The following is a 144,179-nucleotide window of genomic DNA, read 5'->3' as shown; positions in this document are numbered from 1 at the left end:
AACCAAAAACTGCACCAAAACTTTGTTTACTAGGTACAGCCAGTGGCGTAACTACCGCTGTAGCAGCTGTAGCGCCTACTATGGGGCCCGTGGCATGAGGGGGCCCGTGTCGCCCGCCGGCACGGGCCCCCACCATGGCCGGAGGCTCCGCTAGCTGCCGCTATGGCTACTACAGCGCGACACCACTGAACACTATGGCAGAGCAGGGAGGTATCTCCTCGCTCTGCCATTAAACAAAAGACATGTATCCCCTAACCACAGGATAGGGGATACATGTGTGATCGCTGGCAGCGATAGGGAGAATGGGGGACCGAAAGTCCCCTGAAGTTCTCCATCACAAACCTCGGACTTCCGGGGTCTGTGTCGGCAGCTCTGTAGAAATGAATGGAGCGCCGGTCGCGCTTGTGCGCATGCGTGACCAGTGCTCCTTTCATTTTTATTGAGCTGCGCAGACACCGGAAGTCAGAGGTTAGTCATGGAGAACTTCGGGGGACTTCCGGTCCCCCTTTCTCCTTATCGCTGCCAGCGATCACACATGTATCCCCTATCCTGTGGATAGGGGATACATGTCTTTTGTAGGACACACTATAGGTCGGATTTTACAGGGGGTTACCTACAGGGGGGCCTGTATAGCGTTACCTACAGGGGGGGCTGTATAGCACTATCTACAGGGGGGGCTGTATGGCGTTACCTACAGGGAGGGCTGTATGGCGTTACCTACAGGGGGGGCTGTATGGCGTTACCTACAGGGGGGCTGTATGGCGTTACCTACAGGGGGGGCTGTATGGCGTTACCTACAGGGGGGGCTGTATGGCGTTACCTACAGGGGGGGCTGTATGGCGTTACTTACAGGGGGAGCTGTATGGCGTTACCTACAGGGGGGGGGCTGTATTGCGCTATCTACATGGGGGCTGTATGGCGCTATCTACAGGGGGGGCTGTATGGCGTTATCTACAGGGGGGCTGTATGGCGTTATCTACAAGGGGGGTTGTATGACACCCAGGGGAGGGGGGGCCCCAGTCAAAAGTTTGCTATGGGGCCCAGTCTTTCCTAGTTACGCCCCTGGGTACAGCACTGTACACTACAGTAGTGGCTGTTCGTGGGATTGCAGTTTCAGTTGGACTGGGCTACAGAGAACTGCAATCCCAGGCACAGCCATTGCAGAAGTGTACTGCACTGGTAAACTATGAAGAGGCTGCGGTCCCTTCAGACAGCTGATTGGTGGGTATGCCAGGAATTGGACCCCAACGATCTGATTTTGATGACCTATCCTAAAGATACGCCTTCAATATTAAAGTCTGGGAGAACCCCTTTAACCTCACATAGAGGTCCTTTAGAGATAAAGGGATGGATTGTTTCCACAAATGTAGCTGCTGTCAAAATGTGAAGGAGGAACTTGTCAGTATTTTTGCCCATTTCCTTTGGTGTAACATTCAATAAATACAGTGCATTCGGAAAGTTTTCAGACACTTTCGCTTTTTTCACATTTTATTATGTTGAGGCCTTGTGCTGAAATTAAAAAAAAGTTTTCCCCCATCATTCTGCACTCAATACCACAAATTGACAAAGTGAAAACACAATTTTAGACATTGTTGCAAATGTATTAAAAATGGAAAACTCAAATTTTGCACGGATTAAGTATTCAGACCTTTTGCTATGAGACTTGAAATTTCGCTTGGGGGCCTCCTATTTCTCTAGATCAGGGGTCTCAAACTCGGCCGGGTAAGTGCGCCACATATAGAAAAAATGGGAAGTTGACGGATTGCATTACTTTCAAATTTGATACAATACAAAATTATTGTTAATCAATTAGTTATTTGAACTACTATAACACTATATTACTATAATAATAATAATACTACATTACTATAATAATACCGCTAGGTTTAAAATTTGAGATATTTCTCAACGTGCTTATTTCAACAATCCAGCTTTCCAGTTTAAGTGTCGCTAAATGCAGTCCGGCGGCTCAGTTAGCACACATGTCAAGATTGGGCAGCCCCTTTTTAGATAGTGCCACAGTGCCCTCTGTGGATGCTGCCGCAGTGCCCTCTGTGGATGCTGCCGCAGTGCCCTCTGTGGATGCTGCCGCAGTGCCCTCTGTGGATGCTGCCTACCTGTCGGACAGTAGCTTGGCAGGAAACTAGGCAGCAGGTAGACGACAGGCGTGGGTAGGCAGTCAAGCGTGGTATCCAGCACGGCACGACAATAGCAAGCACGGCACTAGATCGGGATATAGGAACAGGAGCAGGAACGGGAAACACTGGGAACAGAAAACACTAGGGGACCAATTTGCATATACAGACTAAGGAAACACAACAACGCTCAGGCATCGAACTAGGGGGCTGGACCCCTCTTATAGTCCAGGGTACTCACGGGTCAAAGGTCATCCATGATGTCCGGTGCGCGCGCTGCCCCTTTAAAAGCGGGGACGAGCGTGCGCGCGCACCCTACGGGATCCGGCAGAGGTGAGTGGATGCAAATGCTGGCGTCTCCTGAGGAGGAGGCTGGGGCCAGCGCTTGCCGACTCGTGGCTGCGGCTGTCAGCGGGATTTTGGAACTGACAGCCCGCAGCCATGGACATTACAGCCATACAGCCTCCCTGTATATGCCACACACCTCCCTATATGATGCCACACACCTCGCTGTATATGATGCCACACAGCCTCCCTGTATATGATGCCACACAGACTCCCTGTATATGATGCCACACAGCCTCCCTGTATATGATGCCACACAGCCTCCCTGTATATGATGCCACACAGCCTCCCTGTATATGATGCCACACAGCCTCCCTGTATATGATGCCACACAGCTCCCTATATATGATGCCACACAGACCCACTGTAGATGCCACACAGACCCACTGTAGATGCCACACAGACCCACTGTAGATGCCACACAGACCCACTGTAGATGCCACACAGACCCACTGTAGATGCCACACAGCCCCACTGTAGATGCCACAGCCCGACTGTAGATGCCACAGCCCCCATGTAGATGCCACAACCCCCATGTAGATGCCACACAGCCCCCATGTAGATGCCACACAGCCCTACTGTATATGATGCTACACAGCCCAACATGAATGCCCTGCATACTCACCGATGCAGCGCTGTCTTCAGGTAAGGTCCCTCGTCTTCACGGGATCTGCGGCGACGCAATGACACATACTCACCGATGCAGTGCCGACTTCTGGTCTGGTCACTAGTCTCGCAGGATCTGCGAAGGCGATGACATCATCGCGCCGCCTTTGCAGAACCCGCGACACTAGCGACCAGACCAGGAGAAGTCGGCGCTGCATCGGTGAATTGGTGAGTGTGTCATCGAGCCGCCGAAAGCCAGCAAGGGAACTAGTAGTTCCCTTGCAAATCCCCATGTCACAGATCCGTTTTTAACGGTTGTTACATGTATTGACAGCCGTTAAAAACTGATCCATTGACTTCTATGGGGGCCGTCAGGCCGTTAAAACGGCCAAAAATAGGACATGTCCTATTTTTTAACGGCCCTGTGAATACACCCATAGAACATCATTGTTCTGAAAATGGCCATGTGACAACCGTTAAAAGAACGGCCGTCTCACGGCCGTCTATCACGGTCGTGTGAATAAGGTTTAGGGTATGTTCACACGGCTTATTTTCGGCCGTTTTTCAGGCCGTAGACGGCCAAGAAATCGGGAGCAGAACGCCTCCAAACATTTGCCCATTGATTGCAATTGAAAAACGGCATTCTGTTTCGACGGGCCGTTTTTGTACCCGGCCGTTTTGAAAAACGGCCACGTAAAAAAACAGTTGCAAAAAAGAAGTGCAGGTCACTTCTTGGGACGTTTTTGGAGCCGTTTTTCATAGGCTCTATTTAAAACAGCTCCAAAAATGGCCGTAAAAAACGCAGCGAAAAACGCGAGTGGCTTAAAAAAACTTCTAAAAATCAGGAGCTGTTTTCCCTTGGAGGAAAATTCTGCCTCAAAATTCCGTTTGTAATTTTGAGCTAGATTTTGATCTGCCTGCACGTGGTTTGCCACGATTTTTGCGGCGTTTTTCGCTCGCGCCCATTGAGTGCCACGGGCAAAAATGCAGCGAAATACGCCTTCTCTGCCTCCCATTGATGTCAATGGGAGGTCAGAGGCGTAAACGCCCGAAGATAGGGCATGACGCTTCTTTTTACTGCAAGTGTTTTTTACCGCTTGCGGTAAAAAAACGCGTCTGCCTCCCATGAATTTTCGGACGTTTTTTGGTGCGGTTTCCGCGTCCAAAAACTCTGTGTGAACAGGGCCTTAATGAAAAAAGTGGCCCAAGGGAAGAGAATGCAATAAAACAAAAAAAGAAGCATTATATTGTACAAGACCAATTAGGCCACTGATTAGCTATATACTAGCTCCTTGTAACAGGAGCAGACGAGCGTCGATCAACGAGCTGTCTCGTTGGTTGACGCTCGTCCACACTGCCCTCATCGGGCCGTGTAATAGGTCCCTTACTCTGGTCAAGAGATCAGGAACCTGAACAGTGGACTCCTGTCTATTAACTCAGAATTTCCTAATAGGGTATATCAAAATGGGATTTCTAAACTGGACAACCCCTTTTACCACTTAATGACTGCCAAAACGTGTTTTCATTGTGGTCATTAACGGGTACTTATGCCACAGCGCCGTTTTTTCCACGGCACTGGGAGATAAGCCTAAAGAAAGCCGGGAACCTGCTCTAGCAGAATCTAAATTAGCATCGATCCCGTCCGTCTAACCCCTTTAGATGTTGTGGTCAATACCAACCGCGGCATCTAACGGGGTAAGAGAGGGAGTCCCCTCACTCTAAAACCAATCGGTACACCCGTTATGCAATTGCGGGGTGCAGATGGCTTTTATGGAAGCCAGGGGCCTAACAATGGCCCCCAGGTCTGCCTTTAGTGAATGGCTATTAGGCCCTGCCAATAGCATAGCCTAATAGATGCCTGTCAACTTTACACTGACAGGCATTATACACTGCTATACAAAAGTACTGCAGCGTATTAAAAATGCAGTCAAAATATTGCATAGTAAAGTCCCCTAGTGGGACTAAGAAAATAAGTAAAAAATAGTATAATAAGGTTTATAATAAATAAATAAAAATCCAAAGTAAAAAAAAAATTAAAAGCCCACTTTTTTCCCCCTTAAAAATGCTTTATGAAAAAAATGTAAAAAGCTACAGAAAATTGATATCGCCGCATCTGTAATGACCCAAGCTATAAAACAGTTATGTTATATAACCCGCACGGTGAATGCCGTAAAAAATATAATTAAAAAGAATGGAAAAAATTGATGTTTTCTGCTCATCCTGCCTTCCAAAATATGCGATTAAAAAGCAATCAAAAAGTCATAAGTACTCCTATGATGCTAATAAGAACTACAAGTTGTCCAGCAAAAAATAAGAAGCACTATAGCTTAACGAGATGTGGGTGCAAGCCTCAGTAGCTCGACATCCAGCCCTTTAATCGATATCCAAAAAATAGGCAACACTCCAAACAGTATTCAAGTGAAAAAAAGTATTGTTTTATTCACCCATAATAATGCGAAGTTTCAGCCCCTAGCATGAGCTCGAGAAAGGCCAATGTTAGCAAACACAAAGCACTGGAGTGGCGGGGGATTTACCAGGTGACTATTACTTATTTTGTTATTTTAGCACATCCTCTGTCTGCAGCCAGCCATTTAAATGTCCTGAAAAATAAATAATATCCCAAGCTAATATGAACATTATTGCTATGTGGGGGCACAAAAGGGTCATTATTGCTGTGTAGGAGCACAAAGGGGGCACTAAGAGGAGCACTATTAGGGTATGTTCACAAAAAATGTCTGAAAATCAGGAGCTGTTTTCGCTTGAAAATAGCTCCATATTTTCAGACATTTTTGTAACAACTCGCGTTTTGTGCGGCGTATTTTACGTCCGTTATTGGAGGTGTTTTTCAATGGAGTCAATGAAAAACGCCTCCAAAAACGTCCCAAAAAGTGACAACGGCCCGAATTACGTCTGAAACCACTGCATGTGAACATATCCTGAACATACCCTGTTCCCACGAGGCTTAATTTTACGTGTCGCTGTCAAAATACCGCGCGTAAAAAAGATGCCCGCGAAAAAGAAGTGCATGTCACTTCTTGGGACGTTTTTGGAGGCGTTTTTCATTAACTTCATTGAAAAACAGCTCCAATAACAGCCGTAAAATACGCCGTGAATAACGCGAGTTGTTACAAAAACGTCTGAAAATCAGGAGCGGTTTTCTCTTGAAAACAGCTCTGTATTTTCAAACGTATTTTGCTAAGCGTGTGACCATAACCTTACTGTTTGGGGTCTAAATGGGGCACTGTTACTGTTTGGGAACATTGAGAGCATCACTATTAGGGCATGACCACACATGGCGGAATTCCTCCGCAACTGTCCGCATCAATGCCGCACCTAATCCGGGTTGCGGATTACGGCTGCGGATCTGCACAAAATGTGCAGAAAATTGATGCGGACTGGCCGCTGCGGACTGCAGGAAAAGTGCTTCCCTTCTCCCTATTCAGTGCAGGATAGAGAGAAGGGACAGCACTTTCCCTAGTGAAAGTAAACGATTTTCATACTTACCGGCCGTTGTCTTGGTGACGCGTCCCTCTTTCGGCATCCAGCCCGACCTCCCTGGATGACGCGCCAGTCCATGTGACCGCTGCAGCCTGTGCTTGGCCTGTGATTGGCTGCAGCCGTCACTTACACTGAAACGTCATCCTGGGAGGCCGGACTGGAGACAGACGCAGGGAGTTCTCGGTAAGTATGAACTTATATTTTTTTTTACAGATACATGTATATTGAGATCGGTAGTCACTGTCCCGGGTGCAGAAACAGTTACTGCCGATCGCGTAACTCTTTCAGCACCCTGGACAGTGACTATTTACAGACGTCTCCTAGCAACGCTCCCGTCATTACGGGAGCCCCATTGACTTCCTCAGTCTGGCTGTAGACCTAGAAATACATAGGTCCAGCCAGAATGAAGAAATGTCATGGTAGTAAAAACAATACGCTCCGCAGCACACATAAGATCTGCGGACTTCATTGCGGAATTTTGACTCTCCATTGAAGTCAATGGAGAAATTCCGCCATGAGTCCGCAACCAGTCCGCCACTGCTCCGCAACAGACAGAGCATGCTGCGGACACCAAATTCCGCTCTGCAGCCTATTCTCCGCAGCGGAATTGTACGCATCGTGTAAACGAACACTGCTAAATTAAAGTGAAAGTCAATGGAGAAACGGCTCCGCTGCGGATTAACGCTGCGGAGTGTCCGCAGCGGAATTTAAGTGAAATTCCGCCATGTGTGAACCCGCCCTTAGGCCTAATTCACACGAACGTGTCAGTTTTGCGCGCGTAAAAAATAGTTCCGTGTGTCATCAGTGATTGGTGCGTGTCTGCGTGATTTTCGCGTGTATGCCATCCTTATGTCACGCCGTTTTGACGTTTACAAAATTAAATGAAGGAGGTGGGTTTTTTTCTCCCATCATTTCGTGAGCAACTGTTGCGCGAATCACGCACAGCACACGGATGTGTGTTCGTGTGCTGTCCGTGATTTTCACTCGCCCATTGACTTCAATGGGTGCGTGATGCACAAAAAACGCTCAAGTATAAGACATGCAGTGAGTTTCACGCAGCGGACACACGCTGCGTGAAAAACACAGAATGTCTGAATGGCCCCATTGACTTGCATAGGTCCGTGCGACGTGCGTGAGTTTCACGCGCGTATCACGGACATGAAATACGCTCGTGTAAATAAGGCCTTAGGCCGGATTCACACGAGCGTGTTCGGTCCGTGATATATGGACCATATGTCGGCAGTATTTCCCGGAACGAACACACTGCAGGGAGCTGGGCTCCTATCGTTATAGTATGCGAGAAACTGTCTCGTACTAAAAACATGATGAAAGGAAGGGACAGCGAGGCAGGGACTCCTAGCGTCATAGATAACTATGACGATAGGAGCCCGGCTCCCTGCAGTGTGTTCGGTCCAGGAAATATTGCCGACATACATAACATACGGACCGAACATGCTTGTGTGAATCCAGCCTTACTCTGTGGGGGACAAAAGATGGCACTTTTACTGAGTGGTGCACTGTTTTTTATTTTATATAACTTATTTAGGGTCTTGTCTGAGGCTTAAATTAATTTAGGGTTCTGTTGTATTAATTTCATTTTGTGTTTTGAAAGAGTATAATTTTTTCCCTTGATGACAGAACAATTTTTTTTTTTTTTTACACTTTGTATCCAGCATTTTCGTTACATTTACATTATTGTTTAATTTATATACATTTTATTTTGGCAAAAATGCAGAAAAAAGCAGTTTTTTTTGTTTGTTTTTTTACAGCATACACCGATCATCATAAATGAAGCTATAAATTAGTGTTGCAGGTTATTACGGTTGCGACGATACCAAATATGTGTATATTATTTTATGTATTGGGACTTATATTTTAACCCCTTAAGGACTGAGCCTGTTTTGGCCTTCAGGATGAAGCCGATTTTTCAAATTTGACATGTGTCACTTTATGTGGTAATAACTCCGGAATGCTTTTACCAATCCAAGTGATTCTGAGATTGTTTTCTTGTGACATATTGTACTTTGTTAGGGAAAAAATTTGGTCGATAAATTTAAATGTATCTACTTGTAAAACAGATAGTAATACCACACAAAATACTTACTAGTTTATATTTCCCATAGGTCTACTTTATGTTTGCACCGTTTTTTGAACATCCTATTATTTTTCTAGGATGTTACAAGGCTTAGAACTTTAGCAGCAATTTCTCATATTTTCAAGAAAATTTCAAAAGCCTATTTTTTCAGGGACCAGTTCAGTTCTGAAGTGACTTTGAGGGCCCTATATATTAGAAAGTCCCCATAAATCACCCCATTTTGAAAATTGCACCCCTCAAAGTATTCAAAACAGCATTCAGAAAGTGTTTTAACCCTTTAGGCGTTTCACAGGAATTAAAGCAAAGTAGAGGTAAAATATACAAATGTCATATTTTATTTTTTTTTCGAACATTCATTTGTAATACATTTTTTCTGTACCACAGAAGGTTTTATCCAAGAAATGCAACTCAATATTTATTGCCCAGATTCTGCAGTTTTTAGAAATATCCAACATGTGGTCCTAGTGCGGTAATGGACTGAAACACAGGCCTCAGAAGCAAAGGAGCACCTAGTGGATTTTGGGGCCTCCTTTTTTTAGAATATATTTTAGGCACCATGTCAGGTTTGAATAGGTCTTGTGGTACCAAAACAGTAAAGACCCCCCAAAAGTTACACCATTTTGGAAACTATACCCCTCAAGGAATTTATCTATGGGTATAGTTAGCATTTTGAACCCACAGTTTTTTTGCTAAATTTATTTGAATTAGTATGTGAAGATGAAAATCTACTTTTTTTGTGAAAAAACGTAGAAATTTTAAATTTTTACAAGGAATAAAGTAGAAAAAACACCCCAACATATGTAAAGCAATTTCTTCCGATTATAGCAATACCCCATATGTGGTAATAAACTGCTGTTTGGACCCACAGCAGGACTCAGAAGAGAAGGAGCACCATTTGAATTTTGGATTTTGCTGGAATAGTTTTCAGTGCGTGTCGCGTTTGCAATGCACTGGAGGGATGAAAACAGTGGAAACCCCCCAATAGTGACCCTATTTTGGAAACTACACCCCTCAAGGAATTTTTCTAGGGGTACAGTTAGCATTTTGACCCGACAGTTGTTTTGCTGAATAGCATTGGAATTAGTCTGTAAAGGTAAAAATCTACTTTCTTTTGTAAGAACGTAGACATTTTTAATTTTTCAAGGAATAAAGGAGAAAATGCACCACAACATTTGTAAAACAATTTCTCCTGATTACGTAAATACCCCATATGTGGTAATAAACTGCTGTTTGGACCCACACCGGGGCTTAGAAATGAAGGAGCGCTATTTGGCTAAATTTAGCTGGAATAGTTTTTGGGTGTCATGTCGAATTTGCAAAGCCACTGAGAGACCGAAACAGTGGAAGCCCCCCAAAAGTAACCCCATTTGGGAAACTACACCACTTAAGGAATCTATCTAGGGGTACAGTGAGCATTTAGGCCCCACACGTCTTTTGCAGAATTTATTAGAATTAGGCCGTGAAAATTAATATCAACATTATTTCCACAAAAAAGTTGCATTTTTTCAATTTCACAAAGGATAAAGGAGAAAATGCATCCCAACATTTGTAAAGCAATTTCTCCCGAGTACGGCTATACCCCACATGTGGTCATAAATATTTTTTCATTAGAAAGTAATTAACCCTTTCCGAACTGATCCATGTTTTGCTTTTTGTTTTTCGTTTTTCCTCCCCGCTTTCCGAGAGCCACAACTTTTTTATTTTTCCGTCAATAGAGTGGTCTGAGGGCTTATTTTTTGCGAGACGAGCTGTAGGTTTTATTGGTACCATTTTTTTGTACATAAGACTTTTTGAGCACTTTTTATTAAATTTTTTGGTAGAGCGAAGGTGACCAAAAAACTGCGATTTTGCAGTTTAAAATTCTTTACTTTTCACGGCGTTCACCGTGCGAGTTCAATAATGGTATATTGTAATAGCTTGGATTTTTACGGACGCAGCGATACCAATTTTGTGTATTTTTTTATTTATTTTGACATTACTTTAGAGAAAAAATTTGAAAAGGTTTTTTTTTGGACTTTAAATATTTATTTAATTTTTTCCACTAATAATAACTATTTACTTTTGTTTTTACATATTTTATTAGTCCCCCTAGGAGACTTGAATCACCGATCATTAGATCACTGGTAGAATTCACTGCAATACTAATGTATTGCAGTATATTGTAATTTTTACAGGCTCCTGTAACAGCGTGATCGCTGTTTCTGTCCGTTAGTCCCGGGTATCAGCTGTAATACACAGCTGACACCCGCAGCGTATGGCTTGGGCATATATCACCCCCCACACCACGACATGCTATTAAGTCATGGTGCGTGAATGGTTTAATGCGCAGCGGATGGTGCAGAGTGAAAGTTAAAATTTTCCACTGATGTGCCATTTTAGTGCACTATATGTTGTGCCCAGTTTGTGCAACAAATACCTCATAAAATATTAACCGGGTTCTCCCGGGTATGGCGATGCCATATCGGTGGACGTAAACGGCTGTTTGGGCACTCTGTAGGGCTCAGAAGGGAGGGGGCGCCATTCGGCTTTTGGAGCGCAGATTTTGCTTGGTAGTAGCTCTGGCGTTTTGCTGGTATTTCAGTTTATATTGTGGGGGCATATGTAGGCTGGGCAGAGTACATCAGGGCATAATAAGAGGGTATAATAATGGGGTAAATAAATAATAATCCGCAGATATGTGGCCAGTGTTGCGCTTATAAATGGCACCCGATCCAATCCGCTTTTGGAACGCTCTGCACATTTTGCATCACCATAATCTGGAAGCCGAAACTTTTTTTTATTTTCTCACCACCGGAGCTGCGTGAGGGCTTATTTTTTGCGGGACAATCTGTAATTTTCATTGGTACCATTTTGGGGTTCATGCGATTTTTTTTGATCACTTTTTATTCAATTTTTCAGCAAGCAAGGTGACCAAAAACCATCAATTCTGACAATGATTTTTTATTTATTTTTTACAGCGTTCACCATGGGCTATAAATGACCATTATATTTTATGCTGCAGGTCGGTACAATTACGGCGATACCAGATGTATATAGGTTTTTTATGTTTTGCAGCGTTTGCGCAATAAAATAACTTATTTAGAATATAATTTATTTTTTGTGTCACCATATTCTAAGAGCCATAAGTTTTTTCTTTTTCAGTCAAAAAAGCTGTGTAAGGGCTTGTTTTTTGCGGGACGGGTTGTAGTTTGTATTGGTACTATTTTGGCGTAGATGCGACTTTTTAATCACTTTTTATTGTATATTTTGGGAGGGGTGGTGACCAAAAAATAGTGATTCTGGCATTGTTTTTCGTTTATTTTTTTTGCACTGTTCACCGTGCGGGAAAAATAATATTATAGTTTTATAGTTGGGGTCGTTACGAACGCGGTGATACCAAATATGTGTACTTTTTTTTTACGTGTTCATTTTTTTTCCTATAATAAAAGACTTATTATAGGAAAAAAAGCAGTTCTTGTTTATGTCACTTCTAACTTTTATTTTTACACTTTTTTTTTTAAAACATTTTTATTATTTTTTTAACTTTTTTCACTTGTCCCACTAGGGGACACTTAGACTTGCAGCTTTGATCGCCTATGAGGACTCCGGGTGGTCCTCATAGGCTTCTGTACCTGGCAGCCCGGAAGCCATTGTCTGGCGTCCGGTTGCCATGGGTACCATCGCCAGCCCCCGTGATTTCACATGGGGGCTGCCGATCGGCGCTAAACACCTTAATTGTGGCGTTCAGAATCGAACGCCGCAATTAAGGGGTTAACTGCCTAAATCAGCGGTGATGGGCCGCTGATCGGCAACGGGGAATGCAGGGCAGACACACTGCACAGTTAACCGCCACTGCGGTGTAGCGCCGTGCGGCGGTTAACTGTCAAAGCACAGACGTAACTGCACGTCAAGGTGTGGGAACTTACTGCACACATTGACGTGCAGTTACTTCAAGATGCGGGAAGGGGTTAATGAAAATTATTTATCCTAAAAAAAAATACACGTGTATTTTTTTTACAGATGTTTTTATTTAACATTACTTTTTTCTTATTAGTTTTACTGTTTTTATTTTTAACTTTAATGTACTGGCATATATCTATATCAATAGTGATAGTACGCAAACAGTCATTAGAGCATACCTCTAGTATGCGTTAAAAACAGGAAATATGGTCAGACAGCCCTGGGCTCCTTCAATGGACCCTGGGCTGTCTGTCCATATAAGGTATGTTTCTTGATCGTGTCACAGGGTTTCCCTGTGACGTGATCAAAGGGGGGTACCCCCTTCTAATTTTCCCATCGAATGCCGGGGATAGCTTTGTTTGCGGGATAATATCGGAGATTAGAGGTCTCTCTGATCTCCGCCGTTAGAGCAGGGCTGCAGCAGTGTATTACAGCCATTGCCTTGCTCCTGTGACTAAATTCATGTATTACAATACTAAGCTGTGCGGCCGGACTGCTTAGTATTGAAATATATAAATTCATGGTATTGAACTGTTTGCGGGTGCACAGTATCGAAATAGTATTGATATTTCGATGCATCGTGCAACCCTAACCATGAGGAGCATGCCCACTTAGTAGGCATTGAGAGCGAAAATATTCAGTATGAAAAGACATGTAGAGGGATGAAAAGATAGCCCAAAACACAGGTTAGAAACACAATTTCTAAAAGTCCTGTATTAAATATACAGTATATCTACAGCGGTCTAAAAAAAATTGTGTGAATTTATCAGACAGGAGGTGGATTTCAGACTACCTCAGACTCCTGTAAGCACTGTAGTCATAGATCACAGATCTGACCTAATGGAGCTGATCTAATTGAATTGGGTTTATTTTGCTAAATACAATCTACCACCCATTATGTGATGCTTACAGTACGCTTTTCTTGTTCTGGGAGACACATTTTAAAATCATGCTGCCTAAATGAGCCATAATAACCTTTTGATATAATGAGGGAAACTTATATAAATTGGTATAAGGAAAAGAGAAGGAGTACCTGACAACATATCAGGTTTCATGTGCCAAATTTCACAGGCCCTTTGGAAAATGAAAGCAGCAACTTATTGTTATAGACAACTCCAACACTTTTCCCTTTCACTTCCAGAAAGACAATTGCTTTAAAAAGAAAGACCACATGTAAGGTAACTATTGAGTCGCACCAGTTCATCCTGGTGATAGATCCCAATATGGCCAGTTTGGACAGCCGCCCAGGGCCTCTGGTTGCAAGGGGGCCCATGGGATCCACCTTCGCCATTCAGCAATCTACGAATGATGCAGACGACGCGATGACATCATCGTGCCGCCTGCGTCGTTCAGCTGTTGCCATTCGTTGCTTTACGAATTATGCATGCGGCGCGATGACACAATCGCGTCGTTCAGCTGGATAAGGCCTTGTCTCTGACGCCGTGGAAACGGGGACAGGTGAAAATTTAATGGTTATTTTTCTTCAGTGGGCAGTGTTGGGGGCACTATCTACAGGGAACTCTATGGGGGCACTATCTATAGGGGACTCCATGGGGGACACTATATACAGCAGACCCTATGGGGGCACTGTTTGCATGGGGACTCTATGGGGGGGGCACTATATGCAGCGAACGCTATGGAGGCACTATCTACAGGGGACTATGAGGGTACTATATACAGGGGCCACTATTTACATGGCGCTCTATGGGGGCACTATCTACAGGGGGCGCTATTTACATGGGGCCCTATAGGGGCACTATCAACATGGGGCTCTATGGGGAACTATCTAAAGAGGGCTCTATGGGGAGCAGGATCTACAGGGGGCACTATCTACAGAGGGCTCTATGGGGGCAATATCTACAGGGGCTCTGAGGGGCATTATCTATAGGGAACTCTATGAGAGGCACAATCTACAGCTGGCTTTATGAGGGGCACTATCTACATTAGGCTCTATATGGGGCACTATCTACAGGGGGACTATCTACATGGGGTTCTATGTTGGCACTACCTACAGGGAACTCTTTTGGGACACTATCTACAAGAGGCACTATCTACATGGGGCTCTATGGGGGCACTATATAGAGGGAACTCTATGGGGAGCACTATCTACAGGGGGCACAATCTACAGAGGGCTCTATGGGGCATTATCTACAAGGGGCTCTATGAGAGGCACTATTTACAGGGGGCTCTATAAGGGGCACTATCTTCAGGGGGTATTGTGTGTGTGATGCTTTAGTTTACAGTGTTTGACACAATTGTATTTAGGGGCACAGTGTATTGTACTATTATATTCAGGGGCATAGTGTATGGTACTATTATATTCAGGGCGCGCAGTGTATAGTGCTATTATATATAAGGATATAGTGTGTGTGGAACCATGAGATTTTTGTCTTCGTTTATGGTTGCAGAATTGTTGGAAAAGTGAGGAGCCAAAGACATCTGAATGGCAAATTCTGCAGAAATGGGTCGTGGCCGGATGCAGAAGAAAAGAGAGGTCTGGACTAGATGCAGATGACAAGAGAAAAAGAACGACTAGAATCTGAGAAGACGTCAACCTGTGAGTCACTGGATTTATAAAGGAGCTGTCACGTTTTCTGACATGTCTGCTATAGGAAATACTTGTATTCCACAAAAAGTCTTTGTGTAGTCCACGACTAATAGATAAATGGTTGTTACCGGAGGATGTGCCTATACACAGTGTGATACTGTCAGCGATGTTTGGGGACTGTCAGTATGTAGGGACACAGCCCTTTGACACGGGGAATCATAACATCTATTTGTCAATACCCGCAGAGAAAGGTGGTGTAAACTATAGATATGACGCGGCAGGTCGGCAGTAGAGAAGGAGGGCCCAAGTTTGGGGAATAGCCCAGGGCCAATGGTCAACCTAATACGCCACTGCCCGGTGTTGTTCAACCACCTGTACCACAGTCTCCAAAAGCTGTGTACCTTGTTAGGCCTTATGCATACATCTGTTGGCCGTCATACGGCCAGTAATGATGGATCCGTGAAACACAGACAACCCATGGGTGACTTCCGTGTGCAGTCCGTTGTTTCAACGGACCAAATGAATGAAATGGCTGAGACTGTTCCATCAAAAATGGACAGGAGTAGGACCTGTCCTATTTTTGTCGGAACGGCCACACAGTGCCGTTAAAACAACGAAAGAGTTCATAGCCCCATAGAAATGAATGTGTCCGTGTGCTATCCATTAAAAAAATGGATAGCACACTGAAGAACATAACTGAAGTGGGCATGAGGCCTTAGGCTTATGACTTTTGCATTTTAACTGGCATGCCATGGAAGTGTAAACCAATATTAATAAATCTATCCCATTGTGCATTGTGACTGTCTCTTTTGCTGTGGTCTGCACAGAATGGCATCGCAGGCCACATGTGCTTTAGATAAAGAAAAGAAAATACAAAAATGTAAACAGCTAGTGGAAAAAAATGAATTTCACAATGACACAAGACTGTAACGTAGTGTATTTATTATTTATCCCCATGATTGTTTGTATGCTCCCTCACTGTATATACAGGCATAAAAACTTTTCATTACAAGATTTTTCCCTGCAGAGAATTAATGTTTTGTTTGGCAGAGTTCTAGGCTGATGCTAAGAAAGCGCTGATACTGCATTTTTTATCCAGGAGATTGTATTAGCGCTGCTATTTTTAGATTTCCTTGTGCACACAACTGATTTTAAGAGTATAATGGCTGCCAGTGAAATCCAAATCATCCATGAAAACTCCATAATAAAGACAAATCTTCTCTAAATACATAAACATATAATCGTGGACTACGTTATTCTTGTTGCAGTTTTTTATTTTTTATTTGAGCATTAGAAAAGTTATGTCTGCTAATAATAAATAAGACTAAGGAAGCCCAAACCCCCCTTTTTCATGAAAAAGTAACAGCATTTTTAAGTCATTAGCCAAGTGTTCACACTTGAAATCCAAAGAGTAACCGGTCTACACAAAATGATATACAAAATATTCCCCTATTTCCTATTTTTTTAGAAACTTTTTGTGTCTACAGCTCCTATTTAGACCTATATATCTCCATGGTTGCAAAATACAAACAGAGTTACTAAATGAGTTCTTTAGCTCTGTATATACAACAGAAGAAAGAGCAGCTGATGTAGCCGGTGCCAGTTCTGTTAATACATCAATTAATATACTGAATTGGCTAAATGTAGATATGGTCCAAGCTAAATAAAATAAAATAAATGTGCACAAGGCCCCGGGACCAGATGGGTTACACCCTAGAGTCCTAAAAGAGCTTAGTTCAGTTATTTCTGTCCCCCTCTTCATAATATTTAGAGATTTTCTAGTGACTGGTATAGTGCCAAGGGACAGGCGCAGCGCAAATGTGGTGCCTATTTTCAAAAAGGGCTCTAGGTCTTCCCCAGGTAATTATAGACCAGTAAGCTTAACGTCAATAGTGGGGAAAATGTTTGAGTGGCTATTGAGGGACTATATACAGGACTATATGACAAAAAAATAGTGTTACAAGTGACAGCCAGCACGGTTTTACTAATGACAGAAGTTGACAAACTAACCTGATATGTTTTTATGAAGAGCTGAGCAGAAGCCTAGACAGAGGGGCCGCTGTGGATATAGTGTTTTTGGACTTTGCAAAGGCATTTGACACTGTCCCTCATAGACGTCTAATGGGTAAATTAAGGACTATAGGTTTAGAAAGTATAGTTTGTAATTGGGTGGAGAATTTGCTCAAGGACTGTATCCAGAGAGTTGTGGTCAATGATTCCTACTTTGAATGGTCCCCGGTTATAAATGGTGTACCCCAGTGTTCAGTGCTGGGACCACTATTATTCAACTTATTTATTAATGATATAGAGGATGGGATTAATAGCACAGTTTCTATTTTTGCAGATGACACCAAGCTATGTACTATTGTTCAGTCTATGGAAGATGTTAGTAAATTGCAAGCTGATTTGAACACACTAAGGCTGGATTCACATGACCATGTTACGTCCGTAATGGACGGAACGTATTTCGGCCGGAAGTCCCGGACCGAACGCAGTGCAGGGAGCCGGGCTCCTAGCATCATAGTTATGTACGATGCTAGGAGTCCCTGCCTCGCTGCAGGACAACTGTCCCATACTGAAAACATGATTACAGTACGGGACAGTTGTCCTGCAGCGAGGCAGGGACTCCTAGCATCGTACATAACTATGATGCTAGGAGCCCGGCTCCCTGCAGTGTGTTCGGTCCGGGACTTCCGGCCGAAATACGTTCCGTCCATTACGGACGTAACATGGTCGTGTGAATCCAGCCTAAGTGTTTGGGCGTCCACTTGGAAAATGAGGTTTAATGTAGATAAATGTAAAGTTATGCATCTGGGTACCAACAATCTGCATGCATCATATGTCTTAGAGGGATTTACACTGGGAGAGTCACTTGTTGAGAAGGATCTGGGTGTACTTGTAGTTCATAGATTAAATAACAGCATGCAATGTCAATCAGCTGCTTCAAAGGCCAGCAAGATATTGTCGTGTATTAAAAGAGGCATGGACTCGCGGGACAGGGATGTAATATTACCACTTTACAAAGCATTAGTGAGGCCTCATCTAGAATATGCAGTTCAGTTCTGGGCTCCAGTTCATAGAAAGGATGCCCTGGAATTGGAAAAAATACAAAGAAGGGCAACAAAGCTAATAAGGCGCATGGAGAATCTAAGTTATGAGGAAAGATTAAAAGAATTAAACCTATTTAGCCTTGAAAACGGACAACTAAGAGGGACATGATTAACTTATATAAATATATGTATGGCACATACAAAAAATATGGTGAAAACCTGTTCCATGTAAAACCCCCTAAAAAAACAAGGGGGCCCTCCCTCTGTCTGGAGAAAAAAAGGTTCAACCTGCAGAGGCGACAAGCCTTCTTTACTGTGAGAAGGGTGAATCTATGGAATAGTCTACCGCAGGAGCTGGTCACAGTAGCTGCAGTAGATGGTTTTAAAAAGGCTTAGATAATTTCCTAGAACAAAAAAATATTAGCTCCTATGTGTGGAATTTTTGTTTCATCTATTCCCTTTTTTTCCATCCCTTGGTTAAATTTGGACATATTTTGTTGGCCTTTGTGGCATTTTGATTTTCCAAAAATTGTGGTAAGAATAAAAAACACCACAAAACCGGCAAGTGTGAATGCACACTGACACTTTCTTCGGATAAGCCATTCCATTATAAATAAGGCTAAATTCCAATGTACAAGGCAGATCAACTTGATGCACCAGCTTGCCGTTTTCCCCTTTCATTAATGACAATTAAGGTTTAAACATGTAATTACTAAATAAAAAAATTGTAACAAAACTAAAAGGAAAAAAAGCAAAAGCTTAATCAATATACAGCTTACACTGACGTGCTGAAATGTGGTCTTACCTTACGGAGGATTAAAACACGCTCTAATATAGAAGTTGTTTTATTGCCTGTACTGTTCTCTTATGGGACAAATGGATTTACATTCCTAATGAAGCATGCAGCGGCATTTTCCAAACCACTAATGTAGTAAGTTAGTAATGAAGGTCATATCATGTGCATCATAACAAAATGCTGCCCACTACTCAGTTGTCATATTTATTATAATTACCAAAGCTCTGTAGTGTGTAGAAAAATAAAAACAAACAAACCTTTTAAGTGATTTATATAGAGATGAGCGTTAATATAAGGCGTCGTGTACAAGGGAGAGGCTGTAACTGCGGCTTCGTACTACGGATCACATGGTGTTAAGTTTTATATAGCCATATTGCTCAATAAATATTTGCTACAGTGTTATACAAATAGTCCAGTCGATGCTAGGAATTGTATATACAGAACGTTTTCCATAGTCGATCATTGGTATAATTTGTCCAACTTCTTGTGACCTATTATATTTATACATTGGCAGTGGTTTATAAAATGGCCCATGTCTGGAAACCTGCTATCCATGGGGGATTTTATTGACTTTCTATCAGTCAAGCAGCCGCTCTGGTAACCATTCTGAAATGCTCCTTTTCGTATTTTAAAACTATCCATAGGGTGTATTTACACGTATAGACAGTGTGACAAAAAGTAAGTTTGTTATCGTGTTTTACCAGTAGAAGAACACGTGCCCCACCCCATCATTTAAAAAAAAAAAATGCCCCATAAAAAAAATTATAATGCCCCATTAGTGCCCCCATTCAGTATAATAATAATATTTAATAATAGAATATATTGCAACCACTTCAAGGACACTGTATTTTGTCCTCTAATTGTGCCCACAATATTATGCCCCCTGTAGTACTCCTACACAGTATAATGTCCGCTTAGTGGCCCCCACACAGTATAGTGCCACCCTGTAGATTTTGCCATACAGCCTCCCTGTAGACAGTGCCATAATCCCCCACCTCCTCCTTGTAGAACGTGCCATACATCCCCCCCACCTCCCCCTTGTAGACAGTGCCCCCAAACAAAACAAAAATTGTACTCACCTAGCACGACTAACTGAACTGCTCCACTACGGGATCCTTGCGTAGGCCGGCGCGATCCTGTAGCCTAGTACAGAGTTTCCCAACCTTTTCGGATCCAAGGCAGCACTGGAAAAATAAAATTTCCTCAGGGCACCCCTACCAAAAATTGTTTCGAGAAAAAAAGAAAACCTGCTAAAAACAAGCACTACACTCGTAGGGTATGTTCACACATGTTTTTTGTAAGGCAAAAAAAACTCAACGCTGTCAGTTCCTGAAAGAATTTTGTTTGACCTTTTTTTTTTGTGTTTTTTCTTAAGCCGTTTATGCTAACGCAAAAGACGCAGGAAAAAAAAAAGCTCCAAACGGGTGACGCAGGTATTTTCTGGCTCCCATTAATTTCAATTGGAGGTTAGAGGTGGAAATCACTTGAAGACCATCAGCCCGCCACTCACAGTAAAATGACCATCAGCCCACCACTCACAGATTCCCCTTGTAGGTAGCGCCACACAGCCCCCTTGTATGTAGCGCCACACAGCCCCCTTGTAGGTAGTGCCACACAGCCCCCTTGTAGGTAGCGCCACACAGCCCCCTTGTAGAGAGCGCCACACAGCCCCCTTGTACAGAGCGCCACACAGCCCCCTTGTAGAGAGCGCCACACCGCTCCCTTGTAGAGAGCGCCACACCGCTCCCTTGTAGAGAGCGCCACACAGCCCCCTTGTAGAGAGCGCCACACAGCCCCCTTGTAGAGAGCGCCACACAGCCCCCTTGTAGAGAGCGCCACACAGTCCCCTTGTAGAGCACCACACAGCCCCCTTGTAGAGAGCGCCACACAGCCCCCTTGTAGAGAGCGCCACACAGCTCCCTGGTAGGGAGCGCCACACAGCCCCCTGGTAGGGAGCGCCACACAGCCCCCTGGTAGGGAGCGCCACACAGCCCCCTGGTAGGGAGCACCACACAGCCCCCTGGTAGGGAGCGTCACACAGTCCCCTGGTAGGGAGCGCCACACAGCCCCCTTGTAGAGAGCGCCACATAGTCCCCTGGTAGGAAGCGCCACACAGCCACCTGGTAGGAGCGCCACATAGCCACCTGGTAGGGAGTGCCACACAATCCCCTGGTAGGGAGTGCCACACAACCCACTTGTTGGTAGTGCCACATAGCCCACTTGTTGGTAGTGCCACACAGCCCACAGCCTCATTTTAGGTAGTGCCACAAAGCCAACAACCCCCTTGTAGGTAGTGCCACACAGCCCCCTAGTAGATAGCACCCCCCTCCTTCCTGTAGATAGCGCCACTGTAGCTCCTTGAAGGAGTGGAATCCCTGTGTGACAGGGGATTGCGCTCCGCTTGATGTCTGTAATGTCGGGGTAGGGAGACAGACAGGTGAGCCCTAATCTACCCGCCACTCAGTCCCTGCCTACTTGCAACGACCTGCCCTAGGCGACGGGGTACAACTGGGCGATGGTCCCTAAACTCAATAGGTGCACGACAGACAAACAGACAAGGGTACAAAGAAGCCGGGGAAATGGGGAAGTTGCCCACGGGAACACCGTGAGCAACAAGCGAGGTGAACGAGCCGAGTCAAACCAGGAGATGAGCGAGGTACAAAAACGCAGAGCAGAAGAGTGGTCAGTAAAGCCAAGGTCAATAACAAGCAGAGGGTCAGTAGTTCAAGAAGCTGCAGCAGGGCCAGGAAACCAGCAGAGAAGAATCACAAGCAAAGGAGGAACAGGAAAGGCAGGTATAAATAGATAGAGGGCGGGAGCTAGCTCCGTGTGGCCAGGCTGTGATAGGCTCTCCCACTCCTAAGCCTGCCATCCTGGGTGGTGGAAGATGGAGTCAGTCTCACAGACATAGAAGCAGGTGCAGACTGATTACCTATGGGCGTTGACACAGAAGCTGTGTCTGGCAGATCCTTTACAATGTCTCTGTCCATATATGCACCGTGACATCAGGGGAAACTCCTGAAGCGGAAATCCCATCCACAGCGTTGCCGACGCTGTGACCAGGGATTCCACTCCAGAAGAAGCTCCTGTCGTCTGTGTCCATTTATGGACAGTGACGTCATTGGCTTCTCCTGGAGTGGAATTCCCTGTCACAGCATCTGCAACGCTGTGGACGGGGATTCCGCTTCAGGAGTTTCCCCTGATGTCTCTGTCCATATATGGACAGAGACATCAAGCGGAGCGCTCTAGGAGCGGAATCCCCGGCCACACGGGGATTCCGCTCCTTCAGGGAGCTACAGTGGCGCTAGTAGATAGCAGAGCAGGGAGATACTTGCCTGCTCTGCGATAGTGCGGTCGCTACTTCTGTAGCAGCCACAGCAGCTGCTAGCGGCGCCACCGCCCTCATGCCCGGTGTTGTCACTAGCAGCCGCTATGGCTGCTACAGCGGTAGCGACGGCACTGAGTGAAGAATCGCCGGGCCCGGGCACTTCTGAAACAAGCAGGGGAAGGGAGCCAGCGCAGCGCCTCCTTCCACCTGCTGGAGTGATGCGCCCTCTGCGAAGGAACAGGCAGGCTAAGGCCGGCAGGTTCCTGCAGCTCATCCCCTGGCTCACTCATCTACTGGATCACTTCGCGTAACTTGGGTTTATATTTTAAATCCATAACCTGCCCCCCTAACCGCTGGCACCCTCAGCAGCTGCCCACTCCACCTACTCCTCATCCTGCCCCTGCATTGAACTACCACACACAACCTGAAGCACGATGAGATGGGAGAGCAGAGATTCAAGTTCAGTAAGGCAATAAGTATTTAAAATTGCTATGAGAAATGCTTTGAGAAATGTACCTCAGGACAACAGTCGGTTCTGAATACTATTGTGAATGCTGAAAGGTGGGAGTGATATCCTATTTTTCGAAGTCTAATTAATATGACCTCAACATATGCTTGTACAGGAGCACAGTGTTTCTGAATCCTAATGTAGTATGAAAAATCTATTTGTCTGTACATTGCAAATGTACTCATTATTTCTTTTGTGCCCTCTCTTTCTCTCTCCACATGGTACTACCTTCCTCTTCAACATTAAGCTGAGCAATCTTTCAGTGCCTATATAAAGATTTACTCCTGATATTCCGAACATGATTGTTTATAATTGGGACCAATGTTCCCTCTAAGCCTTTGCAGCTGGTAATCGGAGTAGCTTAGGACGTGGGCACTGTTTCCCCTAACCTGTGCCATCCAAAAGAGCATAAAATAAATATTGGCATATAGTACCCAAATAATAAGCCTTATAGCAGCCAGATACAGTGTCACATAGCATTTAGATAAACAGTCTTAGGCCCAATGCACATGACCGTAATTTTCATCCGTAATTACGGAATCCTTGCGGTCGTGTGCATGCGACCATATACTGTACAGTATCCAGATAAAATTTTAGATACATTTTGCATACAGCATTCAGATAAATTAGGGCAGTCTATAGAATTTCTATCGTGTGCACATACCCTAAGGCTCTGTTCTCATAACGCAGTTGATGTTTGTTTTTTTGGGGGGTTTTGTAATGCAATTTTTGCAAAACCAGGAAAATAGCAAGTTTTTGCTGTGAACACAGCCTTTGGGGGAGTTCAGAGAGTCTGCGTGTGTGTGGAGGAGTTTTTCTTTGTCTCATGAAGACGATCCTGCTCATAGGGCACATGGACAGCGGTTCTCTTCATGAGATAATCCCTTTATTGTAAAGGTAAATGTAGAAAAATCAGATTCTTCAAAATCCAAACTAACATGTTAGTCAAAGATTATTCAGCAGCATATTATTAAACATGTTGATAATTAATGTGTATTGGATGAACAGGAAATGTTCTTTGGCCTGTGTTGTAAAGACATGAAAACTGGATCTCGCTGCTCGGAGCTCCCCCACTCAGCTGTTTATGGCTAGTGAGCCACAATTTTTAGACAGAGCTTATTCAGGCCCTCACTGTAATCAATATTTGACATACATATTATTTGTTGTTTAAAGGGTTAGTGAACCTCTTTGTATTGGCAAGAAAATGTCCTAGAAGGGTATTTGAATCAGGGTTGTCAAAAAACGGGCAAGGCTTTTTAGGCCTCATTCACATGACAGGGTTTCCCGTCCGGGTGCCGGCCGTTCATAAATCGGCCAGCACCCGGCTGCATTAGGAATAATAGACCCCTAATGGGGCAATTCACACGACCGATTTTTTGACGGCCGGGAAAACCGGCCGTCAAAAAATAGGACATGCTCTATTTTCGGCCGGTTTACCCGGCCGCCCGGCTCCCATAGAAGTCTATGGGGCTGGGTAATACACGGCCATCACCGGAATGTGTCCCGAGTGATGGCCGGGTTTTCCGTGGCTTGCGCTCTATCTCCTCCTCCTCACAGCGCAGAGTGCATGTGAGGAGGAGGAGTTTATGCCATTCGGACGAATGGCTACGCTGTACACTGTGTGGCAGGGCCGGGGTGTACAGCAGGTGGAGGGAGCACTGCGCTGGCTCCCTTCCCATGCTTGTTAAAAGCGCCCTGGCCCGGCGACACCTTCCATTGCTGCTGCGGCTGCTACTACTGTAGCGACGCCACTATAGCAGAGCATGGAGGTATCTCCCCGCTCTGCTATGTGCTAGCCCCACTTTAGCTCCTTGAAGGAGCGGAATCCCCGTGTTTTCGGGGATTCCGCTCCTGGACAGAGCGCTTGATGTCTCTGTCCATATCTGGGCAGTGACATCAGGGGAAACTCCTGAAGCGGAATCCCTGAACACATGAGGATTCCCCTTCAGGAGTTGCCGCTGATGTCACTGTCCAGATCTGCCCGGCCCGGAACGGATGCAAAACTTTATGCAAACCGGCCGGGCAAAATGGCCGATTTTACCGGCCGACACTCGGGCTCGGGCGGGACCCGGTCGTGTGAATCCCGCCTTAGGGTATGTTCACACGTACACGTCCGATACGCCTGAAATTACGGAGCTGTTTTCAGGAGAAAACAGCTCCGGAATTTCAGACGTAATGGCATGTTGCAGGCGCTTTTCGCTGCGTCCATTACGGACGTAATTGGAGCTGTTTTTCCATGGAGTCAATGGAAAACGGCTCCATTTACGTCTCAAGAAGTGACAGGCACTTCTTTGACGCAGGCTTCTTTTTTACGCGCCGTCATTTGACAGCTGCGCGTAAAAAAAATGACCGTCGGCACAGAACATCGTAACCCTATTCTAATGAATGGGCAGATGTTTGCCGACGCTTTGGAGCCGTATTTTCAGACGTAATTCGAGGCTAAAACGCCCGAATTACGTCTGTAAATAGGGTGTGTGAACCCAGCCTTATAGTTAAAGATGTGATCTGAGGCAAAAAAAAAAGCGCAAAACAGAATAATTCCACTGCTAAACAGTTGTATGTACTTAAAGGAGTATTCCAGTCCCAAAAATTAATGGCTTATTCTCACGATAGGCCATCAAGATCGGTCAGGGTAAAGGGGCCGCAGCGCTCGTATGGGCGCTGCTTCCCCTTAATTTTCTTTACTGCTCACACTGTGATTTGCCGACACACTTGTAGCGGTGGTTCACAGTATTACAGCTTTATATTATATTAGCTTTATATTATAAGTCGGCGATTCACAGTAAGAGCAGGTAAGAAATGAAGGCGCTGCTGCCCCATCAAAATGGCTAATTGGTGAGGATGCCAGGAGTCGGACCCTGACCGATCACATATTGATGGCCTATCCATAGGATAGGCCATAAATTGTTTGGGACTGGAAAACCCCTTTAACATTTGAATATAAATAAATATATATTTCGTTTTTATTCAGTTTTAGGTAAACAATACACAGTGCAATACAGAAACATAGTATTAACCCCATCATCCACTAGGAGGTGCCAATACGTCCTGGTGTGGGGGTTGAAGCATGGAGCAGGCTAACGTACTGAGAGCGCTCTATATGATGCAGGTGTCAACTGTGACACCCTGCACTAACGGGCAGGATCAGTGATCGTGCTGTTGCTGGCCGTTTAACCCCTTAGATGCTGTATTCAATAGCGATCGAAGGGGGGCATCCCCCTCTGACAGACCATCCCCCCACCGTGACGCGATCGCAGGGTGCCGATGGTTGTCATGGCAGCCCGGGGGCCTAATGAAAGCCCCCAGGTCTGCCATCATTCTGCCCCTGATAAGCCCTGCCTCAGGTTCGAATCCCCTGAGGGGACTAATGAAACAAGTAACAAATAATTAAATAAAGTTTTCAGTAGTGAACCAAAAAAAATATATATATATTTTTAGAGAACGGATGTTTTATGTATTGTGTCCACTTTAAGCTGTTCAGCCTTCCTCTGGCTATATAAATAAATAAAGAAGATTTATTTTCCAAATTCCACAAGGAGTGCTGATCTTTTCCTCTTGAATGCTGTTCCTATAGCGTGGAGATCGCAGTCTTCTTCGTGCACCTGGGAGGGTGAGCTGACATTTCTATTCATTTATTGCTTCATATACCCTTTATTCCTCTATTAAAGAGAACCTGTCAGTTCTCTTGAAAAATATATTTTAGTAAATACTAAAGCTTATTTTCTTAGGCTATATTTACAAGACAGTAAAAAACATCCGTGTGAAGTCCGTTTTTTCAATGGCCATCCCATGGCTGTTTTCAGAACAATGAAGTTCTATGGGTGTATTCACACGGCCGTTTTTTTAACGGCCCGGGAATACGGTCTGTCAAAAAAGCAAACATATTCTATTTTCGGCCATTTTCACGGTTTGACGGCCCCCATAGGAGTCAATGGATCAGTTTTTAACAACCGTTTTTCAGAAAGCCGTCCGTGTGACGGCCGTTAAATACTGATCCTGGCCCTCACCATGGGACTCAAGTGTATACGTGTCCTTAGGACATGAATACAATTGACATCGCTGGCGAGGCAAGGGTTCCCTTTTGGTTCCCTTCCCCGCCATTCGGCACTTTTTGTGATACTATTTTTTCTGTTAAAATAATGGAAATCTTACAAAACAAAAACAAATGGAAACCATTTGCAACGGAAGCATTACCATTGCAATCCATGGTAATGCAAAAAGAACGTATGGTTTCGGTATGCTTTTCCGTCCACGGGTTCCTCCGACGGAAAGCTGCAACGGAACCCATGAATGGAACCCGACGCTGATGTGAACAGGCCCTTAGTAGTGCAACTGGCTTTTACCATTACCATTGTCAATTAGGCATGTCATACTACTTATACACATTAGACAATTTCAGACTGAAGTTCAATAGAAAAAAATTAAAAATGTTGCACATTCAGTTTTAGCTTTGCGTTATCGTTGACATAACTAAAGCAAGCCTTGGAGCAAAATAATGACTGTTATTAATTTCCCTTCGGGGATCAATATAGTCTATCTTATCTTATATTATATCGATGATCCTCAAAGAATTGTCTTCCTACAAGCACTGCCTAAATATTTCATAGCTCACATAACTGCTTAATGGGAGAAGTATATTGTTTGACTTAAAGGAGTTTTCCCATGAAGGACATTTATGACATATATCATATACTGTCTACAATCATATTTTAATTTCTAATAAAAAAATAAAAATAATGCAAAAATAATGTAAGTATTATGTCTATGTGTAAATTTGTACATTACTTATGAAATAATTGTGGGCAGTAAGAATTAATGAGATATTAGTTTCAATAGGATGGATGAAGTTAATCTCAGTAGTCCTCACTACCCAAATTCATCATATAATTGTATTATCAGCAGATTTCACCATAAACATTGTCTGCCCCCACACTCACATGCAGGTATAGATTATAGCCCCTACACAACTGTTAAACTATAATTATGTGTCCACATAGTACTGTATGTGGCCAAAAATAATGCCATAAAGACCGCAATTGTCAATTAATAGTTCTATACAGTATTGTTTGATAGCACCAGCCATAATGCCAATATATCAGAACTACCTATATCAATTTCCCCCACATCAATGCCAGCCATAAACTGTACAAATAAGGCTACATTCACACTATTTGCAGCGTAGGTTGAGTGTAAGCACCAGGAAAGATCCCAGCAGATACACCAACTGTATCCACAGGGCTCCAATAACCCAAACTATGCCAAAAGAGTATGTAAAACAATGCAAATATGCATTACAAAGTAAAAATTACAGAGCCATACAGTCAAAAAATAACTGTACTGAACAAATATCGTCCAAATCACAGTCCCATACACTGTGCAAAACTGTGCCAAATAATAACGCGATACACTGTGAAAACAGGGCTTTACAGCATAAGGCTGGGTTCACACAACCTATTTTCAGACGTAAACGAGGCGTATTATGCCTCGTTTTACGTCTGAAAATAGGGCTACAATACGTCGGCAAACATCTGCACATTCATTTGAATGGGTTTGCCGACGTACTGTGCAGACGACCTGTCATTTACGCGTCGTCGTTTGACAGCTGTCAAGTGACGACGCGTAAAAATACAGCCTCGGCAAAAGAAGTGCAGGGCACTTCTTTCAGACGTAATTTGAGCCATTCTTCATTGAACTCAATGAAGCACAGCTCAAAATTTACGGCTGTCAGAGAAGCCTCGCAAAATGCGAGGAGGAGCTTTTACGTCTGAAACGAGGCAGCTGTTTTCTCCTGAAAACAGTCTGTCATTTCAGACGTAAAAGTCTGCTACCGTGTGAATATACCCTAAGGGTATGTGCACACGTAGTGACCAAAAACTTCTGAAAATACGGAGCTGTTTTCAAGGGAAAACAGCCCCTGATTTTCAGACGTTTTTTGAGCAACTCGCGTTTTTCGCGGCGTTTTTCACGCCGTTTTCGCGGCTTTTTTTTTACGTCCGTTTTTGAAGCTGTTTTCATTGGAGTCTATGAGAAAACGGCTCCAAAAACGTCCAAAGAAGTGTCCTGCACTTCTTTGACGAGGCAGTCATTTTACGCGTCGTCGTTTGACAGCTGTCAAACGACGACGCGTAAATGACAGGTCGTTGGCACAGTACGTCGGCAAACCCATTCAAATGAATGGGCAGATGTTTGCCGACGTATTGGAGCCGTATTTTCAGGTGTAAATCGAGGCATAATACGCCTCGTTTACGCCTGAAAATAGGTCGTGTGAACCCAGCCTAAAGTGTTATGCAGCATACACTGTTCACATCATGTTACTTTTCATTCGGTCTGAGGCGTAGCTAGGGGTTTAGCACAGGGGGGGGGGCAGCTAAGTAAAACATAGCGAGCTGCGCGGTTTACGTAACTTCCATTCACATTATAGTGCCTCCCCAAACAGTATAATCCCGTATAGTGCCTCCCCACAAAGTATAATGCCGCCATAGTGCCCCCACACAGCATAATGTCCCTATAGTGCCCCCCACACAGTATAATGCCCCTATATTGCCCCCCACACAGTATAATACCCCTGAAGTGCCTACCCACCTACTATAATGCCCCCATAGCCCCCCCCCCCCAAGCATAAAGCCCCCTTAGTGGTCCCCACACAGAATAATACCCTCATAGTGGCCCCCACACAGTATAATGCCCCCACACAGTATAATTCCCCTAAAGTTCCCCCCACACAGTATAATGCCCCCATAGCTGCCCCAACACAGTATAATGCCCTCATAGCTGCCCCCATATTCCGTACAATGCCCCCACAGCCAGTATAATGCCCCACAGCCATCATAATGCCCCCACAGCCAGCATAATGGCTGTTCACAGGTGCCCTGCGCAGCTAGTATAAATCCCCCATATTCAATATAATGCCCCTACAATTGCCATGATGCCGCCATAGTGCGCAATAAAAAAAATACTCACCTAGTCCTGTTCCCATGACGATTGGAGATGTCTCTGTTCCTCCGGTCTGTGCAGTGTGTAGCTCGGCACAGACAGGCGCAATGACGTCACTGCATCGCGCCTGTCTGCACTGAGCAGCTCATGGCCAGCGTTACTGAAGACGCAAAAACAGTTGAAACCAGAACATGCCACCACTGGGGAGCCAACCCATGGTCCCACTATCTCAGTGGGCCTGGGGCCACCGCCCCCTGCTAGCTACAGCTCTGGTCGGAGGTATGTCGGGAGGAGTACCGAAGTATCCCACTGCATAGGCCTACAGTGGGATAAACTCCTTGGGCACAGCGCTACTTTAAGCGCTGAGCCTGGGGAAGACCTTGACGTCACTGACTATATATGAACAGTGATGTCAATGACTTTGAACTATGGAGTCACCGGCCTCAGCATTGCAAGGGCTCTGGCCAGGGACTTTTATCTTGGGAAAGCCCTTGACATCACTGTCTATGTATGGACAAGTGAAGTTAGGGGCTTTCTAATGCGAGAATCCACACGTGGTAAAATAGTTCTGCCACAAGTCTACTCTCTTGTGGACTTATGGTTGGGTATTCCCCACCCAAAATCTGCAGCAATTAATGCATGTGTGAACTGAGCCCTACCTTCCTTGTGTATTTTTGAGGGCCTGTTAGAGAGTGTTAGGCCCCATGCACACTAACGTATTTTTGCGGCCACAATTCACCCGCAAATCTGCGGGTGAATTGCGGCCCCATTCATTTCGATGGGCCCATGCACACGACCATGGTTTCCACGGTCCGTGCATTGCCCAGGAGTCTGGACCGCAAAAAGATAGGACATGTCTTATTACGGCTGCATTTTCCGGTCCAGGCCCGTTGAAATAAATGCACACGGCAATGTGCACGGCCAGTGATTTGTGGGTGGCCGCGGGTGACACTCAATGGCCATCCGAGCCGCAAATCATGGCCCGTGCACACGACTGCGGTCATGTGCATGAGGTCTTATACCATGCTTCTACCACTTCCCCAGAAACAGCACACAGCTCATAGAGAAAAATTGCAGATGTCTCAAAAATTATTATTCCTGAACCACAAATTTATGTAGGCATGTCACCATACAGGGATTTGTATGGATTACTTTGTGGTGGGAAGGCTCCAAACAAAATCTTTTCCCCCAGTAAAATATATCCTGGCTTCATCCCTGTCTGACATGTGTATAATAACTGGTCTGCCAATCATCATTATCACGACGATTGTAGTATGTATGTAAATAATATACTCATTGTGCACGCATCAAAAAGTTAATGTAATAATAGATGCGCAACTATTTATCTATAGCCACTACAAACACAAATTGTGTAACTTTCATTATTCTTAGCAATATCACTGGATCTGCTGCCTGAAATGATATTAGATAGACGCCTGCTGACAGATTATCGATTATTACGCACTCTGGAGAGCCAATTCCATTTTCTCAGAAAGCCCCAACACGGACATACAAAGCTTGCCATACGGATTATTCTATAGTTATCTTTGCTTCTCCATAGGAGAGCAATACAAAATCAAAATAAATGAACAACCAATCTCTTTCCTTGGCAAGAGTGAAGAACATTTTGCACTGTTGCTACCATATTGGTAAAGTATAATTTGTAAAATCAATTCAATCAGCTTTAGGGCAGAGTCATACAAACATATTTTTGGTCTGTGTGCTGTCCTAGTCCCACAACACACCGCACATGGACAGAACAGTACTGAAAGGCCCAATTACCCCAAATGTTTTTTCCACACGTACACGCGGTTTGCGTCAAAAAAATTCAGCATGCACCATCGGAGTCTGATTTGCGGAGGAGTACCACCCATTGAAGTTATTTTTTTGTGGGGACATATGTTACAAAAAGGAGACATATGGAAGTCAAATATGGACAGACTTTATATGGATGAAAAAATATTTGTTTTTTCAGGACTCAAAATGGACTATTTTCTATACGTTCATGTGAATTAGACCTCAGGGATACAGGTCTGGAATAGATCCAGTGCTATGACTTCTTGCATGCTATATGGTAGGACGTGTGTCAGTAGAGGGTTTGGTCTTGACACAGTTACGTGAAATTTAGGAGATGATTACAGGTAGTTGGCACTGGGGATACCAGCAGTTTGAGAAAAATCCCCTCTGTCCACATGCAGCACTCCATTTCTATGAGCTTCAAAACAGTAGGTTCAATGTCTATAGCAGTTTCCCTCATAGAAAAGATCGGTCGTAAGGAATGGAGTTATCTTTAGATCTCATGCATATAGTCAAGTTACAGCTCTGTATAACATACAAATTGTACGAAGCCGGATATTGACTTGTATCGAGACATTTTTTTGTGTTGGTTTCTTTGATATGTACCCAACGAAAAAAAATGATCCTGGCATTTTTAACCCTTTCAGGACCAAGCTCATTTTTGGCCCTTGAAGACCAGCCCCATTTTTTCAAATCTGACGTGTCATTTTATGTGATAATAACTCTGGAATGCTTTTCGCTATCCAAGCGATTCTGAGACTGTTTTCTCGTGACATATTGTACTTTACGTTTAATTCATTGCTTATTTGTGAAAAACACTAACATTTAAAGCAAATTTGCAAAAATTATGATTTTTCTAATTTTAAATGTATCTACTTGTAAAACAGATAGTAATACCACACAAAATAGTTAATAGTTAACATTTCCCATATGTCTACTTTATGTTTGCATAGTTTTTTGAACATTATTTAATTTTTCTAGGACGTTACAAGGCTTAGAACTTTAGCAGCAATTTCTGACATTGTCAAGAAAATTTAAAAAGGAAATTTTTCAAGGACCAGTTCAGTTCTGAAGTGGCTTTGATGGCCTATGTACTAGATAGACCCCATAAATCATCCGATTTTAAAAACTGCACCCCTCAAAGTATTCAAAAAAGCATTCAGAAAGTGTTTTTACTATTTAGGCGTCTCACAGGAATTAAAGCAAAGTAGAGGTGAAATTTACCAATTTATATTTTTTTTGCCCAGATTCTGCAGTTTTTAGAAATATCCCACATGTGGCCCTAGTGTGGTAATGGACTGAAGCACAGGCCTCAGGAGCACCTAGAGGATTTTGGGGCCTCCTTTTTTTTTTTTAGAATATATTTTAGGCACCATGTCAGGTTTGAAGAGGTCTTGTGGTGTCAAAACAGTGGAAACTCCCCAAAAGTGACATGGTTTTGGAAACTACACACCTCAAAGAATTTATCTAGGGGTATAGTTAGCATCTTGACCCCACAGTTCTTTTGCTATATTTATTGGAGTTTGTCTGTGAAAATCAAAATCTTGTAAAGCTATTTCTCCTGATCATGGCAATACCCCATATGTGGTAATAAACTGCTGTTTGGACCCACGGCAGAGCTCAGAAGGGAGGGAGCGTGATTTGGCTTTTGGAGGGCAGATTTTGCTTGGTAATAGTTCGGTTTGGAGTTTTGCTGGTATTTCAGTTTATAATGTGGTGGTATATGTAAGCTGGGAAGACAACATCAGGGCATAATAAGAGGGAATAATAATGGGGTAAATAAATAATAATTCATAGATATGTGGCCGGTGTCGCACTGATAAATGGTGCCCAATCTTATCCGGTTTTGGAACGCTCTACACAATTTCTGTCGATATATTCTGAGCGCCAGAACTTTTTTATTTTTTCTCCACCGGAGCTGTGCGAGGGCTTATTTGTTCCGTTACAATCTGTAGTTTTTATTGGTACAATTTTAGGGTACATCACTTTTTATTTGATTTTTTGGCAAGCAAAGTGACAAAAAAAACATACACTTTGACAATGTTTTTTGTCCTTTTTTTTCTTTACACTGTTCACCGTGCGCTATAAATGACATTTTACTTTATTCTGTCGATACGGGTCGATACGATTACGGTGAATACATATGTATATGTTTTTTTTATGTTTTGTGGCGTTTGCGCAATAAAATCACTTTTCTATAAAATTACTTATTTTTTGTGTCACCATATTCTGAGACACATAACTTTTTTATTTTTCAGTCAAAAAAGCTGTATAAGGGTTTGTTTTTTGCGGGATGGGTTGTAGTTTTTATTGGTACTGTTCTGGGGTACATGCGACTTTTTGATCACTTTTTATTCTATATTTTGGGAGGGGTGATGACCAAAAAAAATAGTGATGCTGCCATTTGTTTTTGCGGTATTCACCGCGTGGGAAAAATAATATTATAGTTTTATAGTTTGGGTCATTACGAACGCGGTGATACCAAATATGTGTACTTTAACGGTTTCATTTTTTTCCTATAATAAAAGACTTATTATAGGAAAAAAGCATTTTTTGTTTTTACACTTTTATAAAACATTTTTATTATTTATTTTTTTTACTTTTAGACCTGCAGCACTGATAGCTGCTATAATACATTACACTACCTAGGTAGTGTAACGTGTTATAAACTATCAGTGTGATGCTGAGAGTCACACTGACAGGAAGCCTATGGGACAAGCCTCCGGCTGGTCCTCATAGGCTTCCATGCATGGCAGACCCAGAGGCCGTTGTATGGCTTCTGGTTTTGCCATGCAACCGACGGCAGCACCCGCAATCAGTTCCCGAGAAAGTTTGTTGTAGCAACAAACTTTCCAGTTTGTTGCTACAACAAACTTTCCCTGCGATCACATGATCGGGACCTGAACCAATCAGGTCCCGAACATATCTCCGGGACCAGAGGCAGGGGTTAACAGCGCTATCCGGGTGCCAGCACTACTCTGAGACACCCGGATCGCGCTTTTAACACCCACTGTGAAATCATGTCGGCGCTGCACAGAGCCCAGCAAGCGCCGAAGTGAATTTACTGTGGCCGGTCGGGAAACAGTTAAAAATGGTGATCATATTCTCTGTAGCCGAGAACAGGTTTGCTGGGGAGCCGCGGACACTGACACCACCGGCGTCAGAGTGATCTCCCCAACGCTATGAGGGCAGAAGGAGAGGTCTGCAGATTCACGTCCTATCTGCATGGGGTATATGCGAATAGGACGTGAATCTACACATTGTCGGCATGAAAGGGTTAAATGAAGACTGTATTATTCTGTTACTCAGCCCCCACACGAACCACCATGTGGCGACTCACAGAGTGCCTGGTGCTCTGTAGTACAGACCCGCAGGGACTTTGTGTGTCCCTGTAGAGCCTCCTGCATGCAGCTTTGCTCAGTTAGTCTGTGCCCATAGGGGACAGCAATGAATGTTTGCCTTTTTATACTGTACATGTTTAGCAAAATGAGGGCTGAGTTCATTTGTGTGGCTATGGAATAGAAGTTCATTCGAGTCCTGTGATAATTTACAGTTTGGATTCAGTACTAATTGTTGCAGGTAAGCAATATGGGAACCAGCAGCAGCTGCAAAAGCGAAAACTTTTTAGGTTGTATAAAAAGAGAGATAAAAACCTGTGATTCAAATGTAATATTACCCCCCCCCCCCCCTATAAATCCCTTGTAAGGCCACATCTAGAATATGGAATTCAGTTTTGGGTTCCACATTGTAAAAAGGACATAGGAGAACTAGAGAGGGTTCAAAGGGGGGCGACTAGATTATTAAATGGGATGAGAGGTGTCGCTTACAATGAAAGGCTAGACAAATTGGGCTTGTTCAGCTTAAAAAAGAGATACATCAGAAGTGATTTTATTAACATGTATAAGTATAGGTGTGGTCAATGCAAAGAACTAGCAAATTATTTATATATCCCATGAACTGTACAAAGGACCAGGGGACATTCATTGCGTGTGGAAGAAAACCATTTCAGACATGAATATAGGAAAGGGTTCTTTACAGTTACAGTAGTCAAACAATCGAATGTTCTACCCCAGGAGTCTCAAATTCGGACAAGTAAATGTGCTGCACATAGAAAAAATGTAAAGTTGACGGGCCGCATTACTTTCAAATTTGATACGATACAAAATTATTGTTAATCAATTACATATTTGAACTACTATAACAATACTACATTACTATAATACTACTACATTACTAGAATATTACTACATTACTATAAGGGTCAGTTCACACAGAACTTTTTACTTGGAAACCGTGTCGGAAAACGCACCAAAAAATGGCCGAAAATGCCTCCCATTGATTTCAATGGGAGGTGGAGGCGTTTTTTTCCCGTGAGCGGAAAAAACGTCTCGCGGGAACAAGAAGGGACATGCCCTATCTTCGGGCGTTTACGCCTCTGACCTCCCTTTGACATCAATGGGAGGCAGAGAAAGCGTATTTCACAGCGTTTTTTGCCCGCGACGTTCAATGGCCGCGGGCGAAAAACGCAGCAAAAAACAATGAAAATCTGCGTGCAGGCAGAGCAAAATCTGCCTCAAAATTCCATACTACATTACTATAACAATACTACAATACTACATTGCTACAATAATACTACATTACTATAATAATACATTACTATAACAATACTACATACTATAATACTACATTACTATAACAATACCACATTACTATAATAATACTACATTACTATAATAATACTACATTACTATAACAATACCACATTACTATAATAATACATTACTATAATAATACTACATTACTATAATAATACTACAATACTATAACAATACCACATTACTATAATAATACTACATTACTATAACAATACCACATTACTATAATAATACATTACTATAATAATACTACATTACTATAATAATACTACAATACTATAACAATACCACATTACTATAATAATACTACATTACTATAAGTGTATGTTCACACGGCCTACTTTCAGCCGTTTTTCGGGCTGTAAATGCCCTGAAAAATGCCTGAAAATACAGGGGCTGAACCCTTCCAAACATCTGCTTATTGATTTCAATGGGAAAAATGGCGTTCCGTTCCCACAGGGCGTTTTTTACCTGGCCGTATTTGAAAACAGCGCGTAAAAAAATGCATCAAAATACCCCTTGAAAACAGCTCCGTATTTTACAGCCGTTTTTTGTTAAGCGTGTGAACATACCCTAATGATACTACATTACCATAACAATACTACATTACTTTAATAATACTACATAATAATATCACTAGGTTTAAACTTAACGGAAATTTGCGAGTTTACTCCACGTGCTTATTTTAACAATCCAGTTTTCCAGTATAAGTGTCACTAAATGCAGTCCGGCGACTCAGTTGGAAGCGTTTGGCAGACACAAGAATATGAAGATTGGGCAGCCCCTTTGTAGATAGTGCCACAGTGCCCTCTGTAGATAATGCCACAGTGCCCGCTGTAGATAATGCCACAGTGCCCGCTGTAGATAATGTCACAGTGCCCGCTGTAACTAGTGGCACCCACACACACACACACACACACACATTCACCCCATATAGATAGTGCCACCCCCCCACCCTCCCCCATTAGATAGCTCCATTGGGACTCCCTCGAGGAGTAAAATTCCCAGTCAGAGCATTGTCGACGCTTAGGTAGGGGATTCCTCTGCTGGAGGAGCCCCTGAAATTATTGTCCATAGACAATGACGTCAGGGGATCCTCCTGGACCGGAATGTGATATCAGGGGCTTCGTCAGAGCAGGAGTCCCGGAGCAGAGCGCTAGTATAAGCTCTGGTCTGGGACTCCGGCTCTATATGGAGAGTGACGTCAGGGGCTTAGTCACTCGCCAGCGCACTCCTCCTTTGGCCTGCTCTCTCCTCTCCCCAAGGGAGCTACGGTGCCCCGCAGATGACTGCTTCAGGGGCCGCATGCGGCCCACGAGTTTGAGACCCCTGTTCTAAGAGGTAGTAATGGCAGATGCTACAGTATGTCAGAATCTTAAAAAGGGTGAGAAGCTTATCTAATGACAAATAGCATTGAGGGTTCTAACTAATCCAGCAATGAATGATACATAAATAATTGATCGAGAATGGTTGAACATGATGGACTTGTGTCTTTTTTCAAACTAAGTAACTATGTATTCACCTGCCATTGCTTATCTGAGGGAGGTCTAGAGAACTGTGGCTTGGTAAATGAGTCGTTCTGGTTCCTTGGGTGTGGGATGATGTATTATACGAAAACATAATTTAGCTATAGGAAAATAATTTGTATTGTTTTTTAACCCCTTCCCTCTTTAGCCACTTTTGACCTTCCTGACAGAGCCTCATTTTTCAAATCTGACATGTGTCACTTTATGTGGTAATAACTCCGGAATGCTTTCACCTATCCAAGCGATTCTGAGATTGTTTTCTCGTGACACATTGGACTTTAAGTTACTGGCAAAATTTGCTCGATATGTTCAGTATTTAATTGTGAAAAACACCAAAAATTAGCGAAAAATTGCAAAAATTAGCATTTTTCTCAATTTAAATGTATCTGCTTGTAAGACAGGCAGTTATACCACACAAAATTGTTGCTAATTAACATCACCCATATGTCTACTTTAGATTGGCATCGTTTTTTGAACATCGTTTTATTTTTCTATGACCTCACAAGGCTTAGAACTTTAGCAGCAATTTCTCACATTTTCAAGAAAATTTCAAAAGGCTATTTTTACAGGGGCCAGTTCAGTTGTGAAGTGGTTTTGAGGGCCTTATATATTAGAAACCCCAAAAAAGTCACCCCATTTTAAAAACTTCACCCCTCAAAGTATTCAAAACAGCATTTAGAAAATGTCTTAACCCTTTACACATTTCACAGGAATTAAAGCAAAGTAGAGGTGAAATTTAAAAATTTCATATTTTTCTGCAGAAATACATTTTTAATACAATTTTTTTTATAACACAGAAGGTTTTACCAGAGAAATGCAACTCAATATTTGTTGCCCAGTTTCTGCAGTTTTAGGAAATATCCCACATGTGGCCGTAGCGTGCTACTGGACTGAAGCACCGGCCTCAGAAGCAAAGGAGCCCCTAGTGGATTTTGGGGCCTTATTTTTGTTAGAATATATTTTAGGCACCATGTCAGGTTTGAAGGGCTCTTGCGGTGCCAAAACAGTCAAAATCCCCCAAAAGTGACCCCATCTGGGAAACTAGACACCTCAAGGAAATTATCTAGGGGTGTAGTGAGCATTTTGACCGCACAGGTTTTTTACAGAAATTATTGGAAGTAGGCCGTGAAAATTAAAATCAACATTTCTTCAAAGAAAATGTAGGTTTAGCGATGTTTTTTCTCATTTCCACAAGGACTAAAGGAGAAAAAGCACCGCAAAATTTGTAAAGCTATTTCTCCCGAGTAAAACAATACCTCACATGTGGTAATAAACGGTTGTTTGGAGACACGGCGTGGCTGAGAAGGGAAAGAGCGCTATTTGGCTTTTGGAGTTCACATTTAGCAGGAATGGTTTGCGGAGGCCATGTCACATTTACAAAGCCCCTGAGGTGACAAAACAGTGGAAACCCCAAACAAGTGACCCCATTTTGGAAACTATACCCCTTGAGGAAATTATCTAGGGGTATAGTGAGCATTTTGACCCCACAGGTTTTTTGCAGAAATTTTTGCAAGTAGGCTGTGAAAATGAAAATCTACATTTTTTCAAATAAAATGTAGGTTTAGCTAATTTTTTTTCATTTCCACATGGACTAAAGGAGAAAAAGCACCATAAAATTTGTAAAGAAATTTCTCCCGAGTAAAACAATACCCCACATGTGGTAATAAACGGCTGTTTGGACACACGGCGAGGCTGAGAAGGGAAAGAGCGCCATTTGGCTTTTGGAACTCAAATTTAGCAGGAATGGTTTGCGGAGGCCATGTCACATTTACAAAGCCCCTGAGGGGATAAAACAGTGGAAACCCCCCACAAGTGACCCCATTTTGGAAACTACACCCATTGAGGAAATTATCTAGGGGTATAGTGAACGATTTGACACCACAGTTTTTTTGCAGAAATTATTGGAAGTAGGCCCTGAAAATAATAATCTACATTTTTTCAAAGAAAATGTAGGTTTAGCTAATTTTTTCTCATTTCCAGAAGGACTGAAGGAGAAAAAGCACCACAAAATTTGTAAAGCAATTTCTCCCGAGTAAAACAATACCCCACATGTGGTAATAAACGGCTGTTTGGACACACGGCGTGGCTTAGAAGGGAAAGAGCGCTATTTGGCTTTTTGAGATCACATTAAGCAGGAATGATTTGCGGAGGCCAGGTCACATTTGCAAAGCTCCTGAGGGGACAAATCAATGAAAACGCCCAAAAAGGGACTCCATTTAGGAAACTACACCTCTTGAGGAATGCATCTAGAGGTGTAGTGAGCATTTTGACCCCACAGATGTTTCATAGAATTTATTAGAATTAGGCAGTGAAAATAAAAACAGTCCTTTTTCTTCAATAAGACGTAGCTTTAGCGCAAATTTTTTTCATTTTCTCAACAAATAAAGGAAAAAAAGAACCCAACATTTGTAAAGCTATTTCTCCCGAGTACGGCAATACCCCATATGTGGTCATAAACTGCTGTTTGGGCAAACCGCAGGGCTCAGATGGGAAGGATCGCCATTTGGAGTGCAGATGTTGCTGGATTGGTTTCTGGGCACCTGTGGGCCCAAAACAGTGGAAACCCCCCAGAAGTGACCCCATTTTTGAAACTACACCCCTCAATGCATTTACCAAGGGGTGTAGTAAGCATTTTAGCCCTGCAGGTGTTTTGTAGAAATTAGTGTGCGCTCAATGTTGCAGAGTGAAAATGGGATTTTTTTCCATAGATATGCCAATATGTGGTGCCCGGCTTGTGCCACCATAACAAGACAGCTCTCTAATTATTATGCGGTGTTTCCCGGTTTTAGAAACACCCTACATGTGGCCCTAATCTTTTGTCTGGACATATGACAGGGCTCAGAAGTGAAGAGTACCATGCGGAGTGGAGGCCTAATTTGGCGATTTACAAAGTATTGGTTCACAACTGCAGAGGCTCAGATGTGAAATAATAAAAAGAAACCCCTGATAAGTGACCCCACTATGGAACTGCACCCCTCAAGGCATTAATTAAGGGGTGTAGTGAGAATTTTCACCCCACAGGTCTTTTCCATAAATGAATGCGCTGCGGATGGTGCAAATTAAAAATTTATATTTTTCCCTAGATATGCCATTCAGTGGCAAATATGTCATGCCCAGCTTATGACGCTGGAGACACACACCCCAAAAATTGTTAAAAGGGTTCTCCCGGGTATGACGATGCCATATATGTTGAAGGAAACTGCTGTTTGGGGACGCTGTAGGGTTCAGAGCCGAGGGAGCACCATTTGGCTTTTGGAGAGCGGATTTTGCTTGGTACTATATTTGTTTGAGTATTGCTGGTGTTTTATAATGTGGGGGTACATGTAAGCGGGGCGGAGTATATAAGGGGCATAGTCAGGTGGTATAAAAAAATAAAAAAAATCCATAGATGTGTGTTACGCTGTGAAGCAATCCTTTCCGCACAGGCCGGTGTCGCACTGATAAATGGTGTCATTTCTTATCCCCCTTTTGGTCCACACTCCGCGCCTTTGTAGTTTGGGGAATTTTGCTGGGAAGTGTTGTCCTGGTATAATACGGGCACCGTCGCTTCCAGCGGTTATGTTTGGGCCCTCCCCTTCCTGGTTCCCTAATTTTAGGTCCTTGATAAATCGCCTCTTGAAACAGAAGAAATGTTCCCCTCGGGCACAACTGCATATTATTTTATTTCCTGACTTATTGAAGCCATAACTGATTTTATTTTTCATAGACGTAGCGGTATGAGGGCTGGTTTGTTGCGGGACGAGCTGTAGTTATTATTGGTACCATTTTGGGGTACATGCAACTTTTTGATCACCTTTTATCCTATTTTTTGGGATGCTAGGTAAACAAAAAAACGCAATTCTGCCACAGCTTTTTTTGTTTTTTTTATACAGCGTTCACCACGCATTATAAACTACATGTTAACTTTATTCTGCGGGTCAGTACGATTCCGGCGATACCTAATTTATAGCACTTTTTTATGTTTTACAACTTTTTGCACAATAAAATTACTTTTGTAAAAAGAATGTATTTTTTCTGTCGCCAAGTTGTGAGAACCATAACTTTTTAATTTTTTTGTCGACGGAGCTGTATGAGGGCTTGTTTTTTGCGGTACGAGCTATAGTTTTTATAGGTACCATTTTTGGATACGTGCGACTTTTTGATCACTTTTTATTGTAATATTTGTAGGGCAAAGTGACCAAAAAACAAACTCTGGTAAAGTTTTTTACGGGTTTTTTTTACGCTGTTCACCGCGTGCAATAAATAATATAATATTTTGATACCTCCGGTCGTTACGGTCGTGGCGATACCAAATACATATGGTTTATTATTATTTTTCAATAATAAAGGACTTGATAAGAGTAAAAGGGGGATTGTGTGTTATTTGATTACTTGAAACTTTTATTGTTTTCAAACTTTTATTTTTTGCACTTTTTACACTTTTTCTCAAGTCCCACTAGGGGACTTGAAGGTCCAACGGTCAGATTTTTTTTTTTCTAATACATTGCACTACCTATGTAGTGCAATGTATTAGATCTGTCAGTCATTCACTGACAGCAAGCCGTTTAGGCTTCGCCTCCCGGCGGGGCCTAAATCGGCTTCCGTAATGGCAGAGCAGGAGACCATTGTGTCTCCTGTTGCCATAACAGCAGTCGCCAGTCCCGATTGCCTATCAGGGCTGGCGATCTGCTAGTAACCGCTACGATGCAGCAATCGCTTTCGATTGCTGCATCGAAGGGGTTAATGGCAGGGATCGGAGCTAGCTCCGGTTCCTGCCGTTACAGGTGGATGTCAGCTGTACAGTACAGCTGACCTCCACCGCTGATGACGCCGGATCAGCTCCTGACCCGGCGCCATCTTGCCGGCAGCTACGGAAGCCGATCAGGCTCCGCCGCCGGGCGGATCTTGACCGGCTTCGGTGCTAGGCAGACCGGGAGGCCAGTATTAGGCCTCCGGTTGCCATTGCAGCCACCGGAACCCCGGCAATTTCATTGCTGGGGCTCCGATGAGCTGCAAACACCTTAAGTGCAGCGATCGCGTTTGAGCGCTGCACTTAAGGGGTTAATGGCGGGGATCGAAGCTAATTTCGGTCCCCGCCGTTACAGTCGGATGTCAGCTGTAAGATACAGCTGAGATCCGACGATGATGGCACCGACTCAGCTTCTGAGCCGGTGCCAAACGTTTGACGTACATGTACGGCATTTTGCGGGAAGTCAATGCTTTCCATGACGTACATGTACGTCAAATGTCGGGAAGGGGTTAAACCAGCAGAGCCGTTATTGTGTTAGTCAAAAATTCACCAGTGACTACCTGCTTCCTTCCATATCAGTTCTGGAGGCAGAAGGACATCCTGAGCAACTCTCCTGTTCAAGATGCTGCACACAGAAACATCTCGTCTTCTTCTTGGACTCCTTTATGACTTTGGGTAAAGAAGATTACATTTAAAAAAAATCTTCATTTTCAGGTTTAGCTGAATGTGTGCTTTAATGAAGAAATACATGATGAATGCAAATATTTTCATAAGCAAGAGAATGATAAAAAGTGAAATAAGTTATAGTGTAATATGCACAGAAAACTCATCACAGATGGCAGGGACATGTCTATGTAAGAGAGAAAAAAGGCAAGAAAACAACAGAAGAGTGAATGAGTGATGCACCAGGACGTCCAGGTGCTGCAAACGTGACGGGCAGGGCATGGACCACCCTGCTTCACCAGCAGAACTTGTGTTACCATGACAACAAGATGAAGCCGATCACACCTCCTCCTCCATCACTTCTGAGAGTCCGCCCCTCCGCTTCTATGCAGCAGTCGCCTTCCTCCCAGTCATCACTCCTCCTCTCCTTTCTTCTGCATTGCTCCTTCTCCTTGGAGCCCTCTTTTCTCTTGCATCCCCCTCTCTCAGTGGGCGCCCTGCCTTCTCCTTACTTCCTCCTCCTACCGCTGGCAGAATGGATATAAATCATAACCACCACCCACTCCCTAAATAAGAATACTGAAACAAAGGAGCCCTGCAGCGTCCCAGGACTGAAAACACTGCCAGCTCCTCCTGTGCTTTCACATCAGCAGCATCCAGCCCAGTGGAGAAGATGGGAATCTCAGTCCACGGCAGAAGTAGTCGCAGGCCGTTAACACTTGCATCTCTAGATTAAAAAAGTCCCAACCCTATTTTATCTTTAGTATTGCATGTGCATAAGTTACGGTGACGCACATCAACCACTTTCTGACTATATTCTATTATATTACACTGTATAGACAGTGCACTAGGGATGTCACGATACCAGAATTTGGGCTTCGATACCGATACTTTGTGTAGTATTGCGATACTCGATACCAAAATTATATTTTGCCAACAATAATGAAAAAAAAAGGTTTTCCATTTTTTTATGTGAAGCGCGTGGCGTGAGGAATTTTGAACCTCCATGTGCCTCACATTAATAGTAATTAACCCCATCATGTTCCTCAGTCATAATGGACAACATTGGGTTAATGTGTGAGATACATGATGAGGTTAATTACTATTAATGTGAGGCACATGGAGATTCAAAATTCATATTACCCTGTGCCTCACATTAAGGCCTGATTTACACGAGCGTGTGCGTTTTGCGCACGCAAAAAAACGCAGCGTTTTGCGTGCGCAAAAGGCACTTGACAGCTCCGTGTGTCATCAGTGTATGATGCGCGGCTGCGTGATTTTCGCGCAGCCGCCATCATAGAGATGAGGCTAGTCGACGTCAGTCACTGTCCAGGGTGCTGAAAGAGTTAACTGATCGGCAGTAACTCTTTCAGCACCCTCGACAGTGAATTCCGATCACCATATCGAGTAACCTGTTTAAAAAAAAAGAGGTTCGTACTTACCGAGAACTTCCCGGCCGTTGCCTTGGTGACGCGTCCTTGGTGACGCGCCTCTCTTGACATCTGGCCCCACCTCCCTCAATGACGCGGCAGTCCATGTGACCGCTGCAGCCTGTGCTTGGCTTGTGATTGGCTGCAGCTGTCACTTGGACTGAATTGTCATCCCGGGAGGTCAGACTGGAGGAAGAAGCCGGGAGTTATCGGTAAGTCAGAACTTGTTTTTTTTTTTACACGTTCACGTATATTGGGATCGGAAGTCACTGTCCAGGGTGCTGAACCAGTTTAACTCTTTCAGCACCCTGGACAGTGACTGTCTCCTGCCGGGTTCGGTCAAAACGAGTTCGACCAAACCTGGTGAAGTTCGGTTCGCTCATCTCTAAGACACTCCGTTCGGATGTTTGTAAACAGAAAAGCACGTGGTGCTTTTCTGTTTACATTCAGTTTGACAGCTCTTGCGCGAATCACGCAGTTCGCACGGAAGTGCTTCTGTGCGACCTTCGTGGTTTTCACGCACCCATTGACTTCAATGGGTGCGTGATGCGCGAAAAACGCACGATTATAGAACATGTCGTGAGTTTTACGCAACGCACTCGCTGGTGCAGCGCTGGTGGCATCACATCATGCTGTCTGCGCGCGCACACTTGTCAGGAGCGTGTAAATGGCTGTATTACACAGCCGCAGCCCTGCTCTTAATACATTCATGTGTTACAATACTAAGCTGTGCGGGCGCACAGCTTAGTATCAAAATACATGAATTAACGGTGTTGAACCATTTAAGGGTGCACGGCATCGAAACAGTATCGAAGTTTTGATGCATCGTGCAACCCTATAGTGCACTTCTTCTCTGTTCTATTATTTATAAATACTTTCCATTGCTGATAAGTAGGTCCGAGTATAGGCAATGCCCGGATTCCCATGTATATTTGCCGCAGTGACTGTTGGGTACATTTGCATGTTTTAACCCTTTATCACATATAATGCAATGCACTGCACTGTAAAAAAGAGCTATTCCACAGGTGTTAGGGTGATTTTATTTGGCCAGATTTCTTGCCTGGTAACGAATGCCAAATGACAATAACCGTATGTCCATCGACGCTCGTTTGCTCCATTTACATGGAGCAATAATCATGAGTATCTGGACGAACTATTGTGACTACGCACATTCATCCCCATACAGATCTAGATGTGCTGCCCACCAGCGTTCATTTTTTTAGGCATCATAATAGGTGCAATTAGCCGAAAAACAAGCGTTTGCTCATTTTTCGGCTGATCGTTGCTATGTTTACGTGGGCCAGTGATCGGGAATGAGCGTTCATGCGAGCGCTTGTTTTCCCCGATAGTCGGCCTGTGTTGAAGGGTCTTTACACAACCATATGCACAAGCAGAGTGTACACCTTTAGCCAGTATTGTGTGACTTTTATAGCTCAATTGTGCTGCATAGCAAAATGTAGTAGTATTAAATAATACCTGATATATTGTCACTGTGTACTGCAGTGCAGTGCATCAACTTTATAATATAAGGCTCTGCTCACATCTGCGTCCCGGTTTCAGATTATGATGAAAGCCAGGGTGCAGTGCCAGATCCATCATATGACGGATGCCACCAGTGCCCGACAAATCCCATTGACTGAACAGCGGGTCCGAATGCAATCTGCCCCTGAGGTTTCAAACAGAGCATCCAATGCAGATGTGAACATAAGCGAACAGATACCATCTAGTAGTCTGTTGTGTGTAGTGACGCCTGAATCTCCATACAAGGCACTGTGACTATAATCCACTGACTGAAATTATTTTATAACAGGCACTAGGGATGCGGGCAGTGATTCTTCACTCTTCATGCAGTGCATTGTCTAATGAATATAATGACTGGAGCTATTTTTATAATGGGCATTAGGTATACATACAGTGACTACTGACTTTCCATAAAAAATTACATGAGTTAAAAAAAGACACATGTCCATCAAATTCAACCAGCTATTTGTCATTAGATAGACATCTAGCTAATGCTTGAATGCTGCCTTTTATATTGGGGTAGGACATTCTATACTGGACACCGCTACACTGCACTGCTTGATGAATATAATGCACTGGAGCTATTTTATAACGGGCACTAGGTATATGTGTTGTGACTTTTGACTCTCCATACAGTGTACTGGAACTATTTTATAACGGGCACTGGGTATATGTTTAGTGATTCTTGACTCTCCATACAGTGCAGTGTGTGTGGAATATGATGTACTAGAGGTCATTTTTAAGGGGCACTAGTTATGTGAAACAGTGACAACTTTCTCTTCATATAGCGCACTGAGTGATGAATAAAATGCACTGGAACTGCACTCTGTACAGTATGTGTGCAGTGACTCTTGACTCTCCTTATAGTAGACTGTGTGTGGAATATAGTGCACTGGAGCTATTTTAGAAAGGGCACTATGTATGTGTGCAGTGACTCATACAGTTCCCTACGTGATATTTATAACACACTGGAGCTATTTTCTAATGGGCAGTATACCATTTGCAGTGGCGCTTGGCTCTCCATACAGTACACTATGTGATAAATATAATGATTTGGACCAGTTTTATAACGGTCTCCAGGTATGTGTGCAGGGACTCTTTGACTTTTCTTGCAGTGCACTGTGTGACGTATAGAATGCACTGGAGGGATCTTATAATGGGAATTATGTCAATGTGTGCAGTGACTATTGACTCTCCTATATAGTGCACTGTGTTATGCACTGGAGTTATAACGGGCCCTCTGTACAGTATGTGTGACTGTGTGCAGTGACTCTTGACTGTCTATACAGTGCTCTGTGTGATGAATATAACGCACTGGAGTTATTTTATAACGGGCCCTCTGTACAGTTTGTGTGCAGTGACTCCATATGGAGTTATTTTATAACGGGCCCTCTGTACAGTATGTGTGCAGTGATTCCTGAGTCTCCATAGAGGACACTGTGTAATAAACTTGTCGCTTGACGCGGAGGTGTGTCAGTGTCCTTCCGCTGCTGCTGGCGGAGGGATCTGTAGCGGCATTGCAGGGGGAGGGGGGCTACACCCGGGCGCTGCCCTATTTCCTTGGCTTCTCCCGGCTGTTGAAGCTCAGATTATTCCCGGCCGTGACGGAGCCTCTTCATCCCCGATACCGGCTACCCTCATCCCTACCCCGGGCTCCCTTCTCTCACTAACACCGGTACCTTTTTGGTTGCCCCTGTCGGTGTCCCCCCTCCCCACTGAAGATGTCCGGCTGGCAGGATTACGTGGATATGTTGATGGCCGATGGCAGCTGCCAGGAGGCCGCCATTGTCGGGTACGTGGACGCCAAATACGTCTGGGCAACAACCCCCGGAGGCTTCTTCCAGACGCTAACGGTAAGCGGGGCGTAATATGAGGATAACTGTATTCTCTGTCATCGTCCTCCTGTATAGAGTGCACCTGCCGCGGGAGGGGGAGCCTGCACCATCCTCCTCCTCATCATCATCCATTGATGGCTTCGTTATGCGGCTCTTATAAACAATATAATGCCCGTGGTCCTTATGTACATACATATGCAGTCAGGACATTGCGATCTGCTATCAGACATTGCAGCTGCCCGGCTCCGCTAGATCTAGTCTATTCTGGGATACAGGGCCTGGCGCAGATTTTGCTCACTAAGGGTCTTTTGCGTAGACCTAAGTCACTGTCATCATGAGATTTACGTATTTGACGTAATCGGCTTTCGTGAATCCCGCCCCCGCCGCTGCTGACACCATGTTCTTCTGCAAGATGGCGTGCTCCCATTGATTTTTATCCTGCACAAGGGGCCTGTACGATGCGGTACTTATAAGCGGTAGTCCTCAGAGCGGCTTCTTCCAGTTCATTTACTTAGGATCGCAATAAACTGGAAGATGCTGCGCTGCTGCTTCTCAGATTTGTGGGTTCCATTTAATTGAATGGTATCCTTGGCTGATCAGGAGGACAAGATGATGATCTCATAGGTGTCTGTGAAATGTCACACTGTATTGTGATCAGTTCTATGGTGTCTCCCACTCATCACCTATATACCACTAACCCTATGGAATATTCCTTTTATTGATCCATAGTAACCATATATAATGCAGTCCTACAGATGTGATTGGTTATCCATATAGACTCTTAAAGGATTATAACATTCACCAGTAGAAGCCACTCACCCACATGGTGGCATCTTCCGGGTTATTTATGATGGTTCCATCTCCTGCAGGGGATGCCCTCCAGCTTTCCTAAACCCCTGCATGGTAAATCTGCCTACTTATGTAGGGACGTGGGAGCGGGACATATAGCGGCATATCTACTACTACTACTACCACCACCACCAGGCCTTGTGTGGTACACTGGTCTAGAATTTTAGTGAAGTGTGACCCCTTATTGGAGGTGTCTATATGAGTAGGAGATTCACAACTTGTGGAGTTACATTTAGGAGTGATTTTATTTTGTAACTAAGTTTCAAAAGTGCCTGACTGGAATCTATAAAAAGTGCATTAAAGGGGAGAGAAAATGAATACTCCCAAAAATGCGAAATTAACGTTTTAATGTTCTTCCCTTTAGGCCGGATTCACATGAGCGTGTGCGTTTTGCTTGCGCAAAAAAACGCAGCGTTTTGCGTGCGCAAAAGGCACTTAACAGCTCCGTGTGTCAGCCCCATATGATGCGCGGCTGCGTGATTTTCGCGCAGCCGCCATCATTATGACACTCCGTTTGGATGTTTGTAAACAAAAAAGCATGTGGTGCTTTTCTGTTTTCATTCATCCTTTTCACGCACCCATTGACTTCCGTGGGTGCGTGATGCGCGAAAAATGCCCAAAGAACGGACATGTCGTGACTTTTTTTCAGCGGACTCACGCAGCGTAAAAATCACGCACATGTCTGCACAGCCCCATAGACTAATATAGGTCCGTGCGACGTGTGTGAAAATCACACGCGTTGCACGGACGTATACCTAGTTTGTCTGAATAAGCCCTTAGAATTTCTCCGTTTCTATTTAGGTCTCGGCTACGTCTATTAGCACGCCTGCGCCATGAGTGGACCCAACAGTCTTGGGCTGTTGTAGTGACGCCTTGACCATAGTGATGTCACTACAGCGGACCATGAGTGGACGCCATGACACATCGTCCCTATAAATGACGCATCATCATGCACACATGTAAACCGAGATGCAGCGGGAGATCCAAACAGTGCGCCGAGGAATTCTTATGGTATGCGCACACACAAAATCAAAAAGGTCTCAAAATACAGAGCGGTTTTCAAGGGAAAGCAGCTCCTGATTTTCAGAAGTTTTTTTTAAGCCACTCGCGATTTTTGCAGCGCTTTTTACGGCCGTTTTTGGAGTTGTTTTTCTATAGTCAATGAAAAATGGCTCCAAAAATGTCCCAAGAAGTGACATGCACTTCTTTTTCGCGGGCGTCTTTTTACACACCGTTTTTAGAAAATTAGGCGTAAAAAAACTCCCCGTCAGAACAGAACGCCATATTTCCCATTGAAATCAATGGGCAGATGTTTGTAGGCGTTCTACTTCAGATATTTCAGCCGTTTTTCGTGGCGAAAGCGCCCCGATATACGCCTGAAAACACTACGTGTGAACATACCCTAAAAGGTAAGTATATAGAGGAGTGTAAGGCCCTATTCACAGAGTTTTTTTTACGTGAAAATAGTGTTGGAAAACGCACCAAAAAACAGCCGTAAATGCGGGCGTTTATGTCTCTGACCTCCCATTGACATCAATGGGAGGCAGAGACAACGTTTTTGCCCGCAGCGCTCAATGGCCGCAGGCGAAAAACGCGGCAAACGGCGTGCAGTCAGATCAAAATCTGCCTCAAAATTCCAGACGGAATTTTGTGGCACAATTTTCTGCCTGCAAAAAAAACTCAGTGTGAACGGGGCCTAATAGTTTAGATAGAATTCACGTTTTTCTTCTTCCCGGAAGACCCCTTGAAAAGTAATCTCGATTCTGAAAAGTAATGGCATCATAAAGAGGATCTGCCATGAAAAGCGATAATATAGACCTAGTGACTTCGTACCCACTGAACAGCCTGTGCCCTGATCTCATGGGGTTGCACTTTATTCATTCAGGGAGGGGGGGGGGGGGGGGTTCTATTGACTTCTACTGCACCCCGCAGGTCCATGTTATCAGGGCTTCTAGTAGATGTCCGCTTGGTGACAGACCCTCTGCAGGGCTTCACATTCTCAGGAGCCTGGCAGCTGATACATTGTAAAAATCATTAATGCCACCAGTGCCTGTCACTCATTGTCAAGTCAATGTATTCTCTTCTTTCTCGGGCACTTCATTCACTGCCTGGCACCTACATTGTCCAAACCTTGTGCTCCACCTGGCCTTGTCTGTACACGTCGATGTAACGCACTTTAACAGATGCCTGCATTATTTTTAGGTATTTTGGATGTTGGGAATAGTTCCTCTGCGGTAGACATCTGGGATTTGGATGGCAATCTTTTGCGATTCTTTGACAGCTATTCTCATACATTACAATCACTGAAGCAATATTGCTTTCTGATCAGACACTTAAATGAACTTGTACTATTAGGCTGGGTTCACACACCCTATTTACGGACGTAATTCGGGCGTTTTAGCCCCGAATTATGTCCTAAAATACGGCTCCAAAGCGACAGCAAACATCTGCCCTTTCATTTGAATGGGCTTTACGATGTTCTGTGCAGATGGTCATTTTTTTACGCGCCGCTGTCAAAAGACGGCGCATAAAAAAGACGCCCGCGTCAAAGAAGTGCCTGTCACTTCTTCAGACGTAAATGGAGCAGTTTTCCCTGGACTCCATGGAAAAACAGCTCCAATTACGTCCGTAATGGACGCAGCGAAAAGCGCCTGCACTTGCCATTACGTCTGAAATTGCGGAGCTGTTTTCTCCTGAAAACAGCTCCGTGATTTCAGCTGTTACGGACGTGTACGTGTGAACATACCCTCACTAGATCTTCAGGAGTTCTAAAGATTTAAATCGTAAGATCCACAAATCGCTGAGTTTACATGCAATCGCTCAGTAGTCTGGCACCCATCTAGACTTTGGTGCCCAGCCACTTTACCACGTGGCTACGACTGCAATATCAAGGAATCACCACATGTAAAGACACGTCGTCAGTCCCCCCCCCTCAATACGAGTGGTGAATAGTTGTGCAGGCAAGAAATTGCCGAATCATTCGCATTATCAAAGCGCATAACCGCACCGTAAGGCCTCATTCACACATTGAAGATTTGGTCAGTATTTTGCATCAATATTTGTAATCCCAAACCAGAAATGCATCCTAAACACAGAGGAACATAATTTAAAGATTTGCACTTCTCTTTGCATCCTTTGCGGATTTTAACTTCAAAATACTGACTAAATCTGCAATATATGAATGAGGCCGTAATTCTAGCCCTTGAAATGGCCCCAGTGAATTTTTTTTTCTCAGACGCCAGTCTGTATTGCAGGTTTAAACGTGAATCGAAGGGGGCATGTGCTTCAGTGTTGCTTCTTTAGGCCTCATGCACATGAACGTATTTTTGTCCTCCCGTAAATACTGGCGTAAATACGGCTCTTTGGTCACACGTATTCGACCCGTATTGCACCAGTATTTACGGACCCGTGCCCATAAATACGGGTCCGGTGTCTCGAGTATTCCACCCGTATTTACGGGCACGTTTTCGCTGCAAGATTATACTGCACTAATCGGCAGCCCTTCTCTCTATCAGTGCAGGATAGAGAGAAGGGACAGCCCTTTCCGCAGTAAAAGTAAAATAAATTCGTACTTACCCGGCCGTTGACTTGGTGACGCGTCCCTCTGTTGACATCCAGTCCAACTTCCCTGGATGACGCGGCAGTCCATGTGACCGCTGCAGCCTGTGATTGGCCTGTGATGGGCTACAGCGGTCACATGGGATGAAACGTCATCCCGGGAGGCCGGACTGGAGGAAGAAACAGGTAAGTTAACTTTTAATACTATTAACTCCAGCGGTAGTCACTGTCTCGGGTGCTGAAAGAGTTACTGCCGATCAGTTAACTCTTTCAGCACCCTGGACAGTGACTATCCCCTGACATCGCCTAGCAACGCTCCTGTAATAACGGGAGCCCCATAGACTTCTATGGGCCTGCCCGTGCCGTTATTACGGCCTGAAATAGGACATGTTCTATATTTTTCAATGGCACGGGCACCTTCCCGTAAGCATACTTGAAGGTACCCGTGGCCAATAGAAGTCTATGGGCCCGTAATTACGGGCCTTATTGGGCCTTAGTCTGTGAATGCCCTGAAGGTCTCTTTAATCTGATGACATTGGGGTGGGGGGGGGGGGGCTGGGGTCCTGTAGCTGGGACCACCATCAATTGGCAGAATAAAGCGGCCACCGACATTCTTTCCTTCACTGTGTTTTTTCAACTTTTTAGCTCTGAGATTTTTCAGCTAATGTTGACAACACTTTCATGGTGGGAGTCAATGGGACTGAAATGTGTCTACAATCCTGAAGATACTTTTAGCAGTGTCCTCAACAGTACCTTGAAGATTAAGGAGTTAAGACGGGGAGTGGGGGGGGGGGGGTCCCTTTCATTTTAGTAATTGGTGTTTATAATAAGAGATCAGGTCACTTACTAATCAGAGCGGACAGCCTCACAGTGATACAGAAGACCCACTCTGATTGGACAGCCTCACAGTGATGCAGAAGACCCACTCTGATTGGACAGCCTCACAGTGATGCAGAAGACCCGCTCTGATTGGACAGCCTCACCGTGATGCAGAAGACCCGCTCTGATTGGACAGCCTCACCGTGATGCAGGAGGCAACGCCATCTGAAGAGAGATAAGGTCTCCTCTGTACCTTTACTCAAAATTAGCATATTAGGCACCAAGCGGAGAAGGGGCTGTAGTGGTACAATGGGAGGGCCAACATTTTTTTAATTACAGTTCTGGAGTCGAGAGGACGCCAGGTATAAAGGGAGGTATATGGTAAAAAAACAAGCATGACTGGTTCTCTTTCATTTTGGCATTTTACTTGTATTCCGGATAGAACTGTGAGGAGCGGGCTTTATGTATAAACTGCATGCTGCGCACTTTTTTTGCGTGACCGCTTTGTCCATAGCGTTAATGCACATACAAGTTCACAAGCGCATTTGTAGGTAATCGTGTGTATATATATATAGCCATAAGACTACCAAACTAATATCTCAATATTTGTATATGGCATCTGTTTTTTTCCAACTTGATTTCCAGTCGTTCTTTTCATAAATTGAGATTTGTTGGCGTGTTTTACGTGTCCTGAATTTTCCGACCTGGAAAGTCTAGTTGTTCTTTTCTTAGATCTATGATCACGTCACCCTTACATTACATACCACATTTGAATAGACTATGGGGGATAGAAGTGATTTTCGATGTAGGACACTCATACTATACCGTTTGTAATGAACTGATTCATTGGCTGCTGCTTATTCTTTAAATTTAAATAGGAGAATTTATTATGACGCGTGCGTCACAGTGAGTCAGTGCCCGCTCCTCCCTCACAGAGGAGACCCACGCATGCAGACACGTTTGCCGGGGCTGGTGATTACAGAATCAGCAGGCTTGGAATGACTGCAGTAATTTGGGAGGCCTACGCTTTCTTCAAGTCCCAGGCAGTTGCTATTCATTGCTGTGCGGTATCTTCTCTCTAATTATCGAACGATGCACAGGCCGATAATGGCTACATGGAATCGGATACTTTTCCAATATAGTAATAATCTTAATATCAGTGGTTTTTTTTTCTTAGCGTTCATTGTCTTTATGTATGTATTTGTGTCTCTATATCTCATTTTTTTTCCAAGCGCTGAATATGAATGTATCCTAATGTCTCTAAGAGATTTACCGACCTGTTGGAAAATCTGTGTGCTTCTGCGAAGACATATTTTCTTACCAATGTAGTAGGGAAGGTGTTAACATACATTATGTAGTGGCACACATGCTGTTAAGGTCATGGTGGATTCGAGGACGAGCAGCTGTCCCTCCGTTATTATTATTGGCCATTCTGATTTCCTTTTTTTTTATTTTTATAATAGGTAATGTACAGTCTTGATTTTCAATAGATTAAGCTTCAGGTTGTGGATGTCAAAGAGGCTGTCACCGGTTTACCAATTCCCCATCTCGTAACTAATCTAATAAGCGCTTTGCTGCTGAGAACTACAGTGTGATTTGTTTAAAAAAAAATTTGCAAAGTTATGAGCATTTAATGTGGCTCTAATAGCCAAATAGGAGGTGACGCTTTCTTGTCACTCTGGGCGGTGTAATGTTTTCTGTATGACGCTGTCCAATCAGCATACAGCTTCTTCCCCTTCCCTGCCCAGCAACACAGCCTGATCATATAGTATACGGCTTCCATTCCTGACTGTGTTTTCAACTGGCGATATCTCCGGTTGTGTCACAACTAGAACTGCGATCATATGAAAGATTAGAATCTCCTCTTTCATATGCCACCAGAACCGCTGTTCTAAGTGTTCCACAGCCTGAGATATGGCTGTATGAAGTGATCCCCCTTCCTTCTAGAATGTGTCTCATACTGTGTGTGAAGCAGCTTCATGCTGATTGGACAGTGTCAGAGGCCGTGAAGAAGCTCCACCTCAGGAGAATCGCTGTTACCTTCCACTTGTCTAATAAAAGCTCATTTAAATATTGGAAAAATGCTCATAACTTCGCAAATGCTAAACGTTTTTTAAAAAAAAAACAAATCACACTGCAGTTATCAGCAGCAAAGCGCCTATTAGATTAGTTAGGAGACAGGGAATTGATAAAATGGGAACGGCCACGTAAAAAAACGCCCCGTGGGAACAGAACGCTGTTTTCCCCATTGAAATCAATGGGCAGATGTTTGGAGGCATACCCTAAGGCCCCATGCACACGAACGTAAAAACGCCCGTGGACTTCTATATGCTTACGGGAAGGTGCCCGTGCCGTTGAAAAATATAGAACATGTCCTATTTCAGGCCGTAATTACGGCACAGGCAGGCCCATAGAAGTCTATGGGGCTCCCGTAATTACGGGTGACTACGTGTGTGCACCCGTAATTACGGGAGCGTTGCTAGGCGACGTCCGTAAATAGTCACTGTCCAGGGTGCTGAAAGAGTTAAACGATCGGCAGTAACTTTCAGCACCCTGGACAGAAACTACCGATCACATTATAGATCAACCTGTAAAAAAAAAAAAAAAGACGTTCATACTTACCCAGAACTCCCTGCTTCATCCTCCAGTCCGGCCTCCAGGGATGACGTTTCAGCCCATGTGACCGCTGCAGCCAATCACAGGCCAATCACAGGCTGCAGCGGTCACATGGACTGCTGCGTCATCCAGGGAGGTCGGGCTGGATGTCAACAGAGGGACGCGTCACCAAGTCAACGGCCGGGTAAGTATGAATTTATTTTACTTTTACTACGGAAAGGGCTGCCCCTTCTCTCTATCCTGCACTGATAGAGAGAAGGGGCTGCCGATTAGTGCAGTGCAATTTTGCAGCGAAAACATGCCCGTAAATACGGGTGGAATACTGGTGACACCGGACCCATATTTACGGGCACAGGTCCGTAAATACTGGTACAATACGGGTCGAATACATGTGACCAAGGACTCGTATTTACGCCAGTATTTATGGGAGGGAAAAAATATGTTCGTGTGCATGAGGCCTAAGTGTGTGCACAAAAAAATAACTCGTGAAGAAAAAGATTCCAGCTAGAATTTATAAAAAGGGAGCTAGGGCCTGTTCACAACACGCTAGCGTTTTGAAATGTCAGTTTTATTTTTATTTATTTATTTTTAACAGATCATTGGTTTTGTTATGCCAAGAAATGTCTGTTCGACTTCACTGTTTACGGCAGGTGTGTTTTTTTTAAACAGGACAGACAGACTGAGACTAGGACATAGGATTCTACAGGATAGGCTTCGTTCACATCTGCGTCAGGACTCCGTCTGAGCTTTTCTTCAGGGGAACCCATGAACGGAAACCATAGTTTTCTGTTTGCACCGGATCAGTCACCATTGAAATTAATGGTGATGCAAATGGTTTCCGTTTGTCACCGTTGTGTAAGGGTTCTGTCGTGTTGACTGAATCAATGCCGTGGTCTATTACGCTATTTATTCCATCAAAACGATGGAACCCTTACCCAACGGTGACAAACGGAAACCAATGGTTTCCGTTTGTTTAAGTTTGGATTCCATTTATGCTTTCCCCCTGACGGAAAGCTCCATCGGAGCCCATGAACTGAGTCCAGACGCAGATATTAACGAAGCCATAGACCTACTGTTGCACCGTCGTGTGTGTGTGTGTGTGTGTGTGTGTGTATATATATACTTACAATAGGGCTCTGTTCACATCTGCGTTGGAGGCTTCCTTTGTAGTTCTGGTGAAAAGTACTCAAAAAAATAGCACCGCGCTACTTCTTCCAGTAAAACAACATGCACCCTCATGGAAACCTGATGAAACCCAAGTCAATGGGTTTTGTCAGGTACCATTAGTGTCCATGATGCAATGGCTCAGGCACTAAAGGTTTTTAATTCTTTTTGTTTCTATGACAGAACGGAAAAGTTTAGCACGATTGTGTACAAAGCCTAAACTAAACGTGTTAAACAAAAACATGATCCATTTGGAAACTGAAACAAAGAATTCATCCAAAAAGACACCAAACGCGCCCGATAGAACTCCTTGACTTTAATGGGTTCTGTCAGGTTTCCATCATATGTGCTGCATGCATGCACAAATTTTATCCGACACATGACCGAATCTGATGCAAATGTGAACAGAGCCTTAAAGGGGTTGTCCGGGCATGGACAACTGAAGACTTATCGGTTGCCTACTGCGCTTTTGATTCCGGCAAAACAATGGAAACCTCACGGAGTGGAGACCATCGGAAATCATTAGCAATGGAAGCATTACCATTGAAATCAATTGTAATGTTAACGGACCCTGACTGAAAGGTCTGACGGAACCCATTAACGGAACCTAACGCTGATGTGAACACACCCTTAGCCAACGTCTTGTAAATCCCGGACAACCCCTTTTTAAGTTCTGTTCATCACTGTATTATGTGAATTACAGATGTCCCGTCACAATTGTGAAATAGATTTTTGTCTGTGGCTTCCTTCCTACTTTGTGCTGGGAATCTCAGCTGCTTCTTGAGTCATTTGGCGGTGCTTTATGGTAGACATAATATTACAGCAGCTGATTTTGTGACTTGTCTTTATTAGGTTATGTGAAGGAGCAGCTGCTTTGTACTGTAAGGAATTGAAAGGAGATCGTTCCCTCTCCAGAGATACATTGGACAGCAGTAGACGGAGTCAGGACTTAGAGGGAAGCATAAAAACCACGTGCCACGGTTGTTAAGTAGCAAGCAATAAACCATGTGACACGCAAAGATCTGTACAATGAATACCTCAATAAGCAATATTTTGTCGCCTTTGTTTTTTCCTATTTTCCATGTGGTGTAGAGGTAGATAATCAGTGAGGAGCAAATGTTGGTCAAGCAGCAAAAGCTCTGTTCACATCACCCCTGGGATATACCGCGGACGTATATGCCACTGTACAACCATACAGTGGCATAGATCGCCATTGGCCACACTGTTTAAAAAAAGATAATAAAAAAGTCTGGTATGTTTATTTTTTTTAATTACATTTTTGGGTGTTTCCCACTATAGAGGAAAGCAGTCTGCGGGTAAGTGGGGACATGTTGCTTTGTTCGATATTTGCATTAGGAGCTTTCCCTACCCCATACACAGTGTTTTCACATAAAGTGGTCCACCAACCCACCCTTTTATTAAGCATGTAGGAAAAAGCTAAAAGGAGACAAAGTGGCACAACGCTTTACTAGCACCCGGATGATGGCAAATCCCTTTCTGTGAGGAGGACAGGGGCTTTTTCAGAGATGGGACCTGCACCTATCTCTAGAATGGGTTCCCTGAGCTTCGTCCTATCTTCCGCTGCTGGGCCGGTGACTGATGTGGTAGCTGGGTTTTCCGGAAACAGCTGGGTGCGTTTTTGTTATGCGGATTCCGAAACTCTTATAGAAGGGAATGGGAGTTACAGAAACGGCACACACGGTGAACTACGCTACGGAAAACTAGGCCACCTTGTCGGTTAGTGGCTGGAGCCCAGGAGCAGAAGGCAGGACTGGCATGTGTTATAAATGTCCAAGAATAGGAGTGCCCCTTCAAGACAGCTTAGATACGTTTTAAAGTGGATTAATATGACATTGAGAGAATTATCTTGGCAGAAATCACCCGCACCCTTCAATAGTCTTATATATACCATTAGTAGAAAAGTTGTGTACTATAATATTAAGAGCTGACCCAATCGATTTTAAAGCTCTAGAAGCCGTACATTTTCCAGGACTATCTCCAATGACTTCCATTCTACTTGCACACGTTCTGTCATTTGGTGGAGATAATCCTAATCAGAACTGCAGATAAGCGCAGGTAAAATCTACAGTTAATGATGCGGCTTTTGGATGCATTGTTTTACATTTTGACGCGGAAAGAGGTGCAGATGTTATGCTGCGGTTATTGGTGTGCTTTTATATATTACATATATACAAACACACACACACTTGACAAACGCAAGAAATTTATATGCTGCAGATTTTAAAATACTCACTGCTGGTCCATTCTCGTGCTAAATTCCGCAACATGTGGATGAGATTACTTGTAATCTCATTTACTTTGCCAGTACTGTATTACACTGCGAATTTTCCGCAAGGGAACTCCGCATGGTGCGCATGTGGCCTAAGGGTGCATTTAGAGGAGTAGTTTTTGCCTATGCGGGTTTTTTTTACAGAGTAAACACATTTAATTTACAGGTAAAGGTGTTCCTTCCAGCAGCCACTAAGCCATTGTTTTCTGTGTTGACTTTCCCTTCTAAAACGTTTTCTTGGATTTGATGTCATTTATGTACGTTTTAGCATGTGTTTCAATAAAACATGTTATATATGCTAAAAACCTGTGGTAGTTCAAGGCCTCGTTCACATCTGCGTTGGGGGTCACGTTCTGACGCTTTTTTTCAGAACGGGACCCTGAACAAACATAAACTGATACTACGCTATTGCTTCCAGCAAAACAACGGGTCCAGTGTACAACAGAGACAAACTGAAACCATGTGCACCGGATCCGTCACCATTGAAATCAATGGTGATGGAAACAGAAACCTCTGGTTTCCGTGAGTGTCAGCTTGTGTCTGTTCAGGGTCCCGTTCTGGTAGAAAGCAGCGACGGAACATCAGAACGGGACCCCAACGCAGATGTGAACGAGGCCCAACATTTATTATTGGTGTACATGAACTTAATAAGTTTCACCTGTAAAAATCACGCTGGCAAATACTGTGGCACTTTATATGCATATTTTTTTTTACTGCGCAGCCGAAAAGGACTCCATGCTTTTTAAAGCCTAATTCACACAGGTTTGTGTCAGTCTGAAAAAATATGCCTCACAATTCCTTCAGGATTTTTGAGGCAGAGTTTCAAATGCCAGCATTTGATGCTTTTTTATTTGAAAACTTTTTTTTTTTTTTTTAATTAAGCAAATGCAATAACGACGGGCGGTTTTCGGTCAAAAGCTGCGCCAGAAAGCACTTCAAACAAGCGTCACTTTTTTTTTTGTCTCCCATTGATTTTAAAGTAGGTTTAGAAGTGGAAACCGCTCCAAGATATATATTTTTTCTTCACGTGAGCGGTCAAAAACTTCCTCTGCCTTCCATTGAAATCAATAAAAGCAGATTTGGGGGCATAAAAAACAAAAACATTGTGTGAACTAGGCCTAAGGGTAAGTTCACACGTAGCGTAAATACTGCGGATTAGATCAATTATTCTGAGCGGAAAAAGCGTTTAGAAATTGACCTGCGATGCAGTTGTTTAATCCGGTCAATTGTATTTGCGTAAACGCTGCTTATTTGTTGCGAGTTTTCCCCCATTAAATTCAATGGGAGGTAAAACCCTTAACAAATAGCAAAAAACGCAACTCTGAAAAAATATATCTTACCCAGAATTCTGTGTTTCTTCATCCAGGCCAGCCTCCTGGGATGACGTTCCATCCCATGTGACATCTGCAGCCAATCAGAGGCTGCAGCAGTTTTTAGGCTAAAATGGCATCCCAGGGCTGCAGGACGTCGGAGGGATGTGTCGCCATGGTAAATATCTATTTTTGTTTTCTGCAGCGGACATTCCAGACGGAAAACTGCACCACAATTTGATGCGGTTATTCGACCGGAATTCCCTGCGGCACACAGGGTGGATACTCTGTCTTTGTCTGTATGAACATGCCCTTAGTCTTTTAGGCTGCTTAAAGAGGTGTCCTGATAATGAATACACATGACCTCCAGCCTGGACGTCATGTGTACTCAGAATCCTGACACTTCTGACTCTTTTATGTGAGATTTCCAGCAAGGGAAACTAAATCTCGTTTACCTCGTAATCTCACGAGATTACGTGTGGATTGCTGGAATCTCACAGAAAAGATTCAGAAGTGTCAGGATTCTGAGTACACATGACGTCCAGGCTGGATTTCATGTGTATTCATTATCAGGACACTTGTGTATGTGGCTGCACATCGTTCTAGTAAGAACACTATGTGCTGTGTAAATGAATGTAGAGGAGTGTATGATGCTGACTGGTCACTGATTGGTCAGCGTCATACACGTAAACACGCCCAGTTAAAAACACAATACACGCCCAGTTGGACATACGAAAAAAAACACGCCCAGTTGTCCATTTCAAAGCTCATTTGCATATATATATAAAATAGCTCATAACTTGGCCAAAAATGAACGTTTAAAAAAAAAAAAAAAAAACGTTAGTTATCTACATTGCAGCGCCGATCACATGCAATAGGAGATAGGGATTTGAGAATCTGGTGACAGAGCCTCTTTAAAGTTTTGTTTGTCTTTAAGCTAATCAAGGAATTCTTCAATTATTGCCTTGTAGAGAAAGTGTGGGTTTAGGGATGAATTCATTTGCTTTGGTGGACCTAGGATTAGTTGTGGAAGTAGCAAAAGAAGGTCTGTGGAACCCTGAAAGCAGTCCACTGTTAAGGTATGTTCACACACACTAATTACGGACGTAATTCGGGCGTTTTTGCCCGGAATTACGTCCGAAAAATGCGGCTTAAAAGCGTTGACAAACATCTGCCCATTGAAAGCAATGGGCTGACGTTTGTCTGTTCACACGAGGCGTATAATTACGCGCCGCTGTCAAATGACGGCGCGTAAATAGACGGCGCGTAAATAGACACCCGCATCAAAGAAGTGACCTGTCACTTCTTGGGGCGTAATTGGAGCCGTTATTCATTGACTCCAATGAAAAGCAGCGCCAATTACGTCCGTAATGGACGCGGCGTTCAAGCGCCTGCACATGCCGTTACGGCTGAAATTACGGGGATGTTTTCTCCTGAAAACATCCCCGTAATTTCAGCCGTTACGGACGCTGTCGTGTGAACATACCCTTAGACCCAATGGAACGTTTGGACCTGAAGTTATTTTGCAGATCCCTGGATACCAAGACTTGGATGGACAAAATGGGTATACTGGAATTAGATGTTCTAACCGTACATGCAAGATCTTGTGTAGTTAGAGCATTGAGGGAGGAGGTAAGGCCTACATGTTGTTGTGCCTCTTTCAAGGGAATGAGAAAGCGTCTGCTTTCAAACCTCCCATTGACTTGTCATGTGATTGCAGCCGTGGCCTACACTGCGATCACCAATGGCACATGCAGGGAGGCTCTCCCAGTGCATGCACTTTAGTAATACAGCGCCCACTAGTGTGCTGCAATGTGGTGATTGGTTGTCACTGTGGCCAATCACCGGTATTTTATGATTTATTTATTAAATATATATCAGAACAGGAAGTGTAGCCATATTGATTGCTCGTTACTGGTGTTTCAACAAACTACATAAATCAATGGTACAAGTGACAATTTTATAGTATATCTTACTATAGAAAATGCTGCTTTTTCCATGTATTGGACTCCTCGCCTCCTGCACTTGATCATTCATTCGCAATTCACTTCTAAAATTCATCTTGAGACGCGATAGATTATCAGCTCATTGTGGAATGTAGTTACATGCAGCCCAACACACACACAGACTTGCTTCTAGTAAGTGTTATATGTCACCCCGGTGCTGGATCCACAGTAAGGCAGGGTTCACACGTGGCGGATATACTGCGTAATAGCACGCAGCGCATCCGCTCTGTGCGCCGCAAGGAATTCCAGGCGAAAAAGCGCACCAAACTGGTGCTGTGAAAAACTGCAGCACTTAGCCGGCAAGCAAGCAGACCAGCCTCCTGGGATGACGTCTCAGTCCAGGAGACCGCTGCAGCCTGTGATTGGCTGCAGCGTCATCCCAGGAGGCCGTCCCTCTGACGTCATCCAGGCCGGCCTCCTGGGATGATGTTTCATCCATGCGACCACTGCTACAGCCTGTGATTGGCTGCAGCGGCGGTAACGTGAGATGAGTCATTCCAGTAGGATGAAACCGATCCCTAGGTGAGGTTATTTTTTTCGGAATTCCGTTTCTTGCGGCGGGATCGCTGAAACGGAACTTCTATTTGATGCAGGATTTAAATCTACTGAATTCAATGGGGAAATCCCGCAACATATAAGCAGCGTATACGTAAAGACAACTGACATGTGGAATGAATTTACGCAGAGTGTGGATGAGAGTTGCGGAAAATCCGCAGTATTTATGCAACATGTGAACTGGCCCTAATACTGCTCAGTATTGCTGTTTTAATCTCCTCCACACTACTCTGAGAGCGATATAGGGGAGCAGAGAGGGAAACTGCTGAAAAATAAAAAGTATACAAGTCCTCTAAGAGTAATAGTGTTCCTCCTACACGCAAAATACGTCTGAAATTACGGAGCTGTTTTCAGGCGAAAACAGCTCCTGAATTTCAGACGTTTTTGCAAGTACTCGCGTTTTTCGTGGCGTCTTTTACGGACGTAATTGGAGCTGTTTTTCAATGGAGTCAATGAAAAACGGCTCCAAAAAGTCCCAAGAAGTGACATGCACTTTGACGCGGGCGTATTTTTATGCGCCGTCTTTTGACGTAAAACCCATTGCAAGCAATGGGCAAATGTTTGAAAAGACGGCTCCATTACGTCTGCAGCCGTAATTAGAGGCGTTAAACGCCTGAATTATGTCTGAAAATAGGTCGTGTGAACATACCATTAGGGTATCTTCACACGCAAACTCAAAAACGTCTGAAAATACGGAGCTGTTTTCAGAGCAAACAGATTTTGAGGTGTTTTTGAAGCTGAAAATGAAGCTTCTTTTAATTTGGAGCTTCTTTTCAGGCTTTTTTTTGAGGCGTTTTTCATAGTGTTCAATGGAAAATCCGCTCCAAAAAATGCCTCAAGAAGTGACACTTTTTACGGAGCGTCTTTTTACGCTGCGTTTTTAAAACAGCGGCGTAAAAATACGCCCCGTGTGAACTAAATGCTGTTTTTCCCATTGATTTCAATGAGCAGATGTTTGTAGGCGTTCAGCTTCCGTTGTTTCAGGCGTTTTTCGAAGCATAAACGACCGGAAATACGCCTGAAAACACTGCTTGTGAACATACCATTGCGCTTTAACTTACGTTCTCAGAAACTGCTGGTAAAAAAATCTGCAGTTCTCAGTGGTATATCGCACAGAGTTTGTGATTGAATCAGAAATCTGGAGTGAATTTCTTCCGTGCCATAAAAAGTTTAAAAGTTCATTCGTGTTTAGGATTCCTGTCCTGTTCCTCGTCATTGTGATGGTTTGCAGCTCTTTGGCTTACGGTTTATGGATCATTCGGGTCTTCTCCAGAACATCATGTTTTTGTTGGAGGTCGGAAAACATTGCTTCAGCGCTCTTTATATACAGTACAACAGTTTTCTAACCAACATCCCCATTTCCATCACAACCTTACTGACCTGTCCAATATAATGATTCCCTCAGCAGATCTTCCTAGATATGAACAGTCTGTAGCTGATTTATCTAGTAAAGTTGGGTTACAATCTCTAATTTGAGTAGGAACAGTGGCCATATTGTTTTTATCAAGCTTTCCCATAAATGGTTTAACAATGAGAGAATTTTCAACTGCTTCACTATAGTGCCAAACTCTTCAGGGTGTTTTCTGTTAGGTCATCTTGCCGGGCCACTAAAAAAGTGTCCACCTTGCTCCTAAAGTCTACAGTATTTTGTCCAGCCATCCATAGATGTCTTTAGGGTTGTTTAAACCTATCCTGATAGCTGTTCTTAATAGGTAGCCTAAAAATAACTGCCCGTGTTATCTATTTCTGTGTCTACAGGAGCTCAGACTACACTAGTTTAAGGTCACCAACTGATCATTTTAGAAAATAGACTTTTCCCTGACCTTTAGGAGTCCGTTCCCTGGCCCACATAAAGTTGGTTTGGAAAGTTTTCTTTTGGTTGTCTGGGAAAACAAGAGCTTGCAGGTATCTGATAACTACATTTTTTCTGGGGAAAAGAGAGCCACCTAGCACAACTGATGGGGACAGGCGACTAGCCTCCTAGTGCCACCTGAAAAGTGACGGCATGCAATTACTGCTTCAGGTGGGATGCTGCCCAGGCAGGGCTTTACCTCAGGTGGGCCAGGCAGGGCTTTACCTCAGGTGGGCCAGGCAGGGCTTTACCTCAGGTGGGCCAGGCAGGGCTTTACCTCAGGTGGGCCAGGCAGGGCTTTACCTCAGGTGGGCCAGGCAGGGCTTTACCTCAGGTGGGCCAGGCAGGGCTTTACCTCAGGTGGGCCAGGCAGGGCTTTACCTCAGAATTGTTTTGGAGGCGCTGACTTCTTCATTCACTAGCATTATTAAGCTACATGCCCATGTCGCATATTTTACTGCAGAAAATACGCAGCAAAGCCACAAGACATTTTCAGGGGAAAAATGCACTCGAAGGTGCGTTTTTTAATGCGTTTTTTTCGTTGTGGTCTTTAGGTTTTGCGTAAATCGCTGCATTTTCATGCTGTGTGTTTTTCTGCGTATTTCTGTAGAACTGAGGAGATAGAATTCACAAGCGGAATCACGGGATAAATTAACACGCTGCGGTTCTGAAAATACGCACCGCGGGTCAATTTACGTGTGGGAAAATACTGCAGCATGGACATGAGATTCCCAGGAATCTCATTGCATATGCTGGTACTGTATTATGCTGCGGTTTTGCCACACGGAAATACGCATGGCAAAACCACACGTAATATGCATAGTGTACTTTGACCCTAAGGCTGGATTCACACGAGCGTGTTTCAGTCCGTGATATACGATCCGCAGGTCGGCCGCATTTCCCGGACTGAACACACTGCAGGGAGCCGGGCTCCTAGCATCATCGTTATCTATGACGCTAGGAGTCCCTGCCTCTCCGCGGAACTACTGCCCCATACTGAAAACATGTTTTCAGTGCGTGACCGTTTTCCCGCAGCAAGGCAGCGACTTCTAGTGTCATAGATAACTATGATAACCCTCTTAACTTTTTGCTCATAAAATCTACCAGTTCATGCAAAAAAAAACACCCACCCCCTTGGGAGGGGTGGGCGCTTGCAGCAAAATCTTAAATGTTAATTTTAAATTACGTATTATTACAATCGGTCTCGGCGATACATAATGGACCTTGTCTACGATTGTAACATGATTTCACGTGTACACGTTTCGGTAGTCGCTTGTTGTGCTCCACTTGAGACAGATGTATGAGGATTATTACAGTGAGCAGAACATCTAAAGCTTTTTCATCATTACTAGCATGTTTGGGTCTTCCGGATCTTGGTGCATCTGTAATTGAACCGGTCATTTCGAAATGATGAACAGTTCTTTTAACAGTGGACAATGAAATTGGATCACGGATAGGATAAGTGGCATTGAATAAAGCCGCTACTTCTCGATAGGATTTTATTTTTTCTCCGCCATACCCTCTCATCATCAATAAAGTGATCCCCTCCGTTTCCGTCAAATGCATTTTCTATTATGACAATAGAAATGTATGAAAATTACTCTCCGAATTAGCGCTCTCTGAAATTCACAAGCGACTACCGAAATGTGTACACATGAAATTCTGTTACAATTTTACCCGCGTGGTACATTTTGGGTAATGCGGTGGCTGATAATGAAGATGAACCACCACTCGACCCTCTGCTGTTTCTTTAGAAAGCGTCCGTGCACGTCTTTCCAGTGATGCTTTCACTGGAGGACACGCAGAAGCACAGGCTGCGGAGCCGGATCTATCTCTATAGTATCAGCGAATTGATACAACTGGAGTTAGTTGACCGTCTCGTCTACTCTGACTTCTCACAGCTTCTTAGCGAGAAAGCGGAGCATGTCCAGTAGCACAAAGTTGCCTGGAGAGCAGGGGACCTACTGAGTGTAATCGACAAACGCAGCATTGTCCTGGACTGCGGGTTGTAAAATTGATTGGCGATGTGCGTGGACTATTATGGACGTACTTTTTGACCACTGTAGAATAGGAGACTAGGCATGCAGCGATAAGGCAGCTGGGGGGGGCAATGAGGAAGAGGCACATGCAAGACATTATGGGGCTTGTAGTAAATAGCCTCTAATGCCATCGTGTGTGCCCCTCTGGAACCCTCCTACAAAAAGTAGGAGGAAAGGTACTTATGCTCTTTTATATCCACTGTTAACCCTTCCTGTCACCATTTTGGTAGATTTAAGGCGAAAAGTCTGTCGTGGGACAACCCCTTTTAAGGAAAGTAGAGAAGTTCACTAAGACTTACTCCAAATATAACTGATTCTGGTACAGGAGATATAGAGTAAGGGTATGTTCACACGCAGTGTTTTCAGGCGTTTTACGCCTGAAAAAAACACCCCTAATACGCCTACAAACATCTGCCCATTGCTTTTAATGGGAATTACGATGTTCTGTTCCCACGAGCCTTTATTTTAAGCGTCGCTATCAAAATACGGCGCGTAAAATGACGGCTCGTCAAAAGAAGTGCAGGACACTTGGGACGTTTTTGGAGGCGTTTTTCATTGACTCCATTGAAAAATGGCCGCAAAAAACAAGTTGTGAAAAAAAACGTCTGCAGATACGGAGCTTTTTTCAGGCGAAAACAGCTCCTGATCTTCAGACGTTTCTGGTCACTGCGTGTGAACATACCCTAATACTTGCTTCTCTACCAGAACCAGTTAGATTTTGATGAATATTAGTAATCGGTAAAATAGGAGAAAAGGCAGGAGGGTCATTAAGAACCAACACATTAATGGTTACTCCTGACAATAAATATTATTTGGATTGGATCTACCTACCAAGGTTGGTAACTATTTGGATGTGTTTGTTGGGACATTATGTTCCCTAGAAGGTACACTTTTGCATTTTCTATTAGTGTATTTAAACACATTTTGTATCTTGTCACACCTTTCCATAAAGGGGTCAACCCACCACAACAACTTATCACCTATCCACAGGAGAACGTGTGTCCTTGGTCCCCTGAATGAACGGTGCGGTGGTTGCGCTGCCACATTTGCTCCCTTCATTCAGGGGACTCAGGAACCCCCGTTCTCCAGCGGTGGGACCAAGAATCACATTCTTACCACCTATCCTATGGATAGGTGATAATTTTTTGTGATGGGATAACCCCTTTATCTACAGGACCTCACAAAATCAGTCCTGTGGATAAAGAGGCTGTTGTCCTATTAGTTATGATGAGTGAGTAGAAATGGAAATATAAATTTTCCTCATTCAGCCATTGGGTTTTGACCAATGCAAGGTGCATCTTGCCTTAACCCCTTAGTGACCACCAATACGCCTTTTCACGGTGGTCACTAAGGGGCCTTTGGCAGGGCCGCCGCCTTTTCATGGCAGGCCAGTCTAAGGCTGGGTTCACACAGAGTTTTTTGCAGGCAGAAAATCTGCTTCAAAATTCAGTTTGGAATTTTGAGGCAGATTTTGCTCTGCCTGCACGCCGATTTTCGCGGCGGTTTTTTGCCTGCGGCCATTGAGCGCCGCAGGCAAAAAACGCCACGAAATACGCTTTCTCTGCCTCCTATCGATTTCAATCGGAGGTCAGAGACGTAAACGCCCGAAGATAGGGCATATCCCTTCTTTTTCCCGTGAGCAGTTTTTTCCGATTGCGGGGGAAAAAAACGCCTCCGCCTCCCATTGAAATCAATGGGAGTCATTTTTGGCACGTTTTCCGTTGCGGTTTCCGCGTCAAAAAACTCAGTGTGAACTGACCCCAAGTGCCATGCAGGCTGGAGCGGATGCTCAGCTGTCTAATGAGAGCCGGGCTCCTGCTCTAACCGTAGCGATCAAAGTTTCCTTCAATTGCAGCCGTTTAACCCTCTTTAATGCTGCGGTCAATAGTGACCGCGCCAGTTAGTGTGGCTTACAGAGGGAGTTCTCCCTCTGTCACCCATTGGCAGCCCGCAATCGCGGGCCTCAGTTAGGCCCCCGGCTGCCAAGGCACCCCATCGAAGTCCCCCAGGCCTACCATGACTATATGCCTATTAGGCAGTACCAGATGCATGGCCTAATAGATTGCTGTCAGTTTTACACTGACTGCCAATAATGCTTTGGTATACTAACGATACCAAAGCATTATATCTGCGATCAAAATATAGCATAGTGAAGTCGCCTAGTGGGACTGAATTTTTTTTAATATAATGTTAAATAAAAACTAAAGGGTGGACAGTATGGAAAAAGAAAAAACGTTAGCTCCTTCAATCGGACGATGGAAAAACTAAGAAAATTGTTTAGTCATTAAGGCCTAAAATAGGCTGGTCACTAAGGGGCTAATGACTTGGGTGCCCTTTTTGACCCAAGACACAGAGTATTGATAGGTCTAACTGGAGCCTGATTATGTTAATAAGACTGATGTGTCTTATAGGGGTTCTCCAGGCATTTTATATTGATGGCTTTTCTTTAGAATAGGCTGTCCATATCAGATCGTTGGGGGTCTGACACCCGGCACCCCCACCAATTAGCAGTTTACAGGTAGAGTCATACACATCCATAGCGTGTGTGCCTAGGATTGCAGTTCCGGTTCCATTCAAGTGAATAGGACCGAGATGCATTCCCAGACAGTCGCTACGGATATGTTGGGTGCTGTGCCTGGTAAACACTAAAGAGTGACAAATGCTGCGGTCCCTTTAGACAGGTGTTTTTATGTTGTCAAACCAATAGTGGAGAAAACGCCTGATTTACAGAATGCAGCCTTATTGCCTCCTGCACACGGCCGTAGCTGTGTGCACGGTTTGTGAGTGTCATCCGCGGGCTGCCCACAATCACCCGTGCACACAGATGTGCGTTTATTTCAATGGGGTTGGACCACAATTGCGGACCGTAAAACAACTTGCCCTGAGTTTTTTCGGTCCGCAATTGCGGTCCACACACGGTCCGCATTAATGGGTCCGCGATTCATCCGCATATATTTCTCATATATTTCAGACGCAAATACACGGTCGTGTTTCTGCTGGTCAGATACACTGCATAAAAATCACGCAATGTATGCGACCTGGAGCCTGCAGCACCTTCTGTCCGAAAAATCACACCAAATTCTAGTCTGGTTTTTTGGACTGAATTTCCACTGCGTGAAAAAGCGCTCATGCTTACCCCCTCTTTTGACGTCCGCTCCAGCCTCCTACGATGACGTTGCAGGCCATGTGACACTGCTGCCTGTGATTGGCTGCAGCGGTCACATGGGATGAAACGTCATCCCAGGAGGCTGGACTGCAGGAAGAAGGAGGGCGTTCTGGGTAAGTGTCTTTGAGTTGCAATTTTTGCAGCGTAATCGCTGCGATTATGCCGCACAAGTCGCAACACATGGCTTTCTGTTGCGGGTTTTGCATCCCCATTTAATTCAATGGGGAAAACCCGCAACAGAAAAAACAAAAACGCAGCATAAATTGACATGCTGTGGAATTAAGTTAAGGCCTTATTCACACGAACGTGTGCTTTTTGCGCATTGCATTTCCGTGTGTCATAAGTGCTTGCTGCGTGACTGCGTGATTTTCACGCATTTGCCATCCTTATGGAATGCGGTTTTGATGTTTAGAAAAAGAAATGAAGGAAGTGGTTTTATTTTTCCCATCATTTCTTGATCTACTGTTGCGCGAATCAATGGGTGCGTGATGCGCAAAAACGCCCAAGTATAGGAAATGTCGTGGGTTTTACGCAGCGGACACACGCTGCGTGAAAATCACGGACTGTCTGAACGGCCCCATTGACTAACATAGGTCCGTGCGACGCGTGTGATTTTCCCGCGCGTATCACGGACGTTAAACACGTTCGTGTGAATAAGGCCTAAGTCTACTACGCTATTCCATCCTTTCTTATTACTAACGTTTTACTTGAGTTTTTTTTTTTTACAGGTTTGGTTGTTGGGACTACTTCGGATTCGAGGTTTTTTTTTTTTATAAAATGGTTAACGAGGGTTGAGTGGGGGTTTTTTATTTCAATAAACCAATTTTTTTTTCTATGGGTCTTTTTTTTTAATTTTTTTTAACATTATTACCACTGCCTTAGCAATGGCCACTGTCTGATTGACAGCGTCCATTACTAACACTAAGCCCCCCTTAGTAATGGACACTGTCAATCAGACAGCGGCCATTGCTAAGGCAGTAATAATGAAGTTTTCAAAAAAACAGACACACAGAAAAATATATTTTAGGATCTGTTCACATCTGCGTTGGGGTCCTGTTCTGACGTTCCGTCGGAGATTTCCGTTTCCATCACCATTGATTTCAATGGTGACAGAGCTGGTGCCCGTGGTTTCAGTTTGTCTCTTGTCTTGTGCACCGGATCCGTCGTTTTGCCGGAAGCAATAGCGTAGTCGACTAATAATGAAATCAATAGTGATGGAAACGGAAACCTCTGGTTTCCGGCACTGCCTTATATGGGTCCCCTTTCTGACTGAAACCTCAGACGGAACGTCAGAACGGGACCCCAACGCAGATGTGAACAGAGCCTTATTAAATTAACCCCCCCCCCCCCACAACCCTCGTTAACCATTTTATAAAAAAAAAACAAACGCTATCATCGAGGTAGTCCAACATCGGAACCTGTAAAAAAAATAACACAAAAAAACAAAACATTAGTAACCCAAACTTTTAACGCCCTAGCAACCATGAATTACAGAAATGGCGCAGCTTTCTGGGCTACACTGTTTCCGTAAGTCCCATAGAACGAAATGGTAGTTACAGAAACAGAGTAGCTCACATGCTACACTGCTTCCATAACTGCCATTCACTACTATGGGGGTTAAGGAAACAGCGTAGCTCAGCAAGCTACGTAGTTTCCGTAATTCATAGTTGGAAATCACGCGCTTCATCCACAACACAGAGCGGTAGAACGGGCTTTAGGGGGCCCCGTTCTAAAGATAGGTGCGGGTCCCAGAGGTGGGACCCGCATCTATCTGACGTTTATGACATATCCTGTCGATAGATCATAAATGTCTCTGATGGGGAAAACCCCTTTAATGACCAAGCATCATTTTTAGCTTTTTCACCATTGCACTCGAAGAGTCATCTCTGTTTTTTTATTTTTCCCTGACATAGAACTCGTCCCGCAAAAGATAAGCCCTCTTACGGCTATTTTCCAATTGCACCGTTTTTTGGTGCATATAATCTATTGATTAACTTTTTTTTTTATTGGGAGGGAATTGAAAAAAAAAACCTGCTATTCATTCCAGCACTGTTTTTGAATTAACACGTTATCTTTATTCTATGGGTCGGTAGGATTGTGGCGATGCTAAAAATTGTAAAAAAATTTTTTATATTTTACCACATTTGCAAAATAAAAAGCCTTTTTTTTTAAAAGAAAAATAAAATTCCAAGAGCCGTGACTTTTTGATTTTTCTGTCTGGCCATATTTGGGCTTGTTTTTTGCTGACAATCTGTAGTTTTCAATAGTATTATTTTGGGGACGTATTGATTAACTTTTGGGGGGGGGGTTTAATGTGTTCTCAGTTGTTAAAGTCGTTACGATCGACACGAAACCATGTATGTATTTTTTTTACAAAATAAAAAGTGATTTTTATTTTTACTGTAGTTATTATATATACGGTAGATTTTTTTTTTAAAGTAAGTTGTATTTAACGGTTTCATTCTGACACGGGAACTAGCACCCACTTGTTAACGGATTAAAATAGGTGAGGAAACCTGTTATTCACCTGAGTGCCCAGAGTCAATGTGTTAGTTTTGTTAATGTGCTGCAAGTCTTGTGTGCTGGATAACCACTTGCACAATTCTAGAAACACTGCAAATTATTGGTAAAAACTGCTATTAATAGCATTTCAGGACTTCTGGTATTAACATTTGCCATGGGATAACCTTTAATTGGTATGGCCATCTTTAACCCCTTCCCAACATTTGTCGTACGGATAAGTCATGGAAAACTAGTGCTTCCCACGTTTTGCTGTATCCATACGACAAATGTATGGCACCGGCTCAGCAGTTTCGGTGCCGTCATCCCCTGGTATCAGCGGTCACACTGCTGTAATAGAAGGGAGCGAATTTAGCCCCTTAAATGCTGCGGTCAAAAGCAAACATTAACCCCTGCGGTCAAAAGTGATCGCTGCATTTAAGGGGTCTGCAGCTGATCTGCACCCCAGCAATGAAATTGCTGGGGTTCCGGTGGCTGCAATGGAAACTGGAGGCCTAATACTGGCCTCCCGGTCGGCCCAGTACGGAACCCTTCCAGGCCCCGTCGGGCCTAAAAGACTTCCGTAGCAGACAGCAAGATTGCGCTGGCTCATGAGTTCAGCTGGCGTCATGAGCGGTGGATGTCAACTGTATGTTACAGCTGGCATACACCTGTAACGGCAGCAACTTGAGCTAGCTCCGCCTTAGATGCAGCGATCGCTGCATCTTAGAGGTTGGCAGCAGATCGGCAGCCGTGCATGTGATCGCAGGGCTACCGACTGCTGCTATGGCAACAGGAGGCCTAACAATGGGATCCTGCTCTGCAAATACGGAAGCAGATTAGGCTCCGCCCGGAGGCGAAACCTAATCGGCTTGCTGTCAGTGAACCACTGACAGATCCAATACATTGTACTGTACTAGAAAAAATAAATCAGACAGTTGGACCTTCAAATCCCCTAGTGGGACTAAAATAGTGGAGACAAAAAAAGTTGTAAAACACATAATAAAAGTTTCAAGTAATAAAAAAACAAAACACAATCGCCCTTTTTCCCTTATCAAGTCCTTTTTATTATTGAAAGAAATAAACCATATTTGGTATCGCCGCGACCATAACTGCCTGAACTATAAAAATATTAGGTTATTTATCCCACGTGTTTTTTTGGTCACTTTGCCCTACAAAAATTGGAATAAAAAGTGATCAAAAAGTCACGTGTATCCAGAAACGGTACCTATAAAAACTATAGCTCGTCCCGCAAAAAATCAGCCTTCCTACCACTACGTCTATGAAAAATTAATTAGGGCTCCAAAAAGTCAGGAAAGAATATGCAGTTGTGCAAGCCCGAGGGGAACATTTCTTCTGTTTCAAGAGGTGATTTATCAAGGCCCTAAAATTAGGGAACCAGGAAGGGTAGGGCCCAAACATATCTGCTGGAAGCGATTGCGCCCGTATTCTACCAGGACAACACTTCCCAGCAAAATTCCCCAAACTGCAAAGATGTGGAGTGTGGACCAAAAGGGGGGATACGAAAGGACAACGTTTACCAGTGCGACGCTGGCCTGTGCAGAAAGGATTGCTTCACAGTGTAAGGGGGGATTCACACGAACGTGATTTGGCAGCGTGTAGGCCGCGTGGCTTTCGCGCGGCACGCAATGCCCTATAGAAGTCTATGGGGCAGTACACACAGTCCGTGTATTTTGCGCAGCGTTGGTTCGCTGCGCAAAATACGCGACAGGTTCAATAACTGCGTATTTCACGCATCACGCACCCATTGAAGTCAATGGGTGCGTGAAAACCAGGCAGGTCGCACGGAAGCACTTCCGTGCGAACAGACTGAAACAGCGCACGAGCTGTCAAAAGGATGAATGGAAACAGAAAAGCACCACGTGCTTTTCTGTTTCCAAGCATCCAAACGGAGTGTCTTTGCGAGGAGCGAACCCCGACAACCGAAGCTAACTTCACCGGGTTCGGCCAAACTCCTGTCTCCTTCCTGCAGTCCGATCTCCCGGGATGACACTTCAGTTCAAGTGACAGCTCCAGCCAATCACAGGCCAAGCACAGGCTGCAGCCAATCACAGGCTGCAGCGGTCACTTGGACTGCCGCGTCATCCAGGGAGGTGGGGCCCGATGTCAAGAGAGGCGCGTCACCAAGGACGCGTCACCAAGGCAACGGCCGGGAAGTTCTCGGTAAGTAGGAACTTTATCTTTTTTTTTTTACAGGTTTTTCGCTGTTGTGTTCGGCATTCACTGTCGAGGGTGCTGAAAGAGTTACTGTCGATCAGTTAGCTCTTTCAGCACCTTGGACAGTGACGGGCGTTGACAAGCCTCATCTCTATGATGCCGGCTGCGCGAAAATCACGCAGCCGCGCATCAGACACGCATGACACACGCAGCTGTCAAATGTTTTTTGCGCTCGCAAAACGCTGCGTTGTTTGCGCGCGCAAAAACGCAACGTTCGTGTGAATCTGCCCTAACACATCTATGGATTAGTTTATTGTTTGTTGTTTTTTAACCCGGTTATTATACCACCTGACTATGCCCCTGATGTACTCTGCCCAGCTTACATATAACCCCACATTATAAACTAAACTACCAGTAAAACTCCAAACAAAATTACTACCAAGCAAAATCCACGCTCCGAATGGCGCTCCCTCCCTTCTGAGCCCTACAGTGTGCCCAAACAGCGGTTTACTTCCACATATATGGCCATACCTGGGAGAACCCTTTTAACAGTTTTTTGGGATGTGGCACAAGCTGGGCACAACATATTTTTCACTAAAATGGCATATATAGGGAAATATTTACATTTTTACTTTGCACCATCTGCAGCGGATTCATATATGGAAAAGACCTGTGGGGTGAAAATGTTCACTACGCCCCTTAATAAATGCCTTGAGGGGTATAGTTTCCAAAATGTGGTCACTTCTCAGTGGTTTCTTTTATTATTTCACATCAGAGCCTCTACAATTGTGAACCAATACTTTGTAAATCGCCAGATTAGGCCTCAATTTCGCATGGTGCTCTTTCATTCCTGAGCTTGGTCGAATGTCAAGGCAAAATATTAGGGCCACATGTAGGGTGTTTGTAAAACCGGGAAGCATAGCATAATAATTAGAGAGCTGTCTTGTTATGGTGGCACAAGCTGGGCACCACATATTGGCATAGCTATGGAAAAAATCCAGTTTTCACTCTGCAACATCGAGTGCACACTAATTTCTGCAAAACACACTAATTAACATGCTCACTACACCGCTAGGTGAATGCCTTGAGGGCTGTAGTCTCCAAAATGGGGTCACTTTTGCTTGGGTTTTCACTGTTTTTGGTTCCACAGGGGCTTTGCAAATGCGACATAGCGACCAGAAACCAATCCTACAAAATCTGCACTCCAAAAGCCAAATAGCATTCCTTCCCTTCTTAGCACTACCGTGTGCCCAAACATCCGTTTGTGACCACATATGGGGTATTGCCGTACTTGGGAGAAATTGTTTTACAAATGTTGTGGGGCTTTTTCTTCATTATTACTTGTGGACGTTGTTTTTAAATTTTTTTTTTTTTTTTAGCTAAAACTACATCTAATTGGAAAAAAATAAAAATGTTACATTTTTGCGTCCAAATTAGATGAATCCCTTGTGGGGTGTAGTTTCAAAAAATGGGGTCTTTTTGGGAGGTTTCCACTGTTTTGGCCCCACAAGACCTCTTCAAACTTGATGTGGTGCCTAAAATATAATCAATAAAAAGGCCCCAAAATCCTCTAGGTGCTCCTTTTGCTTCGGAGGCCTGTGCTTCAGTCCATTAGCACACTAGGGCCACATGTGGGATATTTCTAAAAACTGCAGAATCTGGGCAATAGATATTGAGTTGTGTTTCCCTGATAAAACCTTCTGTGTTACAATTTTTTTTTTATTAAATATGAATTTCTGCATAAAAAAAAAGTTGGAAATTTCACCTCCACTTGGCTTTAATTCTTGTGAAACGCCTAAAGGGTTAAAGGACGAGTGTTGCTTTTAGTGTTTTATTAAAAAATGTTTTATTTATTTGTGTGTTTGTGTTTTTACTTTTTTTTATTTTTTAACTTTTTCTTGTCTATGGGGGCTGCCATTTTTTTTCCCATCTCTGTATGTGTCAATTAACGACACATACAGACATGGAATACGACACATACAGCCCCATAGTGAATGCGAACGGGACCCGTTCCATCCACTATGCTGTACGCCGTCTGTGTGGGAACGGCGCATGCGCCGCTCCCACACAGTCCAAATTGAAGGTCTTCGGCCGAGCGACGTCCGGCGCCATTTTCTTGTGGACCGGAAGCCGCGGCCGGACAGTAAGATTACTACTTCTGGTTGCGGCTTCCGGACTTGTGCACTTGGAGGGAGCGGCGGCAGGCAGGAGCAGGTAAGTTAGGTCTGTGTATGTACGTGTTTTAGTGTGTGATTACTACTGTATGTAAGCCTACTACACTGTGTGTTAGCTCAAAAAATGGCGACACACAGTGTAGGAGGTTTGACCGTTCAATCACCTCCTTTCTCCTGGCACTAGCCAGGATAAGGGAGGGGGGATTCTGTGAGCTCACTAGAGCGAGTGTGTATTCTCAAATTTTGCAGCATAAAGCAATGTGGTTGCTTTACCACATGCCAATGCTGCAATTTTGGGAATTGCTCCATCTAGTGACCAGCACTGGGAAATGTTATAAATTAGAATCTAATGTATAATATTTCCTGACTTGTGAAAAAATTAGAACAATGTTTAATCACTTATACACTAAGGGTATGTGCACACACACTAATTACGTCCGTAATTGACGGACGTATTTCGGCCGCAAGTAGTGGACCGAACACAGTGCAGGGAGCCGGGATCCTAGCATCATACTTATGTACGATGCTAGGAGTCCCTGCCTCGCTGCAGGACAACTGTCCCGTACTGAAAACATGATTACAGTACGGGACAGTTGTCCTGCAGCGAGGCAGGGACTCCTAGCATCGTACATAAGTATGATGCTAGGAGCCCGGCTCCCTGCACTGTGTTCGGTCCGGGACTTGCGGCCGAAATACATCCGTCCTTTACGGACGTAATTAGTGTGTGTGCACATACCCTAACTGTTTAACTAAAAAAAGAAATTTTTTTTTTCTAGCGACACATTCCCTTTAAGAAACTGAATATTTTGAGGGGTGCAGTTTTTAAAATGGGGTGATATATGGGGGTTTGTATTGTATGGGCCCCCTCAAAGCTACCTCCACCGAACTGATCCCTGTAAAAATAGCCTATAGAAATTTTCTTGAAAATGTGAGAAATTTCTGCTAAAGTTCTAAGCCTTGTAACGTTCCTATGAAAAATAAAAGGATGTGAAAAAAAACTATTCCAATCTAAAGTAGACATATGGGAAGTATTAATCGGCAACTATTTTGTGTGGTTTAACTATCTGTTTTACAAGCAGATACATTTTAATTTAGAGAAATGCTAATTTTTGCAATTTTTCGCTAAGTTTTGGTCTTTTTCACAATTAAATACTGAATGTATCAACCAAACGTTACCACTAACTTAAGTCCAATGTGTCATGAGAACATAATATTTCTTGCATTCCAAAGTTATTACCACATAAAGTGAGACGTGTTAGACGTGTTAAAGTGAGATTTGAAAAAGAAGGCTGTCAGGAAGGTCAAAAGTGGCTGCAGCGGGAGGGGGTTAAATCTAACATGTTTGTTACATGGTAGCATGAAGCCACTTATTTTTTTCTCTTTTACCATGTGAATAATAGGCAATCTCAAGCAAACACTGAATATTTATATAGGTTTTTAAAGCGCTAACTTGACAGTACAATGTGAGAATGGATCTTTTTAGTTTTGCACCTTGCCAAGCTCCTGTCATAATGACTGCACTAATTTTACCTTATGCTGCCGCAAGGTTGTTGCATATTTTATGCCAGTATTTCACACCAAAAAATGTCCACGCACTGGGGACTTTCTGCCGCAGAGTTGCTAGAAAATCTGCAGTAACTGCAGCATCTGAATTCACTCTAAGGCTATGTTCACACGGAGTATTTTGGGGGAGGAATATCTGCCTCAAAATTCCGTTTGGAACTTTGAGGCAGATATTCCTCTCCCTGCACGCCGATTTTCGCGGCGATTATCGCGCCGTTTTTCGCCCGCGGCCATTGAGCGCCGCGGGCATAAAACAGCGAGAAATACCCTTTCTCCTGCCTCCCATTGAAGTCAATGGGAGGTCAGAGGCGGAAGCGCCCGAAGATCAATTGAGATCAATGGGAGTCGTTCTCGGGCCGTTTTTGCAGAGTTTTGCGACGCGGTTTCCGCGTCAAAAAACTCTGCAAAATAAGACACAAAATGAAGAGGAAAAAAAAGGCAATTGACAGGAAAAGCAGTAAGAAAATTTGTTTTGGAATATCTGGCCAATAATCTATTGCTTGTTAGGCCCCCTTCACATCAACATGTTGCCTTCTGTCGGAGGTATATGTTAGGTGGACTCCGTACGTGTGTCTCCGACGGATGATTTCAATGTAATCAACTGTATGAGCATGCAGCCGAACTCCCCTGGCAGATCAATGCCTGTAACGCTGTTCCCAGAGAAGCTCCTGACGTCACTGTCCAAACATGGACAGTGATGTCAGGAGCTTTACAATGCCAGAGTTGCCGGGTTGAGCATTTGAAGTGCTCTGCCGCTGTAATCTGGCCCCGGGGAAGCTCCTGACGTTACTGACCATGAATGGAAAGTTACGTCAGGAGCTTCCCCAGGACCTGAATCCCCAGGCCGAGCGCTACCTGAAGCAGTTCTCTGCGACACCAGCCCTGAGGAAGCCACCTGACGTATAATCTAAACAGTTACCTGTGACTGATGCCATACAGTGGTATCCACCACACATGGGTTCCAATATTCAAAAAAAGAAAAAGTATACCGTGTGGTATTCCCTTTTTTTAGCAGGATCCTCCAAGGAGGAACAATGACGGCTGCTACACTATTCCATTCCTTAATTTAAAAAAAAAAAAAAAAAAAAAGTTTACTAACGTGTGCCAGCCTGACACATGCCCAAAAGGACACCTTTTTGTTTTGGCTCTGTCAGGATAATGGAGCCCTATGGACAGGGCAAGAGTGTACGCCGTGAGCTTTCCCAACGTACACTCTAAATTTAGGGCATAAATGTGTTGTGTAGGGGGCCTCACAACCGGTGATTTGTTATCTGATCTTTTATATTAGAGAGGTTGGTAAAAAGAAACAAACAAACTGTGATGTTGTATCAGAACTGCAGTCATAACGACTGCACAATCTTAGATTAGGTGGGCAATTTCAACCTGACTGAGGAACAGATTAGGCCCGGTTCACATCTGCATTGGAGGCTCCATTAGGGGCATCGATTGTAGATCGGAACGAGATTACCGGAAACAGTAGTGCAGCACGCTGTTCTATGGTTTCCGGTAAAGCCATGGACACACTGATGGAAAGCCGAGGAAGTCCATAGGTTTCATCGACCACCGGTGGTGTCTGTGGTGCAACGGAGCTGTTGCCTCCGGTTTTCTCTTGTTCTGTTCCTCTGACTGAGCAGAAGAACAGAAACCCATGATGCAGGTGTGAGCAGGGGCGTAAATCTGCCAGTCTTTTCACACTGGATTGAACTTGATTGGGCTCTGAATTTGTAGTGCCTAACATAAGGTGCTCTTTTTATATGGAAGAAATGGACCCTAGTTGTGGTATCTCTCGATGCTCGCTCTGGGGCCGCTTTGGATTTAGGCACCCTGTGGGCCCTATCAATAGTCAAGTCCAGATCCGATAAGGTAGGAACAATGGTGAGGAATAGACGTTTTAGATACAACGAAAGTTCGCTAGGGCGGAATTTCCTCAGGGATGCCTCTAATTGTAATATTTTGTCGTGAAGGATCTTCAGTATCCATTGCTTTGATCTTAAGCCATTTAACCTCCTCCTCTAAGGCATTATGTGCATCCACAAGTTCATTGTGTGCTTTTGAAAAATCTTCCATTTTACATCCCATGTGATCAGTACGATCTCCCAACACATTGGCTTTGGATTACAATTTCTGGACTAGAGAAGACCCACTGCTGTTAATACCATTTTGCAGTAGAACCAACATGTTTTTGAGAGTGTCCACTGTAATTGTGGCATCTGAGGAGGGAAACTGACTCGGGCCACATAGAGAATGTACAGCGGCATGAGATAGTAGGACATCGTCTAGTTGATACTTTTTTTTTCCCAGCTGGGCCTTTACTAATTGTAGAGGTCAGACCTTCTTTTGTGACCCTCTTTACCATCTGCTGATTCAAGGGATTGCTTGGAATAATTATTGTGAAGGTGAAATAGGCCCCATTGTAGGTGAGGTGGGGTGGCTGACACAGAGACCTTGTCCAATGGTTGGTTTGAATTTCCAAAGTATTCCGTAAGTTTCCGGGGTGCTACTTTACATTTGCATTTAGTCATGGTGCCTGTCACTAAGCAAGAAAGTGTGACGTCAATGTAGATATATATCGCTGCTTATGAAGTCACTTTGACCGTGTTACACCAACTTCGTGTTCGATAGAAAAGCAATTCAAGACAGGTTGATGGTACGGTTATCAGATTAGACTGCTTTAGCTGGTTTGTTCAGCAATTATTCCAATATACTCTGCATCAGTATAAAACACCTAGTTTAGGAGCACAAGTTTGTCCCAGTTGAGTAGAAAAAGTTTTTAATATCTTACTGATACTTGTTTATACAGTGTAAGGGCTTATTCAGACGAACGTATAACGTCCGTGCAACGCGCGTGATTTTCACGCGTGTCGCACGGACCTATGTTAGTCAATAGGGCCGTTCAGACTGTTCGTGATTTTCACGCAGCGTATGTCCGCTGCGTAAAACTCATAACATGTCCTATATTTGCACGTTTTTCGCACATCACGCACCCATTGAAGTCAATGGGTGCGTGAAAATTGCGCACACCACACGGACGCACTTCCGTTTGATGCGCGCTACAGTAGTCAAAACTATGAATGAAAACAAAAGCACCACGTGCTTTTCTGTTTACAAACATAAAAACAGATGGCGGCTGCGCGAAAATCACGCAGCCACGCATCATATGCTGCTGACACACAGAGCTTTTATGGACCTTTTGCACGTGCAGAATGCTGCATTTTTTGCGTGCGCAAAATGCACACGCTCGTGTGAATCCGGCCTAAGTCTGTATAGAGCGCATGTGTAGGTCCAGAAATTTAGACCGGTGCTTCACAGGCCACACTAGGCCGCAGCAAGATGTCCCACAAATATGATGCAAAAGCGGGCAGATAAGCTCCTAACTATTGTTGGGAGAATCTTTATTGATCCTAGGTGAAGGGATGCAAATACAGGAGGATGGGAACGTCAGATAGAAGTGGACTATCTTTTTACTGCACACCCTGGTGAATGCGGCCGCTCTGAATCCTCCAAAATACGAGCAGCGACCACCCCCTACAGCAGGGAAAGTACCTGGCAAGGTACCGGAGATCGATGGCGTGCAGAAGAGGCAAAGGTGCGGTGTTAGCTATGCTGCCTGCCGCTTAGAGCCGGTGATGCAGTAGGATCAGGCAGCCATTCACTTCAGCGTCCAGGCTCCGCCCCCTGGGCTCTGAATTTGTATGGCTTATTGCATGGTAGAGGAATTTTACTGTACGCAAATAAATTATTCAAAAGCGTGTATATACACATTTCTCTATTGAGCCAAGTACCGTATATATCGGCGTACAAGACGACTTTTTACACCCTTAAAAAAATGTCAAAAGTGTGGGGTCGTCTTATATGCCGGATATTGTCTACATTAGGGATGCACGGTGCATCGAAACTTCGATACTGTTTCGATACTGTGCATCCCTAAACGGTTCGATACCGCTATTTCCTGTATTTCGATACTGAGCTGCGCAGCCGCACACCTCAGTATAGTAACACATGAATGTATGGGAGCGCGGCTGCGGCTGTGTAATTCAGCCACAGCCCCGCTCCTGAGTCATAAGTTCGAGGGGTCAGGATGATGCAATGCGGCCAGCGCTGCACTAATGAGCGGCGGCACTGGAGACAGAACATGGCGGGCGCGCTACAAAACACCCCCATGTTCTGTCTTCAGTGCCTGAACTGCCGCTCATTAGTGCAGCGCCGGCCGCATCACCTCATGCTGACCGCGCGCGCACTTCAGGAGCGGGGCAATGGCTGTATTACACAGCCGCAGCCCCGCTCTATAACGGCGGAGATCAGAGAAACCGCTCATCTCCGCCGTTATTCCCCTGAATGCTGCGATCACAGCTGACTGCAGCATTCAGGGGAAAGTGAGAAGGGGGGATGCCCCTGGATCGCATCACAGGGAATTCCTGTGACGCGATCGAGGGCCATACCATATATGGGCAGACAGCCCAGGGTCTATTGACGGACCCCAGGGCTGTCTTACCATATTTCATGTTGTTAGGACATACCCAAGTATGTCCTAACAACTGCCTGTGTATTATCCGTCCACAGGTTAATGTACTGGCACATATCTGATATATGTCAGTACATTAAAGTTTAAAAATAAAGTAAAAACAAAGTATTGTTAAATTTAAAAAAAAATACACCTTCACCTTTTTTACAATAAACATTAAAATAAGTCTCAATACATAAAATACACACATTCAGTAATGGCGCGGACAACAATGTTTTTGCATCATTTATGATGTGTACGCTGTAAAAAAATGAAATAAACACGGCTTTCATTCTCTTATTAATGTGAGGCGCGAGGTGCGATGAATTTACCCTCCATGTTCCTCACATTAATAGTAATTAACCCCATCATGTACCTCGCACATTAACCCAATATGACTGAGAAACATGATGGGATTAATTACTATTAATGTGAGGCGCGTTCAAAATTCATCACACGTCGCGCCTCACATCAGAAAACGGAAGAATTTTTTTTTATTACTGTTGGCAAAAGTATCGAAATTGGTATCGAAATCGCAATACTAAACGAAGTATCGGTATCGAAGTCCAAATTCTGGTATCGTGACATCCCTAGTCTACATATTGTCTACACACAGGTTGTGTGTTACCTTGTGAGCCTGCAGTCCGGTACACAGGCTCCCGGGATGCACGGAATCCGCCACGGATCTGATGGAAGCCGGTATTAGCCGCCAGGGAACATCTCTAAGATCCTCTCATTCCCTGCCTCTCAGATCTCGCGCGATGAAGCAGCCTATCTGCGCATGCGCGAGTTCAAAGAGACAGAGAGTCCTGGGTCCTGCCGCCGATGGCCATAGTGAAGCGCTCCTGCACGAAATGGTGAGTATATCTTAAATTCTATATTTTAAGGGTAAAAGTTGGGGGTCGTCTTATACGCCCAGTCGTCTTATACGCCGACATATACGGTATTCATTTTTTGATATTTAGCTGTGAACTGATATCGTCCTTCTCTGGAGCTGCTGTACTGTTTACATCTTGTGCCATAACTATCTTGTCAGCATAAGACACTGTTCACACATCATTTGGGCTTTATATCGAATGTATATGTTTTAGACAGGTTTTTTTTTTTACCGCAGAAAAAAAAAGTTTTGGGTCTAAACTTGGTGTAAACAGAGCCTAACTCTTCCTGTACAAAAGTCTCAAATTATAAATGTGCCTCTTTCTCCAAGTTACTGTTTAGTCAGTCTAACACATGCCTATTCTCTAGGGCTGGTATCCACTCAAATGATGTATTTTAAAAATAATTACAGTGCATGGGCAAAAGCGGCGCTTTGTGTGTTTTTGAAAGGTATTGCCCCCCCCAGACAGCCCCCTTTAATACGTGAGCCGCGGTGGCGATCGGGAAATGTAGTATTATATTTGGCTTTCCAAATGAAGGGACAAAATGTGGTGGTCCTGGTGCCAGCAGCAGCTGTACCCCTAGGTCCCCATAACACAACCTTTGTTAGGGTTTTGGTGATGGAATGTGCTACATCTCTTGTTGTGGTTTTAGGCCCCATGCACACGACCGTAAAAAAACCTCAGTTTTTGCGGGCCGCATAACTTTCGCATCACTTTCATTGAACGCGGACACCTTTCCGTAGCGATACGGATGGGCGTCAGTGCCGTAGAACCGTGCCTGGAATTATGGAGCATGTCCTATTTTACGGGCCGTGCTCCTATACTTTGTATGGGAGCACGGCCCGAAAATGCGGGGGCCTCAGTGGTTTCTGTATGTATATCCTTGGAGCCTTCGTTACACGGATTGATATTTTATTTATTTTTTGTTCCCCGAAACTCCAGCCTGGCGAAATAGATGTTCTGATAGGAAAGGACAGAGAAGGATTCTTCACGAACGGTCTAACTGTTGGAGGAAAGAAATGCTCGGTGATCAGAGACAGCCTGTATATTGAAAATGATTACACAATGGACATCAGGACAAAAAGTCAAGGTGGAGAACCAACATACAACATTGCTGTAGGCAGAGCTGTCAGAGGTGAGACACTTTTTGTTATCCAGTTGTCAGTGTGTTACAAAGTCTTGGTGGAGAATTCTTTTACCATGTGCTCTTAAAGTCTCCTTGAAAATAAAGTCTCAGAAAGTGTGTAATAAATTTTCACCGGAGATAGCTAAGGGCTTTTGGGCAATGACCAAGTTGGCCAGTTAGGGTTGGGCGATTATGATCAAAATCACGATTAATTCAACATGTAACCTCGGTTTAAGGAATTTCTATTTAGGCCACACCCCTTTTTGCATACCACGCCCCTTATTTGCATGCTACGCCACTGAATATTTATTCCCTGAGCCTGCTGTATACTACTGTAATAATAATATACCCACTGACCCTGCATCCACACAGTATATTGCCCCCATAGTGTGCCGCACACAGTATGCTGCCCTCCACACAGTATATTGCCCCCTATAGCTGCCCTCCACACAGTATAATACCCCCTATAGCTGCCCTCCACACAGTATAATGCCCCCTATAGCTGCCCTCCACACAGTATAATGCCCCCTATAGCTGCCCTCCACACAGTATAATGCCCCCTATAGCTGCCCTCCACACAGTATAATGCCCCCTATAGCTGCCCTCCACACAGTATAATGCCCCCTATAGCTGCCCTCCACACAGTATAATGCCCCCTATCTGCGCCGGTCTGTGTGACTCGGCTCAGATAGGCACGATAACATCACTGCCATGCGCGTTGATACATAGTGAATGGTACCTTACGGCTCCTTGCTCCACCATTGGATTCAACTGCACCTGTGCCCGGAGGACGCATATACAGTTGAAACGGGGGGTGTAAATCATTTTTTTTTTCAGATTATCTTCCCAGCCCTATCGTCGGCATTCAGAGGATACCGGCGATCACCGTTATAAAATGGTATAAACTGAAAATATGTGTTTTTTTTATCTCTTCCATGAATGTTTGGTGAGGAGGAAATGAAAAAAAACTTTATTAGGCTCCCAATCACTCCCGCATAATCTACGTGTGCATAGGAACGATCAGGAACCATTATCATTGGTCATCATTCTATACTTATCACAGTGACCATAATCACATATTTACTAAATGCAGCACAGGATTTGCGCTCCTTCTTTTTCTCCTCTCACTGTAGTTTTGTGAGATACTTCGTTCAAATCTTGTGCTGTCAGACAGTGAAAAACAAACCATAAATCCGCCTGTGTCCCCAGATTATGCTCACAGAAGCAAACAAACATAGCGGCTTTGGCAGGCCAAAAGTTATAGTCCGTGACGATGTAGTTTAAAAAAGAAATCACAGAAAATAATTAGCTGTCAAAAAAATTACACCGTAAAAAGTAACCTTTAAAATATTGGGATGAAAAAAGGGAAAATGATTATCCCTCCAAATAATGATGCTAAAAAAAAAAAAGGGTCAGGGGAGAGGGTTTTTTTCTTTTGCTCATTGAGTTGAGAGAACAAGAAAAACAACTGACCCTGGTATACCCTATCGGGTCACCCTTCTTAGTCGGAGTAAGGCCCCCTACTCAAGGGACGACTCCAACCGAAACCCTAGATACCGTATCAATGGCCTAGCCAATTCTTTCTAGTGGATATCCAGTGCTGAGGTAGGACCTATTTAGGCAAATGCACAAATAGAGAAAGCAAAAATGTTCAAAAACTTCAGACTGTGCACAACAATGGGTAGTCAGAAATGAAGAAAAACAATTATGCCCAGCAAAAAGATATACTACTACAAAAACATACCGCAACCACCAGACTGAGGCCTCATGTACACGAGAATATTTTTGTCCTCCCGTAAATACTGGCGTAAATACGGGTCCTTGGTCACACGTATTCGACCGTTATTGCGCCAGTATTTACGGACCCGTGCCCGTAAATATGGGTCCGGTGTCACCAGTATTCCAAACGGATTTACGGGCACGTTTTCGCTGCAAAATTGCAAATAATCGGCAGCCCCATCTCTCATCAGTGCAGGATAGAGAGAAGGGGCAGCCCTTCCGCAGTAAAAGAGATACATACTTACCGGCCGTTGTCTTGATGACGCGTCCCTCTTTTTCGACATCCAGCCGGACCTCCCTGGATGACGCGGCAGTCCATGTGACCGCTGCAGCCTGTGATTGGCTGAAACGTCATCCCAGGAGGCCGGACTGGAGGAAGAAGCCGGGAGTTCTGGATAAGTATGAGCGTTTTTATTTTTTTTGTTTTTTTTACAGGTTGATCTATATTGTGATCGGAAGTCACTGTCCAGGGTGCTGAAACAGTTACTGCCGATCGTTTAACTCTTTCAGCAGCCTGGACAGTGATTATCCCCTGACATCGCCTAGCAACGCTCCCGTAATTACGGGTGCACACACGTAGCCACCCGTAATTACGGGAGCCCCATAGACTTCTATGGGCCTGCCCGTGCCGTTATTACGGCCTGAAATAGGACATGTTCTATATTTTTCAAAGGCACGGGCACCTTCCCGTAAGCATACGGGGAGGTACCCGCGGCCAATAGAAGTCCATGGGCCCGTAATTACGGGCGTTTTTATGTTCGTGTGCATGAGGCCTGAGGTCGTGAATGATGGAAAAATAAATCAGTATGTCTAGAGAGGCGGCTCTGATTGACTTAAATTGATAGACATAATAAACTGCCTTCCAATGAGTTTCCCCTCAGAATTGTCAGGTTCATGAGGGAACAAAACTAGCAGTCAAAAAACAAGATCAATACTTGTAAGACATAATGCAACAGAGCTGGATGTAAAAAGTTCTACTGGTTCAAGATTATCAGCAATGTACAATGCCAAATTAAACCAATGTATCATGTGGGTTGAGGTGCTCCGAACCCAGTATGTAGTCCAGAGAAGGAGAAGATAACCCCATCAATCCACAGGGAGGCTCTCCAGGCTAGTTCAGTCCAGGCATCCCTCATTGCAGACCATGATGTTGAACGTGATTGTGGCAGGAAGCCATACGATAACTGGCTGCTCCTTATAAAGGGCTAAGCCTGCACTTCTGCCTGAGAACTCCCTCTTAGGCCACTCCCCAGATTACCCATAATCACCCGTGATCAATTTTACTTTTATTTTTTCTAATTACGCTATTATAAGCCCTTATTCACACGACAGGGTTTCCCGGCCGGGTGTCAGCCGTTCATAAATCGTCCGTCACCCGGCTGCAGTAGGAACAATAGACCCCTAATGGGGCTATTCACACGACCGATTTTTTTGACAGCCCGGGAAACCTGGCCGTCAAAAAATGGGACATTCCCTATTTTCGGCCGTTTACCCGGCCCCCATAGAAGTCTATGGAGCCGGGTAATACACGGTCATCACCGGGATGTGCCCCGAGTGATGGCCATGTATTCTGTCGCTCGCACTCTCTCTACTCCTCCTCACAGTGCAGAGTGCATGTGAGGAGGAGAGTCTTTTTTTTGCTCCCCGTAGGAGTCGGAATCCCCAATCCCCGGCCGGGGATTGGGGATTCCACTACAGGAGAAGTGAGTGACTACACTGTCCATATATGGACACAGCGACGTCACTCACTTCTCAAGCTGAATCCCCGACCCCGTGGGGCATTACCTACAGGGGGCTGGGTGGCATTACCTACAGGGGACTTGGTGGCATTACCTACAGGGAGCTGGGTGGCATTACCTGCAGGGTGGCATTACCTACAGGGGGCTGGGTGGCATTACCTACAGGGGGCTGGGTGGCATTACCTACAGGGGGCTGGGTGGCATTACCTGCAGGGGGCTGGGTGGCATTACCTGCAGGGGGCTGGGTGGCATTACCTGCAGGGGGCTGGGTGGCATTATCTACAGAGAGCTGTGTGGCAACAAATTGTAATGAAATTCATCCGATTTTAAAACGGACAGGGAAAGAAACGGATGCAAAATCGGTCGTTAAAAACGGCAACACGGGCCGGAACGGATCCAAAACGGCCGATTTTATCGCCCGACACTCTGACCCTGTCGTGTGAATGAGGCCTTATAGTGGCTATTGACTGCGGTTTCCCATAGTAATTCTTGTGTTGTGTTATAAAAACAAATAATAAAATGGAAAGAATACAAAAAAAAAGTAAATTCATTTATTAGCGAAGCAGACATGAATTGCAGAATGCTCACTATGGAGCAGGCGTACACCTTGCTGTGCTCCAGCAGTTCAGGCAGCGATACGGACACTGCGTCAGAGACAGAACTTTGTGCAGAAAGTGACACAAGTTCTGCTTCTGCCACTGGACCCCCCAGCCCTATGGTGGTGGAGGCAGCGGTCACCATTGAACCATTAGGAGCAGGGCCCAGTAATGCAGTCCCTCCCGCAATGTGGGATCCTGCCGTTTCTTTCTCCCCCCAAATTTCACCATTTATAGCGACTCCAGGCATCAACACAGATGTCTCAAATTTTACCCCCTATGATTTTTTAAAGTTGTTCATAGATTTGGTCCTGGAATTAATTGTCCAGCAGACAAATTTTATATGCTAGGCAATTTGTGAAAATCCCAGGTCTTGCTATGCCAGAGCATAGACCCCCACAACAGTCTGAAATAATACAAAAATGTGGGGAATTACCCTAAACATGGGGTTGGTAAAAAAAAAAACAGACATCAATCCGGTCCTATTGGGCTACCCAGAGCACCCCTGTATTTGCAGCCATTATGGCCCGAACGCGCTATGAAACCATAATGTGTTTCATGCATTTTTTTGATAATTCCCAAATCCCTTCAACAAGTGACCCAGGCTATGATCGGCTTAACAAATTGAGACCACTTCTCTCCCTCCTAAGAGTCATTTTTAAATGTGTATACCGCTGACCAAAAATTATCCGTAGACGAGTCCCTTAGGAGTTTCAAGGGCCGTCCTATCCTTTCGTCAATACACCCCCCCTCCAAAAGAGCCTGATACGGTGGCAAACTGTATAAGGTGTGCGAGAGCACAGCGGGCTACACCTGTGTTTTTGTTGTTTTTATTTGAGGGCAGGGCCTGCCACTTTAACCCCTTCCCGACATATGGCTACGGGCTACGACATAGCCGGGTCGGGGAAGTATGGAGCTGGCTCATGGAGTGAGCCCGCTTCATACGATGCTGTTACAGCCGACACTTCATAGTAACCCATTTAACCCGTTAAATGCCGCGGTCAATAGAGACCATGGCATTTAATCTTTAGAAAGAGGGGGTGACCCCCTCTTGCAGCTCATCGCACCCCCCGCAATACAATCGTGGGGTGGCGATGGTTGGTTGCTTTGGCAGCCTGGGGGCCTAATGAAGGCCCTCAGGTCTGCCATCTTTGTGTTCCTATTAAGCATGTCAGAACGACTATATATTGCAATACATCAGTATTGCAGTATATGGTGCAAGCGATCCCTGGTTGACGTCCCCTAGGGAGACTAATAAAAAAGTAAAAATTAGTAAAATAAAGATTTAATTTACATTTTTTATTTTACATAAAAAGTTTAAAAAAACCTCCAATTTTCCTCCAAGCATTGTAAAAAAATAAATAGATAAACATAATTGGTATCGCCGCATCTGTAAAGTCTGAACTATTACAATATATCATTATTTAACCCGCACTGTGTAAAAAATTTAAAAAAAGCAAACTCCAGAGTCGCTATTTTTTTGGTCACCTCATCTCCCACAAAAACTGGACTAAAAAGTGATCATAACCCCGCATGTACCCCAAAATCGTAGCATTAAAAACGACCGCTTATCCTGCAAAAAAAGTCTTCATACCACAATCGATGGAAAAATAAAGTTATGGCTCTCAGAATTTGGCAACACAAAACATTTTATTTTTTACGCTTAGCTTTTTCCTTGTAAAAGTATTAAAACATAGAACTATATATATATTTGGCATCGCCGTAATCGTATTGACCCACAGAATAAAGTTAACATGTTTCAATTGCACGGTGAATTCCATAAAAACGAAGCGCAACAATGGAGGAATCGCGTTCTTTTCATTTTCTACCCCACAAATAATTTTTTCCCAATTACCTAGTACATTATATGGCACTACAAAAAACTACAACTCGTCCCGCAAAAATCAAGCCCTCATAGGGCTAGATTGGCGGAAAAATGAGAAAGTTATGGCTTTTGGAAAGTGGGGAGGAAAAAATGAAAATCTGAAAATTGTTTACTACGGGAAGGGGTTAATCCCCCAGAGGATATAGGCAGTAGTGCAAAATTGTCTGGGAACTCATGGTGCCGTTCCTACAAAAATGGTACCATGTGTACACAGACAACGATTACACTAGTGTCCCTCTGTATAATAAGTCCCTCCATGCTGCTAGTACAGAGGCCTTTGGGACGGTACAAAATAATAGAGCCAGCTTCCCACAACAACTGGTGTCCAGGTGTTTGACAAGGTCCGTCACTCATTTGTAAGTGACCAAGCGCTTGTGGTCAAGTGGAGTGACCTGCACGGTGGTTAGAAAGTGAACCTCTTTTTTGAGGACATCATAGTGGCAGTAAGAGAGAGGGAAGATCAGAGGAAACCGGTCTGTGTAGTGGACTATATAATACATTCACGGACAGGGGGGGGGTCGATCTATCTGACCAGATCCTACAACCTCACTTAATCAAACATAAGACTAGGGCCCAGGATAAAAATGTAAGGATCTACCTCATACAGATGGCTACTTATAACGGCTGTGCTCTACAAGACCCAAGGATCGCTCAGTTTCCTACAATATCAGGAAAAAATTATTGTGCACCTCCTGTTTGACTACCCAACCCTGCCCCCCGCCCTGCATCGTACATGGAGAATCCTTTGGGTTGGAGGATATCCAAACGCTCACTGTGCGCTACTTCCTTCACCCCGTCCCTGCCACTGAGCGCAAAAGATACCCCCAAAAGAGATGCCAGGTTTGCAATAAACATGGAAGCAGGAGGGATGCCCGGTTTTACTGCCCCATGTGCCCTTAAATCCAGGCCTGTGCAACTTTCCCTGTTTTGAAACCCATCACATCGTTTCTAATTATTATTTTATATATCATTTAGGGAACACCAACATGGGTGGGGGGATTCATTTTTGGGAGTCCATTTCATTTATTCATATTTTTTGTTTAGTTTCTGGGCTTTCCAAGGGGGGGGGGGAGTGATTCTCATGGGGAGGTAGTAAAGTCTATTTATTTCAGACTGTAAAACTAATTTTACCACTTTCATGATTTCTTTTTATTTTATACAATTCTTGGGCAATTAAATCCTGGACTTGATCATTCACAAATTACTATTTATTTTTTTATTAACACAGTTTATTGTGCAGGAGCCCACATCTGTCTATTCAGAATATGGACCCCCCACAATTGTTCTTGAAATAAAAACTAAATGTGGGCATTGCATTTATTAGTGCGGTCCAGAATAAATTGGGGATATATTTCCTTTTTCTTATGACTATGTCCTGCGACATACGGCTGTTACATTCCTATTTCTGTACCGTGATATGGGCATGATTATTATTATTATTATTGTTTTAAAAAAATTTGGGAGGATCTCTAATCAAGCTGTTCTATATCAATACACTATGGGCTTTGTTCGGGTTTTTACACCCGACAATTCTAGAAATACATTTTGAGGACTACTGATCTTTTAGGACTTGTCCACTCTTAATGGAATTGCTGCATATTTTGCATCCGGAAATGCAGTCGGAAAATATGCAGCAAAATGGGTGAGATTCAACAAATCTCGTGCATTAAAATTCCGACCAGAAATTTACTTGGGGTGCTTATTTTTCATTACGCAGCATGTCAATTCCTGCTGCGGAAAGTGGACTGAGTTTCTGCATTTTTCAGAGGAGATATCATCTTCCAGTAGGGTTGCACGAAGCATCGAAACTTCGATACTGTTTTGATACCGTGCACCCTCAAACGGTTCTATACCGTTAATTCATGTATTTCGATACTAAGCTGTGCTCCCGCACAGCTTCGTATTGTAACACATGAATTTAGCCAGAGCCGGGCTGCGGCTGTGTAATACATGTGCAATGCAGCCATTGCCCCGCTGCGGAGTCCTAACAAGTGCGCTTACGGTCAGCATGATTTGATGCAACCAGCGCTGCACTAATGAGTACCGGCACTGAAGACAGAACATGGTGGGCGTACTGCAAAACACCCGCATGTTCTGTCTTCCGTGCCTTCCCTGCCGCTCATTAGTGCAGTGCCGGCCGCATCACCTCATGCTGACCGCGCACGCACTTCTTGTCGGGAGCAGGGCAATGGCTGTATTACACAGCCGCAGCCCCGCTCTAACGGCGGAGATCAGAGAAACCTCTGATCTTTGCCGCTATTCCCCTGAATGCTGCGATCAAAGCTGACCACAGCATTCAAGGGGTAAATGAGAAGGCGGGATGCCTTTTGGATGCGTGCTATATGCCCGTACACTAAAGTTTAAAAATGAAAAAGTATTTAAAAAAAATACACACATTTTGTACAATAAATACATTAAAATAAGTCTCAATACAGAAAATATACATATTCGCTATAGTCCGTAATAACAAATTTATAGCGTCATTTAACTTATTAATGTGAGGCAAGAGGTATTATGAATTTTTAACCTCCATGTGCCTCACATTAAGGCTGGATTTACACGAGCGTGTGTGTTTTGCGCGCGCAAAAGGCACTTAACAGCTCGATGTGTCAGCCCTGTATGATGCATGGATGCGTGATTTTCGCGCAGCCGCCATCATTGACACTCTGTTTGTATGTTTGTAAAGAGAAAAGCATGTGGTGCTTTTCTGTTTTCATTCATACTTTTTACTGCTGTTGCGCGAATCACGCGCGTCACACGGAAGTGCTTCCGTGTGTTGCGCGTGATTTTCACGCACCCATTGACTTCAATGGGTGCGTGATGCGCGAACAACACACAAATATAGGACATGTCGTGAGTTTTACGCAGCGGACACACGCTGCGTAAAACTCACGGACAGTCTGCACGGCCCCATAGACTAACATAGGTCCGTGCGAGGCACACGGAAATCACGCGTGTTGCACGGATGTATTACACATTCGTCTAAATAAGCCCTAATAGTAATTAACCCCATCATGCACCTCACACATTAACCCAATGTTGTCCATTATGACTGAGGAACATGATAATGTTAATTACTATTAATGTCAGGCATATGGAGGTTCAAAATTCATCACACCAGGCGCCTCACATCAGAAAATGGAAAGTTTTTGTTTTTTTATTATTATTATTGTCATTGTTGTTATTGGCAAAGTATCGTTTTGGTATTGAGTATCGCAATACTACACGAAGTATGTAGAAGTCCAAGTTCTGGTATCGTGACAGCCCTATCTCCCAGCATTGAGAAAAACGCCGCAAAATTCGGATCATTTTCTGCAGCTGAATGCCTGCTAGTTTTAATGGGAAATTTTCTGCAGCAATTCCATTATGTGTGGACAAGCCCTTACTGTTCCTGTGGACACTGCCCCTTTGTATATGCTTTAACCGATTGGTTGTTTTGTGCACATAGCGGTTCCTACCTTGCCGGGCAGGGGCCTGTTATAGTGTACCGCGTCTCTTGGCACATTCGTCCCTCATAAGGATTGATGGAGCTAAAGAGACGTTGTACAACCAGTCATGACAGCCCTGCAGGTGTTCTATCTAGTGAACAGACTCGAGTTTGCAACATAGTTGGATACATTTTCCTCCATTTGTTTGAAGATATTGCCCGTCACTCCAGTACAGTTTATTTTTTCCTCTCTGACTGATTTTATATTAGGACAGAATTCTGTCCACAATGACATCATAATGGCACCAACTGCTTCTTCAGCAAGACATAGTCATAAGTACAGGCAAATATGTCTATAGCGACATGTATCCGTTATGAATACACGGCTTCACTTCTCTTCTGTGCCGCACAAATTTATTAATGTGGCATATTTCTAACACTATTTAAAAAATAGTTTCTTCTATTTCATGAGATCATGTAATAGGACTCTGAAGAAAACATTATATACCCATAGTGTCTGAAATTTTTTGGGGTCAGCATGCTCACTACAGCACTAAATGAATACCTTTCAGGGGTCTAGTTTTTAAAATGGGGTAATTTCTAGGCATGGGGCCTAGAATTTATTAAATTGTGCCCTGGCAGCCAAAGGGTGTTCTCTCGATTTCAGGCCCAGCTGTGTGTCAAGTAAGAAGATTAGGGCTGCTTTGGGGTATTTATGAACACAGAAGAACAAGCACAATAAAATTTGGGGTACGTTTCCTTTGCTATGTACAAGAAAACTGTCATGCATGTGACATTTGGGGGGAAAAATGCTAATTTACGTTTTTCACATTTGCTTTGCATTAACCCTTTTAGAACTTTGTTTTTTTTCCCCCCATTGATCAAGCCCCATCGGGGCTTGTTTTTCACGGCACCATTTATTGTACCATATAATATATTGGGAAACTGGAACAAAATTCTTGGTGGGGTGGAATAGGAAAACAGCGATTCCTCAGTATTTTGAGGGGCTTGATTTTTACAGCTTTCACCGTATGGTAAAAATGGCATGTTAACTTTGTTCTACTGGTCAATACGATTACGGCGATACCAAATTTATATAGTTTTTTTTTTGTTGTTTTTACTAAGGAAGAAACTAATTGTTAAAAATAAAATTTGTGTTTTGTCACCACATTTTTAGAGCCGTAGTTTCTATTGGATACCATTTTGGGCTACATGAGACTTTTTTTATTTATTTTTTTATCACTTTATTTTTTTTATTTTTTGCGGGATATGGAGGGACAAAAAAAACTGCTGTTTTGGCTTTTTTTTAACTTTTTCCTGCGTTCACCGTGCAGGTTAAATGATAGTATATTGTCATAGTTCGGACTTTTACGGATGCGGCAAAACCAATTTTTTGTTTTCATTTTTGTAAAAATGGTTACATTACTTTAGAGGAAAAATGGGAAAATTGTTTTTTTTGGGGAATTTTTTTATTTTACACTACTAAAATACTTTATTTAAGAAAATTACACGTTTCATTAGTCCCCATAGGAGACTTGAACCAATACACTGCAATACTATTGTATTGCAGTATATTGTCATATTTACAGTCTCCTGCTAGAGGCAGGGCTTAACAGAAGATGAAGAAAGGCAGTCCTGGGGACCTTCATTTGGTCCCTGGGCTGCCATGACTACCATCGGCACCCCCCAATCTCATCGCAGGGGGGCTGATGAGCTGTCAGATGGGGGCACCCACTCTTTCTAACGTCTTAGATGCTGCGATCATGATTGATTGCAGCATCTTAGGTATTAAACGACCAGGAACAGCGCAATTGCTGTTCCTGGCATTTAGTCCCGGGTGTCGGCTGTAATATACAGCTGACACGCACTGTGTACGGAGTGGGCGAGCCCGTGCCAAACATCACCCCCCGCACCACAACATGCTATTACTTCGTGGTGTGTGTAGGGGTTAATGATGTGCTCTAAATACAGACCATCCCTAATTGAATGACTGTAGTTTTCAAAATGGGATCACTTCTGGGGTGTTTATATCCATCTGACTGCTTAATGCCCCTACAAGCGTGGAATGGGCCTTAAATTCATTGATTTGTGCCATGGACCTTAAATTTATTCATTTGTGCCCTGAAAGCCAAAGGGTGCTCCCTATCTTTGGCCCAGCCACACGTCTAGTAAGCAGATTGAGACAACAATCGGGATATTTCTGAACATAGGAGAAACAAAAAAATTTAATTATTGTATCGATTTTTTTCTTCTGCTTTGCATTAGTTCCTGCAAAACCTGTGGAATCAAAATACTCCCTATACCTCAAGGGGGTCTAGTTTTCTAAATGGGGTGATTTATGGGGGTTTCCATGATGCTGACACTTATGAGACTCAGAAAACTTGGCTTGGTGAAGGAAAACAAAATGTACTTACAAATTTAATAAGTTTATACATTTTGAAGTCTTCTAAATTGCTCCTTTTTTTTTCCAAAAGTGCTGCCAAAATAGTTCAGAGATGGAAATATATATTTCATTTAAAAAAAAGAAAGGGGTAGAGTATGTATGTACATATACAACATATTTCAGTTTAAAATAAGGAAAAATGTAAAGATTTACAAAATTTCTATACATTTTTGTATTTCTTTTTAATTAATCTACTTTTACCACCTAAATAAAGTACAACATGTGACGAAAAAACGATGTCAGAATTACTTGGATGTGCAAAACTATTGAAGAGTTATTGTCTGATAAAGTCAGGCATACCAGATTTGAAAAACGTCCAAACAAGCTTGTTCTCTCGCTTGACAAACGGACGAGAGAAAAGCAGGGACTGCGCATGCGCGTTCCTGGCTGTATAACAGAACAGCCCATTCACAGTAGTCACTAGTGACGTGCCGTCTACCAGGCGGAAACTTTTAACAGTTGGACGACGTGATAGGTATACGGCTGGCCAACAGAGCAGGCAAAAAGAGTGACGTCACCAGTCAGGTGCCCCGTGGCAGCATCGGGAAGCAGGGCTAATTTTGATACGGTAAGTGCATTACAAATGTAATCACATTTCAAGGTTAACCGGTTCCCGACCGCTGGCTGTGTATTTACGGCCGGCGGTAAAAGTCCTTAAAACCCGCGCCATAGACTATTTACGGCGCGGGTTTTGGCTTGCTGCCTGAAAAATCGGGCAGCTGAATGTCGGGTCTCCGGCAGTCAGTGACTGCCGGGGACCCCAAGGAGGAGATAGAAGGAGCTCTCGCTGCTTCTATCTTCTCGGATCTCTTCTACACAGCGCTCAATGAGCACTGTGTATATGAATAGAGGCAGCGTGAGCGCCGCTCTCTCCATTGGTCCCGGTGATCATGTGTCTGGTCACATGATCGCCAGGTGCCGTTACTGCGAGACTGCTGCTGGGTTCTTAATAGACTCAGCACAGCCCTATTAGTGACAATCATCACTATGAGAGGGCTGATTTCCCCTGTAACTGGGGCTGCTGTGCAGACCCAGTTACAGTGGAAAAACAAGGTGTAAAAGAAGAAAGTAAAAAAAGTCCTCCGAAGGTCTTTTCTGACCTCCTGAGGGACAGACCATAATAATAAAAAAATATAAACTTCAAAAAAATTAATATACATAAAATACCCACCCCCAAAAAAACGTCACCACCCACCCCCGCCAATCATTGTCGTAACGCTAGCCCTGACCCAATTACCCTAATATAGACATGTAATATATTAAAGTTTACGATAGATAAGGACGATTACAAATAAAAGGTCTATTTTAGGCTAAAACTATGTTAACATAAAAAAATGGCTAAAAAGTAAAAAAGCATATTTTTCTACTATTATTTTTAAACTTTAAGCCTAAAAATTCTAAAATAGCAAAAAGTGTGTATAAAATAATAATAAAAAGAAACCTGCATTGTCTATGGAAAAAAACATCGCAAAAATCACGTCACTAGCCCAACAAATAAAAAAGTTAGAGCCGTTTAACGCGTGCTAAAAAGGGCTGAACGGTGTCTGGTCCTGAAGGCTCAAAGCAGCCCAGTCCTGAATCGGTTAAAAGCACTGACACACAAGTTTTAACTCTGAAAACCCCTTTAACCGGTTAAGGACCAGGCTGTTTTACAGCTAAATGACCAGAGCAAATTTCACAATTTTGCTATGCGCTTCTTTAGATGACTATAACTCAGCAGGTGAATAAAGTTCATCTTTGAATTTTACACTCTTTTTAAAGGACAGATAGGGCTTTGTTTTAGTGGCATTTGTCAGTATATATAATTTTTTTTTTTTTCTCTAAAGTGGGCAAAATTGGAAAAAAATGCAAGAATTTAGCAATTGCGCCAGTTTATGCTAGCATTTTTCACACACGGTATGGACCACGGCCAAAATTAATCTCCTTTCACATTCTTCCACTTCTCCCGTGCATGGGGATACCAAATATGTGAGCCTTATTCGCTGTGCGGGCATGTGCCAGGGCTTGGCATAAAAGGAGGCTGTAATGGCAGGGGGTAGGGAGACGGACAAGTGAGCCCTAATCTACCCGCCACTCTGTCCCTGCCTACTTGCAACGACCCGCCCTAGGCGACGGGGTACAACTGGGCGGCGGTCCCTGCGCTCAGTAAGTGCCCGACAAACACGACAAACATACAAGGAACACAAGCAAGGAAAAGGGGCCGTTGCCCACGGCAACACCGTGAGCAACCAGAGTGGTGAACGAGCCGAGTCAAGCCAGGAGTGTGCGAGGTACAAAACGAAAAGCAGAAGAGTAGTCGGTAAGCCAGGGTCTGTATGGAGCAGGATCAAAAATAGCAGGAGCTGTAGCTGGGCCAGGAAACCACAAGGAAAGAATCACAAGCACCGAGGGACAGGAAGTGCAGGCTTAAATAGACCGAGGGCGGGAGCTAGCTGAGTCTGGCCAGGTTACGATAGGCTCTCCCACTCCTAAGCCTGCCAGCCTGAATGGTGGAAGCAGGAGTCAGTCTCAGGGATGTATTCTCAGGTGCTGACTGATTAGTTCTGGGAGTTAACCCCGAAGCTGTGCCTGGCAGATCCTTTACAGAGGCTTTTTGGCCTTTTCGGTCCAGGAATTTTGCACTTGATTTTAGAGCCGCATACTGTTTTCTGGGGGGCCTAATGCTGCTGAAACATTAGAAACACCCCATAAATGACTTCATTCACACAAGTAGACCCCACAAGGTTTTCTTCAAGGGGTTTATCATATTTTTAGACAGTCCAGTTTTCTTCTGAAAGTTTCTTGAATAAGATGGAACAAAATAAAATTAGCTTTTTTTTTTAACAAATGCGTCAGTTTATGCTCGCTTTTTCACACACAAAATGGACCACGGACAAAATTCATCGCATTTCACATTCTTCCTCTTCTCCCGTGCATGGGGATACCAAATATGTGTGCTTTATTCATGGGCATGTGCCAGGGCTTGGCATAAAAAGAGGCTTTTTGGCCTTTTCGGTCCAGGAATTCTGCACTTGATTTTATAGCCGCATACTGTTTTCTGGGGGGCCTAATGCTGCTGAAAGATTAGAAACACCCCATAAATGACTTCATTCACACAAGTAGACCCCACAAGGTTTCCTTCAAGGGGTTTATCATATTTTTAGACAGTCCAGTTTTCTTCTGAAAGTTTCTTGAATAAGATGGATCAAAATAAAATTAGCAATTTTTTAGCAAATGCGTCAGTTTAGGCTAGTATTTTTCACACACGGTATGGACCACGGCCAAAATTCATCTCCTTTCACGTTCTTCCACTTCTCCCGTGCATGGGGATACCAAATATGTGTGCCTTATTCGCTGTGCGTGCATGTGCCAGGGCTTGGCATAAAAGGAGGCTTTTTGGCCTTTTCGGTCCAGGAATTTTGCATTTGATTTTAGAGCCGCATACTGTTTTCTGGGGGGCCTAATGCTGCTGAAACATTAGAAACACCCCATAAATGACTTCATTCACACAAGTAGACCCCACAAGGTTTTCTTCAAGGGGTTTATCATATTTTTAGACAGTCCAGTTTTCTTCTGAAAGTTTCTTGAATAAGATGGAACAAAATAAAATTAGCTTTTTTTTTTAACAAATGCGTCAGTTTATGCTCGCTTTTTCACACACAAAATGGACCACGGACAAAATTCATCGCATTTCACATTCTTCCTCTTCTCCCGTGCATGGGGATACCAAATATGTGTGCTTTATTCATGGGCATGTGCCAGGGCTTGGCATAAAAAGAGGCTTTTTGGCCTTTTCGGTCCAGGAATTCTGCACTTGATTTTATAGCCGCATACTGTTTTCTGGGGGGCCTAATGCTGCTGAAAGATTAGAAACACCCCATAAATGACTTCATTCACACAAGTAGACCCCACAAGGTTTCCTTCAAGGGGTTTATCATATTTTTAGACAGTCCAGTTTTCTTCTGAAAGTTTCTTGAATAAGATGGATCAAAATAAAATTAGCAATTTTTTAGCAAATGCGTCAGTTTATACCAGCATTTTTCACACACAGCATAGACCACGGCCAAAATTCATCTCCGTTCACATTCTGCCACTTCTCCCGTGCACGGGGATACCAAATATGTGGCCTTATTATCACATAGAGATGTAGGAGGGCGGAGGATAGAAGAAGATTATTTCACAAATCGCTTTTTTTCAAAGCTGGTTTTACAAAACTCAACAGAGTTTCTATAACACTTCCAAAATATCTGCTCTTGAAGCAGAAATCTCAAAATATTCATCTAGGGGTATAATGGGAATTTATTTTTTTGGGTTTTCTAAAATAAGAAATTGCAGGTTTATGCAAATGGAGCTCTCCAGCAGATGAACTTTAGAAAACATGCAAACATGACATCCACCCCCCACCCATTCCCTCCCTCACGCTTGGAGTAAAATCAGGGGAAAATAAAAAAGTAATGTAGGGCAAATATATTTTCAACGAATTAACTAAAATCTAATAATTCAGAACAGTGTGGTATTTTTTAAAACATGGCTCAATGCACAGGCTTGGTTGCGAGGGACATGAGGGACAGAAATATCGGGAATCTTTGCGGTGCCCGTCTTTTCTGCAGACGCGGCACTTTTTCTGAGGGTTGCTTCTGGTTGGTGTTGGGGGAATCCGACTGATGAAGTGTCTTTCAGTCAGTCGCGTGACATCCTCAGACTGGGGGCATTCTCGGGTGTCCTGAACATCAAAAATGAGGCCTTCAATAATTTTTCCCTGGAAATCCAGGTATGTGTCTCTGCCTCTGTTTTTTTTTATACAGCACAAATGAGTTGTGGATGGCCACCTGTAACAAATAAATGGCCACCTTTTTGTACCAGGTTTTAGTTTTGCGTTTTACTAAATAGGGCTGTAAAACCTGGTCGCTTAAATCCACCCCCCCCCCATGTACTTGTTATATTCGTACACGCTCACTGGTTTGTGCTTGTCCGATGTTGCCCCCCTTTCCCTCACTGCCACTGTTCCTGCGGTATGAATCGTGCTTAGCACATACACATCTTTGCGATCCCTGAACTTGACCGCCAGCAATTCTTCAGATGCATAAGCACAGGAGTCCCCCTTTACCATGCGCTTCCCCACTAATTGCTGTGGAAAACCAATTCGGTTTTTGCGCATGGTACCACATGCCCCAGTCATTGCAGCATGCAAATGCCTAAACAGGGGCACACTCGAATAAAAATTATCACAGTACAGGTGGTACCCTTTGTGAAGCAGAGGCTTCATTATCTCCCACACAATCTTACTGCTGGTGGAAAGATCAGGGGGACATCCAGGAACATTTATTGAGCGGTCCCGCCCTTCATAAATCCTGATGGCGGTGGTATATCCTGACCCGCTTTCACACAATTTGTAGAGCTTAATGCCATATCTTGCCCTTTTGGAAGGTAGATATTGGCGAAAGCTAAGTCTGCCATGAAAGTTGAGGAGGGATTCGTCCACACTTACATTCTGCTCAGGGGTGTAGAGTTGCAGAAATAAATTATTCAGGGAATTTATTAGCGGTCTTATTTTGAACAACCGATCCCGGTTTGCATCGGTACTTGGGGGGGCCTGTGCGTTGTCATTGAAGTGGAGGAACCTCATTATTGTCTCATAACGAGACCTGGGCATTACTGCAGAATATACTGGGGTGGCTTGGGCGGGTCTTGTTGACCAGTAAGACCTAATGGAGGGCTTTTTGACAATACCCATATTTAGGGTGAGCCCCAAAAATTTGTTGAATTCCAGCAAATTGGTGGGCGTCCAATCTCTGGCATGGGTGGATGAAGGTTTCTGCCTTATATATTGCGTGGCATATAAATTTGTTTTGTGGACAATCTGATTTAGGATGTCGTCCGTTATAAATAAATGGAAGTAATCCATTTGGACAAAATTTGTATTGTCCACGGTTATGCCAGGAGTGGCCGTAAATCCGTGGATTCTAGGCCCAAAAGATGGGGCAGGTGCCCATACAAGAGCCTGGACTGGAGGGACCAGGCTGTCCCGTGCTACAGCGCTACTTGGCCCTGCGCTTTCATGTTCTGCAGTTTCGACTGCATCAGGGACAACGTCCCCTGAAGATGAACCTGAAGTGACGCTGTCATCGTCACTACCTAAAACAGGTTCCATCTCGGACGCCATCTCCGATGCGGTCTCCGACTAAGACCACAGCATGGCGTATGCCTCCTCGGCGCTAAACAACTTCCTCGCCATAACGTAACTAACACTAACACTAACGAAACAAATTTTTATTTTTTTATAAAACACACAAACTAACTGCTATATATATCTACACTACCGCTAACAAAAAAATAAACCGCTATTGCTATATATATTATATATATATGTGGATATATATATAATTATATACTCCCTACCTGCCTATTCTAATAGAATAAAAGATAGAAAGGTAGATAGATAGAAAAAAAGATAGATGGATAGATAGATTGTATAGATAGATAGAAATCTATCTATACAGAGAATGTCTTAGAGTGTAACTGTATTTTTTTGTAACTGTAACTGTAATCTTCTGGCAGCAATTCTCCCGAGTCTCTTCTTCTCCTCAAACTGAAACAATGTTTGAGGAGAAGAAAAGAGGCAGGAGATTTACTGCCAGAAAAGTCAAAATAAAACAAATGTGGTCGCTGTGATAGGTTTTCACAGCGACCACATGTTCAGGGACCATCAGATTGGTCCCTGATACTCTGCCCAGTGCCCAGAGCTGTTGGTAACAGCGTGGGCACAGGGCTGTGTGCACGCGATCGCGTGCACACTGTTTTATAACCAGGAATGCATGTGATCGCTGTGATTGGTTGTCACAGCGACCACATGTTCAGGGACCATCAGATTGGTCCCTGATACTCTGCCCAGTTCCCAGAGCTGTTGGTAACAGCGAGGGCACAGGGCTGTGTGCACGCGATCGCGTGCACACTGTTTTCTATGCAGAAATGCATGTGATCGCTGTGATTGGTTGTCACAGCGATCACATGTTCAGGGGCCAAAAGATTGACCCCTGACATTCTGCCCAGTGCCCATGGCTGTTAGCAACAGCCAGGGCATAGAGCTGTGTGCACGCGATCGCGCGTGCACAGTCTCTGAAGTGCGGCCGTATATATACTATACGCCGGACTTCAGAGACCCTGACCGCTGGCCGTATAAATACGGCCAGCGGTCGGGAACCTGTTAACATTTCCTGCTCTGATTTCTCTCAAGTGCTTTGCTCTTGTGAGGCTTAGGGTATGTTCACACGGCCTATTTTCGGCTGTTTTTCGGGCCGTAAACGGCCGAAGAATCGGAAGTAGAACGCCTCCAAACATCTGCCCATTGATTTCAATGGGAAAACGACGTTCTGTTCTGACAGAGCGTTTTTCGCTGCGTTTTTTTACACTTAAAAAAACGACCGCGAAAAAGAAGTGCAGGTCACTTCTTGGGACTTTTTTGAGCCGTTTTTCATTGACTCTAGCGAAAAAAGCTCTAAATAGGCCGTAAAAAACGCTGCGAAAATCGCGAGTGGCTTAAAAAACATCTGAAAATCAGGAGCTGTTTTCCCTTGAAAACAGCTCCATATTTTGAGACGTTTTTGAGTTTGCGTGTGAACATACCCTTCGAACCTTAGCAGCAAATTTCTCACTTTTTCAAGAAAATTTCAAAAGCCTTTTTGTTTTATGGATCAATTCAGTTTTGAAGTGGTTTTGAAACCCCCCTACAAATTACCCCATTTTAAAAACTGCAACCCTCAAAGTATTGAAAAGAGCATTTAGAAAGTTTCTTAACCCTTTAGGCGTTTCACAGGAATTAAAGCAAAGTGGAGGTGACATTTACAAATTTCATTTTTTCTGTAACACAGAAGGTTTTACCAGAGAAATGCAACTCCTTATTTATTGGCCAGATTCTGCAGTTTTAAAAAATATCCCACATGTGGCTCTAGTGTGCTTCTGAGGCCTGTGCTTCAGTCCGTTACCAAAGGAGCACGCAGTGGGTTTTGGGCCTCCATTTTTATTAGAATATATTTTAGGCACCATGTCAGGTTTGAAGAGGTCTTGTGGTGCCAAAACGGTGGAAACCCCCCAAAAAGACACCATTTCGCAAACTACCCCCCTCAAGGAATTTATCGAGGGGTATAGAGAGCATTTTAACCCCACGGGTTTTCTGCTGATTTAGTGGAATTAGGCCGTGAAAATGAAAAATCTAAAGTTTTTTTTCTAATAAAGTGTCGTTTTAGATCATATTTTTCCATTTTCACAATATTTAAAGGAGAAAAAGCACCCCAACGTTTGTAAAGCAAATACCCCATATGTGGTGCTAAACTGCTATTTGGGCACACGGCATGGCTTAGAAGGGAAGGTGTGTTGTTTGGCTTTTGGAGCTTAAATTTTGCTGGAAAGGTTTGTGGCGCCATGTCACATTTGCAAAGCACTTGCGGGACCAAATCAGTGGAAACCCCCAAAAGTGACACCATTTGGGAAACTACACCCCTGAAGAAATTTATCGAGGGGTAAAGTGAGCATTTTGACCTCACAGGTTATTTGCTGAATTTAGAGGAATTAGGCTGTGAAAATGAATATCAATGTAATTTTTACAATAAAACATTGAATTTTTTAATTTCATCAAGGGAGAAAGGGGAAAAAAAGCACTGCAACATCTGTAAAGAAATTTCTTCCGAGTACGGCAATACCCCACATGTGGTCATAAACTCCTGTTTGGATACATGGGAGGGTTCAGAAAGGCAGGAGCGCTATTTGTCATTTACATTTTGCTGATTTTGTTTTTTGGTGTCCTGTCGCGTTTGCAAAACCCCGTGCGGGACCAAATCCGAGGAAACCCCCCGAAAGTGATTCCATGTAGGGAAACTACACACCTGAAGGAATTTATCAAGGGTATAGTGAGCATTTTGACTCCAGTTGTTTTTTTGCTGAATTTAATGGAATTATGCAGTGAAATTGAAAATTAAGTTTTTCTTTTTCTGCTAAAACGTTTAAATTTTTACAAGGAATAAAAGGAGAAAAAGCACCGCAACACTTAAAGCAACTTCTCCCGATAACGGCTATACCCCATATGTGATCATTTTGGTGATTTTCACAGCGTTGGCCCACAATTGCAGGACTCTGAGATCAAATAGTAAAACAAACCCCCAAGTATTGACCCCTATATTGGAAACTACAACCATTAGGGCATATTAAGGGGTGTAGTGAGAATTTTGACCCCACATATTTTTTTTTCATTTAGGAATGACTGCGTAGCGGTTGGTACAAAGTAAAAATTGCAATTTTCCACTGATATGCCATTTTAGTGCACAATATGTTGTGCCCAGTTTGTGCCACTGAAGACAAATACCTCGAACTTTTAAGCGGGTTCTCCTGGTTACAGTAATGACATATGTAGACCTAAACTGCTGTTTGGGCACACTGTAGGGTTCAGAAGGGAGGGAGCACCATTTGGCATTTGGAACGCAGATTTTGCTTGGCAGTTCTGTTTGGGGTCGTGCTGGTATTTCAGTTTGATAATGTGGGGGCATATGTAAGCTGTTCAGAGAACATCAGGGTAAATAAATAATATCACAGATTTGTGGCCAGTGTCGCACTGACAAATGGTGCCCGATCTAATCTGCTTTTGGAACACTGCACATTTTGTGTCGCCAAATTCTGAGAGCCAGAGCTTTTTTCTCCATCGGAGCAGTGAGGGCTTATTTGTTGCGGGACAATCTGTAGTTTTCAGTGGCACCATTTTGGGGTACATGTGATTTTTTTTTTTTTTTTTTTTTTTTTTTTTTAAATTTTTTTTTTTTTTTGTATCACTTTTTTTACTTCATTTTTTTTTTTTTTTTTTTACAAGGTGACCAAAAACTAGCAATTCTGACAATCTTTTTTACCATATTCTGAGAGCCATAGCTTTTTTTATTTTTGCGTCGACAAGGCTGTGTAAGGGCTTGTTTTTTGCAGGACGGGTTGTAGTTTTTATTTATACTATTTTGGGGTACGTATGACTTATTGATCACTTTTCACTCTGTTTTCGAAGGAGTGCTGACCAAAAAAATAGCGATTCTGGCATTGTTTTTTACATTTTTTCACGATGTTCATTATGCGGGAAAAATAACATTATAATTTTTTCGTTTGGGTCATTACGGACGCGGTGTTACTAAAAGTGTACTCTTTTTTTTTTTTTTTCATTTTTTTCCTATAATAAAAGACTTGTCATAAGGCAGTGTTTGTTTTTTTTAACTTGAAACTTTACACTTTTATTAACTTTTTTTTTTAACTTGAAGGCCTGCACCTCTGATTTTTCCTCTAATAAATTGCACTACCCACGTAGTGCAATGCATTAGAGCTGTCAGTTATTCACTGACCGCAAGCCTATTAGGACCCGTCCCCAATTGCCATAGCAACAATCAGAACCCCTGTGATCACATTGCAGCGATGCTGATCGGATTCAAACCGCTAAGATGCCGCGATCGCTTTTTAACGCGGCATCTAAGGAGTTAATGGCAGGGTTTGGAGCTAGCTCCGTTCTCTGCCGTTACAGGAGGGTGCCAGCTGTAAACATACAGCTGACACCCGCAGCTGAAGTCGCAGGCTCCGCTTTTGAGCCTGCGCCATCTTGTTTCTGTGGCTGGAAGCCTTTTCTGCCCCATCTCCAAGTGGGACCTAACAGGCTTCTATACTTTGCAGACAGGAGGCCACTGATTGCATTGCGGGGTTCCGATCTGCTAGTAAACCCAATGGATGCAGCGCTAGCTTTTGAGCGCTGCATCTAAGGGGTTAATCGGCTGGATCGGACGCAATGTGTTGCGTTAAATCCTTAATAGTACGTCGGGTGTCATTAAAGAGTCTCTGTCACCACATTATAAGTGCCCTATCTCCTACATAAGGAGATCGGCGCTATAATGTAGGTGACAGTAATGCTTTTTATTAGCTTTATTAGCGATTTTAGATTTATTCTAATGAGTTGCTTAATGCCCAAGTGGGCGTGCATAGGGATCCTTTTAGATCGCTATGTGCTGTCTTATCCTAACACACTAACAATACTGAAGTGTTTAGACAGTGAATAGACATTCCACGGGATGTCTATTCACAATCTCTGCACTTCGTTACTGTTTCTGTGGTAGTTACAGCAGAGGAAGCGTAATCTCGTTGTAACCTGTCATTTACAGCGTGATCTCGCGAGATCACGCTTCCTCTGCTGTAACTACCACAGACAGAGTAACGAAGTGCAGAGATTGTGAATAGACATCCCGTGGAATGTCTATTCACTGTCTAAACACTTCAGTATTGTCAATGTGTTAGTATAAGACAGCACATAAGGATCTAGCAGGATCCCTATGCGCTGTGTAAATGAATGGAGAGGAGTGCATGATGCTGATTGGTCAGCGTCATACACTCCTCTGTACAACGCCCACTTGGTCTAAAGTAAAAACACGCCCACTTGGGCATTAACCCCTTCCCGCCATTTCACGTACAGTTACGTCATGGGAGATGGCCTTTTCCCGCATCTCCACGTAACTGTACGTGATGGAGATGAAGCTGGCTCAGGAGCTGAGCCAGCGACATCACCGCCGGGTGACAGCTGTATGTTACAGCTGGCACCCTGAGGTATCGGCCAGGACCGGAGCTAGCCTCCGATCCGACCGATTAACCCCTCACATGCTGCGTTCAATAGCGATCGCAGCATGTGAGGAGTTTATAGCCATCGGCACCCCAGCAACGTGATCGCTGGGTTGCCGGTGGCTGCAAAGGCGATCGGAGGGCTAATGCTTACCTCCCGGTCCACCAGTAACGGAATCCTCCTATGCGGCGGGGCCCAGGAGGCTTCCGGTACCATCGGCAAGATGGCGCCGGCTCAGCTTCCGGCTCAGAAGCTGAGCCAGCGTCATCAGCAGTAGGTGTCCGCTGTATGTTACAGCGGACACCCCGATCTATCGCCAGGAACCGGAGCTAGCTCCGATTCCTTGCATTAACCCCTTCAATGCAGCGATTCAATGCAATTGCTACATCAAAGTGGTTTGTATGCTATCGGCAGCCTTGCCATGCGATGGCAAGGCTGGCGACTGCTACTATGGCAACAGGATGCCTAACAAAGGCTTCCTATCTGCCATTACGTTAGCCGATTAGGCCCCGCCCGGAGGCGGAGCCTGATCGGCTTGCTGTCAGTGAACAACTGACAGTTCTAATACATTGCACTACATAGGTAGTGCAATGTTTTAGAACATCAAACAAACAGTTGGACCTTCAAGTCCCCTACTGGGACTAAAGAAAAGTGTAAAAGAAAAGTGTAAAAAAAAAGTGTAAAAATAAAAGTTGTAAAAAATACAATAAAAGTTTCAAATAATAACACAAAACACAATCGCCCTTTTTCCCTTATCAAGTCATTTATTATTGAAAAAAATAATAAAGCCATACATATTTGGTATCGCTGCGACCGTAACGACCTTAACTATAAAAATATTATGTTATTTATCCCACGCAATGAACGCCGTAAAAAAAAAAAAACTAAAAAATACTGACATAATTGCTATTTTTTGGTCACTTTGTCTTCCAAAAATTGAAATAAAAAGTGATCAAAACGTCGCATGTACCTAAAAATGGTACCTATAAAAACTATAACTCATCTCGCTAAAAACAAGCCCTCATACAGCTCCGTCGACGAAAAATGTAAAACCGTTTATGGCTCTCACAACTTGGCGACAGAAAAAATCCATTCTCTTTACAAAAGTTATTTTATTGTGCAAAAAGTTGAAAAACATAAAAAGTGCTATAAATTAGGTATCACCGGAATCGGACTGACCCGCAGAATAAAGGTAACATGTAATTTATAACGCATGGTGAACGCTGTATAAAAAGAACTAAAAAAATATGCCAGAATTGCTGTCTTTTGGTCACTTTGCCTCCCAAAAAAAAAAGGATAACAAGTGATCAAAAAGTCGCATGTACCCCAAAATGGTACCAATAAAAACTACAGCTCGTCACACAAAAAAAAAACAGCCGTCATACCACTACGTCTATGAAAAAATAAAATTAGTCAAGGCACCAATAAGCCAGGAAATAAAAATATGCAGTTGTGCCGGCCCGAGGGGAACATTTCTTCTGTTTTAAAGAGGCTCTGTCACCAGATTTTGCAACCCCTATCTGCTATTGCAGCAGATAGGCGCTGCAATGTAGATTACAGTAACGTTTTTATTTTTAAAAAACGAGCATTTTTGGCCAAGTTATGACCATATTTGTAGTTATGCAAATGAGGCTTGCAAAAGTCCAAGTGGGTGTGTTTAAAAGTAAAAGTCCAAGTGGGTGTGTATTATGTGCGTACATCGGGGCGTTTTTAATACTTTTACTAGCTGGGCGCTATGAAGAGAAGTAACATCCTCTTCTCTTCAGAACGCCCAGCTTCTGACAGTGCAGATCTGTGACGTCACTCACAGGTCCTGCATCGTGACGGCCACATCGGCACCAGAGGCTACAGTTGATTCTGCAGCAGCATCAGCGTTTGCAGGTAAGATCGACTTACCTGCAAACGCTGATGCTGCTGCAGAATCAACTGTAGCCTCTGGTGCCGATGTGGCCGTCACGATGCAGGACCTGTGAGTGACGTCACAGATCTGCACTGTCAGAAGCTGGGCGTTCTGAAGAGAAGAGGATGTTACTTCTCTTCATAGCGCCCAGCTAGTAAAAGTATTAAAAACGCCCCGATGTACGCACATAATACACACCCACTTGGACTTTTACTTTTAAACACACCCACTTGGACTTTTGCAAGCCTCATTTGCATAACTACAAAAATGGTCATAACTTGGCCAAAAATGCTCGTTTTTTAAAAATAAAAACGTTACTGTAATCTACATTGCAGCGCCTATCTGCTGCAATAGCAGATAGGGGTTGCAAAATCTGGTGACAGAGCCTCTTTAAGTGGCGATTTATCAAGGCCCCTAAAATTAGGGAACCAGGAAGGGGAGGTCCCAAACATATCTGCTGGAAGTGAGGGCGCCCGTATTATACCAGGACAACACTTTCCCAGCAAAATTCCCCAAACTTCAAAGGTGCGGAGTGTGGACCAAAAGGGGAATAAGTAAAGACCATTTATTAGTGCGACACCGGCCTGTGCAGAAAGGATTGTGTCACAGCGTAACACACATCTATGGATTATTTTATTGTTTTTTTTTACCCCACTATACCACCTGACTATGCCCCTTATATACTCCGCCCGCCTTACATGTACCCCCACATTATAAACGGAAACACCAGTAAGACTCCAAACAAAACTACTACAAGCAAAATCCACGCTCCAAAAGCCAAATGGCGCTACCTCCCTTCTGAATCCTACAGCGTGCCCGAACAGCAGTTTACTTCCACATATATGGCATCGCCATACCCGGGAGAACCCTTTTAACAATTTTTGGGGTGTGTGTCTCCAGTGGCACAAGCTGGGCGCCACATATTGGCATATCTATTGAAAAACCATTTTCACTCTGCAACATCGAGTGCACACCAATTTCTGCCAATCACCTGTTGGGTTAATATGCTCACTACACCCCTAGGTGAATACCTTGAGGGGTGTAGTTTCCAAAATGGGGTCACTTCTGGGGGGATCCACTGTTTTGGTCCCACAGGGACTTTGCAAATGCGACATAGCGACCAGAACAGCAAAATCTGTACTCCAAAAGCCAAATGGCGCTCCTTCCCTTCTGAGCCCTACTCTGTGCCTAAACAGCAGTTTATGACCACATATGTGGTATTGCCGTACACAGGAGCAGTTGCTTTACAATTGTTGGGGTGCTCTTTTTCATTTATTTGTTGAGAATATGAAACATTTTCAGCTAAAAGTCTTATTGAAGAAAAAGGATTTTTTTATTTTCACTGCCCAATTCTAATAAAATCTATGAAACACCTGTGGGGTCAAAATGCTCACTACACCCCTAGATGAATTCCTCAAGGGGTGTAGTTTCGTGAATCGAGTCACTTTTGGGGAGTTTCCACTTTAGGAGCTTTGCAAATGTGACATGGTGTCAAGAAACCAATCCAGCAAAATCTGTACTCCAAAAGCCAAACGGCACTCCTTCTCTTCTGATCCTCGCCGTATGCCCAAACAGCAGTTTATGACCACAAATGGGGTATTGCCGTACTCCAGAGAAGTTGCTTTACAAATGTTGGGGTTCTTTTATTCCTTTATTTGTTGAGAAAATGAAAAATGTTGAGCTAAAGCTACGTCTTATTGGAAAAAAAGGATTTTTTTTATCTTCACTGCCCAATTCTAATAAAATCTATGAAACCCCTGTGGGTTCAAAATGCTCACTACACCCCTAGATGGATTCTTCAAGGGGTGTAGTTTCCTAAATGGAGTCACTTTTTTGGTGTTTTCACTGTTTTGGTCCCTTAGGGGCTTTGCAAATGCGACGTGGTCTCCGCAAACCATTCCTGCTAAATTTGAGCTCCAAAAGCCAAATGGCGCTCTTTCCCTTCTAAGCTCCGCCGTGTGTCCAAACAGCCCTTTATGACCACATGCGGGGTATTGTTTTACTCGGGAGAAATTGCTTTACAAAAGTAGTGGTGCATTTTCTCCTTTTAGTCCTTGTGGAAATTAGAAAAAATTAGCTAAACCTACATTTTCTTTGAAAGAATGTAGATTTTCATTTTCACGGCCTACTTCCAATAATTTCTGCAAAAAACCTGCGGGGTCAAAATGCTCACTATACCCTTAGATAATTTCCTCAAGGGGTATAGTTTCCAAAATGGTGTCACTTTTGGGGGATTTCCACTGTTTTGGTGCCGCAAGAGCCTTTCAGACCCGACATGGAGCCTAAAATATTTTCTAATAAAAAGGAGGCCCCAAAATCCTCTAGGTGTTCCTTTGTTTCTGAGGCCTGTGCTGCAGTCAATAAGTGCACTAGGACCACATGTGGGGTATTTCTAAAAACTGCAGAATCTGGGCAATAGATATTGAGTTGCATTTCTCTGGTAAAACTTTCTGTGTTACAAAAAAAATAGATGAAAAATGAATTTCTGCAAAAGAAATTTTAACATTTCACATCTACTTTGCCTTAATTCCTGTGAAACATCTAAAGGGTTAAGAAACTTTCTAAATGCTGTTTTGAATACTTTGAGGGGTGAAGTTTTTAAAATGGGGTGACTTATCGAGGGTTTCTAATATATAAGGCCCTAAAATCCACTTCACAACTGAACTGGCCCCTGTAAAAATAGCCTTTTGACATTTTCTTGAAAATGTGAGAAATTGCTGCTAAAGTTCTAAGCCTTGTGATGTCATAGAAAAATAAAAGGATGTTCAAAAAATGATGCCAATCTAAAGTAGACTTATGGGTGATGTTAATTAGCAACAATTTTGTGTGGTATTACTATCTGTCTTACAAGCGGATACATATAAATTTAGAAAAATGCTAATTTTTGCAATTTTTCGCTAAATTTTGGTGTTTTTCACAATTAAATACTTAATGTATCGAGCAAATTTTGCCAGTAACATAAAGTCCAATGTGTCACGAGAAAACAATCTCAGAATCGCTTGGATAGGTAAAAGCATTCCGGAGTTATTACCACATAAAGTGAAAAATGTCAGATTTGAAAAAATTGGCTGCGTCCTGAAGGCCAAAACAGGCTGTGTCTTGAAGGGGTTAAGCAACTCATTAGCATAAATCTAAAATCGCTAATAAAGTGGTGAAAACAGATCGTTTTTTTTTAAATAAAAATCACTGTCACCTACATTATAGCGCCGATCTCCTTGTGTAGGAGATAGGGCACTTATAATGTGGTGACAGAGCCTCTTTAGGGGGTTGAGCAAGATAGCCGCTAGATGTTGATTTCAAATCAGACAAGTGTCTACGTGACTATATCACAACTGATGAGTCAGAAAACGTTGTCATCAGTATTAGTAGTGCAGCTCAGGCGCTGGGCCTGTATTTTCAAGTGGTCGTATTTCTAAATAGAAGCGAGATATATAAGGCCTCTTTCAGATGAACTTATTTGTAAACCTCCGTAATACAGACGGATTGCGGATGATATGTCACCAGTATTTCACCGGTATTAGATCCGTAATACTGGTGGGCTGTCTTCTAGGGAGATAATTGAATTTCAGAAGTCAGCCCCTTTGAAAAATGGATGCAATACAGATTCCATACGGACCAAACGCAGAGGCACCTTGTATGTTAATCACTCGCCATAGACTTCAATGGCCATTTTTTTATCCACAGTACGGGTAACAGCAGTGGATATTACTTTTTTTTAGTTACGCTCGGATTGCATACACCCATGTAAATAGCCTCATTATTTGACGTTTGCTCCATATTACAGACGGGGAAAAAAACCTGATGGAATACGAATGCTCGCCTAAAACAAATCTTTTTCACCTGCTGAATAGATTAAGGCCTCCTTTACACACGGCCTCTTAAGTTTTTTTGGTGATATTTCGTATATGCATTTTTCTATACATAGGGCATTCTGTGTTTCGAAAAAAAAAAAATGCCACGAATCCCAAAAATACTACAGGCTTTAAAAGTAATGTCTGGCTGCGGCATTTTTAAGCAAGAAAAAAAGCCCACCAGAAACGCAAGTGCACTTTGGGTGTGAATCCAGCTTTAGTTCTTTATTAAAAGGAGCCCTGACAGAAATAAGGACCTTTTTAAGGAGAGCCAGTTTTGTACATTGCATACTTCTATCACGTAATCACGTACAATTGTGTGTGCGTTAAGGGGGTTATTGGTCAGCGGCATAGTTACATGGTACGGTTGAAAGTTCAATTAAGGGATGGGAGAAAGGGGTATGGGAAACAGTCAAGAATTGTATACATGTATCTTTGTCTATTCATTATAAACCATTAAAAGAATGACATAACTATTGTAGGGCTGGTTAATATTAATGAGCATATGGGAGTGCGTTAAACCTCTTGAGGGATGGAGAGAATTAGTCTGTAGTAGAGTTGTTGCCATGGGTTATCAAATGTCCTTTTATCTGTGTACATGTGAAAACTGACATTTTACAAAAATCTATTGTAAGAAAGATAATTTTTTGTAACAGCCTTCCTCTCTTTTTCTCTTTCAGTCTTGGTCTTCGCAATGGGGAAAGAAGGAGTCCATGGAGGCGGCTTGAATAAAAAGGCATTTGCCATGGCAAAATACTTGAGAGATATGGGATTCTAGTTGTTAGGCCAACTTATATACTAGGGGGAAATTAAAAAATAGAATTGCTAATAAACTTTCCTGTCTGAACAAAGCATTCTTTCATCTGGAAATTTTATTAGCAATAACTGGGGTGATGGGGGATGAACCTGTGTCTCCTTTGTATCCCTATTTAAGTGGGGAAAGTTTTGTTTTTTTTTGTCTTTTAAGCAATTTAGTTTATCATGGCAAATTATGTCCACATTGGGACAACCCAACCGGATGTTCTGTTATCGGCTTTCACCCTTCCTAAAGGCTTTACCACTGAGCAGCATCTCCTGCCAGCAATTGCTGAGTCTCTCCATCATTCATGTCTGTCCACCAGGCTGTAGGTGACAATTCGTCTTACATTTATCCATCATTTTCTTGTTATTGTCGACAATACTCATGAAGCCCACCCATGATCTATTTGTAGTCCCATAATGTGAAATATGTGGCTTTAAGTGTGTTTACGAACTAGTCATCCAATTTTCTTAGCGTACATCGTGTCTGTGTAGTAAACCGTGGACAGGAGTCCCAGTTCAAGACAACTTGAGTACCGAATGTAAACTTTGCCACAAATTTTACCTCAGCTTAATAAGTTTGTCCTTTATAAAACACCAAATACTTGACTTATAAACCATTTGCTAAAGAGGCTGGCATTGTATTTAAAACCCACTTTTGCCCGGAGATTCTACCATTTTGTGCTGCTCTGCTAATAGCAAGCGGTATTTAGCACATGTTTGTGTTGTCTTGCAAGAAGTTTGGGCTTAGTATAAGTAGAGGCCTAGCGTCTTAAACAGGACTGCAGCAAGGCATGGGTTACAAGCCTATGTATACTGGGGTGTATAGGAAACCCTATAGAATGAAGCGTGTTTATAAAACCACTGGATGGACGCCTCTTGAGTGGTTTGAGCATATACTCAGCTCAGCTTAGTCTTCCTTTGCTCAAACACAGGTGGAAATAACTACATGGAACACTAAATTCTAGGTCCACATTCTCACTACGCTTGGTGTATTCCTGAATGATCCCTTGTTTATTACGAGTGCAGATCACAGCGCTGCTGTTAACAGTTTAGCACTGACCTCTCTGCTTGGAGGGATGTGTTTTTGGTGCAATAACTCAGTTACACCTTTATTCCACACTAGTATATGCCAAATCATATTTTATTTGTTTTTTAAAGAAAAGTTTTAAAGCCGTTTGCTAGCATTTATTCCTTCATCGTGGTTGAGATGAGAAACTGTCCTTGAACTATAACCTCCATTTTAAAATCTTGCACCCAGCACTGCAGCACGACAAAGGTTTTCATGGACGTGGGAGCGAACGTGAGATTTAGAATAAGAGCCAATCTAGGAGGGTCTTGATATATCTTCGTTCTTGTGGACCTGCATTGTAGCATTTGACATGACGGGTAACAGCCCATATCAAAATGTTAACTAATCTATGATGTGGTCTCCCTTTCCCTCCTAGAAATGTCCATACTATTTAGTTCTGTTGTGATCTTGTGACATTAGAACAAATGACAGTGTCGCCTTCCCTGTCTGCCACATAAGATTTTTAGTAGACGTTGGCTGGTCAATAAATCTGCTCTATACTTTAAACTCTGCAAGAACCTTTTACATTGTTGAAGTAAAACCAAGAAATCTATTTCACGGACCTATTTCGTATAACACTACAAATATGAAATCCTTCATTTTTGAAGGAGCCGTTGACACAGGCTCTTGGTCAGCCAGCTGATTTTTAGTTTTAATTTTCTTTCTTTTTTCGGGAATATTGTGATTAAATCCCTTTATTATAATGTACAATTTTTTGTGGTATATGTTTGTTTATAGGACCAATTGCAGCTACATATTTCCCAAGCACTTAAAGGCTTAATGTATCTTAAAGCAAACCAGTCGCAAATTGTGAGGTGCAAAGTTGTGGGTTGGATCAATATTCAGTTTTGAAGTTGACTAGGAAATGGCTACCTTGAGTTTGAGGCTCAGTGGTGAACTTACACTCTGAACATTGGTCCGGGTCACAACATGGCCGCCTTCTCTTCATGACTTGCCCATTTTCAGGAAGGAAGTGCCAGTTGTAGTGACATACTCCAGCTTATTTTCATTGGCTGGCTCTCCTCAGAACAATGACCTTGCTTCTTGAGTCTCTTCATAGTTTTATAAGGGTTAGTAGTTTGCAATAGTGCTGCTGATAAACCGTAACAGCGAATTAACAATTGTGGAAACCGCTGCAGAATCAATTCATTACGTTTTCCTTGTATTATTTAAAATGTGTATAACCTGGTTGTCAGTTAAATTCACTACTCACCGTCTATTTTAATAAATGAAAAAATATGAATTCTTTGTACTAAAGAATAGTAGATGGCATTCTTTTAGAATGAACCTGGCTGTATTTGTGATCGCTTCATATGTATTTTGTGCCATATGACAAAACAAAGTCGTGCGTGACATGGGTTTTAACTGACACAAGGTCCTACTTCCTCTGGAATGGCACTTCTGTAAAGTCATTTTAGTATTTTGCTTCCATTTGTCTTGTGTATCACGTAAAAGAAAAAAAACCTGTAAACATTCTTGTTAATTTGTCCATATCTTTCCCTGCACTTTTGTTACATCTGGGATACAGTCTAACTCATCTGATTTAATATGCATTTCAAAAAAATGCCATAAACTATTAAAACACCTTGTTTACAGACAGATGAAATTAAATTTATTCCAACCAAATTGTTGTCGTTTCGTTTTTTTTTTTGGGGAAGTTTATTTATTGGGGTGCGGTTGAGGGATGTTAACATGTACTTAGCCCATCAACTATCTGGCAACTAAATCTAGTAAGTGTATGCAAGTGAAATAAGGGCAGGATGACAAAACAAATAAAAACACGATATTCCAAATGGTGAATGTGCTTGTGCTAAATAGAGACTAAGTTGTCTCATATTTTCGTCCTGATTCACTACAGATGTTGAAGACGAATTCTTGCAGCATGTAAATATTTACACCTCTTTAGGCAGCTCACCATTTGGAAATGTTACAGCAACTTCACCATACAAGGAGACACGGCGCTTCCCTTGCACTTCTCCCTAGACCTTAAACAGTGTCTATATTGAAGCTACACAACGAAGAACGCAATTCAACCTTCTACACAAGGACATAATGGGCTTCTTATGCTAAAATAGTCACTAGTAAGGCCTCCTGCACACGTCCGTAGCTGTGTGCACAGTCCGTGATTATGGCACGGAAGGGCAGCGGTGTATCGTCTGCGGACCGTCCGCAATTAAGGACCATGCACACACAAGATGTGCATTCATTTCAAAGAGCCTGAACCGCAATTGCGCACCGTATAATGACCTGACCTATTTTTTTTTTTTGTTGTCCTGGTTTCCGCCAATGCTCGTGCCGTGGAAACCACGGTCGTGCGCATTGGCCCATAGGATAGCATGTGTTCTATACTATCTGCAATTGCGGATAGTATACGCCCGCAAATGCTCGTGTGCATGAGGCCTAAGAAGACAAAACCGTTCTCCAATTCAGACATATCACATGTAGGTTAGTATTAAATTACCACGTTTCTCTAAGGCTACATTCACACGACCGTGAAAAAAATGGGCATTAAAAACTGATCAACAGTCAATTTTTTATGGCCATTTTGAATCCGTGTGTCTCCAAATTTTCAGCCCATCTGTCCGTTTTTAATGTCAGTTTGTCATCCGTTTTTTGTAGGTTTTATTGTCCAAACCCCCTGAAAACACCGGTGCCCATGTAGATAGTGCCGCAGTGCCCACATATAAAGTGCCAGTGCCCTCATAGTGTCACAGATAGTGTCACACCCCCATATAGTGCCACAGTGCCCATGTGGATAGCGCCCACCCCCCTTTGTAGATAGCACCACCACCTCTGTAAATGACACCCCCCTGTAAATAGCGCCACTATAGCTACCTGTTGGAGTGGAATCCCTCTGGCTGGGGATTTCATTCCTAGGGAGAGCCCCTGATGTCTCTGTAGAGGAATCCCCTGGCCAGAGCGTCGGCCGGGATTCCGCTCCTACAAGGAGCTAAAGAGGCGGTATCTGAGGGGGAGTGCTATCTATGGGGGGGGGGTGGCTGCTATCTACAGAGGGCTGGCTGCTATCTGGGCTTAGAGGGAGACAGGAGTCCCCAGCCAGAGATCTCGCGATGCTCTGGACGGAGACTCCACAGTTGAAAGCCTGACTTTATTTGTCCATATATGGACGGTGCTGTCAAGGGCTTCCACGCGCTCAGCGCTGTGTGCAAGGAATCCTTTGCCAGGATCCGTTTTTACTGGCCGTGACAAGTATTTATTCCTTAAAAAAAAAGGCCCGGTAAAAACTGATCCATTGACTTCTAAGGGAGCCAGTTTTCACTGGGCGTTAAAAAAACGGCAGTTTTTCGCGGTCGTGTGAATGTAGCCTAAAGGCCCTTTTACACCGGCTGGTGCAGCGAGACATCATTGATTGGCGCTTATTTGCTCCAGTCACATGGAGCTATGGATGAGGACGATCGCTCGTCCCCCTCCATTATTATCATGTCGGCAGTGCGTCTCCCTGTTTACACAGGGAGATGTGCTGCCAACAACGATAATCTTTTACTTTTTTAAAACTATGCGACCAGCAGATGATCGAGCGTTTGCTCGTTCATCTGTTGATCGTTCCCCTGTTTACACAGGGCAATTATCGACAACGAGCGTTATATGAACACTCGTCAGCCCGGTAATCGTCCTGTGTAAAACCCCTTAAGTCTCGACCTGTAACCGAAATCAGTTGTGACTGAGCTTCTCTGCTGCAGAAATCAGGTTGGGCATGAAGTCTGGGAAATGCTATTGAAGTTATAAAGTCAATGCAAAGGTATAAATCACACTATGAGACAGCCGCATGACAAAGGTTGCGTAATATGTTAGAAATATAGATACAGTAATTCAGACTAATCATACTCGTAAGCTGTTGAATTGTAATGGAGAAAGTTATTACAAGTGGATGAAAAATGATGTGACAAAGCTCATATTTAACAAAAATAAACTATACAGAGCACGTGACAGCAAATCATCATGTGAGATGTTTAGTTTTAGAAGAAAGAAACATGTACAATCTCCATTTTCCTGAAATGCTGGACCACTGCACACGTCTAATTCACTTTTTCTTAAATGTGTCGCTAGAATTTTTTATTTAGTTTTTTTCAGTTAAACAGTTAGTATATACATGATCACACATTGTTTAAATGTTTTTCATTTTTTCACAAGTCAGGAAATATTATAAATTAGATCTAATTTTATAACATTTCCATGTGCTGGTCACTAGAGGGAGTAATTCCCAAAATTGCAGCATTGGCAATGTGGTAAAGCAACCTCATTGCTTTATGCTGCAAATTTGGAGTAGACACACTCGCTCTAGTGTCCTCACACAATCCCCCCTCCTTTATTCTGGCTAGTGCCAGAAGAAAGGAGGGGGTTGAATGTTCAATCCTCCTACACTGTGTGCCCCCATTTTCTGAGTGAATGCACAGTGTAGGAGGATTAGATACAGTGGTAATCAGACAGTATAACACTAACATACACAAACATAACTTACCTGCTCCTGCCGCCTCCGCTCCTAGTCTATGCGTCTGCGCTGCCTTGAACTTATGGCCGGAAGTCGTCATCTTACTGTCCGGCCGGGGCTTCCGGTCCACATGAAAATGCGGCCTTCCTTTTGGTCCGTGTGGGAGCCGCGCATGCGCCGTTTCCACACAGACGGCGTACGCTATAGTGAATGGAACGGCTCTCGTTCGCATTCTCTATGGGAATGTAGGTGCCGTATACCATCTCTGTATGTGTCGTTATTCGACACATACAGAGATGGAAAAAAAAAATGGCAGCCCCCATAGAGAAGTAAAAGAAAGAAAACAAGTACAACACAAATAAATAAAATTTATTTTAATGACCTACTAAAAGCAATATTATATAAAAAAATTAATTTTGTGACACCTTCCCTTTAAATTTATGAATTGGAAGTTTTTTCAGCTGGTCTTTGCACAGTCTGTTCCTTTTTGCTTGGTGTCTATCTTTCAAAAACTTGGTAATCTATGTTTGTAGAAAAAGAATACAGATCAATAGGGACTAGTCTTAGGGCTTATGCAGATGAACGTGCTATACGGCCGTGCAACGCGCGTGATTTTCACGCGCCTCGAAAGGACCTATATTAGTCTATGGGGCCGTGATTTTTACGCAGCGTGAGTCCGCTGTGTAAAACTCACGACAGGTCCTAGATTTGTGTGTTTTTCGCACATCACGCACCCATTGTAGTCAATGGGTGCGTGAAAATCACGCGCACCACACGGAAGCACTTCCATGGGACGCGCGTGATTCGCGCAACAGCAGTCAAAAGTATGAATGAAAACAGAAAAGCACCACATGCTTTTCTGTTTACAAACCGAGTGTCATAATGATGGCGGCTGCGCGAAAAGCACGCAGCCGCGCACCATATGATCATGACACACGGAGCTGTTAAGTGCCTTTTGCGCATGCAAAACGCCACGTTTTTTGCGTGCGCAAAACGCACACGCTCGTGTGAATCCGGCCTTCCAGTGTGATCAATTTGTAATCGCTGCATTCTCGGACAAATACATTATGTTAGTGTTCACATTTAATTTGTATTCATTTAATTTCGGAAAAGGGACTAGCAATGAAAACCCTATTCTGTCAGGTTTGTTTTTTTACCTTTACATTCATCGCTGGCCTAAAGTAAGTGTATATAATATATGTTGTGACTGTTCTGTGGATACCAAATATGCATCCACAGGATAGGTCATCAGTATATGATCGGTGGGGGTCTGACACACGTACCCTGCAACAATCCCAGTATGAAGCATACACAGAGTATGAATATATACTGCGTGTGTATTTTAGCGTCCTTTTATACATAACGGTAAGTCACCATTATGACCAATGGCAAAATAAACAAATAACAGCATTGCTACATACCATAAAAATGACAGCACCAGAAAATCCCAACAATGATCAGGAACGGTATCCAATTGTATTCCAATGGCAGATTTCCATCAGGCATTCGTTTTTAAATAAATAAATAAATATATATATATATATATATATATATATATATATATACACATACACACATGCATGCCCATAAACAAAGTACAGTATATTTAAATATTAAAATCACCCCCCCCCCTAATTAATGGCAACATAGTTTCTGCATGCGTCTACTAACAATATATTTTGTTTTATAAACTAGTTCCTATTGTGAATTTGAGTCTTTTTCTGTTATGCAGTAATACGGATTTTTATGTTCACCAACATTGAAGTACTAGAAATCTTGTTTGCCTGCATGGATGAAAATATGAATGATAAACATGGAACAAAACAAAGCTTAACCCCTTAATGACCGGGCCATTTTGCACGTTAATGACCAAGGATTATTTTTTGTTTTTTCACGGTCGCATTCCAAGTGTCGTAACTTTTTTTTTATTCCGTCGACATAGCCGTGTAAGGGCTTGTTTTTTGCGGGACGAGTTGTATTTTGTAATTGTACCATTTTTAGATGCTTATAACATATTGATTAACTTTTATTAACTTTATTTTAGGAGAGAATTGAAAATAAGCAGCTATTCCAGCATTGATTTTCACGTTATAAATTTACGCCGTTTACTGTGCAGCGTAAATAACATGTTAACTTTATTCTATGGGTCGGCACGATTACGGGGATACCAAATATGTAAAGGTTTTATATGTTTTCTTACGTTTGCACAATAAAAACCCTTTTAGAAAAAAATTACTTGTTTTTGCATCGCCGCATTCCAAGAGCCGTAACGTTTTTATTTTTCCGTCGATGTGGCCGTATGTGGGCTTGATTTTTGCGGGCCAATGTGTAGTTTTCATTAGTACTATTTTGGGGTACATAGGACTTATAGATTAACTTTTATTTTAGTTTTTATGGGGGGAATGGGAGAAAAGAGAGAATTTTGCCGTTGTTTTTTGCGTTTTCTTTGGACGCCGTTCATTCGGCGGTTTAATTAATGTGTTCATTTTATTGGTCAAGTTGTTACGATCGCGGGGATACCATATATGTGTATGTGTGATTTGTTTTGACAGTTTTACTAAATAAAACCACTTTTTGGGCCAAAAAAGTCGTTTTATTTGACTTTGACTGTAATATATATTTTTTTTTTTCACAAACTTTATTTAACTGATTGTCATTTTTTTTTTTTTTTTTTAAGTCCCATCAGGACACTTCACTATGCGATGTGCCGATCGCATATATAATGCTTTGGTATACTTTGTATACCGAAGCATTATTGCCTGTGTAAAACTGACAGGCAACCTATTAGGTCATGCCTCTGGCATCGCCTAACAGGCAGATGCTGAAGGCAGACCTGGGGGTCTTTGTTAGACCCCCGGCTGTCATAGAAACCCGACGGTGACCCGCGATTTGTTTGCGGGGGCGCCGATCGGGTGACAGAGGGAGCTCCCTCCCTCTGTCAAACACATTAAATGCCGCTGTCACTATTGACAGCGGCATTTAATGGGTTAAACTGCCGGAATCGGCACGCGCTTCGATTCCGGCAGTTGCAGCAGGAGCCAGGCTGTGTATAACAGCCGGGCTCCTGCCGCTGATCGCATGGGTACGCTGTCAGTACCCGCGCGATCACAGGACGGATATATCCGTCCTCCTGCGCGAACTAGCAGCTGCTGAGGACGGATATATCCGTCCTTCGGCGTTAAAGAGGATCTGTCACCAGATTTCACAATACACACTGAATACATTATTAAATTAGATTTCTTAGACCAGATGAGACTGATGTAAGAATGGCTGTACAATCCTTTGTCAAAGTTTTCCTGCCTGATTTTAAAATGAATGTTTTATGAGACCTAGTATATGCATGATTACAGTACAGGACAGATGTCCTGCAGCGAGGCAGGGACTCCTAGCATCGTACATAACTGCTAGGAGCCCGGCTCCCTGCAGTGTTTTCGGTCCGGGATTAGTGGCCGAAATACGTTCCGTCCATTACGGATCTAATGTGCTCGTGTGAATCCAGCCTTAGTGTGGAATTATATCTTCTAATTCCATGTGCTGCATTCTTTTACTGCAGAGCCAGAGAAACTGCAGGTTGTACTGAGCATGTACGAGATTTCAGCATCGTCGGGAGAGAAGGGACACTGATAAGAGCTTGTCAGCTCTAGGTGGGAGGAGATGGAGATTATATCATGCATATATTTGGTCTCATAAAATGATAATTTTAATATCGGGCAGGAAAAAATGTCTGTAAATTCATTTCTCAAAGTAAGTACACTAGTTTCATCAGGTCTAAGAGATCTATATAATAGTGAATGCAGCTTGTATTGTGAAATCTGGTAATAGATCTTTTTTAACCAGTTAGTGACCGCCAATAGGTGCTTATTTGGTGGCCACCAATGAGCTTTATCCAGATTCATGTGCCTTTTTACGGCACCGCATCAGCATAAATCTGAATGGCCGGGAGCAGTTAAAGCTCCCTGCTCTCTGCTACTGGCAGTAGCTGAGGGCTGGGAGCAGACCTTCTAGAACGGGCGTGATCTAAATCTGTATCGGTCCCACCCTTTTAACCCCTCAGATGCACTGGTCAATAGCGACTGCCGCATCTGAGTGGTTTTAGAGGAAGGGGGGCTCCTCTTACTCCACTGACACACATGCGATTGCAGGGTGGCTATGGTCTCTATGGCAGCCAGGGGACTAACAAAGGCCCCCAGGTCTGCCTCTAGTTAATGCCTGTTAGGCCATGCCACATGCATGGCCTAACAGGTGCCTGTCAGTTTTACACGGACAGGCATAATACACTGCAATACAAAAGTATCGCAGTGTATTATAAAAGCGATCAAATGATCACATAGTAAAATACCCTAGTGAGACTAAAAAAAAAGTTTAATAAAGTTTGTAATAAATAAATAAAAATCCCAAGTAAAAAAAATATTAAAAACCCACTTTTTTCCCCTTACAAAATGCTTTATTACAAAAAAAGTTAAAAATTACACATATTTGGTATCACCGCACCCGTAACGACCCCAGCTGTTACATTATTTAATCCGCACGACGAACGCCGTAAAAAATAATATAAACAATGCCAAACTTGCGGTTTTCTGTTCATTCTGCCTTCAAAAATTTTTTATAAAAATTGATCAAAAAATCGTAGTTGTTATTTTGAAAAGTGTTTTTAATGTGTAAAAACATAAGAAAACTATATAAACTTGGTATTGTCGCAATCATAACGACCCACTGAATAAAGTTGTTATGTTACTTATACCACAGGGTAAACGGCATAAATTTGGGACGCAAAAAAGCATGGCAAATTTTCTGGGGGGGTTTTCTGCCCACCCCCCCCCCCCCCCCAAAAAAAGTTAATCAATTAATTATATGTACCCAAAAATGGTGCTATTAAAAAATACAACTTGTCCTGCAAAAAAACAAGACCTTATACACCTATGTCGACGCAAAAATAAAAAGGTTATAGCTCTTTGAATGCGACGATGGAAAAACATAAAAAATAGCTTGGTCATTAAAGTTTAAAATAGGCTGGTCATTAAGGGGTTGAGTAATGAATACCAACACAAATATGGGGCTTAATGCTGACAAACTGTTTATATATGTATTCAGAGAGGAAATCACAAACAGTGGTGTTTTTTTTTCTTTGCTCAGTAAAACTAGCAATATCTCTTTTTGATCTCTTTACCATTTATTTTAGTAATATCTACTAGGACCGTTAGGGCATGACCAGACGTGGCGGAATTGCTCTGGAATTCCGCTGCGGACAGTCCGCAGCGGAAATCCGCAACGTACACGTTTCTCCATTGCCTTCCACAGCTTTGTGGTTGGGTTCGTTTACACGTTGCGGACAATTCCGCTGCGTAGCATAGGCTGCAGTGCAGAATTTGGTGTCCGCAGCATACAATGGTTGTTGCGGACTCATTGCGGAATTTCTCCATTGACTTCAATGGAGAGTCAAAATTCCGCAATGAAGTCCGCAGATGTTATGTGTGCTGCGGAGCGTATTGGTTTTTTAACATGACATTTCTTCATTCTGGCCGGACCTATGTATTTCTAGGTCTACAGCCAGACTGAGGAAGTCAATGGGGCTCCCGTAATTACGGGTGACTACCCGTGTGCACCTGTAATTACGGGAGCGTTGCTAGGCGACGTCAGTAAATAGTCACTGTCCAGGGTGTTGAAAGAGTTAAGCGATCAGCAGTAACTGTTTCAGCACCCTGGACAGTGACTTCCGATCACAATATACATCAACCTGTAAAAAAAAATTATTTCATACTTACCGAGAACTCCCTGCTTCTTCCTCCAGTCCGGCCTCTCGGGATGACGTTTCAGTCCAAGTGACGGCTGCAGCCAATCACAGGCTGTAGCGGTCACATGGACTGCCGCGTCACCCAGGAAGGTCGGGCTGGATGTCAAGAGAGGGACGCGTCACCAAGGCAACGGCCGGGTAAGTATGAATTTCTGTTACTTTTACTAGGGAAAGGGCTGTCCCTTCTCTCTATCCTGCACTGATAGAGAGAAGGGAAGCCCTCAATACGCAACGGCTAGTCCGCATCAATTTAATGCCCATTTTAGGCAGAGCCGCAACAGAATCTGCAACGCAGATTCTGTGCGGCATTGATGCGGACAGTGGCGTTAGAACTCTGCCACGTCTGGGCATGCCCTTAGGCCCTGTGGCATAAACAGACAGTTTTTAGAATCATACACTGGTTAAGGCCTCATGCACATGGCCGTGCCCATAATCACGGCCCGTAAAATGCAAAAATACGAGCATGTTCCATAATCCGAACATTTCGACGGCACGGACACCCATCCGAAGCGATACAGAAAGGTGTCCACGGCCAATAGAACTAAATGGGTCTGTAATTACAGACCGTATTATGGAGAATTTTTACGGTCGTGTGCATGGGGCCTAAGCTATTTAGCTCTTAAGGAACACCATGTGTAGTGCCACTCCGGAATGTGTCCTCAGCAAAAATATATATGTTTAAATCCAAACCTGCCCATTGCATTCTAAGGGTATGTTCACATGGGCTATTTTCAGCCATTTTTTGGGCCGTAAACGTCTCTAAAAACGACTGAAAAATCGGAAGCAGAACGCATACAAACATCTGCCAGTTGATTTCAATGGGAAATACGGTGTTCTGTTCCGACGGGGCGTTATTTTCCGCCTCATTTTCTTTATCCAGATTTTTATTTTGAAAAAAAGCATTTTAACATCATATAAAACATTGTACAATTTTGTCAAGAAATTTTCACGCAGTACAAAATATAAATTTTTCACAGTATGAACAGTATATGAGATGCATGAACATCAATGGGAGGTAGCCTCCCAGCCATCTAAAGTAATTATGAATCGAAATACAGTGGTACTAACTGTACCATGTTCATATAAAGATAGTGCTATAAACATGGGGACCAAGCCCCAATGAAGTAAGAGTTGGTACGTATAAGTGCCACAAATATAATATAACACCAACACAAGACACCAGACAACAAAGGGAAATACAAACAGACATAGCGCATGGAATAAGATCATAGATGCTGCTCAGAACCTTCCATCCAGCCAGAGAGGTAGATCAGTACCACCCCGGAATCCAGACCACACTGCCCAAGTTTGGACGAAGAGCACAGACTTGCCCCTGTCAGCGGACAGCAATTCCTCCATCTTCATAATCCCGTTCTTCCGCCTCATTTTCAAATAACAGGGCGTAAAAAGACGCCCCGTAAAAAGAAGTGCATGTCACTGAACCATTTTTGGAGGCGTTTTTCATTGACTCAATAGGAAAAGAGCTCCAAACAAAGCAGCAAATGACGCAAGTTGCTTAAAAAACTGCTGAAAAGCAGGAGCTCTTTTCCCTTGAAAACCGCTCCGTATTTGTAGCCGTATTTTGTTAAACGTGTGAACATACCCTAAGAGCAAAGCATGTGCCAAATGTATTTTCTTTTGGCATTCTTTGCTTGTATCGGGTCCTGCATCGCTTTTTTGCAGTACAAAGTAGCATCGTTTTCCAAAGAAAAAAAAAAGTCAAAACCCTTTTTCTTAATAAAAGTCAATAGGAAACATTACTTCTACTGAATGCAACCAAAAGACTGTGGTTTTTACACTTACAGTAGTTAAATGTGTTTTCCAGGCATATGAAAAAAAAAAAACACAAACCGGCAACTGCTTATGGGATAACATAACACAAACGCCCATACTTGTCTATTAAATCCATCAACACTCCAGTGCCATGGGTTCCAGTGGTCTCCCGCCGTTCCTGTTCTCACATTGCTGAAGCGATGGTGCGCTGTAACACGTGACGACAGCTGCAGCCAATCACTGGCTACAAGGGTCTTGTCAGTATACCTGGAAAAGCCCCTTAAGTCTATGCTCCAATCACAAATCAGTAAAGCATATAAAAGGAAGTAAAACTAGACACCATTAAAAGCCTTATAAATGTATCTTTATTAAATAAAAATCATATCGGGAAAAAAAACCAGCATATGGGCCAATTCAAGCAAAACTGAGCAGTGATGGCGGACAGTGATTTGCCATCTAGTACTTACAATTTAATAGCATTTCTTGTGTGTTACAGTATCTGGGTAATGTAATGATTTGATATAATGGTTGGAGATGGTCTGTGTGACAATAACATTTGAATATTAATGCACTTGCATTTTACTTATAAACCAGGTTAGGTTTTTTCAGGGTTATGTATGGTACTTTTAATCTCTTGGTATATAATTAACCTAGACATAAGGTACAATTACACCGGCCAATTTTGGCCGGTTCAACAAGCGCCAGTCAACGAGACAACTCGTTGATTGACGCTCGTTTGCTCCTTTCACTATGTATGGGGATGAGCAGCAATAATATTTTGCACATTTAAAACTACGATAAGCTGATGAACGAGCATTTGCTCATTCATCTACTGATCACGGCCCTGTTTACACAGAGTGATTATCGGGAACGAGTGTTCAGTTGACTTCTATTTGAGGTGCATCACCTGTAGTCATACATGAACCACCATTCTACAGCATATACCAACGTTGTAATGACGGGGTAGGGAGACAGACAGGTGAGCCCTAATCTACCCGCCACTCAGTCCCTGCCTACTTGCAATGACCCGTCCTAGGCGACGGGGTACAACTGGGCGATGGTCCCTACGCTCAGTAAGTGCACGACAGACAAACAGACAAGGGTACACAGGAGCTAGGGAAACGGTGCAGCTGCCCACAGAGACACCGTGAGCAACGAGAGTAGTGAACGAGCCGAGTCAAACCAGGAGTGCACGAGGTACAAAACGCTGAGCAGGAGAGTGTTCAGTAAGCCAAGGTCAATAACAAGCAGAGGATCAGTAGTTCAAGCAGCAGCAGAGCCAGGAAACAAGCAGAGCAGAATCACAGGCAAAGGAGGAACAGGAAAGGCAGGTATAAATAGACAGTGGGCGGGAGCTAGCTCCGTCTGGCCAGGCTGTGATAGGCTCACCCACTCCTAAACCTGCCATCCTGAGTGGTGGAAGATGGAGTCAGTCTCACAGACATAGGAGACGGTGCAGACTGATTACCCACGGGCGTCGACACAGAAGCTGTGTCTGGCAGATCCTTTACAGTACCTCACATTTTATGAGGGGCCACCGGACCCTTTCTAGGTGGAACTGGCTTAGTGGGGAAACGAAGGTGGAACCTCCTGAGCAATACCCCAGCGTGAACATCCCGGGCGGGTACCCAAGTCCTCTCCTCAGGCCCGTATCCTCTCCAATGGACCAGGTACTGGAGGGAGCCTTGGACCATCCTGCTGTCCACAATCTTGGCCACCTCGAATTCTACCCCCTCAGGGGTGAGAACAGGGACCGGAGGTTTCCTCGAGGGAGCCAAGGATGGGGAGCAGCGTTTAAGGAGGGAGGCATGAAACACGTCGTGTACTCGAAAAGACAGGGGCAACTCCAGCCGGAAGGAGACAGGGTTAAGGACTTCAATGACCTTATACGGCCCTATAAACAGGGGAGCAAACTTCTTGGACGGGACTTTAAGGCGCAAATTTTTTGAAGATAGCCATACCAGATCCCCGACCACAAACAAGGGGTTAGTAGAACGTCTTCTATCTGCCTGAGTCTTTTGTATGCTCTGGGACACCTCAGGATTGTGGGAACTACCAGGTGAAACAGAGGAGAACCGTGGATTTAACCCAAAATTACAGAAAAAGGGGGAGACCCCTGACGAGTCACTGACCCGGTTATTAAGGGAAAATTCGGCGAGGGGAATAAATGAGACCCAATCATATTGACAGTCAGAGATAAAACACCTTAAATATTGTTCTAGAGACTGACTAGTCTTCTCAGTTTGGCCATTAGTTTCAGGATGGAAGGCCGAGGAGAAGGACAGATCAATCTCCAACTTTTTACAGAAGGCTCTCCAAAACAATGAAACAAATTGTACCCCTCTGTCAGAAACAATATTGACAGGAATCCCATGGAGACGCAGGATGTGTTTGACAAACAAGGTAGCTAACGTCTTAGCATTGGGTAGTTTCTTGAGGGGCACAAAGTGGCACATCTTACTGAAGCGGTCTACTACAACCCACACCACCAACTTGCCTTGAGATGGAGGCAAATCGGTGATAAAATCCATGGAGATATGGGTCCAAGGTCTCTGGGGAATGGGCAACGTACATAGTAAGCCCGCTGGTCGGGACCTGGGAGTCTTGGACCTAGCACAAACTGCACAAGCGGCGACGTAGGCCTTAACGTCTTTAAGCAACCCAGGCCACCAGTAGTTTCTGGCAATAAGGTGCTTGGTACCCAGGATGCCTGGATGGCCAGATAGTGCAGAGTCATGATTTTCCCTAAGTACCCTTAGCCGGAATTGCAGGGGAACAAACAGCTTGTTCTCAGGAAGGTTCCCGGGAGCTGAACCTTGATCAGCCGCAATTTCGGAGACTAAATCAGAATCAATAGAGGAAATGATTATACCTGGAGGCAAAACACAAGCAGGATCTTCCTCCGAAGGAGGGCTGGCCATGAAGCTACGCGACAGTGCATCAGCCTTAATATTTTTAGACCCAGCCCTATAGGTGACCAAAAAGTTGAATCTGGTAAAAAATAACGCCCATCGAGCTTGTCTCGGGTTTAGCCTCCGGGCAGATTCTAGGAAAACCAGATTCTTGTGGTCGGTAAGGACCGTTACCTGGTGCCTAGCCCCCTCCAGGAAGTGGCGCCACTCTTCAAATGCCCATTTAATGGCTAAGAGTTCGCGGTTACCAATATCATAGTTACTCTCAGTGGGCGAAAACTTCCTGGAGAAGTAGGCACAGGGACGGAGATGGGTGAGGGACCTGGTACCCTGGGACAAGACAGCACCCACTCCCACTTCAGAGGCGTCAACCTCCACTATGAATGGCTCCATTTGGTTGGGCTGAACCAGCACTGGGGCCGAGATAAAGCACTTCTTAAGGACCTCAAAAGCCTGGACCGCCTCTGGAGGCCAGTGGAGGAGATCAGCACCTTTGCAAGTGAGATCCGTAAGAGGCTTAGCGATGACCGAGAAGTTAGCAATAAATCTCCTGTAATAATTAGCAAAACCCAGGAAGCACTGTAACGCCTTCAGGGAGGCAGGTTGAACCCATTCCGCCACAGCCTGGACCTTGGCGTGGTCCATGCGGAATTCATGAGGAGTGAGGATTTGACCCACAAATGGTATTTCCTGCACTCCAAACACACATTTTTCGGTCTTAGCAAACAGTTTGTTTTCCCGAAGGGCCTGGAGCACCTTCCTGACATGCTCAATGTGGGAGGACCAGTCCTTGGAAAACACAAGTATGTCATCAAGGTACACTACAAGAAATACCCCCAGGTAGTCTCTCAAAATCTCATTTATGAAATTCTGGAAGACCGCGGGAGCATTACACAACCCAAAGGGCATGACAAGGTATTCGAAATGACCTTCAGGCGTGTTAAACGCAGTCTTCCACTCATCACCCTCTTTGATGCGGATAAGGTTATAAGCCCCCCGTAGATCAAACCTAGAGAACCATTGGGCCCCCTGAACCTGATTGAAGAGATCAGGAATCAAAGGAAGGGGGTACTGGTTCCTTACAGTGACCTTATTCAAGTTCCGGTAGTCAATGCACGGCCTAAGACCACCATCCTTCTTCCCTACGAAGAAGAAGCCAGTACCTACCAGAGAAGTAGAGGGGCAAATGTATCCCTTGGCCAGGCATTCCTGGATATACTCTCTCATGGCTTCACGTTCGGGACAAGAGAGATTAAATATCCTTCCCTTAGGTACCAAATCGATTGCGCAATCGTATTCTCTATGAGGAGGTAACACTTCGGAGGCCCCTTTAGAGAAAACATCAGCGAAGTTCTGAACAAACTCAGGTAGAGTGTTCACCTCCTCAGGGAGAGAAATAGAATTAACAGAAAAACATGATGTCATGCATTCATTACCCCATTTGGTAAGATCCCCAGTATTCCAGTTAAACGTGGGATTATGCAACTGCAACCAGGGAAGGCCTAAAACCAAATCGGACGATAGTCCCTGCATCACCAGTACAGAGCACTGCTCCAAATGCATGGAGCCAACAAGGAGTTCAAAAACAGGGGTATGCTGTGTAAAATAACCATTAGCAAGAGGAGTGGAGTCAATACCCACTACCGGCAAATCAATCAATGGCATAGCTAGAGACATAGCAAATTCCACAGACATAATATTAGCAGAAGACCCTGAATCCACGAAGGCACTGCCGGTAGCAGACCTACCACCAAAAGAGACCTGAAAGGGAAGCAAGATCTTATTAGGTTTCATATTTACGGGAAATACCTGTGCGCCCAAGTGACCTCCCCGATGATCACTTAGGCGCTGAAGTTTTCCGGCTGCTTATTCTTACACCTAGGACAGTTGTTCACTTGATACTTATCATCCCCACAGTAGAAGCAGAGACCATTCTTCCTGCGGAACTCTCTACGTTGTTGGGGGGACACGGAGGCCCCGAGTTGCATAGGTACATCCGAGTGTTCTGTGGAAGAACGAAGCAACGGAACCTCGGGAGGCATCATGGGGGAGTCAGAGGAGGAGGCACAAAAACGTTCAAGTCGTCGTTCCCTGAGACGTCGGTCAAGTCGTACCGCTAAAGCCATAACCTGATCTAGGGAGTCAGAAGAGGGATAGCTAACTAGCAGGTCTTTCAGGGCGTTCGACAGACCTAATCTAAACTGGCACCTCAAGGCAGGGTCATTCCACCGAGAAGCTACACACCACTTCCTAAAGTCAGAACAATACTCCTCAACAGGTCTCTTACTCTGACGTAAGGTCACCAGCTGACTCTCGGCAAAGGCAGTCTTGTCAGTCTCGTCATAAATGAGCCCGAGAGCAGAAAAGAAAAGATCAACGGAGGAAAGTTCAGGGGCGTCAGGAGCCAAGGAGAAGGCCCATTCTTGGGGCCCGTCCTGGAGCCGGGACATAATTATACCCACCTGCTGGCTCTCAGAACCTGAGGAGTGGGGCTTTAAGCGAAAATAGAGTCTACAACTCTCCCGAAAGGAGAAAAAAGTCTTCCGGTCCCCTGAGAACCGGTCAGGCAACTTGAGGTAGGGTTCAAGAGGTGAGGTGGGGGGCACTACCAGGGTAGCATCATGCTGGTTGTCCCTCTGAGCCAGGGCTTGGACCTGTAGGGAGAGGCCCTGCATTTGCTGAGCCAGGGTCTCAAGGGGGTCCATAGTGTGTCAGGGACCAGGGTAGACTAGGTATATGGGCCTGTGATTATGTAATGACGGGGTAGGGAGACAGACAGGTGAGCCCTAATCTACCCGCCACTTAGTCCCTGCCTACTTGCAACGACCCGTCCTAGGCGACGGGGTACAACTGGGTGACAGTCCCTACGCTCAGTAAGTGCACGACAGACAAACAGACAAGGGTACACAGGAGTTAGGGAAACGGGGCAGCTGCCCACGGAGACACCGTGAGCAATGAGAGTAGTGAACGAGCCGAGTCAAACCAGGAGTGCACGAGGTACAAAATGCTGAGCAGGAGAGTGGTCAGTAAGCCAAGGTCAATAACAAGCAGAGGATCAGTAGTTCAAGCAGCAGCAGCAGAGCCAGGAAACAAGCAGAGCAGAATCACAGGCAAAGGAGGAACAGGAAAGGCAGGTATAAATAGACAGTGGGCGGGAGCTAGCTCCATCTGGCCAGGCTGTGATAGGCTCTCCCACTCCTAAGCCTGCCATCCTGAGTGGTGGAAGATGGAGTCAGTCTCACAGACAAAGGAGCAGGTGCAGACTGATTACCCACGGGCGTCGACACAGAAGCTGTGTCTGGCAGATCCTTTACAGTACCCCACCTTTTATGAGGGGCCACCGGACCCTTTCTAGGTGGACCTGGCTTATTGGGGAAACGAAGGTGGAACCTCCTGAGCAATACCCCAGCGTGAACATCCCGGGCGGGTACCCAAGTCCTCTCCTCAGGCCCGTATCCTCTCCAATGGACCAGGTACTGGAGGGAGCCTTGGACCATCCTGCTGTCCACAATCTTGGCCACCTCGAATTCTACCCCCTCAGGGGTGAGAACAGGGACCGGAGATTTCCTCAAGGGAGCCAAGGACTTGGCTTTATTTTGCAGGAATACAATTTCTGAAAACCAATAGCATTTTGGTAGCATAGAAAACTGCATACATACCATCATTGGATCCCATGCTGATAAGGTCATCAGAGTCGATGTTGTAAACAATTGCAGCCTTGTATCCGGCTTTCTGTGCATTCAACACCTATGAGGAAGCACAACCCATTACCTTCCATTTCTCACATCTGGAGTGAAAAGAAGTCTCCTAGGATGTGTAATGGGTTTTCTCACACACTTCTCAGCTATTAGATATAAAAGGTATTTTATAATAAAATCTTTCAAAGCTCTGCACTGGATAAAAATAAATTAGTAATGTTTGTTTTGTCATACGTAGGAGTGATTTATTTCAACCTTGAAAAGTCAGTTCACCTTATTAACCAACCACTGTATAGATCTCATATGCAGGCCGGCAACTAACACGAGGATAAATTGAAAATAAATAGCTAGATCCAGGTTCCACTGCCACCTGTAAACTCATATTACTGAACGTCTATTCTTTAATCTACTGCACTTAGTAGCATGTCCGATAATCTCCTTGGTTATGGAACAGGACGGACTGCTCTTACAGGTGTGACCTCTTACCCACCTATGGGAATACAAAACATACTAAACCATAGTAAACTAATGAAATAAGCAAGACACAAACTGGTTGGTGATAAAAATTTGGCCACAGCCTTTTTATTAAAGGTTTAAGCATATAAAACCATTATAAAATAAAACCATTTCTTAATATTAATAATTACCACACTTTAACATATTACCATAAGCTCAAGTATACCGAAATGCCATATGTCCACTCAGAATTACTGAGTGACTTATCCCACTGGCCAAGTCTGCATTAATGCATAATAATCGTGACAATGCATCAGCCACTTAATTATCAATGCGCGAAACAATCGTTTAGCAAAAGTAAAAAATATTTTTATTAATACATTACATCATAGTACAGTATCAACTGTACCTAGCATCATTACAGAAGTACAATAAATATATAGAAAAAAAGGAGGAGGAGAACCTCCAGCTCACCTTGTGAGTACAAAATGGGTGTACTGAAGTCTTCGCACGGATCCTCGCGTCGGCACGCGTCGTGTGGGATACAAGAGAAAACAGGTGGTTTGGATCCAGCGTAGCTGTAACTAAAAAGGAACTTGTTCCAAGTTTAATGGATTGTATTAAAAGAGGTCAATCGGCATGATGTCCTCGAGTGCTGGGAGAGAAGTGGGAGGATAGATGAAGCCTACGCGTTTCAAACGCTAGCTGCGTTCTTAGTCATGCCGATTGACCTCTTTTAATACAATCCATTAAACTTGGAACAAGTTCCTTTTTAGTTACAGCTACGCTGGATCCAAACCACCTGTTTTCTCTTACAATAAATATACATATATATATATATATATATATATATATATATATACATATATATATATATATATATATATATATATATATATATATATATATATATATATATATATATATATATACACTCCTAAAACATGGAGAGAAAAAACAGGCAAAATGGCATAAGCCAGGTAACAAGAAGCAACACCATATAGTACCATAGGATATACACCATCTAGTAGACCAGTACACGCCTCAGATATAGGGGATAAATACACAGGTAATACCAGTTATTACATATTTGTGTATAATGGTGACGTCAATAGTTTCACCGTGAGGGTAGTTGTAATGGTCAATAGACAGCGGACATGTGCTGAAATATAATGCTCTGCAAAAATATTAATATAGGGACCGTATAAATACACTCAATACTGTAAAACTAAGATGAATATCTTCTATTAAAGACTGATGGACACAGGCTGGAACGATAAACCAGTAAACTGCATACTGTCTATGTACATCAATATGCATAGAGAAAAACCCCCCATTTATTGTAGACGGAAAAAATATAGACTCACATACCCTGTGACATGGCGACTCATCCTAATAGTCGCCTCAGGCGCAAAAATGCCTCGATGTGCATTTCGCCTGTAAATAGCTCCGTCAGGAGGCTAGTTAGTAAATGCACCTACTAGGGTATTTATAGAGGAACAAAAAACAGAAAGTGGAGGAGAGGGAATGATTCAGTAGACCTGTGGGTGATACAAATCGGCACGGACACATCAGGATGGATCCCCCTAATGGTGTGAGACAGGGAAGTAGTCCAATATACTGAGGGTCATGATGCAGTACTTCTGTGGTCAAGATATATAGATGATGTTCTTTTCATCTGGCAGGGCTCCACGTCGCAACTTGAGACCTCCCTTGAGTCACTTAACTCCAATGAGCTGAATATTAAGCTCACATGGAATTACATCACGTCAAGTGTTGAATTTCTTGACATTCTGATTGAGAAAGATGCTAATGGGTTTATCACCACTCATGTTTTTAGGAAATTCACTTCCACCAACTCACTGCTTCATTCAACCTCCTCACGATACCCTCAAGTGAAAAAAGTCATTCCGGTTGTCCAGGCTCTTTCAAATGAGGTAATTGCACAGCTTGCAAATACATTATACGTGTCTCCAACTTTTTAAATACTTCTAGGGATAGAGAATTTAAAATAGTTTATAACATCACTTGTAATACGGAGGCGGTAATATACTCTGCCACATTCACCTGCGAATTTATATATATTGGGAATACCAGTAGACCTCTCAATTAGAAATTCTAGAACATGTCAATAAAATCACATCGGCAGCAAATGTAAAGGATAAGGATAAATTCCAACCTATACCCCGCCATTTCAGGGACTTCCACTCCTGCGACCCTAAAGGGCTTAAGGTAAGGGGAATAGATAAAGTCAAACTGGGTTGGAGGGGGTGACATTAGGAAAGCCTTATTGAGAAACGAAAACCAAATGGATAATGTTGCTTGACACTGTCTCACCTACCGCCCCCCAATTGGGCCGTTAGCTTGAAATCCTTTTTGTAAATTCCATCAGGTGTTAATTTTATTTTTCGGAGTATTTCCATATTTTAACTTATTTATTTTGTGTTGTTCTTTCTTTATTATAGTGTCCCATACTTTGGGAGGGTATATGTTCCATTAATTGGACGAAAGATCGGTGGAACATGAGGACACAGACAACCATAAAGCCTATGTCCATATATACTGGACAGTCACCTGTTTTTGCTGATGGAAGATCTAATGATATGCCCTAGTTTTGGACACTATTCTATACACAAATTGTATGGTGTCCTTCTCATCTATATCCTAGTTATGTATATATTTTAGATCTTTCTTATTCATTTACTATTTTATTTTATAAATTTGTTGTTTATTCTTTTAGCCCCCTGTCTCCTCTTTGCATTTTTCTGAATTTTTTAGCACGTATTTTCCAAAAAATACTTTCCTTTTAACAAAGAATTATATTTTTGAAACCATCTCTGTTAAATGGTTAAACTGTTCCAGGAAAGTGTTTAAATAGGAGCTTGAGGAGAAAGTCCAGGATTCCTGAAATTCCATGGCCTGCCTGATGGACACAGTCCCACCCAAAGAATTTTTAGAACATCACTGCACATAAATTGTGTAAGGATCTCAACGCCGAAGTCGTCTTTGTGTGGTGTAACAACAGAAAGTACAGTAAATATACAAATCACATCCTATGTTCCAATTCCCTGGACTCGTACACATGCTGGTCATAATAATGATTGTCTAAGCTATCATGTAGAACCAGCATATTCTGCATCACTTTACGAAATCAGCTACAGACAATGAGAAAAGGAGGGAAGGCTCGATTCATTGGAGATCACAATCTAAAGATGATAAGCATAGTGACAACAGATGGGGACGTAATGCTGCATCAATACACGTTGCAGAAACAACACCATTCAGATGTATGGGATGGATTTCTGACACAGAATTTTTTTTCAATAAATCAACAAGATTGTAATTCCTTGTATTCGGCAAGTGATTGGCAAAAAATGTGACCATCTGGGACTTAAATACAGAAAGAAGCGTAAATCCCTCCGATTAAAGTTATGGTAGCAGATTTAGTGTCAACATTTTATTTTGGGTGTTTTACTGAACATTCTCCACCCTTTATATACTTTTCCAAAAGGGTATGTTCACATGTGGCAGATTTCCATTGCAGAACATTCTGTAAGGGTATGTGCACATGTAGTGTTTTCAGCCGTTTTTTGGACCGTAAATGTGCCTAAAAATGGCTGAAAAATCAGAAGCAGGACGCCTCCAAACATCTGCCCATTGATTTCAATGGGAAAAACGACGTTCTGTTCCGACGGGGCGTTTTTTTACGTGGCTGTTTTTCAAAACGGCCACGTAAAAAAACGCCCGTGAAAAAGAAGTGCATGTCACTTCTTGAGCCGTTTTTTAAGCCGTTTTTCATTGACTCTATAGAAAAACACCAAAAAAAAGACCGTAAAAAAACGCTGCGAAAAACGCGAGTGGCTTAAAAAAATTCTGAAAATTAGGAGCTATTTTCCCTTGAAAACAGCTCCGTATTGTTTTTTAGTCAGCTGTGTGAACATACCCTAAATGAAATCCATCTGATATATCTGAATGGAGACTTTACCCCATTAATGAGCACCCATAAACTTTTTTATGACTGTCACTAAGGGTGCTTATGCCACAGCGCTGTGAAAGGGGTTTCCCGTGCCAACTAGAGCAGGTGTCGGGCTGTCTAAAGACAGCTGCACTCCTGCTCTAACGGGTGGGATCGACATTATCTTCAATCCCACCTGTTTATCCCCTTAAAGAAGCTCTGTCACCAGATTATAAGTGTCCTATCTCCTACATAATCTGATCGGCGCTGTAATGTAGATAACAGCAGTGGTTTTTATTTTGAAAATTATCATTTTTGAGCAAGTTATAAGCAATTTTAGATTTATGCTAATTCGTTTCTTAAAGACCAACTGGGCGTGTTTTTACTTTTGACCATAACAACCATCGGCATCCCGCGATTGCAACGTGAGGGGAGCTATGGGTTATCGGAGGAGGCGCTGCTTTCTAATAGCTTAATGTCACGGTCGTTAAAAAAAAATGCTTTATTATGAAAAAACTTAAAAAATAAACAAGTTACACATAATTGCTATTCCTGCGTCCGGAACGACCCAAACTTTAAAACGATTACAAAATTTAACCCGCACGTTGAACGCTGCAAAAAATCTAATTAAAAACAATGCAGGAATTTATGCTTTCTGTTCATCCTGCCTTCCAAAAAATGCAATAAAAAGCCATATGTACCCCAATAAAAACTACAAGTCGTCCTGCAAAAAATAAGCTCCCATACAGCTACGACGGTGGAAAAATAAAAAAAGTTATGGCTCAGAAGTGTTTTTATTTTCCAAAAGTAGTAAAACATAATAATTTTTTTTATCAATTTGGTAGAATAAAGTTATTTTTTATTTATACCACAAGGTAAGTGGTGTAAATTTAAGATGCAAAAAAAGAATAGCGAAATTTCAGTTTTTTTCTATTACCCCACAAAAATGTTAATAAAAGTTAATCAATACCCCAAAATGGTGCCATTAAAAATGCAACTTGTCCCGCAAAACAAAAAGCCTTCATACAGCTATGTCTATAGTAAAATAAAAAAGTTACAGCTTTTGAAATGCGATGAACAAAAAACTGTAAAAATCGCTTCGTCATAAAGGCCCAAATAAGCTGGTCACTAAAGGGTTAAAAATCCCATGAGCATTGGCCTCTTCACATGCTAGAATATAAAACAAAAAACGTGAATTTAATAATTATTACTTTTTAAATGATGTGTTAGTAGCTGTAAACAAGGCATAATCCAACCAAATAGCTGTGGTAGTTCTAAAGATGGAGTTACTGTTCATGCATGAAATCACATACAGTGGTATACATAGAAGGGGCACACATAGCAAAGATCTAGATGGCCCCCCTAGAAGGTTTTTTTCCCCCCTTTTGTGACCCTTGGGTCAATTTCCCTCTCCTTCATTTGCTAACAATAAGGGTATGTTCACACGGCCAAATTTCAGACGTATATGAGGCGTATTATGCCTCGTTTTACGTCTGAAAATACGGCTCCAATACGTCGGCAAACATCTGCCCATTCATTTGAATGGGTTTGCCGACGTACTGTGCAGACGACCTGTTATTTACACGTCGTCGTTTGACAGCTGTCAAACGACGACTCGTAAAAATACAGCCTCGTCAAAAGAAGTGCAGGACACTTCTTTCAGACGTTTTTGGAGCTGTTTTCTCATAGACTCCAATGAAAACAGCTCCAAAAACGGACGTAAAAAACGCCGCGAAAACGGCGCGAAAAACGCCGCGAAAAATGCGAGTTGGTAAAAAAACGTCTGAAAAGCAGGGTCTGTTTTCCCTTGAAAACAGCTCTGGATTTTCAGACGTTTTGGTTGACTACGTGTGAACATACCCTTAGGCTCTTCTGGAGAGTGGAGTCCTTCATAATTTCTTGCCACCTAGTGGTATAAGGGATAACTACAAGGATCCCATAACAGCAGTATAGCCTGAATTTAGGGTAGGTTGGCCCTTAGGATATTCACACGAGGGCGTCCGTTACGGCTGAAATTACGGGGATGTTTCGGCCTGAAAACTTCCCCGTAATTTCAGCCGTACCGGCATGTGCAGGCGCTTGAACGCCGCGTCAATTACGGACGTAATTGGCGCTGCTATTCATTGGAGTCAATGAATAACGGCTCCAATTACGGCCAAAGAAGTGACAGGTCACTTCTTTGACGCGGGCGTCTATTTACGCGCCGTCATTTGACAGCGGCGCGTAAATTACGCCTCGTGTGAACAGACAAACGTCTGCCCATTGCTTTCAATGGGCAGATGTTTGTCAGCGCTATTGAGGCGCTATTTTCGGACGTAATTCGGGGCAAAACGCCTGAATTACGTCCGTAAATAGGCCGTGTGAACATACCCTTAAACACACATATGCAAAAAATAAAACCATAGTAGAACGGTACAGTAAGGGTATGTTCACACGGCGGGGGTCCGTAACGGCTGAAATTACGGGGATGTTTCAGCCTGAAAACATCCCCGTAATTTCAGCCGTACCGGCATGTGCAGGCGCTTGAACGCCGCGTCAATTACGGCCGTAATTAGCGCTGCTATTCATTGGAGTCAATGAATAGCGGCTCCAATTACGGCCAAAGAAGTGACAGGTCACTTCTTCTACGCGGGCGTCTATTTACGCGCCGTCATTTGACAGCGGCGCGTAAATATACGCCTCGTGTGAACAGACAAACGTCTGCCCATTGCTTTCAATGGGCAGATGTTTGTCAGCGCTATTGAGGCGCTATTTTCGGGCGTAATTCGGGGCAAAAACGCCCGAATTACGTCCGTAAATAGGCCGTGTGAACATACCCTAACTATCACAACCACATGCACCAATAACATGAATAACAGGCTTAGTAAGATATGCAGTGCAGCTTGAAAAAACTTTGCAAATAAACAGCATAAAGCTTAGAGCAGAGAGGCCTGCAGTGGTATAGTTATTGCATAAGTGTCCATAGAAACAGATTAACAGTGTATTGTACCCATAGAGATCTCTGGTATTACACATTCTGTCCCTGTGCAACCCACTCAGATCTTTAGAAAAGTAACATTCACAAGAAAAATGTAAGGAGACAGACCTGGTAAAACATATAGGGCTTGTCCACACGTAACGGAATTTCTGCGTATTTTCCCTCCGAAATTGCGGACGGAAAATACGCAGCAGAATACAGTAGCAGCAAAGTGGGCGTGAACGAGCAAATATCATCTGCACGCTGCGTAAAATTTCAGTCCTGAAATTCACCTGCGGTGCCTATTTTTCGTTGCCGCAGCACGTCAAGTCCTGTTGAGGAAAGTGGACTGAATTCCTGCGTTTTTCAGAGGTGATATCACCATCTCACAGACTTGAAAGAAAAGAAGAAATATCAGCAAAATGTTCTACAGTAAAAAACGCAGGAAAAGGTGCGGTTTTTCCTCTGTGGAATGTCTGCTAGTTTTTCTGCAGCAATTCTATTACATGTGGACAAGACCATATAGTACCGTAGTTTGGATGTATACTGTTCCCTGCATTGTGAAATCTACATGTCCTTTGGGGTCACTTTAACGATATCATGTGTGTTGCAAAATAACTCCAAGAAGAAAGCTCCTTATCTGAAAATATCTCCAGATGCCGAAGTTCTGATGTAAGACCCCAAAGGGAGAGAAAAGTTTCAAAGCAACTAAATGAGTAAAGAGCTACAAAAACTATCTAAATGCAGAGTCATAGGTAATAACTAAAACGGGAGCACTGAAATAAACCTCTTTATAGCCACTAGGATTGTTCATGCTTTCCGATCATCATTGTCTTGGGTTGCTGTAAATACAGGATTGACTGTAAAGTAAAATGGCTGAAAGTTGGACGTTGACACTCCGTCAAATCCTGTAGATAAAACTATAATTAAAAACATGCAATTATCATTGAAACCATATTCTATGTAATCTGGGAATTGGATTACTGAGGCACAAAAAAGGGACCATTGAAAAAAAATGGCAACTTCAAGTATGTAGCGAATTGTGGGCATTACATTAAACACCAAGCACATTTAGACTCCTGCAATAGGGACCAGTTGTCACACAAAATTATAATATTTGAAGACATCCGTCCATAAATTAAATTTTCAGACAAATGGCCTCAAGCCACCAGATTTAGAAACTAACCGGCGTGATTGCGCGCACATAAAGAGCGATAATTTAAAACAGACAAAGTCTGAAGTTGCCTGTTGAAAGTCATTTCTCCAGCTCCAAGCGGCTGAATGATATTGACCACAAGCCTCTATGGAGACAGATCTTCACATGCAGGTAATGGAATCTTACATTAAGCAATGTAAATGTGATTACCTCAAAAGGCCTGTTGTCTGGCACCAGAACTGCTGCCCCGGCCCAAACTTAACTCTTCATATCTTGAAAGGCATTATGCTTGCCATTGATGGATGAAAAACTATAGACATCCTTCATCTATAGACACTATTTATTGCACGCCATAATGGATGACTTGCCTGTGACAGTCTCCATTTAAAGAGAACCTTTCACCTCCCCATACAAACCCTGGGGCACTTTAGATTTTTTTCTCCTCCGTTATTTAGATATCGGTGACGTTATATTTGGCGCCCGATATTTAAATAACCCCCTGAACGGTCAATGGGGTGTGTAATGGCAAGGGGGCGTGTTACTATGGCTGTGACCCTGTCCAATCAGCTATGGACAGTGCCACAGCAAGAGCTGGAGAGAGGAGAGTGTGTGCGGGCATGCGTGTACAGCTCCAAGCTGCGCGAGCACACGCTCTCCTCTCTCCAGCTCTTGCTGTGACACTGTCCGTAGCTGATAGGACTGTGTCACAGCCATAGTAACACGCCCACTTGCCAGTACACGCCCATTGACAGTTCAGGGGGTTACTTAAATATCAGGTGCCAAATATAACTCCACCGATATCTAAATAACGGAGGAGGGTAGGAAAAAAAATTGAAATGCCCCAGGGTTTGTGTAGCCCTCCC

At 43.4% G+C, this 144,179-nt stretch overlaps 1 protein-coding gene and 1 long non-coding RNA gene across 2 annotated transcripts; both read left to right on the top strand.

Annotated features, from left to right (window-relative positions):
* Positions 1–47,591: 47,591 nt before the first annotated feature.
* On the top strand, positions 47,592–117,795 carry PFN2 (profilin 2). Its single transcript, XM_075861490.1, has 3 exons — positions 47,592–47,955; positions 84,897–85,089; positions 114,980–117,795. The coding sequence occupies exons 1-3, from the start codon at positions 47,824–47,826 to the stop codon at positions 115,075–115,077; spliced, it is 423 nt and encodes a 140-aa protein (XP_075717605.1). The 5' UTR covers positions 47,592–47,823; the 3' UTR covers positions 115,078–117,795.
* On the top strand, positions 48,671–57,962 carry LOC142759385 (uncharacterized). The gene is made up of 2 exons (XR_012883131.1): positions 48,671–48,840; positions 57,796–57,962. It is a non-coding gene; the product is annotated as an uncharacterized LOC142759385 (long non-coding RNA).
* Positions 117,796–144,179: the final 26,384 nt, after the last annotated feature.

Source organism: Rhinoderma darwinii, chromosome 4, assembly GCF_050947455.1.
Source record: "Rhinoderma darwinii isolate aRhiDar2 chromosome 4, aRhiDar2.hap1, whole genome shotgun sequence".
Lineage (NCBI taxonomy): Eukaryota > Metazoa > Chordata > Amphibia > Anura > Rhinodermatidae > Rhinoderma > Rhinoderma darwinii.
Note: the sequence above shows the minus strand (reverse complement) of the source record. Positions and strands in the feature narration are given on the sequence as shown.

Coding starts and splice junctions, on each gene's coding strand:
- PFN2 (XM_075861490.1), top strand. CDS start 47,824: ATGTCCGGCTGGCAGGATTACGTGGATATGTTGATGGCCGATGGCAGC. Junction 47,956..84,896: donor GCTTCTTCCAGACGCTAACG/GTAAGCGGGGCG, acceptor CCGAAACTCCAG/CCTGGCGAAATAGATGTTCT. Junction 85,090..114,979: donor TGTAGGCAGAGCTGTCAGAG/GTGAGACACTTT, acceptor TTTCTCTTTCAG/TCTTGGTCTTCGCAATGGGG.